Source organism: Adiantum capillus-veneris, chromosome 18 (assembly GCF_014529385.1).
Source record: "Adiantum capillus-veneris isolate H3 chromosome 18, ASM1452938v2, whole genome shotgun sequence".
NCBI classification, from domain to species: Eukaryota; Viridiplantae; Streptophyta; class Polypodiopsida; order Polypodiales; family Pteridaceae; genus Adiantum; species Adiantum capillus-veneris.
The window spans coordinates 6,744,076-6,888,254 of NC_140948.1; the positions used below are offsets into that span (position 1 = coordinate 6,744,076).

Consider the following 144,179-nt stretch of genomic DNA (forward strand, 5'->3'; position numbering starts at 1 on the left):
AGGCACACATGATACCCAACAATCTCAGGCATTCAGTTCTTTGGATCGTATTGTATCCATTGTAACTGGAGTGGCTGGGACATCACAATCGAGCGCTGGACCCAGTCATCTTGTGGAAACAGGTACCGCTATTGAGAATTTCAAAGATGAAGTTTTTGGAAATGTTGTCGACAAACACATTTCTTTGGGTTTGGTGGATTCTCACAGAGTACCATACGATGGGAAACTTCCACGATTGCCTTTTTGTCGACTTCTCTCAAACCCCGCCATTCGCACGCATGATGACCATGTGACCGATTTGCAAACGTCTATTGCAAACAAAAGCTACCAACCAACGATGGCAAGATTTATTGTTAGTGAACGAATTCCTGGGGAGGATCACAAACAATTTACTCGCCGTGGTCACGCTGCGAGGGATCTTGCAATGTCATATGATTTGGACGAAGAGCTTCGCCAAATCCCGGAGCTTAGTCACATGGTCGAGAGGTACTTTGTGGTTTGGGATGGTAATCACCGATTGGAGGCATGGATGCGGTGGATGAACGAGAATGACATTCCAATTGAGAAAGCGCCAAAGGTGGAGTGCGTTCTAGTTGACTTTCAGCCACATGAGGCAACGGAGTTTCTATTGGTTTTGGGTATGATCAATAGGTGAGCCCTTTGTTTTTTTGCTAATTTAAATTCATCTTACTTGTAAACTATATAAATTACAATCTATTGTTAAACACGGCCACGAGGGTTTCAGTGCCTCATACGACTGCTCATGATATTTTCATGATGAGAAAGCTAGGGTTGGCGGACCCTACATCACTTCTGTAAAAATTCCCCGAAAGAGCGCGTTTGGCAGCCAAAAGGGCTTTGAATTTTAGAGGTCCAAATAAGTCTAAGTGGCTAAAATTGCCAATGGTTGTCCTTGCGCAACTACTTTGGAAGGTATACTTCAAACCAATTGTATATGAGAATATCTTTTGATTACGAAATTTTATTAATTGTATTTTGATTGAGTCTTTTGAAAATAATAGGAAGAGTTCGATCATATGTTTAGTAGTAAAACGGAAGGGCTGCCATCAAAAGGGAGTTTTGACTACGAGTTGGCACCTGACGCTTACGAGGAAAGCATCAATCTAGCGCTTTCTCAAACGGAGCAATACTTTACGCGCAAAGGGCTAAAGATAGCCACCATTGCAAATCCAGAAAATGGTGGCGATTTCTTCCAAAAATGTATTTCATTTACTGGTTGGGGCGAGAAGACCACGAAAATGACACTCTCGAGAGTGGCAGAGGTAGCACGCGCATGCATTAGCCCAACAGAGTAAGTAATAGTCATTTAAATCATTGGATATATTTCTTTTTTTATTATGTAACAATAAAAAATAAGTCTCGCGTTTCCTTTGATAGGAAGTGCCGATTGCTTGATTTGCTCCAAGCCGGTGATGCATCCTTGAAGGAGAAGGGCATCGGTTTGACGGAGAAGGCCTGGATCCAGTGGCTTCGATATCACATGTACTAGTGGCAATTGGAAAGGTTAGATTTCTCAAACATTTGCACCAGCTAGCATTTTGTTATGTAACTTGTGACTTATTATTTGCTGATGTAGGAGAGTGCTTGAGATGGCCGAGAAAATGGAGGCCGAGAATCATGATGTTGTTATCCAACATGAGAAGGCTGAAGGTAGGCATGGTTGCACGCTTGCCCACACATTATTGACATACAGACGCAAGCACTTTGAGAAGGCCTTCAAGAAGTGGAGTGCTCGGATCAAATGCACACATGAACCCGAAGAGCAACCCCATTTTGCTTGTACGGCACGACGCTTGTTGTAGAGGTTCGACATCTTTAATTGACAAATTAAGACTATAGAAGGTTACACTAATCTTGTTCTATGCAAATGAAAACTTTGTGGTTTGTCTTGTAGATGGTGGAGAGATGCTCTTGTCTTTCCCATTCCCGAGCACCCCAGTGATGCATGGTGCAAGTCGGACAGAGAGGAGACGGGCTTATATCCTGACGAGTGGATAGATGACTTGCGGTCAAAGGGAGCGTGGCTCAAGTGTCCTTGGTGGCTGGACTACCCGGACAAGGAGTACCTACCCGAAGAGGAAGAGCTATACATAGGTATGCCTCTATGTAGTTTTTACCTTTGCCATGAAGCAATAGAATATGGGCTCAATAACTCTTCTTCTTTTAATTAATGGTGGAGCATAGTGCGTCACGGAAGAAAGCGGTTGTGATAGAGGATGCTCTATCTCCAAACACATCAAAGAAACCAGAGAGGAAGAAACAGACCTCAAGGAAAGACTCGCAAGCACAACAAGCTGACAAGCAACGTGGGAAGAGAAAGAAGAGGGTTGTAGTCTCTAGCGACAGTGAGAGCGAGCATGTGGTTGTGGAGTATTCTGTAGAAGTCAGCGATAGTGCTCATAGCCTTGGTGCTATGAGTCACAGTGTACCGACACTATCCTTCACTCCCAGACCAGTGGGGGGCATCCAGGAGTCCCCTCCATGTTCACCATCACATGGTAGGGCTACAGAGGACTTATCAGACATGGCCAGAGTTGTGGGAGATAACCATCCAGGTACGTGAAAATGCTTAATGTTGTGTTGTTCTCTTTAGCATTGCTTGAAAGATATATTTGATCTTATGTTGCTATATACAGATATGCATGTAGAGCCACGCCACCTTGCAGTGCATGCTAGTGCCAAAGAGTTGGCAAAAGCTATTCCAGATGTGTTGTGCAATGACAGGTAAGCCATGCTTATTTACAATCATAGTTATGTGCACACTTATAGTGCTAACAAAAACTGCATACAGTTCTATGTAGTCACTACATAGATTCTTGGGCTCTCTATCAGGCACAGGGCAGATGAACCCCAGCTTGAGATTGGGTGGCGTACGTTTGGTGTACATGGCCTTTCCCTTACACACTAGGCCACATGCAGCTAGCACGGGTGGGGTTCCTATATGGAACCAATGGGATAGTGACCTTGTGGATGCTGCATTCTTTTGGCATCCGAGTTTCTTTTGGTGGATGGCATGATTGTGGTGACATGTCATGCAGAACATCTTTCCATTGTCACTTTGAAGGCAGAGGGAGCTGGTTTCCAGTTGTTGAGGATATTGTACTTACGGCTACCGGAGGCTAGTTGTACGACTATTCGGGACTATTTAGAGGGGGTATGTTGTTTTTTTGTTTTGATAATTAATAGTAACTTCGATGTTTGTGGGTCAAAAAATAATGTTTTACTTGCTCCCCGCAGGTTAGTACTTTGTTGCTAGCCATTTTTTCACCCCCTAGAACTGGTGGGTGTCGGCTTCCGAGGTACAATCGAGCGGATGGAGAGATTGCAGCAAATGTACGTGGCTTCTCTGCAGATGACGACATGTTGTGGGAGAAGCTACCAGGATCAGATTCCACACAGTGGACGCTTGATCGTATGGGCCAGCCTTTTCGTAGAGGTGTTGAGAGGAGTCCAGCGTTTTCCAGGTGGTAGAACTTTTTTGTTAGCTGTTTTTATTGTTCCTATAAAATTATAGGTATAATAAATCTTAAGGTAACTTTTTTTGTATAGATGGCTACTAGGTACCTTCACAGACATGGGAGATGCTATGTTGGATTGTTTTGCAGGAGTTGGGACATTGGCAGCACAATGTTTACTACTACGTAGACATTGTATCAGTTGTGAGAAGGATTGGGCAGTTTTCAGTGCTTGTTTGGAGCCAGCTCAGCGCCTACCTTCCGATTTAGGCTCGACATTTATGTTTCATAGGAGTGTCAGAGCTCAGGTAACTGAGCAACCGCAGCAGGTGTCCGAGCAGCTTCATCTGCTTGACCCACCGTTCCCGACACCACTCGGCAGTCAGGGCGGGGCAGTAGCAGTACCATATCCCACTTTCACAGGCCCATTTTTGGCATGGCGTGCAACTGGACCGTCTCCCAGTGCATTCATTGCCTCCACATCTGAGGCCCCACCCAGGGTTGATCCATTGCCTCTTCGCTACCTGCAACCCCCTCCACATATAGTTCACACTCTTTGCCATTTGGAGTAGTTCCCCCACCAATTGGTGCACTGCCCCCGTTGGCACGACCTTTGTTTCCTCCTAGAGGATATGGCCCCCCACCGCCCTTCTTTCCTCCACGTCACCCATGATGTATCAACCCCCATATGTATTTACTTTGGATGCAATGGAACTCATAGATTTGGGGTTTGTTATTTGAAATAGACCGTAATTGTGTGTAAGGAACTTTCTCTTATTAATAGTGTATTGAATGATTCCAAGGTGTTTTTTGTTTGAATGTAAGTTGGTCGTGAAATGACAATCAAATTTTAGTTGGAGAGAGAGAGAGAGAGAGAGAGAGAGAGAGAGAGAGAGAGAGAGAGAGATGGGTCAATTGTCCCTTCTTTTAGGAATCCGCTCGTCCGATTCTTAAAAAGCGTTCGCCAAAAATTGCTCCCCCAAAAATCGTGTCCTATAATTTTTCAACAATTTTTTCATGTCCTAAGGGATAGAGGATGTTTGTATTTCCAAGTATGATCTACTATGTTGTGTTGTCTATATTGAATCATTAACAAAACCTAAAAGTTTTTACAAATTAGCATGTTACATAAAAGTAAGATTTAAATTTGGTTGTTCGCATGAATTCTTCAAAACTTTTACTTTGCTACATAAAATGAAATTTGAAATTTTATTGTTCACAAGGATTGTATATCATATGCATTTTCCCTTTTAACTTTATGGAACCTAATACCCCATATATCTAACAATGCAACGTTATGTTCATTTTTCCATTTTTATCAAAATCAGGTGCCTTTAGAGGTTTGGTTCATATCTCTTTAATATAGGTCATTTGAAAAGGGTAGCATTGTAGTAGCTATGAAGCTTATATAGAAATGTCATGATATTTTTACAATTTGGCTTATGGTGATAGTCTTGTACAAGACTGTACAGGTCTAGTATCTCATTGTACTTCTTTGATATTTTTGTATCTAATTATATGTCTAAAATAAAAAATATGGTGTTGCAATAAGATAATTTTTAGCTTTGGGTAAAATGTAACAATCCATCTACTTGCAAAGCCCACCACAACCAGGTAGTGAAGAGTTTTGAACCTTATGTTTACCGCTGTGATTTTTCTTTGAGCTTAAATCTCAAGTAAGGATTCTTATAAATAGCACTTCTATTAAGAATATCCACTGTTTTTCTCAAAAAACATAAAATGACACTTCTATGTCTTTTAAGATTACTAACCTAGTTTTATATACATGGATAGAAAGTTTGATTGTTAGCTTCTTTTGAAATATTTCAAGTAGTCGAAGGTGTCCCCCAGTGCACACACTAAGGAAGTGTATGCCAAACATGCAAAGTAGCTGCTAAAGACTGTGGAAAGACAAAATGGGCTAAAGGGGACATTGAAGGTCCAAGGATGGCCACCAATTTTTCCTTTTTTTTCCTTGCAAGACACTATGTGGTTGTAATTAGTAGAACCCCATTTATTGAATCCCCATGTAATTTTGGATATTCCAAAAAAGTCTTTTATAGTATAGACAGCCTTAGCGGTTGACCGGGAAGCTTGGCAAGGTTTCTCATAATTATGTGACACCCACAAATCTAAAAACAAAGTGTGGAGACTATAATTGCGAACTTTACTTTTTCTAACCCTATTATGTTCAATAGCCACTTTTAGCTCAATTGCAGGGTCCAATTGAGGAGCTAGTCACATCAAGCTTGTGAGCTCCTTGTGAGCTTGTGAGCTTTGAGAACACCAGGGAGCTCCATAGCTTTCATATCCACTACAAAGAGCTACTCTATTGTATTCTATTACTCCCACATGCTCCCTTAGGACATGATGGTTGAACATTTTGAATAGAACCAACGTTAATCTCTCTCTTTGGTTAGTGTACATATACTTGATGTTGCTAATCAAGTTTGCTTATGTATTTGAGTGTTGAATATTTGTAGCAATGGTGTTTAGTTAATCCCGTGTGCTCTAGGTTGTGCATTAAATCAGGGATAGAGAAGATATTACACTTTTTTTATCACACGTGCACATACATTGCCTCGTTGGTGCATTGGCAAGGAATAGGTACATCATTTCTCATCGTATCCAGTGTAAATTTAAGAAACATTTGAGCATTTCACAAGTAGGAAAGGATAAGCATAGGGTTCCATCTGAGTAGGTCTAATGGTAGGAAAGGTAGAGCTTACAATGCATTCACCATGCATCTCTTGAGACTACCAATGTAGTGTTGTGTGTAGATAGTTTACACACTCTAGGTTAGGGTCAACTTTATTTTTTATCAGATTGACATGTTTAGTTGGTTGGTGTGACACTATACTACTATTTCTGCACACCTTTTTTTGGTGGTGTTGCTAGGGAATGAGTGAAGAGCAAAGCTCAAGATATTGTGCATGGTTGTTTGCATTGTGTATTTATTGTGTTTAATCTTTGTTCTTTAGATCAGAGTGAAGGTTTGAAATCAATCTTTTCATTGAGCCATGGGCTCACAAATCCTCACATCATTGCAATTGAGACTTTCTCTCGTTGGTTAGGTTTTGATCAAACTAAGATTAAGAATATCTTGGAAGAATGTAAGGTTAAAATAGGTGGTTAAATGTCTACATCAGCACTATGGCTTGCCCTAGAGATGAAATTTTCATTAGGTGTGCAACACAAAAATAGGACTCTATCTCTTAGATTGTTTCTTAGCCCTCTAAGTGATTTTGGGTTGAAAGTGCTATTTATGGATGTACTATTAATAGGGCACTTAGATTTTGTGAGTGAGTGAGTGTACTAAGGCCTTCAAGATGCCTAAAATTAACCAAAATTTCCTATTGGTACAAAAAGTTTTGAGCTCAGATCATTTTGGTTCTCTTAGAGTTTTCAATGAAATTTTGCACAGGGATCTTTGAGGAAATCACCTCTTGTGACACTATTCCAGTGGAATTTACTTTTTCATGATTATGAACACAATGAAGGATAGACATCTAATGCTCAACAAACCCCAATCCCAAAACCCTAGGGAGAGAAATGATTATTTCAGTTGCGAAGGTAATCACTAGATGAGAGACTACCCCTACAATAAGGTAGATGTCTAACCCATATGCAGGAGGTACCCTTTCTTTGTACGGCCATGGATAAAGGTTAGATACACTTTTTGTTATCAATATTCGTTGCGTGATTGGGCACCCTCTTATTGTATATGGTTAACTACAATTGGAATAGCTGGAACGTAATGGTTAATTTCTATGCTATCTTTCTATTGTTACTAATGGTGAGTTGATCCAGTGTAGATTGGAATTCTGGGAGCTGAGGAGAAGGCATCGGCAATAAATAAATCACTCGGCCATTTTATATTTGCACAATGTTTTAGATCTTTTATCAATAAGACACAATGGCTACTTTGTAAAGAGGAACTCACCCTACAAGGGTTATGCAATAAGTGATATGCTCCACTCATAAACCAAAGTGGAACTAAGTGTAAAACAAGGGGCTCCAATTTTTGGCACCAATAAGCAATATCAAATATTCAATACCAAACTCCACAAGAGGTGCCATGGAGTTTGGGGCTACACTCTTTAGGCCATTGATTTGCAAGATCTCTCTCTCTCTCTCTCTCTCTCTCTCTCTCTCTCTCATATGTTATGTTGTGTACTCTCTAATTTTGTCTACATCATCTTCCCCTTGCAATTTTTCACTATCAAGTCTATACTTGTGCTTGTGTGTGTGTGTGTGTGTGTGAGAGAGATAGTCTAGGTGTATGTACTTGGAATTTGGGAGAGATGGTGGGAGGTTGACAGGTAAGTGTGCGAGCAAATTGGAATTGTGAAGTAACCTTTCTCCCCCTCTACTCTCAACAGTGTTATCAGAGCATTTGGTTCAAGTTAATTGGCAATTGATTTTCAAATTTGAAGAGGAATTCTCAAATAGACAGCATCAAATTTCACATCAAAGCTTAATCAAATAATTAATTGGCAGTTCATTCAACAATTTCCTCTCATTGGCAACCAAAAATGGGTATGTGCCGCACTTGATTCAAAGACAATTGCTAAAAGTTATGGCTTGCAAAGATGGAAGGGTGATAGTTAGATAAACAAGAGATTTCCAAGATTTTAGAGAAGCAATAATTAAGAAATTTGGCATCGGAATGCCTTGAAGGAGATTAGGGCGAGCGAATCCATAATAGATAAGAAGAAGAAAACGAGTTCAAAGAAGCATATTGTCAAGAAGAAGGGCCATTGTAATATTTCTCGTAAAGAATTTTCAAAGGGGAATTCCAACCTCTTGTGCTCAAGAGCTATGTGAGGATGGCCAATTCTATTAATGGTCGACCATGACTTATGGGCAAAATCCATGTGACCGGTACCCTATACACTCAAAAGGGTGGAGGTCCACCTCAGCAGAATGAAGTGATGTTGGCATCCTTATCGGCATCTACCAGGTCACCTCGGGCTTGCCAACCAATTTTTCTTCTTCCTAGCGGGCTGAAAACGGTTGTAGTGGCTACCCTCATCCTCCCTCTACCTCATGATGTCACCTTCTGCACATGCTCACTTCATGCAACTTTTTTTTTCACACATGTTACCAATTAAAAGGTGTCTTATAACTTTTTGTCATCCACCCTGATTATTGAGTGGTCTAAAGAAATCAAGGGTGAATAAGTGGAACCATCCAATTCAACCAAAGAAAACAAGTGTTTAAAGCTAATTTCCTTGCTACAAGGACTCAAGGCACCCCATTGCCCTTTGACCACCCACTCGATTGAACTAAAGGGGTGATTGCAAGAGTCCTTGAGACTTGTTGATCAATCACCAAACGCAAAAAAAAAAATAAGGCCTTGACCGCCCAATTTTGAAAGCCTTGGGTACTACATCTTAACCCCTTTTCCTACTGCCCATCAAGCACATTACCTTGGGCCTTTTTCTTAATTTAAAGGGAGTATTTAACACTACTTCCAAGAAATATCTAGTAGGTAGAAGGCAAAAGATTTCAAATTCCAAAGGCACCATTCACGTCACACCTAAGCTAAAGATATTTAAAACCTCTTCAGCTTGTGGATTCTTTTGTCGATTGATATTCTAATACTGGGACACCTGAGTTCGGACGTCAAAAATTCAATCTACTTGCATACAACTTATTTTAACTAATCGCCGCTTTTGACCTTGTCTTGGTGCTCCACATTTGGACTCGACGATGGACGTCATCATCGACCGTCAAGCTAAGTACAAATTCAATCTACTTGCATACAACTTATTTTAACTAATCGCCGCTTTTGACCTTGTCTTGGTGCTCCACATTTGGACTCGACGATGGACGTCATCATCGACTGTCAAGCTAAGTACAAATTATTTTTTTATTTCCTTCATCTTATCATTATTTTGCATATTAATTGTCTACATCTGCATATATAGCAGTTTAAAAAGTATAGGATAAATATGAATATTTTTTAAAAAATCTTTAAAAAAAGAATATATATATATAAAGAGAGAAAAGTAATTTTATTTTATTTTTAAATTAAAAAAGAGAGAGAAGAAGAGAGAAAAGCATGCCATCATGTCCCATCTTCCATAGCCACCCAATGTTGATAAATAGCTCATAAATTTGTACCAATCACTTGCATATGAACGCATGCAAAGGCAAAATTAGAAGATAATCTATTGCACACTCCCGCACTGAATCTGCACCAATTCCAAAGATAAATAAAATTAGTAGAAAAGCTTTCACATTTAAAGATTTTAATGGCACTAAAGATGCCCGCACAATACTGAAATGGGTTAGTCAATTGGATGACTACTTCCATGATGAAGACTTCCCCAAGCGTGACATGGTTAAGTGTGCATCAAATCACCTTACCGGTAGCGTTGCCCTATGGTGGAACGCCACCAAACAGCATGGTAGAAGACCTCGCACCTGGCATGCATTCAAGAAGTTTCTTTTACCCCATCTTATACCCACACAGTACAAAGCTAAAGCAAGAGGCCAATGGGATTTAATTTGCATGAAGATGTACAGGCTTACACTGACCGTTTTTGGAATTATCTTATTCAGCTTCAAGCTATCGAACATGTTAGCGTAGAAAATGTAACATTAACTTTCTAGTGATTACTAACACTAACCACTAACATACTAACACAAAATAGCATTGACCTAACCATAAAAGACATCTCACCTCAAGACATGTACAAAGTAACTCTCTCTCTCTCTCTCTCTCTCCCCTTCCTTAAAACTTACTTTCACCTTATCTACCATCAATAATGCTCTTTTTTGAGCCCACACCCATGACTCAAGCAGACAAAGAAGGCCCGCAATGTTTTGATATTCAAAAAAATCATAATCCTGATTTGTTAGCTTGTAAATTAGGATTTTCAATAATCTTAATGAGGGGTCTCCAACCTATAAATAGGCCCCTCTCCTTCTTGTAAAACAACCTCCAACATCTCACATAGCACCCCAACACTCTATGCATGAGGAGAGACTTAGGTGTAGCAACCACTTGTGAGCTTCACTCTTGGTGTGAGAGAAGCTTTCAAGCTACACATTGCAAGTGAGAGAGCGTGAGTTCCACAAATCTCAAAACCACTATTGTACATGCTCCTTCATCATCAATAAATTGAGGTTTGGTGCATCAAAGGCGTGATTCGACGTTCAAATCTTCGTCCTTCCATTTGTGCAATACGGTTTGGTGAATTCAAGGTGACTTGTGTATTTTGAGTTTTTATCGGTTGATCTTGATTTTAGAAAGTGTTTTGGTGTGTTTTTCATTGCCAGTTTTGTGTCCATTGTAAGAGGGTATTGTGGTGAGAGGTCTCCCACACCCTAAGACAGTGTGTGTGTGTTTTGGCAATGAGTAGCAATCACTAAGCATTGAGTGAGTTTTGTACAAGTTCTACGATAGCATCATAACGAACCATCTCCATTTGCAAGTCACAAATAAGGTATCACGCAAGATCCTTTCCTCTCTCTCTTCCCTTTGCTCTAGCTCTCTCTGGTACATTTCATGTGTGTCTCGGTGTGAGGTTGCTTGTGTGTGTTGTGTGGTGCATCTTCTTGGTTGTGCCAAAATCTCTCTTGCGTCCTAGTTCGCATACCATAACTAGGTGGTGCCCCTATCTTGTTTGGATTTGGCTGTGGGTTTGTTGTTGTGTTGTGCTTGTGGTTGCCCCAGCCCCAATTGAGCAGCACGGGAGCCTTGAGGGGTGTTTAGAGGTCGCCTCTCTTGTTGCCCGCCCCGGACCGCCTCATTAGCATTCTCATGACCTAGGTGACGACGGTACCACAACATCTCATCCTAATATGAGCCTTCTCTTAGAGCAATATTTGGCTTCGAGTCACTTCTTATTTTTTCTTCATAAGGTTCTTCCTTGTGTTATTTTTATAATTCCATCAAAGGTGGTAACAAAAATTAATAAGGGTACTGCTGCAAATTATTTCTTTGTGCTAAAAGGATTTCTCACAACAAGCACAACATGTCCTCTGTACTTTTTGGGTAGATAAGGTTACTGACGCACAAGGTTTTAGAAATGAGACTACTATTCTAAACCTGAACTAACTTAACTTGAAAAAAAAAGGATAAATAATTGAGCAAATGATTGAGATACCTATGTAGCAATTTTGACAGGATATTATTGATCCATTTACAGTGTCCTTTTTACTTAAGGATTGTGATTTATTACCGCATGATTTTTGCAATCCTTTTCCAAAACGTATGCAACGTGAGATTCCCATTAGGGAAAATTTGGACTCTCAAAGGGGCCCTATAAGGAGGTTTGACTTTGTGCTCTTGTCCAAAGTAGGCAACCTGGTGAAGTACATAAACGCTTTGTCAAAACCCTATCAACTAGCATATCATTGGAAAGATCCTAGAAAGTAGATTCTAAATCCCCAAACTCCGACAAATTTGGAGTTGATTTGTAAAAGTTATGGCCTCCCCACTGAGGTTGAAATGTGGAGAAAGATTCCATTTATAAGACTGAGTTGTCACATCAAAAAAATGGAATCTTCTAGAATATACGAAATCTGGTGGCATGCTATATATCAATGGATAGATCTCGATGAGTACATTCTAAATCCAAAAGGTCCGACAAGTTTTGATTTCATTTGTAAAAATTTTACCGTGCGCCCATTTGGACAAGAGGGAGAAAGTCAAAGTCCTTATAGGGCCCATTTGAGAGTCCAAAATTTCCCCAATGCAAACTCTTCCCTCGATTTATAATTTTGTCAGCATTATATTTGAAGTTGGTTAATGGTTTTTTATTAGGAAATGTGATTGACGTTCATACGTTATTTAATAATATTTAAAAAAAATAGAGGGCTATGTAGAGTGTAATGTGGCCTACCCACCTTTATTTTGGCAAAATGCAGAACAATCACAATTGGAGAGAAGTAGACAGGGAAGTCCTTTCCTCATTTTAATTATTCATAAGATACATCTAGCACGAGCATTTACACTTTCTTTGATGAGTTAGTTTTCTATATGCCCATCTACCATATATAATTACAGGAACAAGCTCATGCCATTTGTGAAAAGAAAGTATTCGTACACTTTTAAAGGGAAGAGCTCTTTTTCTTAGTTGCATTATATTATAAGCTATCAAATTAATCATCTCTAACGTGGTCATTGTACTTGCATTGAATGAAATTGCTTTGAGGTCATTTGACATTAAGCTATGCAGTTACTCACATGAGCTAAGGTGCTTTGGGTTAGTGAAAAACATTAGTACTTTGCTACTTAACTATACACCAATGTGGTGTCACAGAGGTAGTAAATAATTTGTATTTTATGCCTTGTCTAGTCCAATGGTCATATGCACAAGGATTCGCCAATTTAGATAGTGTATATGGTCTCATCCTGGTGTAGATTTACTGATTTAGGCAGCACAAATTAACTATATAGATTCGTCGACATAGGTAGCACGAGCCTAAATGCAAACTCATCAATTTAGGAAAGATTAGTATAGATTTGCCAATTTAGGTAGCAAAAAACTAAACACAGATTATTTGATTTAGGTTGCAATAATGCAGATTCATCGATTTAGACAACACGTCTCAATGATGTAGATTCACTGATTTAGGCAACACCAATCACAAATCATGTTGCAGAGTGGCTGGCCACCATTATCTTGAGTATGATCTTGTTACATCTATATATAATGTAAGTGATTTAGATTTGGAATTGAAGTTAGATTTGGATTTGGTTTAGAATGATTTCATGTCGTGACAGTGTTTATGGAATTGGACCTGAAATGTATGAAAATTGATTATTGAACTATGGGTGTGACCAGTGATATCTTGATACATCAGGATATTGTGGTATGCAACACTAGAATATGTAGTATGTGGATAACAACATGCATGAGAAAATTCATTTGTTTAAATTTAAGAGTTTTATTTTTGACAAATGATTTTAACCATTATTTTGTGACAAGTATGGTTTGCAGGTAACTTAGCAACTAAGAATAGTTGCTTTCCAACGGAGAGGTATGTGATGGAAATTGATTGTTTATTGATTGTTGCAGTTGATAGGTGGCAAAAGCATAAGCGATCAATGGACTATGCAAAAGGATAGAACATTTATGAATATTTTATTGAAGTTGTCTTTATGAGCCTAGGTCATTGTACGTGTGGATGGATAGCCTGTATTCATTTTGAGCATTCAAGAAATCTATAAATAAATACATGAAAGAGGAAAATGCTCACTCTTTCACGGGGGGAGATTACAGCCACTGTCTTTGTTATTCTTCTCTTCTCTCCTCTCTCATGTCTCCTCCTTGACATGTCGGTGTAGCACCGCTGTAGGAGGTGCACTTGCACGTGCCCCTTGCTCTCTGCCTCTCTATGTTTGTGTATAGCTTTGATTATGTGCTTATGCAACTTGCTAGGTATGCAAATCTGTTGATTTATTCGTGGTTGTATGTAGTTTTGCATGTTTTGCAGGCACACCTCGCTCCCTTATGTTACAAGTCTTATATAGATGAGTGGGAAATTTTGTTGGAAAAGGTTGCTATGTTTTGCAAGAGATGTACGAAGAACAAGCAGATGCCTACAATTTCAATCTATCCAATAGGTTACTTGTAGTACACATATTGTCAAACCTTGTATTCTATATTAAAATATGATGGAGCACGTTCCAAAGAGAAGGAAGATGTTCTCAGTCAGCCCTAAAACCTACGAATTGATCTATAATAGTATACCCTTTGATGTTTGACATTCCAACTGAAACTTTTTGCAGTTTGATTTGTAATTAATGGTAGTTTTATGATGCTAGTTAGTGAGTCTCTTTAAGATATGCTAACTAGCCTATGTCCACTACCAGACATCTACATGCATCCAAGTGGACAAGTATTAAAAAACTGGATGTGATAAGAGAGACACTCTTTCTTACTTTAATGCAATGAATCAATGAGTAAGAAAAATGGATGTGACAAAAGGGACACTCACTCCAAAGGTGCATCTATTTTAAGTTTTGAAGTTAGTGATGTGTCACTGTCTACAAAACTTGAAATGAACAAAAGGGGCTCTCACTCTCAAGAGGTACTGTCTTCCAAATGTTCTCCTCCTTCTAATGAACTAGAGACTACTCTCCTATCCTCTATATAAAACACAAAAAGATGAAATAATGTCATAAGATGTCATGGGGAACAGTTGGCTCCTCCTCTTGTTCAAAGCAAAGGAGAAGAAAGGTGACAATAAGAGTCTAGTTTGAGATGAAAGGAAGGAAGGGGAGTTTGAAGGAGAGAAAGGCCTAACCCTTGAGACTTGGGCAACATTTTTCATCTCAACCTACCTTGAAGGCAAGCCTCAAAACATGAAAGATTACTTCCTTGACTACTTCACAAAGACACTTGGTTTTGAAGATGAAATGGACTACTCCCTTGGTTTGGATATCCTAATGGGTGCAATGTTGGATTCAAACAAGAGTGACCATCTAACCCAGACGCCAAGCAAATGAGTGAATTGTGTGAGATAATCCATTGCAGACTTGAAGAGACTTAACAAGGGACTAAATGTCCCTTAGTGTTTTGACTATTGGTCCATCTTGAAGAATCAACAAGATGTATATGACAAGAAGGAAACAACTAGTTTGAGTTGCAAATATTGTGCATTTACTAACATCTCTGTAATTTTATGCTAGCTAGGATACTCCATCTCTATAATTTTATGCTAAATATCCTCGGGGGGTGCACTATGTAATCATGTTAATGCACGTAACGTGAGTTCAAAAGGAGGGGTTTTAAAATGCAAAATTTTTAGGCAATTTAATAGAGATACATTAAAATAAGGGGTTTTTATATTCAATTATGGGAAAAAATTTCTAAATCAAGGAGTCATTTTATTCATTTAGAGATGTTAAAAGAGGGGTTTTTTTAATACCCCACGAATGCACGTTATATAGGGGGGTACTGAATGGTGAACCCCCCGAGTAAATATCATACTCCATCTCTATGATGATATGCTAACTAGCATACTTGAACATACAATTTACATTGGAGCAGACCTTGTAGAGAAATGGTCGGTCAAGTGCCAATAAAATTGCCATAAAATTACATTGAACAGCTCACAAAGCATAAAATTAGTGGTTGCATGTTGTAGAATGAGCTGACACCAAAGAAATTTGCAAAGCATAAGATTCCATAAAATATGATAAAGCATGGAAGTCAATGATATGTTATGGTTGATGCCAAAAATGGTGAGGCAGGTGCTTGTACTCTTTGGCACGCTTAGCTTCCTCCATCAACCATTGAAATTCTTTTTGTTCCCTTGCTTCTTTCTCCATCTGTTCTCTTTCCTCTCATGATTTAGGCATCCATACCAAATCAGTATGCCATTCACCAAATATAGTTAGCCCAGAAGGATGGACTTTGTTTATGTAGGCATCAATTTCCTTTTAGTGATTAGTCGGTCCAGCAACCTCAGGTCATTTCTCTCCACCTCTTCCTTCCTCTTTTGAAGATGTCTAGCCATCTGGATGTGCCACTTCCTAATTTTCAGAAATTGAGACATGTTCCATTTCTCAAACCTCTCGTAGTGCCACATATGAGTAAAGACCAAAAAAAGAGCACCTGCATACCAAAAATATTACATGAGAAGTACTTTGATTCAATACATGTCATAAGATCTTACTAAATAAACACAGTAAGTAGAAAATTGGAAGGGAAATCAAGCATAAGTGTGATAATGTAATCAAAATATCAATGCTTGGTGCTTTGGTCAAATGGAGCATAGATTGATGCGTTTGAAACCTTGTGACGGCTTCTATGCACACACATATGTACCAATAATTATGGAGCATCAAGAATCACTTATCAACCCCATACATACTACATCACATGTAACTTTGGTCCCATAGGTCATATTTGACCTCCGAGGATGATAATAAAATCAATCTCTCTCTCTCTCTCTCTCTCTCTCTCTCTCTCTCTCTCTCTCTCTCTCTCTCTCTCTCCAAGGTCGATGGCGACCACACACTTGCTAACTAACCACTGAGTTGATGGTGGTAAATGTGATGGTGCAGTGTTGTTGTGTTGCAATGTCACTCGCAACCTCCTTTTCGTCTATTGTGTTGCAACGACGACGAGGACGACCTCTTTCTCTCATGTGCTACAACAACAAAACGATGACTTGTGTGGATACCATGGGATGATGAAGGCCATACGCTATTGATGGAGTGTTAATGGTACCACAACACACAACCAGAGAGAGAGAGAGAGAGAGAGAGAGAGAGAGAGAGAGAGAGAGAGAGAGAGAGAGAGACTAGGTTACACACTACATTTTCATCACTTTCAAAAGGAAGAAATTTTAAGAGAGAGAGAGAGAGAGAGAGAGAGACTAGGTTACACACTACATTTTCATCACTTTCAAAAGGAAGAAATTTTAATAGACAGTAGAACACCTTTTTTTGCAAAAATCCACTGAGCCATTTCTATTAATGCTTTGTACAAAAGGAAAATAGAGGGTAGAGGGTGGAGAGGAGCCATATGCATGAGATGTAGACTTTTACTACTTGTTATTGATATCAACCTAATGTAACCTTAAAATTATCCAACCTGGTTTGAAGATTCCATGAGTGTAGGGTGAGTTTGTGGTTGATTCCCTTGGCATCTTATAATGATGTCCTCTTTTTTATCACTATTGGACTACCACCTTTTATAGCATGTGTTTGTGCCTCTTGAGTTCAATCCAAGAAGGACTATGAAGAGTGGGGGAAGTGGTGGGGCCTCAAGGAGGTTATAGTTGGGCTAAAGTAACCACCGACTGGGGGAGGGAGGGGCTTTTCTTGAAAAATGAGAGAGAGAGAGAGAGAGAGAGAGAGAGAGAGAGAGAGAGAGAGAGAGAGAGAGAGAGAGAGAGAGAGAGGAGGGAGAGAGAGAGAGAGAGAGAGAGAGAGAGAGAGAGAGAGAGAGAGAGCGCACAACACGCCCTAAAAAATGGGATGGGTGTATATGAACCAAGGAAAGTTGGAGTGGGCTGATTTGAGAGCTTTTTTGCCTTACCTTTCAATATTATCTATTGGGGCAGCTTGGCAGCCTTTTAGGGCTTTGAATATGTGCATGCTAAATATCTACTAACATAATATGGCGGACGGGGGAGTCCTTTACACGTGTCAACATATCGTAGCTTGAGCTTAGAGAGAGAGAGAGAGAGAGAGAGAGAGAGAGAGAGAGAGGGACACGCTTCTGACATGGGAAGGGGCGGTGTGTGAATTTGAATTTTTGTCTTTGTTCGCATAGGCTTTCCCTCCTAGGCGAACGTGCACAGGGCTCAAACTTGAGGGGCGTGGTGACTGTAATGGAGCAACGGAGCAGACACGTGGGCGTGCAGCAACGATGGAGGCGGAGTCGAAGACTGGGGACAGGGCAATGCCGATGCATGGAAGTGGCAGTGAGCAGTCTCTCTCTCTCTCTCTCTCTCTCTCTCTCTCTCTCTCTCTCTCTCTCTCTCTCTCTCTCTCTCTCTCTCTCTCTCTCCCCCTCCCCCATCGCCGTCTCTCTCCTTCTCTGAAGGACGGGCGTAGAGTCTTTCTATCTGTGGCTTTGAAGGACAACAATGGGGCCGGCGGGTCGGGGTCGAGCAGAGCCATAAGGATTTTGGTGTAGCTGAGTCGTCTGCATATGTTGGAAGAGGGAGGAGAGGGCCTCCTCCATGATAGGAGAAGTATAAGGTGCAGCACCAACAAGAGATTGGGCAAGGCCACCCACGAAGGCCAAAGGTGGAGAGTCTCTACCCTCCATAAAAGTAAAGGGCAACATCAGAGCAGGGAAGGGATTGGGAGCGCTCTCCACCCTCTCTAAAAAACCTTCTTCACATGTAGCTGGGCAAGCAAGCTTGCCACCGCCTATTGTGAGTTTGTGAGTGGCCATGGCTTGGCACATGCTACAAGGAGGTTTGAAGCCACACAGTTCTAATCCCTCATTTGCTTTGTGTTGCAATTGTTCTCACTTAGTTTGAACGGCCATCACAATAGATGCATGACTTCCTTACACACACAAATACAGTACAGCCACACTTGTCGGTTCCATGGTAATTGCTTGCATTCAAATCACAGATCGTAAGCTCATGGGTGAGAAACCAATCCCTAAGCATTGCATGTAAATAAAGTTGTAAAGCACCTTTCATTCTTCATTATGTTCTTAAAATTCAGTTTTCTTGAGACAAGGAGCTAATAATGGTGCAACCAATCGTCCATGTTGTTTGTGCATTTTAGGGCGCAAACAAGTTGGGGACTACTAGCCAAAAGAGGGAGCTTTTGGCATTTTGGTGAGGGGCTGAGCAGTTGCTTATTAGAAAGGTATCGGGTAAATCCATGCAAAGCCATTATTATGGGATCTAGATCATTGCATGTAGCACATGGTGTTGCCTGCACCAGCCCTACCTACTACCTACTATAGAAAATCTCCACTCCTGGAAGTTGGTGCCGTCTGGAAGCCTCTGTCCTCACACACCCACACACCTCTTGGCTCGTGCATTGTAGGCAATCGTATTGTTCCAAGTTTTTGGTATGTAGGCTGTGTAGAGCTTATGTCGCTATTTAGAAGTTACGTTGGTCTTCTATTATTTTGGAGTGAGGATGAGGGTACACTGTATCACAATGTATGCCAAGGTTTTGTGGATGCTTGAGATGTTTTCTAATTTAGTAGCCATAAGCTTTTGTGATAATGTGGATATTTTTAGTAGAGCATTATAGATTGTGTTAGCTAATCAGAGGTATGTTCTCTTTATTTTTGCTTCATTCAAGTTCATTTTCATTTCTTGATTGAATATGGATCTGATTGTATCATATCTGTGGATGACTACCATAATTCCATAACTTACATTTCACATTGGGTGATTTTTGAGCGTATACGAAGTAAGGGTGTCTCCCTAGATACAATCACATGAGCTATAGGCTGTTTTCAGCTAATGTGAAGAGAGGGTGTCTCTCTAGATGCATGTTGTCTCATGGAGTGCACCGATTGCGGGATATACCCAACAGGGTCAAGGCCAAGAAGCTTTGGGTTTTTTTCAATAGATGCGAAGTGAGGGTGTCTCTCCAGATGCAATCACATACACTTGCACCCTGAAGGCATGTAGCATTACAGAAGATGCTTATATGGAAAAAAGAATGCATTGGTTGTAGAATATGCCCAACTTGTTTAGGGCAAAATAGCTCTGGGTGTTTTTGAGCGGATATGAAGCAAGGGTGTCTCTCCAGATGCAATCACATATGCTCTAGGTTGTTTTCAGCTAATGCGAAGGGAGGGTGTTTCTCTAGATGCGTGTCGTCTCATGGAGTGCACCAATTGCAGGATATACCCAACAAGGTCAAGGCCAAGAAGCTCTAGGCTGTTTTTGACGGATGCGAAGCGAGGGTGTCTCTCTAGATCAATCGCATACGCTTGCATCTTAAAGCCTTGGGCTGTTTTTGATGGATGCAAAGCGAGGGTGTCTTACCATACGCTTGGAAAAGAAGCTCTGTGTTGTTTTTGACGGATGCAAAGCGAGGGTGTCCCTCCAAATGAACTAAGTCTGGGCTATGTCGAGACCTCCTTGCTGGTGGCAGATGCGAAGCGAGGGTGTCTCTCCAGATGCAATCACATATGCTTGCATCTTGAAGGCAAGGGTCCGAGTAAGGAAGGTCTCGGTTGTTTTCAGCTGATACAGAGAAAGGGCATCTCTCCAAATGCAATCACGTACACTTGCATCTTAAAGGCATGTGGCATTACACAAGATGCTGATATGGGCAAAAGAATTCATTATGATATTGTTAGGAATTTCGAGGCTGAAAGAAAACCTCGTGCTTTTGGCACTGCCTTGGTCACCATGTATGTCAGATGTGGCGCACTTCATAAATCACAAAAAGTGCTTGAGGAGCTTCCTGTTCGGGATGTTGTTTCTTGGAGTGCACTAATTGCGTAATATGCCCAATAGGGTCAGGTTCTTGAAGCTTCGGGCAGAGTTCAATGAGGGTGTCTCTCTATATGCTTCGCCAAGAAGCTTTGGGCTGTATTCGGCAGATGCAAAGCGAGGATGTCTCTCTACATGCAATGACATATGCTCTGGGTTGTTTTTGGTGGATGAGAAGCGAGTGTGTCTCTCGAGATGCAATGTTGTTTCAAGGAGTGCATTGCTTGCAGGATATGTCTATGGTTGAGGATTCTCATCTATGGTTCTATGTTTGTGTCCTACATTTTGCATATATCAAATATTAGTGTGGCTTCTCAGTGTTTGAAGGGTAACACGTGTGAGGGTCGGTTTCAGGATAGATTGTTTGAGTGTGGGTGGATGGATACCAAAGCGAAGTATCTTGCGAAGCAAGGGTGTCTCTCGAGATGTAATCACATACGCTTGCATCTTGAATCTTTGGGCTGTTTTGGCCGGATGCGAAGCGAGGGTGTCTCTCCAAATGTAATCTTATACGCTTGCATCTTGAATCTCTGGGCTATTTTGGGCGAGTGCAAAGTAAGGGTGTCTCTCCAGATGCAATCGCATATCCTCTTTGCTGTTTTCAGCTGATGCGAAGCGAGTGCATTGATTGCAAGATACGTTCAATAGGGTTAGGTGAGGAACAGAGAGGTATTTTTAGCAGATGCAAAGAGAGGGCATCTCTCCAAATGCAATGATGTACACTTTCACCTTGAAGGCATGTGGCATTACACAAGATGCTGATATGAGCAAAAGATTGCATAAGGCACAAAAAGTACTTGAGGAGCTTCATGTTTGGGATGTAGTCTCTTAAAATGCATTGATTTGAGGATATGCCAACTTGTTTAGGAGCTCTGGGCGTTTTTGAGCGGATGCGAAGCGAGAGTGTCTCTCCAGATGCAAACACATACGCTCTAGGTTGTTTTTAGCTGATGCGAAGGGAGTGTGTCTCTATAGATGCATGTTGTCTCATGGAGTCCACCGATTGCGAAATATGCCCAATATGGTCAGGTTCAAGAAGCTTTGGGCTATTTTCGATGTGTGCAAAGCAAGGGGGTCTCTCTGGATGCAATCACATACGCTTGCATCATGACTCTTTGGGTTGTTTTGGGCGGGTGCAAAGCGAGGGTGTTTCTCCATACGCTTGGCCAAGAAGCTTTGTGCTGTTTTCGACGGATGCAAAGCGACGGTGTCTCTCCAGATGCAATCACATATGCTCTCAGCTATTTTTAGATGATGCCAAGTGAGATTATGTTGTCTCAAGTAGTGCATTGATTGCAGGATATGTTCAATAGAGTCAGGTCAAGAAAAGAGAGGTATTTTCAACAGATGCAAAGAGAAGGCATCTCTCCAAATGCAATGATGTAGACTTGGCTCTTGAAGGCATATGGCAGTACACAAGATGCTGATATGTGCAAAAGAATTCATCAAGCACAAAAAGTGCTTGAGGAGCTTTGTGTCTAGGATGTCGTCTGTGCAACATGGCTCTGGGCGTTTTTCAATGGATGTGAAGCAAGGGTGTCTCTCCAAATGCAATCACATACAATCTGGGCTGTTTTCAGTTGATGCAAAGCAAAGGTGTCTCCTCAAATGCATGTTGTTTCATGGAGTGCACTCATGGCGGGATATGCCCAACAGGGTCAGGGTAAAGAAGGTTTGGGATGTTTTTGGCGGATGCGAAGTGAGGGTGTCTCTCTAGATGCAATCACATACGCTCGCATCTTCAAGCTATGGGCTGTTTTGGGCAGATGCAAAGCGAGGGTGTCTCTCCATATGCAATCACATATGTTTGCATCTTGAAGTTATTGGCTATGTTTGATGAGGGATCAGGGTTTCTTTCCATACGCTTGGCCAAGGATGTTTTGGCAGATGCAAAGCGAGGGTGTCTCTCCAAATGCAATCACATATGCTCTCGGCTATTTCCAGTGAATATGAAGCAAGTGTGTCTCTTGAGATACAATGTTGTCTCAAGGAGTGCATTGGTTGCAGGATATGTCTATGGTTGTGTGTATGTGTCCTATATTTTGCATATATCAAATATCAGCGTGGCTTTTTAGCGTTTGAAGGGTAACATGTGTGAGGGTCGGTTTGAGGATGAATTTTTTGAGTGTGGGTGGATGAATACCAAAGTGAAGTATCTTGCGAAGCGAGGGTGTCTCTTCAGATGTAATGACATACGCGTGCATCTTGAATCTTTTGGTTGTTTTGGGCGGATGCGAAGCGAGGGTGTCTCTCCAGACGTAATTACATACGCTTGCATCTTGAATCTCTACGCTGTTTTGGGTTGATGCAAAGCGAGGGTGTCTCTCCAGATGCAATCGCATATGATTTTTGTTGTTTTTAGCTGATGCGCAAGGAGTGCATTGATTGCAAGATACGTTCAATAGGGTCAGGTCTGGAGTAGAGAGGTATTTTTAGCAGATGCAAAGAGAGGGCATCTCTCCAAATGAAATGATGTCCACTTGCACCTTGAAGGCATGTGGCATTACACAAGATGCTGTTGTGAGCAAAAGATTTCATAAAGCACAAAAAGTGCTTGAGGAGCTTCGTGTTTGGGATGTTGTCTCTTGGAATGCATTGATTGCAGGATATGCCCAACTTGGTTAGGGCCAAGGAGCTCTAGGCGTTTTTGAGCGGATGCGAAGCGAGTATGTCTCTCCAGATGCAAACACATACACGCTAGGTTATTTTTAGCTGATGCAAAGGGAGTGTGTCTCTCCAGATGCATGTTGGTTCATGAAGTGCACCAATTGCGAAATATACCCAGTAGGGTCAGGTTCAAGAAGCTTTGGGTGATTTTCGACGGATGCAAAGCGAGGGTATCTCTCCAGATGCAATCACATACGCTTGCATCATGAATCTTTGGGTTGTTTTGGGCTGGTGCAAAGCGAGGGTGTTTCTCCATACGCTTGGCTGAGAAGCTCTGTGCTGTTTTTGACGAATGCAAAGAGAGCGTGTCTCTCCAGATGCAATCACATATGCTCTCGGATGTTTTCAGCTGATGCGAAGCGAGTTTATGTTGTCTCAAGTAGTGCATTGATTGCAGGATATGTTCAATAGAGTCGGGTCAGGAAGAGAGATGTATTTTCAGCAGATGCAAAGAGAGGGCATCTCTCCAAATGCAATGATGTAGACTTACACCTTGAAGGCATATGGTAGTACACAAGATGCTAATATGGGCAAAAGAATTCATAAAGCACAAAAAGTGCTTGAGGAGCTTTGTGTTTGGGATGTCGTCTCTTGGAATGCACTGATTGCAAGATATGCACAACATGGTTAGGGCCAAGGAGCTCTAGGAGTTTTTCAGTGGATGCGAAGTGAGGGTGTCTCTCCAAATGCAATCACATACAATCTGGGTTGTTTTCAGTTGATGCAAAGCACAGGTGTCTCCTCAAATGCATGTTGTCTCATGGAGTGTACCTATTGCGGGATATGCCCAACAAGGTCAGGGTCAAGAAGGTCTGGGCTGTTTTTGGCGGATACGAAGTGAGGGTGTCTCTCTAGATGCAATCACATACACTTGCATCTTCAAGCTATGGGTTGTTTTGGGCAGATGCAAAGCGAGGGTGTCTCTTCAGATGCAATCACATATGCTTGCATCTTGAAGTTATGGGCTATGTTAGATGAGGGTGTCTCTTCATACGCTTGGCCAAGGATGTCTTTGGCAGATGCAAAGCAAGGGTGTCTCTCCAAATGCAATCACATATGCTCTGGGCTATTTCTGGTGAATTTGAATCAAGTGTGTCTCTTGAGATGCAATGTTGTCACAAGGCGTGCATTGGTTGCAGGATATGTCTATGGTTGTGTGTATGTTTCCTACATTTTGCATATATCAAATATCAGCATGGCTTCTCAGTGTTTGAGTGGTAACATGTGTGAGGGTCAGTTTGTGGATAGATTGATTGAGTGTGGGCAGATGAATACCAAAGCGAAGTAGCTTGCGAAGCGAGGGTGTCTCTCTAGATGTAATCACATACGCTTGCATCTTGAATCTTAGGGCTGTTTTGGGTGGATGCGAAGCGAGGGTGTCTCTCCAGATGTCATCACATACGCTTGCATCTTGAATCTCTGGGTTGTTTTGGGCGGATGCAAAGCGAGGGTGACTCTCCAGATGCAATCGCATATGCTCTTCGTTGTTTTCAGTTGATGCAAAACGAGTGCATTGATGTGTCTCTTCAGATGCAATGTTGTCTCAAGGAGTGCATTGGTTGCAGGATATGTCTATGGTTTGTGTGTATGTTTCCTACATTTTGCATATATCAAATATCACCATGGCTTCTCAGTGTTTGAATGGTAACATGTGTGAGGGTCAATTTGTGGATGGATTGATTGAGTGTGGGTCGATGAATACCAAAGCGAAATAGCTTGCAAAGCGAGGGTGTCTCTCTAGATGTAATCACATACGCTTGCATCTTGAATCTTTGGGCTGTTTTGGGTGGATGCGAAGCGAGGGTGTCTCTCCAGATGTAATCACATACGCTTGCATCTTGAATCTCTAGGCTGTTTTGGGCGGATGCAAAGCGAGGGTGTCTCTTCAAGTGCAATCGCATATGCTCTTCGCTGTTTTCAGTTGATGCGAAACAAGTGCATTGATTGCAGGATATGTTCAGTAGGTTCAGGTCAGGAACAGAGAGGTATTTTTAGCATATGCAAAGAGAGGGCATCTCTCCAAATGCAATGATGTACACTTGCACCTTGAAGGCATGTGGTATTACACAAGATGCTGATATGAGCAAAAGATTGCATAAGGCACAAAAAGTGCTTGCAGAGCTTCATGTTTGGGATGTCGTCTCTTAAAATGCATTGATTGTAGCTCTAGGAGTTTTTGAGCGGATGCGAAGCGAGGATGTCTCTCTAGATGTAAACACATACTCTCTAGGTTTTTTTTAGCTGATGCGAAGGGAGTGTGTCTCTCCAGATGCATGTTGTCTCATGGAGTGCACCGATTGCGAAATATGCCCAATATGGTCATTTTCAAGAAGCTTTGGGCTATTTTCGTTGGGTGCAAAGCGAGAGTGTCTCTCCAGATGCAATCACATATGCTTGCACCATGAATCTTTGGGTTGTTTTGGGTCGGTGCAAAGCGAGGTGTTTCTCCATGGCCAAGAAGCTCTGTGCTGTTTTCGGCGGATGCGAAGTGAGGTTATGTTATCTCAAGTAGTGCATTGATTGCAGGATATGTTGAACATAGTCAGGTCAAAAAGAGAGAGGTATTTTCAGCAGACGCAAAGAGAGGGCATCTCTCCAAATGCAATGATGTTGACTTGCACCTTGAAGGCATATGGCAGTACACAAGATCTTGATATGGGTGAAAGAATTCATAAAGCACAAAAAGTGCTTGAGGATCTTTGTGTCTGGGTCAAAGCATGGTTTGGTGGTACAAAAAGTAGTGTCCTTGACACAACATATGCTTGGTGATTCTTGTGTGTAAAAACCATGGGCATTTTTTTGGAATTGGGGAGGGCAAATAAGCTTCTTTTTTAAGTGGACGTTTTTTTAACTTTAGAAGCATGCAATCCTAAGAAGAGGTGGGGGTGACGGCGGGGCCGGGGGGTGGGGTTACGGTTGGGAGCTTTCACTCCAGCACCTCTCTCTCTCCCTCCCTCCCTCCCTCGCACGTCCCTCTCCCTGTGTGTCTCTCTCAGTTTTGAACCCTCTTGCCTTCCTTGCCGCCTCCATAGCCACCGAGCTGCTGTGCTCTCTCTCTCTCTCTCTCTCTCTCTCTCTCTCTCTCTCTCTCTCTCTCTCTCTCTCTCTCTCTCTCTCTCTCTCTCTCTCTCTCTCTCTCTCTCTCTCTCTCTCTCTGCAAATGGATAGTAGCGCAGGAGATTACTGTCTTGGTGATGCTCAGGACCTTTATTTCGATGACATAGAAGGTGATGCTCAGGACCTCTCTTTCAACGAGGTAGAAGGTGATGCATAGCTCCTCTCTATCGACGAGATGGAAGGTGACGCACAGTTCCTCTCTTTTGACGAGGTACAAGGTGTCCCAAGCAATGTTCAGCAGATGCACATCAATTCCATTAGCATTAGTATTCCAGCCGATAATCAGGCTTTTCTTCGTGATTATTGGGCTGCAAAGAAACACGCACAGAGAAGCAAGGAAAGACATTCTACATCTGCTCTTGGATTACGGGAAGCCAGGTCAAGAAAGAACATTTTTGCAGTGGTGGCTCGATGTTGGCACAAGAAAACAGTATGGATTGCAAAGAATGAGCAGAAGGAAATATTCCGACAACTCCTGGACCACCAAACATTTTCCTTGTTGCAACCATCAAATTTCAGCAAAGTCAAAGACACTGTTGTATCGGGTGTGCGCAACACTTTGACTCAAATCAAGGTCCCTCATTCAGCAAGTGAACTTTTTGTAAAGAGAAGCTCTTTGGCAATGATTCTGAACAATAGTACAAACTCACAATCAATAAACCAATCCAGAATGGCTAGTATGTTGGGGATCCATCGAAGGAATATAGCTGCAGCAAGCTCACGGCTAGAGAATAAAGATGAAGATGAAGTGTTTCCATTGGGTGCTTGTGAGAGACAATTGCCACGAGGAACCGTTATTACCAATGAAACAAGAGATTTGGTATATGCCTTTTGGACATCAGAGAGCAGAGTTTCACCCAACAAGAAAGACATATGCAAGATGAGAATTGGAAGGAAAAGTGTCGTCAAACATCCTATACATCTACTCAACGAATCTCAGGTACCAACAACTCCTAGTAATTGTACATCTTGTTTGGTGCTACTTAAGGCTTATTTGGTCTAGACAGTACCAAATTTGGTAGTCTGCTATATGGCAGAGGGTGTTTACAGTACCAAAGACTATCCAAAAGTGCCAAATCCTAGCTATCGACTGCCAAAGCCTATCCATAGAGTTTAAAACCCTCTCTATAGAGTACCAAAACCTAATTATCTAGTACCAATGCCTATGTATGGAGAACCAAAAGTCTATTTACAGAGTACCAAACTTAACGAATACCACCAAAGCCTCTCTGTAGAGTACCAAATCCTATCACTATAGGACCAGGATCTATTTACAGGGTACCCCACACTTCTGATAGTACGAAAGCCTATATGTAGAGCACCAAATCATGTCTATCGAGTACCAAAGGCTATCTATGGAGTACCAAAGCAGAGTACCAAATCCGGTGTATCTAGTACCAAAGCATATGTATGGAGTACCAAAGCAGATTTGTAGAGTACCAAATCCGGTATATCGAGTACAAAATCCTAGCTATCGAGTGCCAAAGCCTATCCATAGAGTTTCAAACCCTCTCGATAGAGTACCAATACCTATTTATCCAGTACCAATGCCTATGTATAGAGAACCAAAAACTATTTACAGAGTACCAAATTCTATCTGTAGAGTACCAAAGCCTATCACTATAGGACCAAAGTCTATTTACAGGGTACCCCACACTTCTGATAGTACCAAAGCCTATATGTAGAGTACCAAATACTGTCTATCGAGTACCAAAGGCTATCTATAAAGTACCAAAGCACATATGTAGGGTACCAAATCCAGTATATCGAGTAGCAAAGCCTATCTATGGAGTACCAACTTAGATCTGTAGAGTACCAAATCCGGTATATCGAGTACCAAATCCTAGCGATCGAGTGCCAAAGCCTATCCATAGAGTTTCAAATCCTCTCGACAGAGTACCAAAACCTATTTATCCAGTACCAATGCCTATGTATAGAGAACCAAAGTCTATTTACAGAGTACCAAACTCATCGGATACCACCAAAGACTATCTATAGAGTACCAAATCCGCTCTGAAGAGTACCAGATCCGATCTGTAGAGTACCAAAGCCTACCACTTTAGGACCAAAGTCTATTTACAGGGTACCCCACACTTCTGATAGTACCAAAGCCTATATGTAGAGTACCAAACTCATCGGATACCACCAAAGACTATCTGTAGAGTACCAAAGCCTACCACTATAGGACCAAAGTATATTTACAGGGTACCCCACACTTCTGATAGTACCAAAGCCTATATGTAGAGTACCAAATAATATCTATAGAGTACCAAAGCCTACCGACAGTACCAGATCTATGGTACCATATTTGGAACTTTTTGGTACTGTTGAACTTGGGTGCACGTCTGTCCACTATTACAGTACCAAATTTGGTACTTTTGGGTACTGTTGAACTTGGGTGCACGTCTGTCCACTATTATAGTACCATATTTGGAATTGTCGAAAGCCAGTTTTGGCACTACTGCAGTAGTGAAATTTTACCAGTACCATGATGTTGGTTTTTTTCTGAATCGTTTTGTTTTTGTGCCATAGGTTGAGCTGTACCAAAGATTCAAGAAGGCTCACCCAACAGTGGTAGTGTCTCTTAGATGCTTCGAGGAATTGAAGCCATACTTTGTATGGAAGTTGAAGGACAGAAATACTTGCTGCTGTGTGGTTCATGTGCAGTTGCTATATTTCAAAGAGGCCCTTAATCAAATGCGGCAGAACAAATTCGGGCACCACAAGAAAGGTCACCTTTTCACTTGCTCCGTTTGCTGCAGAGGTGATGAGAGAGGAACATGTTTTGCAAACCAAGCAGTGTGTCAGCACATCACCGTTATGTGGGAATCCATCATGTGCCCAAAGCCTCCAAATTGTGAATACCATGCAAAGAAATGCTTGATGGGGGACTGCTCACAATGTGGAGTACGGAGGTTGACATTTTGTCCCGATGGAGTGAGAAGAAGAGAAAGGACTTGATTGTGCAACGGATGAAAAGTGGGACTTTTCTTAGCCTATTTTCAGCCCATCTGATAGGCTTCATCAGGCACAACTTTGTCTTCCGCTAGCAAGCCCAACAATTCAAGGACTGTTTGCAGAATTCTCCTAGCAACGTTGTAGTATCTATTATTGACTTTGCGGAGAATTATTCCTTTAAAGTTCAGAATGAAATTCAGTCAATGCATTGGTGGTCTACCCAAGTCACAATACTTGTATACATCACTTATTTAAGAAATGCAGCAGGTGGTACACAGAAGACGCTACACTTCTACGTATCGGATGACAAGCAGCATGACACATTGTTTGTACAACATTGTTTCTTGCTGCATGACAAGTGGCTGAAAGAACGAGGACATTCTCAACAACAACATTGGGTTTGGTCAGATGGTGCTGCTTCACAATTCAAGGCCCGTAGACCTTACTATTTTGTGGCCAGGTACTATTAAATGACAGGCTTGCACATGATGCATAACTTCTCTGCATCCGGCCATGGAAAATGAACATGATGGGGCAGGGACAGTCATCAAGAGAACTTTGACGCATGAGGAATTGAAACCAGATGGCTGGCGTATGAAGTGTACAGCCGATGTTGTCAACTTTTTGAAAGAAACTCTTCAACCAAGAGAACAGTCTCAGAGGTGTCATACGCAAAGAGTCTTTTGGCTTATTGGAACGAATGAAGTGCATCGCAATCTGCAATGGGACTGTGAGTGCATCGTTGGCTCCCGCTCATTTCATTGTGCTAATGGCTATTCACAGGATAACCGCACCGCCATACGCTTTCGATCACTTTCATGCTTTTGTGATCCGTGTATGCGTGGGTTGTGGAGAAGATGCAGGAACAGAATGCACATTGAAGAATGGAAATATGTTTGCATCAAACCCTTGCCAGAGTCCGGGGATACAATCAGGGATGACGAATCCGATGACGAGGAGGAGGGTGGAGATTCAACATCGATTCCGATGAGCCAAGTGTCCAACCTGCCACTATATGAAGGATGCCCTGAAATGTTAAGTGGCATGCTGTCCATAGGGGATAATTTTGCAGTAAAAGCAGCTAAGGCAAATGAAGACTTCTACATTATCAAATGCACAGAAGTATTGTACCAAACGGTGAAAGCACAAAAGGATAAGTGGCATAACAAAATTGTTAGAGGAGGGAAGGTTGTTGAAGGCTTTTTTTATGGCCAAGTTGAAGGAAAAGCTGATACATACCAGCTATTGGATCACACATCTCCGGTAATGATCTACTCACATCTTGTTAGGGCCATACGTTTCCCGATGGAGCCTATTGCAGGATCCCTAGGTCAAATTTTACAATACAAGTTTGTCTACTGAAGTATATGAGAGGATATACAATAGCATGCCATATCATGATGATGAGAGTGACGAAGGTGCATCCATGTTACTTGAGGGCAATGAGAAGCCTTGATTGAACAACTGAATCCGGTAGTCAATAGTGCCAAATCTGGTAGTCAACAGTACCAAGTGTATTCCGCACTATGTGCTTTTTAGTGACTGAGTCAACTTGATTTTTTGGCCCTGAGCTTTATCTGTTCTCTCTATCTAGTTCTGTGTTGGTATGTTACCTTTCATTACATTACTATTTTAGTTGTCCTCACTATATGTGCATTTGGTACATTTTGGTATTGTTGAACTTGGGTGCTTCTCTGTCCACTATTACAGTACCAAATTTGGTACTCTTTGGTACTGTTGAACTTGGGTGCACGTCTGTCCACTATTACAGTACCAAATTGGAACTGCTTGAACTTGCTGTATCACTTATGGTTTACTTTATTGCTCTATCTGGTTTTGTGTTGGTATGTTACCTTTCATTACATTACTGTTTCAGTTGTCCTCACTATATCTCTACTTTTTGGTACTGTTGAACTTGGGTGCACGTCGGTCCACTATTACAGTACCAAATTTGGTACTTTTTGGTACTGTGTTGAACTTGGGTTTACTCCTGTCCACTATTATAGTACCAAATTTGGAACAATTTGGTACTCCCGTGAACTTGCTGTATCACTTATGGTTTACTTTATTTCTTGGTATTTTTCAGTTTGTCTATTCGTATTTGATACGACCACCTTAAGCAATGTCTAGAACTACGTTGATAACATGAAAGGTATGCCAAACATAGATGCTATCTGCCTCAAAAATTAAAATGTTGGGCAACCTGGTTAGCTCCAAGAGGTTTCAACAGAATTAGTCAGAGGTTTCAACAGTAGAGATCAAGATACCAAGACAGTCTGAACAAGAGAAGTGGTTTTCCATTATGTATAGTATTGGGTTACAAAATTCCACTTTTTACATGATTATGGAAATTTGCTACCTCGGGGGATCAAATTTATAGGAGTACCCCTCCATCTGTATGATGTAATCAGTAATGTACCCAAAAATATCGTCTTCAGTGTCAAAGACTCGGTTTTTGCGAGTGTACGCTGTTGGGTACCGATCCCTTATCCACCCTAGCAACCAAGGCAAAACAAAATCCAGCAAGTAAAACGGGTAATCGGTTCCTACTACCATGGGATCGTATGATCGGATTGCCATACAGTTTTCATAGTCATTTTTAAGAGACTTGTATCTACAATCATCTACAAGAATAGTGTTGCTGGCATCGTACTTCGGGTGCCTTGCCCACAACGTCCGTAGCTTCTTCAGGAAAACGGGCTTATCGCCCATGTGTTTGGGCACAACCGGCACCTCCGACATACAGGCCCGCCATATTTCACAATCCTCTTGGGAGAGAATATCTGCTAATGCCAAATAACGAGGTTAGAGGTATGCGTAACATATGTCCTGCAACATTCAAAGCGGGCATGCTTTACCTGCAAAATATTTTTGCCTTCTATGGTTGGGGAAGCACACGTTCACCATGTGTAACAGTTTTTCCCTTCTACAGCAGGACCACAACACTAGGCTGGCTTTCTGTTTAAGCCGTAGGATGAACTGCTCTGCATCCGGCCTTACAAGACAAATTAAATTCCCTCCAAGATGGACTACCCGTGGCGTGTGCTCCTTTGGCAGGCACTCAAGTTCCTCGGGGATTTCGCTGCAGCTAGTTAGTAGCATGCCATTAAGATCCCGGGGGATTCACCATGGAAAACTTACCACACCACGTAAGTGCAAGGGAGGGGGTTTTTTCTACAAGTTGCATAAGCGTATAAGTTAGGGGTAGGCCCCCAGTAATTTATCTCCCAAGCTAAAAATTAAGGGAGGGGTATCATATTTAGGGGGGAGAGTGAGAAAAGGAAACATGAGAGGAAGTTTTTGTGTTTCAAAATCATGGCTTCCCAAAACATTCTGCCCTCAAACTTGTGAGTCAATAGCTACAAAGATACATGCAAGAACTAACACTGCTTTGCATATAGTTCATTCATTGAGGGATGAAAGCTATAAAGAGTTTGTATAGATGCAAATTTACATGGAGAACCTAACAAAACTTCGTGACCATGTTTTTGGAGTAACAATTGGACGAATATCTAGAGTGCAGACTGAACGGGCACATAGTTTGAACGTCAAACTAAGACACATTGAGGGTACATCTAGTTATCAATAGAAGGGGTTACTTAGTACGTTGCCAATCACTATGCTACACGCTCTTTGACTATTTTTACTCAGTTGGATCATGTAAGACGTAATTTTATATGTAAGATAGGGGTATGATAGTTTTTTGCATGGATTGTCGTATAAGCGTAGAAAGGGGGGTCATATTCCCTAATATGAGTCGTATATAGGGGTTTTATCAAAGTTGTCCGCTCGCATGTGGCGTCCCGTTTTGTATATAGAGTGAATCCCCTGGGATTAAGATTAAGCACAATCATCCGCCCGCGTCTAGCAGCCACATCAGGCTGCAACAATGTGCTTGCCGGTGTCTCGTCTAGCCACCAACTTACTACAGCACCAACAAACATAATGAGTGGGGATAAATACACAGTGCAAACATCATATCTAGAACAGAAAACTGGTCCAAAAACTACCAAATTTGGTACTGTATTGCACAAGTGATAAGGACTATCCGAAATCGCAAGTTCAAGAAGTACCAAACAATTGGTACTGTAATAGTGGACAGACGTGCACCCAAGTTCAACAGTACCAAAAAGTACCAAATTTGGTACTGTAATGCACATATAGTGAGGACAACTGAAACAGTAATGTAACGAAAGGTAACATACCAACACAGAAACTAGACAGAGAGAACAGATAAAGCTCAGGGCCAAAAAATCAAGTTGACTCAATCACTAAAACGCACAAAGTGCGGAATACAATAGATTCTCACTGGCTACAGTTTGCATGCACGGGATAATTGATCACGGGCGCGATTGCGCTTCTTTCTCTGCAAACAGAAAAGTTCCTGCAGGGTCACGGAATCAGGGGAATCACCTCTCCGCTTCGAAACAGAATCGACAGTACTAGAGTCAACGCCCCCATCGGTGCTGTCCACAACAGTATCGTTCGCAAGTACTTCTTCCTGCTCATCCTCGGCCTCCCTCCGATCTTTGTTGCCTTCTGACCCCTCTTTGACCTCCCCTTCACTCCCCTTTGTGGTTTCCACCCCCTCCCCAACACCCCCCTTTGTGGGTTCTTCCTCTCCCTTCTTGGCCGTTGCTTCATCGAGCTTTGTGTTGGCAGCATCCTGGCTTTCCTCCGCATCCAGCTCCACAACAACAGGGACTTTACCTTCCTCCTTGTCCTTGGTCTTTTTACCATCTCTGGCCTCCTCCTCAATTTTACTTTCGCTGTCACCTGTCTTTTTATCATCTCTGGCCTCCTCCTCACTTTTACTTTCGCTGTCACCTATTGCCTCACATCTTTGTACTGTCACATTGTCTTTCCCTACAGAATTACCTTGCTTCAGATCGTGGAGAACATCTGATATCTCCCTGTCACCTCATCCATGTCCCATATTCGACTTGCAGCCGACTTTGTGGCGTGCTGGTCAGCAACTGCAGCATCCTGCTCCTCTGCAAACACAAAGAAAGATAGCACATACTTACTTGTATGAAAACCTCACTGAGTTGCAAGTGCGCATATGTATTCAAAAATGTACACATACTTACTCTTGACAACTTGAAGCCCACTGGCCCAGGACTTTGCCAAATCAGAGATTACCATATTACAACCCGGCTTGACACACTGATCCTTGCTTTGTAATAGAGCATTGAAGCACAAGGGATGATACTGGTGTCGGCACTCTAGCATGAAGGTTCCGACTACATGTGCGCGCTCCAAGGGCTCACCGCATGCAACACACATACCAAACACCGGGATCACATTTACCGAATCATTAACATGGGGCCTAGGATATAGTAGGAACCTCTTCCCAAGCTTGATATCAGAAAACATCTCCTTCACAAATAGGGTATGCTCTTGACCTTCCTTCCATTTTTTCTCCAGAGTGTCATACTCAGCCTGTTGACAACCAGCGGTCCCAATTAGTTTCAAAAACTACCAAGAAGTCATACCGAGACTGGTACATCTAAGTACTTGTACTATGAAACACAGAACCCGAACTACCAAAACCACCAAAACTACCAAACTCGGGAATCATATAGTACCAAAAACATATAAATACCCTCAATGCAGAACTAAACTACCCAAACCTTATCAAAACTACCAAAACCCACTTTTTGCAGCACTTTCAAATAGTACCTAAAAGTACCAAAACTACCGAAATCAAACTACCAAAAGCCACTTTTTGAAGCACTTTCAAATAGTACCTAAAAGTACCAAAACTACCAAAATCAAACTATTAAACAAGCTTTTTGCATCACTCTCAAATAGTACCTAAAAGTACCCAAAACTATCAAAATTAAACTACTAAACAAGCTTTTTGCAGCACTTTCAAATAGTACTTAAAAGTACCCAAAACTACCAAAATCAAACTACCAAACAAGCTTTTTGCAACACTTTCAAATAGTACCTAAAAGTACCAAAACTACCAAAATTGAACTACCAAACCCACTTTTTGCAGCACTTTCAAATAGTACCTAAAAGTACCAAAACTACCAAATCAAACTACAGAAGCCACTTTTTGCAGCACTTTCAAATAGTACCTAAAAGTACCAAAACTTCCAAAATCAAACTTTCAAATAGTACCAAAACTACCAACACTACCAAAGAAACACTTTTTGCAGCACTTTCAAAAACTACCAAAACTACCAAAACTACCAAAATTACCAAAATCAAACTACCAATTACACTTTTGCAGCACTTTCAAATAATACCTAAAAGTACCAAAGCTATCATAATAAAACTACCATAACACCTTTTGCAGCACTTTCAGAAAGTACCTTAAAGTACCAAAACTTCTTCATAGTACCAAAAATACCAAACCATAAGACAGAAGGAAACCATAAACTAGCTAGAATAAAAACAGTTCTACCATGAGTACCTAATACTACCAATCCCACCAAACCAAGCATAAACAGTTCTATCAAAGGTACCTAACACTACCAATCCCACCAAACCAAGCATTAACAGTTCTACCAAAGGTACCTAATACTACCAATCGAACCAAACCAAGCATAAACAGTTCTACCAAAAACTCCCAAAACTACCACCACCTGTTGCTCTAGAATCTCCTTGTCGAGCAATGACGTATCTTCACTGATTCCGTATCGACGTAGCATCCTTCGATTGGCAGCCAAATCAGCTTCTATCAAATTGATCTTTGCGTCATCGCCAGTGTTGGCCTCTCTCAGTGTTTCCAGTTGGGTCTCATATTCCTTGATGTCGTCCATAATATGCTTGACAAGTTTATTGAAACCCTCTGCCCTCAAGAGTGTTTCCTTCTTCGGCTTCAGAGACATTGTCAGCTCTTTCAGCCTATCGGCTACCCCGACACATGTCCGAGAGACTCTCCCAACCATAGCTTCAAGGTCCTCAATATAATCAGGTGTCTTCTCCTCATGAAGCTGTGGGGGGACTTTCTGTGTAGGGGGCATACTATCGACTGGCGTAAGTCGAGGCTTCTTGGTATTTGACGGGTGGCCTCCTTGGGACACATCGTTTGCCTTTCACCAATTCTCAACCTTCTTTTCCAAGCCTCCTGGTCGGGAGGAACACATGTTGAGTACACTCTCACCAAACCTGGCCCATGCAACCCTATGGCCCGCAGGGTCCTTTGTGGCTGCATGACACTTCTCATATGCAAAATAGCGGGCAAATTTTGTAGTGATCTCCCCACATGATGGTGGGGCTTGGTACACCTTATGAAACAGGAACGTGCATTCATCTTGAAGCCGTGGCTGCACGTGATTTAAGTAAATCTTTGTCTTCTTCTGGCTGGAATGCCTGAATACAGTGAGCCACTGGTTATCGGGGATGTCATCTTCTGTAAGATCCTTTGGCAGCACCCCCTCCATGCTCAAACCATACTCATCATGAAGCTCTTGTGCTGTATAGCAGAACTTTGTCAAGATAGGGTACTCCTCCATCTTGTTTTTTCCTGCGATGTGGAAACAACACGCAAGTAAAGACATGCCCTCATTATATGTCTCATTTCAGTTGTGCAAAACAAAACACATGGAATGAAATGAATGTATGTCATTCAGGTGACAATTGCAAAATTCAGTTGTGTACAAAGCCAATTTTGGTTGTGGTTAGTATCAAATTTGGTACTGGTTAGTACCAAATTTGGTACTAACCAAATTTGGTTATGCTGACATCCCTGCTGAGCTTCAACTTTGTGCTATGCTCATGCACAACATATACTGATTTTTGCACTTGCATGCATGCAAGTTAGCAATCTAAAGAGCAGCTTATACATGTAACTTTCCTAAACCCTAAATTCCTAAGAAGATCCCAAACATGCACATGTACTTGCTGCATGCAAAAAAAGCAAATACAGACCTCATCAGATAAAAGACATGCAGAAGCTTGCATGCATGGAAAAGAAAATGGTAAATCACCAGAAAACGCACAGCTCTCATAGCACCTACCTTTAGATGTTGTAGATGACCGTGGAGTCTCATCATCGGCAAAAAGAGGCCCAAGCTTAAATGAAGTCTCCATGGACACAGCAGGTTTCTCCCTCTCCACAAAGGAGGCCCCCTTGCTAGCCCTCGTATTTGGGGTGTCGATGTTCCGAGGGGATTTTGCATCCATTGTCCTCTTCTTCTTTTTCCCATTGTTTGGTGACGCTTTGGCTGCTGATTTCCTCGCTGGCGTCCTCATCTTCCTGATTGTGAGTAGCCGGGGAGCTTGTTACCTGCAACTGTAGTGGTTTGCAGAAGGCGATGTAGTAAGAGAGCAAGGCAGAAGCTGGAAAATGTGTTGAGAAACTGTGCCACTCACAAACGCAGTCTGTGATGGGACTTTTGGCACGGCTTCAAAACATCACTCCCATTACTTATTGCCCCACCCACGTTTTCTTTCACGAAAAGTTTAAATCATACAAATTTCCCTCCTACCATTCTTTAACATAGATGAAAAAAAAGGTTCCCTCCAAAGTGTGGACATATGTAGAAGTACCAACCAGGTAGAAGCAAAATAGGTCCTTTTTTTGTACCACCAAACCATGCTTTCACCCGTCTAGGATGTCGTCTCTTGGAATGCAGTGATTGCAAGCTATGTGCAACATGGTTAGGGCCAAGGAGCTTTGGTCGTTTTTCAGCGGATGCGAATCAAGGGTGTCTCTCCACCAAATGCAATCACATAAAATCTGGGCTGTTTTCACTTGATGCAAAGCAAAGGTGTCTCCTCAAATGCATGGTGTCTCATGGAGTGCACTCATTGCGGGATATGCCCAACAGGTCAGGGTCAAGAAGGTCTGGGCTGTTTTTGGCGGATGCGAAGTGAGGGTGTCTCTCTAGATGCAATCATATACGCTTGCATCTTCAAGCTATGGGCTATTTTGGGCAGATGAAAAGCGAGGGTGTCTCTCCAGATGCAATCACATATGCTTTCATCTTGAAGTTATGGGTTATGTTCGATGAGGGTGTCTCTCCATACGCTTGGCCAAGGATGTTTTTGGTAGATGCAAAGGGAGGGTGCCTCTCCAAATGCAATCACATATGCTTTGGGCTGTTTCCGGTGAATTTGAAGCAAGTGTGTCTCTTAAGATGCAATGTTGTCTCAAGGAGTGCATTGGTTGCAAGATATGTCTATGGTTGTGTATGTCCTAAATTTTGCATATATCAAATATTAGCGTGGCTGTCAAGTTTTTGAAGGGTAATGGCATGTGTGAGGGTCGCTTTGAGTGTGGGTGGATGAATGCCAGAGCGAAGAAGCAACTTGCAATGTGTGTGTGTGTGTGTGTGTGTGTGTGTGTGTGTGTGTGTGTGTGTGTGTGTGTGTGTGTGTGTGTGTGTGTGTGTGTGTGTGTGTGTGTGTGAGAGAGAGAGAGAGAGAGAGATACATAGAGACATTTGAAAGCAATAATAGAGAAATGAGAGAGATATATGTACTCATGAGTGAGCTTGCAAAATCGTATAAGATTGCCATTTGAGAGAGAGAGAGAGAGCAATGTGGGGGGTGGCTATTGTCAAACATCGTCAGCTTTAATTTGAAAGCGCAACATCTTCAACTCAACTCTCTCTATTTTATGTCAAACTACGTTAAAATGGCATGTTGGTTTTGCGAGGCTGGAGCCAGTGTCATGTCTTGCTCCATGTTTGGAGTTTGAACTTTGAAGCTAGGTCCCCCCCCATCGCCCCCCCCCCCCGTCACGTGACACATCCAACCCTATGTGTCCGTGGACAAGCTACAGCATGATTAGGGTTCAGTCAGTCCAGTCAGTCTAGATTTAGAAGTGATGTGGCACTTTTGTGAGTCTATTCGTAGACCGTGCATGCCCAGTCACTTAGTGTAGATGCATATCCTCTGGTTGCACACAACATGATCATCAGTATTCCCGTCAGAATCCATTACAATCAGGGGATTTTCCCAATGATTTTAGCCTATTTTCCCTATTTTTGACATTTTTCACTTATAATTTTTAAGTGACTTCCCAACAAAAGTAGGTAGGGCAATTTTGCTAAGTTAATATATAAGAGAACCCGAGTTAGCACTAAATGGCAAAAGAGGCAACAGGAGCTCCCGCTCAACAGGCACCTTCTCAGCAAGAACCCTGACGTTTTGGTTTTCCCTCATCGCCCACACCCTCATTTGCCTAGCATTTTCTGTCCCTAGCAGATCTCCACCGCAAGCCGACATCAAGCCTAGCGTTTTGATTCATTGGCATCACCCCTAGCCCCGGCATGTCAGTCCCTTCATCGCCAGCACCCCCAGGAAGGCCAACGTTTACTAATGCTACAACAGCCCTCAGCGTTTTTGGTTTTCAGCCCTTGTTGCAACAAATGCAACAGCGTTTTCAGCTTTGAAGACGATAGCAGATTCAGCCCTAGCCACATGCAGAAGACCCCCATTTTCAGCCCTCAAAAAGGCAGCCAAAACAGTTATTTTCAACCACCCAAATAGCCCAAAGATTAGCAGATTTTCAGCAGTTAGAAGACCACAGATTTCAGCCCTAAAGTCGTCGTCGTCGTCATCCCCGTCGTCGTCATCGGCATAGTCCCAAGTTGCATCATTCCATTGCATCCGTATTGTACCACTTTGTGCAATCAATAAGTAGACCACTCTCGCCGACGAGAGTGGGGACTTCGGAGGAGGGTTTTACAACGTCTCTGGTGTCATATCTCTCTTCTCTCTATCTCTCAGTCTCATACACTTGCATGCATAGTGTCCATTCACTTTGTTTGTGATCATAGCATTCTCTCATTAAGAACAGAAGGCTCTACCTTCCATAAGAACAAAAGGAACCTTGAGCACAGTTCGGCAGCAATCTATCTTGATCAAGCGCAAATAGTCATTCCGCTGACACCAACACCCCCCCCCCCCCCCCCAGCCCACCCCAAAAAAACTCTCTCTCTCTCTCTCTTCTCTCTCTCTCTCTCTCTCTCTCTCTCTCTCTCTCTCTCTCTCTCACACACACACACACACACACACACACACACACACACACATAGCGTGCTGAAGGAGTGGGTCACCGGCATTTGAGCATGCGTAAACAAGCGTCCATTGAGTGTGTGTGTGTGTGTGTGTGTGTGTGTGTGTGTGTGTGTTGTGTGTGTGTGTGTGTGATGGGGAGATGTACGTACACACACACACATACCAATGGTAAGAGCGATCGAGGCCCGCCGATAGGTGGGTCGCACGGCTAGTTATAAGGTGGGGTAGCTTGGCAGCCTTTCCTATCCCTTTTTGTGGGTATTTTAGGGCCTTGAATATGTGCATGTTAAATATTATACGGTGGGGTAGCTTGGAATCCTTTGGCTTTTCCTTTTTCTTGGTGTTTTAGGACCTTGAATATGTGCATGCATACATTTCTTCAAGAAGTCTTTGAGTTGCACCTCAATATATGCGGTTTCTCTCATGTCTCTGGAAAAGGTTGAGTGGAGGTTCCATGCATAGTTGATTATTTCAAAAGGTTTTTTGAACCTTTTAACTATACCTTGTGGAGCCTTGACCTTGGTACCACTTATAAAGTAATTATTGGAAATGCCCATTTTTTAGGGAGGCATAACTTCAAGGGGTAAAATGTGGTTGTGTGTTTGTGTGTGATAGAGAGAGGGCCTCCTCCACCCACACTAGGATAGTAATCCGTTCGTTTTGGGGGCCTAGTGCCCTCCAAGTTTTAGACAGTCCAAGATCATGAGGTGATGCCAAGTATGTGAGGATGTTGCACATTCTTTCAGAAATCTCCTAACAAGTCTCCATAGCTTGGCTCTCTCAAAACCATTTTGACAAAAGGCATTAACAAGTGCTTTAATGTCTTGTGTGGCTTCAAATGGATGTGAGTTGCAAAAACGTATGGGCTTGCGCTGGGAGATAATGACTTTGTGGGTCCAATTCGATGGTCTATTGCTTGACCTCTTTTCTTTATGTACTTGATGGGAGTGCATGGTAGAAAATCTTTCTTCTTTGCTAGGTGTCTAATGTATTGCCCCTTTATGATGGATAGTTGTAGGTTCAAAAAATTTGTACTATCTATCTCCTTTTTCTACCTCAATAGTGAGGCAACTAGGGTAGATCCTTTGGTGTTCCATAAAGTAAGATGTATCTTCAGAATTGATGAGTAGGATGTCATCAAAGTATCTAAAGGGTATCCCTAGCTTAGATAGGATGGGGAGTGGGCTAGGGGAGGTAAGAGTTCTGGCTAGTAATTCAAATTCAAGAGAACGCAAGTAGAGGCTACACCATAAAGGTGAGCAAGCCAAGCCCATAGGGATCCCATTGACTTGTCTATAAACATTTCCTTGGCATTGTATGTACATGTTATTGTCAACCACGTGTATAGTGTAATGACCTCTAGAAGATTGAAAGATAATCCATTCTTGTAGGGTTGTGAAGACCAAGTCCCCTCAATGCATTGAGATTAAAATTTTCTAAAAGATACTAAATCTCCATGAGTGGATGGGAAGGCATGTTTGATTATCTTGTCTAGATGATGTATTAGGCCATGTTCTTCTAAATGAGGGATGTTTTCATAACACCTCTTTATGTCATCTGAGAAGAGGGAGTGAGCATGTATTGGTAGATTGAGTATGCAATCATAGATGGAGTCCACTATCCACCAAGATTTGAGGTGTATGTTATGGCAAAGTAGAGCCTTTTGGTTTAGGCTTCTAGATCTCTCCTTAAGTGTGGGAATGCAAGTTTTTAGGATGTAGCTCATGAGTAGAGAGATTTCCAAATAGCAACAAAAGGAGCCACAAGTACATCAGTCTAAATGTAGACTGATGTATCTTATAGATGGTTGTGATATATGGGAGAGAAGGGTGAAGAGGGGTCAAAAGTGGAGATAGGAAAGGGTGGATTAAATTCATTGTGCTTTTCACATCTCCTTCTCAATAAATTGAAATCAGACCCTTGAAGTCTCTTCTTTGCCTCATTTGTAATATATTTTTTTGCATATAAGTATCCGATTGTTGGAAGCCTTGTCCAAGCAAGTTATGACGTACGTCTTCTTGACAATTTCAATCTCATTTGTGATGTTAGGATGAGGTTGATGTTGCCTTTTCATGGGTAAGTGTTTGAGGCAATATTCATAGAGTAGTTGAGAAACTTCATGAGATGAGAGATGGGGGGGAGGATTATGCATCCCACATCAATAAGAGAAGTTAAGACATGATCCAATTGATAAAATGCTTGGACTACATGGGGGGGTTTGGAGGGTATGTGCCACAAGCCTTGCTTGCAAATTTTGGCAAGTGATGGACTCAAAAAAGCATTAAAATCAGTAGTAAGTAAGTGACCTTTATCAAAGTCAATCCCACTAGCATCAAATGGGCAAAAGCACTCATGTTCCTTATGAGAGGTGAAAACCTCTTTTGCATTACATAAGGTGACTTTTAGAGGAGGGTCAAAAGACCAACTAAACATGCATTCATCCCAAAGGGTTGTGGTGATGATGCAAAGACCAAAAAAGAACAAGCTAAAAATCTTCTAAGATTTTCAAGATACATTAAGGGGTTAACAAGGTGGATAGGTATGAAGACCCCTCTTGTATTTCCTCTTGGAGTTAAGGGAAGTCTCCCATGAAGATCTCTTTTCACCTATGTCTGTTGGAATTAGGGTTGCAGAGAAACACACACACAGCTTGGAGAAGACAAAGGAAGCTCAAGGCACACAATAGAGAGTGTGTTACTTAGTGTGCAATGGAAAGATAGATAGCCCTAGAGTGATGGGTGTATATATAATGCACGGGGGAAAAAACCTCCTAAAGAGGGAAAAAATGCCCCGGCGGTCCTAGTGTGTCCACACACATCACTACCACATGTATATGGTAACAAATCCCCCCTGGAGTGATGCGGTGAACAGAGCTGGCACATGAGTAAAGTGAAGTGCCATGCCCTGAGGACAGGATCATTCCACAAAGGGGAGTAAGCCAAAGCTTCAAGCTTCTCACGAGACAATGCCTTTGTGAAAAGATCTGCAAGGTTGTCCTGTGTTGGCACATAAGCCAAGCTGATCTCTCCTACTGAGAGAGCCTCTCCCTGAGATAGTGGTAATGCACCTCAATGTGCTTTGTGCGAGCATGAAAACTGGGTTCCTCGCAACTGCCAATGCGCTCTGACTGTCAGTGTAGATAGTGTTGGCAGTGTCCTGTCCAACACCCAAATCAGCCATAAGGCGTCTGAGCCATACACACTCAACCGTAGCTATGAAGACTGCCCTGTACTCAGCCTCACAACTCGAAGTGGCCACAGTAGTTTGCTTCTTGCTCAACCATGATATACATGAACTGCCAAGCATGAAACAAAAACCACTTCTGGAAACTCGCGTGTCAAAACAACCAGACCAATCTGAGTCCGAAAAAGCATGTAAGTCTGGCGGCAATGATCCCCCCTTGGGATAAAACAAGCCAAGATGTAAAGTGCCACTAAGGTAGCGGAAAATCCTCTTGACAGCCTGCCAATGCTTAGACCCTTGGCTATGCATAAATCTGCTGACCTGTGAGACTGCAAACTGAATATCCGGCCTCGTGTTGCATACATAAATGAGGCAACCAACAGCAGTTTGGTAAAGAGTGACATCAGCAGGATCACCAGCATCATGTAGACTTAACTTCAAACATGTTTCCATGGGAGTGGCAATAGGTTTGCAATCCTGAAGTCCAAACTCACATAGCAATGTCTCTATGTAACTTTTGTGACACAAGGCAATACCACCAACACACTGGTGAAACTGTATACCCAAGTAATGATGCAACAGCCCCAAATATTTCATCTTGAAAGTAGCATTCAAATCAGCCTTAAATTCAGCAATATGTCTCTCATTTGGTCCAGTGATCAGCAAATCATCAACATAAAGAACCACAATGAGAAGTACATCACCCTCACGCTTTACATACAATGTGCTTTCTGTTGGACTGTTACAAAAGGCTTGTTTGACCAAATGAGTGTCAGCTTTCTCATACCAAGCACGAGGAGATTGCTTCAACCCATAAAAATCCTTCTTACATCTGCACACTTTGTCCTCTTGTCCTTTTATGACAAAACCGTGAGGCTGCATTACATAAACTTCCTCAAATATGTCACCATTCAAGAAAGCAGTAACAATGTCTGATTGATGTACATCCCAACCAAAATGAGCTGCCAATGCACATAGGAAACGTACAGTAGTCATACGACAAGTGGGAGCAAAAGTCTCTTCATAATCTATGCCTTTTTGCTATGCATAACCCTTTGCAACAAGTCGAGCCTTATGGCGATCGATCTCACCATCCGGCTTGCGTTTCAACTTGTAAACCCACTTCACATAAAGTCCATGTGTCATTCTCTATAAGTGCATCATATTCTGATTGCATGGCAGCCATCCATTTTTCTGAATTATGTGCTTCATCAAGAGACAGAGGCTCCTCAACATCATGTAAGCTAGACACATCCAAAGCATAACAATCTGATGCATAAGATGCATGGCGAGAGCCTGAACGTGTACGACTAGACAAAGGTGCATCCAATTTACTATCACGCAAATTGTGCACCAGCCATTTTGGCATACCTCTAGCCTGCTCATTTTCAGCCCTTTCCTCATCAAGTACATCATGTACATCTGCATCAGTAATAGGCTGATCTGTAACATTTTCAGAAACCCCCATAGGCTATACATTTGCCTCATTGGAACTTACATTCGTATTTCCACCACTGAAAAGAGGCAACAAAGTGTCATAAATGTCCTGTGAGCTTACACTACTGTCTCTAGTACATGACAGCAAGGGCTGAACAGAATCTTCCAGAAACACTACATCCCGTGAAACCAGAATACATTTTGTTTGCGGATGATACAACCTGTAACCTTTGCTTTCAGCAATATAACCAACAAAAATACATTTGACAGCCTTATCATCCAATTTTCTGCGCTGCACTTGTGGCACCAAAGCATATGCCAAACAGCCAAAAACACGCATGTGCTCAATAGAAGGCTTTCTATCATGCCATGCTTCATATGGAGTAATAAACTGCAAAGCTTTCGTAGGACACCTGTTAAGTACATAAGTGGCACACATGATGGCCTCAGGCCAAAAAGAATGCGGTAAAGCTTGACTTTTGACCATACATCGTGCCATTTCCGTCAGTGACCTGTTTTTCCTCTCAGCAACACCATTTTGTTGAGGTGTATAAGGCATTGTACATTGGTGTTTTATCCCATGACTAGCCAGAAATGCATTAAATTCATGAGACATATACTCACCCCCTCGATCGGAACGGAGGGTGCCCATAGTACATTCGAGACATTTTCAGCCATAGCCAGAAATTGTTTGAAGCACATAAAAACTTTGGACTTCGCTTTAAGCGGAAATACCCATGCATGCCTGGAGTAATCATCAATGAAAGTCACGAAGTACAGGTAATTGCCCAAGGATGGAGTTTGCATAGGCCCACAAACATCACTATGCACAAGCTGCAACCTGCATGTGGCCCGAACTAAACCATCCTTTGGAAATTTAGAATGCTGCATCTTACTCAAAATACAGCCTTCACAAACATGTTTGACAGGTGCTTCAAGAGGTGGCAAAGAAGCAACCATATCAGATTTTTGCAAACACAGCAAACTGGAAAAATTCAGATGACCAAAACGTGCATGCCAAAGTTTTGCATCTGAAATAGCCCTTGAATCTGCAACAGCATTTGCAAAATTTTGTCCACACTTGTCATACAAAGTGAGCTTATACAGCCCACGGCACAAAAGCCCAGATGTAACAATTTCATCACCAAAACTGAGATCATGAAGTGTACATCTGTCATCCACAAATTTGACTACAAGTCCAAGTCTAGCAAGTGTAGATACAGACAAGAGATTCTTCTTGATCCCAGGTACATAAAGTGCATCAACAAGTGTGAAGGAATTTCCATTAGCAGCAGTGAGCACAATCTTTCCAACTCCCTAAACTGGATAAGAGGCGTTGTTGGCATAAGTGACTAAATTCCCATGAGGGACAGACTCAAGGGAGGTAAACAATTCACGATGTGAGGTAATGTGCTTTGTAGCACCACTGCCGAAATACCACACATGTGAATCTACAGCAACTGACAAGCATGCATCATGGACAGCAGGATTGTAAGTACACTATGCGCTAAAAGCCCATTCTGCATCAACATCAGCAACACAGTCTCCTTTCACAGAAGACTCAACAATGGTTGCATTTGTAGTGGAACCAGCATTTGCAGTGGAACCACCCTCTTTCTTCTTAGCCTCTTTGGCCTTCAAATTAGGACACGACTTGATCAAGTGATCATTGGCTTTACAATAATGGAAACGCATCTTCTTTTTGCCCTTATCACCAGAATTGCCAGACGAAGTATTGCCAGTAGAAGCATTAGGAACAGAATTTTTGCCACTCGCAGCAGAACCATAAGAAGTGGCTGCATTACTGTTACCACCCTTTCTTTGAGAAGTAATAAAAGCCTGTTCAATTGCACGCTGCCTAGTCCTGTTTTTTCTAGAAAGTGACTCTTGCAACAGCAACGTGCATAATGCATCAAACTTGACAACTTCAGGATTTCCTTGGGTCATAAGTCTCCAAGTACTAGCAAATGTCTGGTAGGAATCTGGTAAGGCATCAAGAACCGTCTGCACAAGGGAACTGTCTGAAATGACTTCACCTGCAGAAATAAGCTGCTCATTGATATCCTTGACACTAGCAAGGAAAGTGTCCATATCATCTTCCTCATGCATAATCTTCGACTCCAGCTCTTTACGCAGCAAAGCAATTTTAGCCTCATTGCGGCTTGCATAAAGACCTGCTAAAATATCCCAAGCCTATTTTGCAGATTTTGCTGAATTGATGTGAGGAACAATGGTGCGCTTCACAGACAATGCAATCAATGCATGAGCCTGCGCATCCTTAACATCCCAACGAGCTTGTTCTATCGTAGGCAAAACAACTCTAACAGTTGCAATCCTTGCAACAAGACCTGCAACATCCTCAACATCGCCTACATCCTAAGAACCAGGACGTACATCAATGCCCTGCACAATGTTCGAGACACCCTTTGACACAAGAACATGTTGCATCATATAAGCCCACATAGGGTAGTTGTCCCCATCCAACCTGTCCTCAACAGCAAACATCTTGAACACATCTGTGTTGTTGTTGTCAGCCATGGTAAATGTTGCACCTGATGTGAAAACTGCCCGAAAATAGGAGAAACGGAGCGGGAACAGCCTGTGCTATATAGCACAAACCGTAGAAGACTCTAAGGCACCTGTTAAGCAGAAAACGGCACTGACAGAAATTCTGCACAAAATGACAAAATTGCCTGTGCAGTACTGCCTGTAGTGGAAACGGAGGCCGAAATGAGCCCAAATAAAAATTCTGAGCAGACCAAGCTCTTCGAGCTTGCCAAAGTATTTGTCAACCTGCGAACGCTAGCCAAAGCTCACTGAAATCGGAGAAAGTGAGTAGGCGTGTGCTGGAGCAGCTGGCGACTAAGCCCGGGAGGACGTGACCTACTCTGATACCAATTGTTGGAATTAGGGTTGCAGAGAAACACACACACAGCTTGGAGAAGACGAAGGAAGCTCAAGGCACACAATAGAGAGTGCGTTACTTAGTGTGCAATGGAAAGATAGATAGCCCTAGAGTGATGGGCGTATATATAATGCACGGGGGAAAAAACCTCCTAAAGAGGGAAAAAATGCCCCGGCGGTCCTAGTGTGTTCACACACATCACTACCACATGTATATGGTAACAATGTCAATCATACAACAAAAACTTAGCACTTGCTAGACATTGAAGATTAAACATAGTTCTAGCCCTAGATGGTGGGGCTGAGAGTTGGGCAAGGTAAGAAGGGTATGTAGGATTAGCAGTAGCTTGAAGGGAATGGCAACTATTAGATGAATCAGTGGGTGATGCTTGATTCCATCTAAGAAGAGAGACCAAGGATCTTTGAGGTTTGACGTGCCTTCCTCTTCCTCGAGAGTGCCTACCATTATCTCCTCTTGCTTTTTTTTTGCATACCTCCCTTCTTGATGCTCCTTGGTGGGTGCTATGGCTTGCTTGATGAACATGTCCATCTCTGAATTTTGACTTGATGATGGATGGGGCTGATTGAAGAGGATAGAATATTTGATAGCCTCCTTGAGTTTTTCTCTATAGAAGAGGTGAACCAACATTGCTTTGATGGCCTCTTGTGCCCTTCAAGAAGAGTGAGTAGCAAACCTTCGGTAATAGTAGCAAAGAGAGTAAAGTTATCGAGAGTCCAAGGTTTTTGATGAGCTTCTCCCAAGTAGACCTCCAAGAGCCTACAAGGAATGAAGGGGTCGGTGTATGTTTCAAATGGCTTCTTGAAGAGGCTAAGGCATGGGTAGCTACGGAGAAACTTTGACTTGCAATCAACTTCTCTTCTTCATCAAGGTCCTCGGGCAGCAAGGAGCTACTTGCGCAAGAGGGGGGGACATGGAGACCTTCGAGTAGCCATTGAGAAGGTGCTTCTTTCTTTGTTTTATCATAGGATCATTCGAAGCTTCTTGCCATGGTTGTCCATGAATCTCCTGATGAGGCTAGGGGAATTTCCTATGGTCCTCCTCAATGATAGTCTTGAGATTGGAGGAGAGCTCCTTTAATCTATTGATGGCTTCCATGAGAGAGAGAGAGAGAGAGAGAGAGAGAGAGAGAGAGAGGCGGTCTCATCTAGAATTTTGTCCATTGCGTTAGAGTGCATGACGAGTTGGGCAAAAGAGATTCACAAAACCTGTGTATGTGTGTGTGTGTGTGTGTGTGTGTGTGTGTGTGTGTGTGTGTGTGTGTGTGAGAGAGAGAGAGAGAGAGAGAGAGAGAGAGAGAGAGAGAGAGAGAGAGAGAGAGAGAGAGAGAGAGAGAGAGAGAGAGACGCCTCAACAAAGACGTTAGTCCGTACAATGGCAGGAGGTGTGAGATGCGGAGCCAGTGTAGAGGTCCTTGAGTAGCAAAAGGTGAGCCGATACGGTTTAGCAGGAGCGAGAGGAGCTGAAGATATGGCTTAGCAGGAGCGAGAGGAGATAAAGATATGGTTGAGAAGGAGTGTTGCAGACACCAGGAGAGAGAAAGGGAAGAGCTCGCTTTGCGGCCACATTTAATAAAGAGTAAAAATATCGGTTTAGCAAGAGCAAGAGGAGATGAAGATATGGTTTAGCAGGAGCGAGAGGAGATAAAGATATGGTTGAGAAGGAGTGTTGCAGACACCAGGAGAGAGAAAGGGAAGAGCTCGCTTTGTAGCACATCTAATATAGAGTAAAAATATATATATATATCTCTCTCTCTCTCTCTCTCGCTCTCAAGTCCAGCTATGCTTACACATGGCTGAAGCTTCACTTTGTCATTATACTAAAGTATAGATAAGATCTTGCACGCCGATTATAGAGCTAATGAAGAAGTGAGGAAATTGCTAATGAAGAAGTGAGGAAACGAAGAAGTGAGAGAAGGGAGGTGGTGGGGAATGAAGTTTTGTGATGGGAGACAAAGGGATGAAGGAGAGTTCGCAATGGGTAGGGCCATAGGCTGTGTTCTTGCATTCCATGACAGGGTCTTCATAATGTCCTCTGAGATACACTTGTTGGCGTTGACTCGCCTACATAGATGATAGTGAAGACCAGTGTTAGGATTTGACAGGCAACTCAAAATGTCAAAAGACAGGTATGTAAGAAGTATGCCCTTCTGGATAGAAGGGAAAATTTTAACATTGCCCTTTCAATGACAGAAGAGTAAAAAATGTCCCCTTACACAGCACAAAAAACTAAGAACAAGCATTTTTCAGCACTACCAAATACTTGTTCATGACAAAGGACAGCAAAGAGTCATAGCAACATTCATTTGTACAAATGCAAATTGAATGTCAAGGCATTCATTTTCCATACAAGAAACAAGTAGACTCTATTGGAGAAACTAATCAATTCTTACATTGTCCGAGGCTGAAGCTTAATAGAGGGCAGACTGAGAGCCTGAGAAGAGTCCGAAGGTTGCTCGCAAGTCTCTGATCACGAGTCTTTGTGTAACAGACTTGGACACTCCAAGTCGAGAATCTACCGCGACAACACAAATAAACACTTTAGAACAATTCACAGTTCACAATTGATTCGACACTGGCCCGACGGAGTTCCGTGCGTAGAGATATTGGCCCCAAAGACTGGCGCCCCTTTCGATATGTCTTTATGTATTAATATGTGTTCAAAGTACAAGAGTGTGGGCAGGCGTTCACACTCAGACTCTGTCTAGATGCTCTGAGTTATGAGGCCCTGCCTGCTTTTTTAAAGAATACAAAGGGATGCTAAAAGTAGAGCCCCCAAAAACTGAAAATCAAAAACCCCCAAAAGCTTCAAGTTAAAAGCTCCTCGAAAAATAAAGCAAGAGACTCTTTCTCTCTCATTCTTGCTTAATGTAAAATAAAGCATCTTTTAAAGATTGCATGAGATTTCCAAAAAGCATGCCCAAAAAGCAAATCTGTTGCAATTCAGTCTTCACGATTTTCACTGGCGTCCGTATAACCTGCCACGTGGCAGCTCCGCAATCTTCGCCGAAATTTGCGGGACCCTGTCCGTACAGCAGTGCCACGTTAGCAATCAACCGGATTTCGGGTGTAGGCAGCAGAGAGTGTGTATGTGTGTTGTGGGCATGCCACGTCATAGTTTGTGACACTTCGTGTTGTCACAAGACCTTCCAACTCTCTCATGCGTTGATGTAGCAAATCCCACATTTCTTTCTCCTCTTTTGCTGCAGTTCCTTTGTTGTGTGTGGGGATGATGTTAACCGCCCTTGTGACCATCAACACCCGATATCTTTCCAAATCCCTACAGACACCTACAGAGAGAGGTTGAGAGCAAGAGTTACACTCGCGATGCTCGTGCCACGGTCTGGAGTCTGGCTCGTTTCAAATTTTGGGTGAGCACTGAGTCGCCCATTTCTCATTAGGTTAAGTTAGAACTTAGCAATGGCCACTGGCCCATTTCCCATTAGAATTTAGAAAAATACCAAATTATGAATGGCTTAACCACAAACCCGATCCCCCTCATCTACTTTTAATTCTTGTTAATATGTAAAATGTGGATGTGAATGCAAATGTCTCCACTCCTATCGTTGGTGGGCATTGTAAACTCCACGAAGGGCTTTCCTAAGGGTTGCCCTTCTAATGACAGGAGAGTGGGATTATCATCCTTCCATGAGGATGGGCAGATTTTTCCTTCTCCCTTCAAAACACCGGCGTTGCCTCAAAGTGGCCTTCATACGAAGGGCTCGAGAGTCAAAGAAGGGAAGAAGGGCGTCGAATCCTAACACAGAAGGCACTTTGGGGATGGTTTGTTGCGTGAATTTTTGTTCATGGATTAATGAGAGGTTTCTAGAGAAACTTGGAATCTTCCAGAGCCTTCTGCGTGCTCTGGAAGAGCGTCCGTTGCTTATGTATATGTAGTTCCCGCCGGAGACATGGCAGGTTCCGAGACACCATTTCGACCCACTGCCTACTCTACAAGACATTTCTGCAACAGAAGAGCCAGCAATGAGACGATCCCCCTTCTACGCCTACCCTGCCTATCCCTTCTCTACCCCGTTTTCCAATTTCTACGCTCGCGATCCATATCGCCCTCAACAGCAGGCTCATGGACCATCGCCCCCATCCTCTGCCCCCTCTCCTATCCCCCGCTCTGTCATCAGCATTCCCGTGTTTGATTCCTCGTCTCCTGCCCCTCCTCCATCGCCTCCCCAGAGGAAGGCTTCTGTAGTGCCCCTCCTCGACCCCAGTGCTGCTGCTACTCGCATCCAATCTTGCTTCCGTGGTTATGCCATCCGTCAGCGCCGCCCCCTCATTCACCTCCGAACGATTTCTACGCTGAAAAAGCGTCTTGAAGACCTCAAGGCCGAGATTGAAAGCCCTGGATTCTCGAACAAGGTGAAGTCAGAAGAGAAAGAGCGCCTTAGATTCAGTGAGAGTGTCATGGCCATCATTCTTCAATTGGACGCCATTGAGGTATGCAGTCGACCTTGATTCTCTTAAATGTGGAGGTTTCTTTGTTGGCCACTGAGCTTATGTATGTTGTTTTTTTTTTGTCTGTCTGTGTAGGGCTCCATCCCTGATGTCCGGAACCAGAGGAAAGAAGCAACAAAGATGGCCATCAAACTGCAGGATGCCATGGATGCCATTATGTCTTCACAGGAAGATGATACTGACTGCAATAGTTTGCTTGCTGTAAATTCGGAAAGCATTGTCTGCTCGAATGCTACCGATGCCCTGCAGGAAACAACTCCCTCTCTACATGGGGAGGACCATGATGCGCGAACCCTCATTAGCACGATGCAAAATGGCACAGATTCTATTCAAGAAGAAATTCTTGATGAGGCAGAGGTAGTTAATCAAGACTTACAAGGAGTCGTGATGCAAGATGGGCCTGCAGAGATGATGACCAATGATTTGCAAGAAGAGCCCGTGAAAGCCATGACCAATCTAGACATTCATGTGTCTAGAAATGAAGAAGTGTGTGCAGCGCAAGATGATTCCGGGGATTTGGTAGATTGTGTAAAATACGATCCGTCGAGCAGGGAAGCTATAACCCTCTACGATAGTAGTGAGGTTATTGGTGTGCCAGCTGTGGGTATTGATGGGGCCTATCCTGCCATGGTGGGCAGAGCTATTGCTCCATGTAAACAAGAAGCAGATGAGGTTATGCAGGAGGAGATGAGGGCTGTGACGGTAGGGGATGATGATGGAGAGATGGCTGTAGATGGCCTTGCTGCGCACGAGGCACTTAAAGCTATTGATGCCTATGAAGAAGACATCCTGGGGTTGCGGGATTGTGTGTCAGTTTCAAGCCCTGGTACTCCATGTGCGAAAGAGGGGTCTGATGCAGTTGATTCGAATGAAGATCGATCTTCTGTAGTAGAGGAGCTATTGAACACTCAGGAGCAGAGCTTAACTGACCAAAGGCAAGATAAAACTCCAGGTGCGCCGCAAGGAGGTCTTCAGGACCTTGATGTTTCTGATAGTGTACTCCTAAAGAAGCTTTCTGAGGAATGTGGACAGCTGAAATATTTACTGGGAAAGTTGCTTGCCCAAAGCAAGGCGCAAAGTAAGGTAATTAGCGTACTTGGTGATAGGCTTGAGATGCTTGAACAGCAAAAACAGCGAGGTTGTCAGAACAAGGCACAGAGGGAGAAAAGGAAGCTGAAGAAGGGATCTAAACAGCGTGAAAAGTGTTGCAAGTATCAATGACATTGTCAAAACGGTCTGAATCTTTTCTACTAAATGTATATTGGAGAGGCAGAATTTGCAAATTTGGTGGAATTTACTCAAACTTTCTGTTGGCTAATGTTTTGTTGTGGCTCTTGGTGCTATGGGCTCTCTCTCTCTCTCTCTCACACACACACACACACACCGTAGGCCTCGAGTTAAAGATCATTTAATCAAAAAATGTCGTTGCATATAGACCTAAGGTTAAACTTTACCCCTTTTCATTTAATCCTTCCTTTGGCTAGCTGCAACAAATGGGCATTTTGATTTTAACCCATAAAAACATCTTAGTGCTTCATCCTCAAGCTTCATCCTTTTGCCTTTGTGGACTTGTATCTCAAAATCTCTCTCTCTCTCTCTCTCTCTCTCTCATAACAGGTCTTTGAGTTCAACTCCTCGTCAATTAGATCTTTAAGGTCTCTTGGGATAGTTTCCTACGAAGTTAAAACTCTCTTCTTCTTCTCTTTCTCTCTCTCTCTCTCTCTCTCTCTCTCTCTCTCTCTCTAGAATAATTGTTATGTAAGTTCCCTCTTTAGTGTATTTGTCTTGAGTTGAAGAGTGTATCACGTGTCCTGGGATTCTTCGTACAACACTTAAATTCCTCATCTCGTGGGTGAATTCCTCATCTCATGTGAGTGAAAAAAATAACAAGAGGAAATTGGAATAACCTTCAATCATTAAAACTAGGTAGATTTGCTATTGCTCTTGAGTAGTAAGTCTCGAGTTCAACACTCGTCACATTAATGTTTGTGCACATCATAAATAATGAGGTCTTTTTTTCACGTGGTTTTTCCCTCTATTGTACATATAAATGCATTGTGCAAGGATAACGACAATAAAGTACAATAAGTTTTGTAAATTTTTTCAGGAGGAAATCCTCCAACAAACAACTAAAAACATGTGTTGAGCAATGTCTCAAATTGTACTTTATCCTCTTTGTGTCGGGGGAGGCTTGTGTGTGCCTACACGCTAATGTTTTGTATGCCTACATCCTTTGTGTGTATGAGAGGCAACTTTCTGTTCAAGGGGAGGTTTGTGAATTGTGTATCTCATCCTAGTGTGTTTTGAGGGGAGGATTGTGTGAGTGATATGCAACCAAAACCTACATAGGGGAGGATTGTTGGGATGCAAGGTTTTGTTGCATCTTTTGTGTGAACAACCCCTTCCACCCCATGTGTCAATCCATGTGAAAAATCTGTTACAACCTTTGTGTAAAGAACAACCACTTGTATTTGTGTATAGGCAACCACATCTTGTGCTCATGTGTCAAAAGGCTCATCTTGTGCTCATGTGTCAAAAGATTGTCTATTTGTATAAGCCTATATAGACATATTTTTATGAATGATATCAAGCTTTATCATTTGCAAGTATACACTATATATTGTATTGTGTAATAGTTGCTCTTTCAAACTCTACACTAACCTCTCCAAGCATGTTATTAGCATGAATGGCACACTAGCCTATCCACCTTAACCTAACAAGTGTTAGTTCATTTGAAGTGTTGTAGCTATCCCAAATTATACTGTTTATTTGTATAAGCCTATATAGAGGCACATTTTTATGAATGATATTAAGCTTTATCATTTGCAAGTATACACTATATTGTATTGTGCAATAGTTTCTCTCTCAAGCTTTACAGTAACCTCTCCAAACATGCTATTAGCATGAATGACACATTAAACTATCCACCTTAACCTAACAAGTTTCAGTTCATTTGAAGTGTTGTAGCTATCCCAAATTATCACTTGGCTTATTGGAAAGTAATACTAGATTTTGGTATTTGATGCAAACTTGAGCTTGACACCACAGTTTAGCAAAATAGACTTGGTTTTTTGAAAGGTAAGATACACTTGTAGCATCCATGCACGAAGGTCGAGTCAGCTACACCCTCGGATTGAAATATTTGTGTTTGTAATTCTCTCTTTGCTACTATTGATAGACTGGGTTTTTTGAGAGATTAGGTACCTCTTGTAGCATCCATGCACTAGCATCGGGTCAACTACATTCCATGTATTGAAATATTTGTGTCTTATGGTTCTTTCTTTGCTACTATTGATATGGTGATGGTAGCCCACCCACGGTTTAGCACCGTTGTCGGTGAGACAACTGTTGTGGGTTAGGTCAACACATGAACATCATACACAGCAAAAATAACCATCTACTCCACCATACTTCATTAACAACAATTCAGACACAGTAAACATGACTACTCCAAAAATATCAGAGTAAGCAGAGACAATACACTGAATAGTTGCTGCACTGCACAATCATCATCACATTCATATCAGAGAACAGATACCTCGTGCGCAGATACATTCCCCACTTATATAGATAAATCCGACTTAACTACCCAGTCACAAGACATTCAACAGACTGCAACTGAAAGACAGTTACATCCGACTTAGCAAAATACGGCTTAGTAAATATCCGATAAGTCAAAATCCGACTTAGCTATTCAGAGTCAGTTTCTAACATGTGCCTCTCAACACATGGCACGCCCCGGTGGTAGATTTCGCAGAAATCTGACCCGGATCCACATATCCCTTGATCAGGAATCCACCCTATGCTGCACAGTTTCTTCCTTACTCTGGTCCTCAGCATTCACTTTATGATCCACCAGCTCTGCTTCCTTTACTGCATCTGACTCTGCTGCATCATCTTTTCCCATTTCCACCTCTTGTGCTCTATCTGCAATCACAGTATCAATCTGCTCTTCTGCCACTTTCTCCTCAGCTACATCCTGCATCAAAAAACTATTAGTAAAATTCTCCTCTTTCTTTTCTGCCTTTGCAAGCTGCTGTCTCTTATTCTCTTCCATCTGCTGAACCTGCTGCTTCAAACAGTCTCTCTCCTTTTGCAATTCCTCCACTTCCTTCAACACTTGTGCTTCTACCTCATGCACTAACCCTGCCTTTAGCACCTCATATGGATACTTAATGACAAATCTCATTCTTTCCTTGGTCTTTTGCCACATCTCCTGTGCCACCAAAGCTAACTGCTGCTTGAGAATAGACACTTCTCCTTCTTTCATTAATACTGCACTCAAGCTAATTTCCTCTTGTGCCAACATCTGTTGCTCTAATATCTGCAAAGGTTCCAATCTCAACCTCTGCATCTCCACAGTGACCTGTAACTCTGCATTCCTCTTTGCCATGTCTTCCAATTCCAAAGCAACCGCTGCCTCCACTTTCTCAGTCCATTGCTTAAACTCCCCCAATGATCTCTTCACTTTTGCTAACTCCATCTTCTGTTTCCCCACTGTTTCCTCCATATCCTGCTCATACTTTACTTTCATCGTAGCTATCTGCTCTTCAAACTCTTTCACCTGTGACACCTGTCCTTTAAACTCCATCAATTTTTCTGCATTCCTTTCAGCTTGCATACTCTGAACCTTCAGCATATTATTCTGCTGCCTCACAAATTCTTGCACCTGCTGCAGCATCTGAACTACTTTATCACTGTCCAATTTCCCAGTATCTACTGATACTCCAGAGACTTCCTCAGCACTAAAGTCTAATCTGGAAAACACTCTACTGACTGGTTCAGACTTCTTCCTCTTGTTGGATAATGTGAAAGCCTTACCAAGCTTTATTGGTGTTTCCTCTGCTTTTACCTGCATTGGTGAATCAACATCCATGGTACCAAATTCTGCAAACTGCATTTTTGCTGTGATTTCTTCAAAGGCCTCTCCTGGAGTATATTTGGCTTTCACCAAATCCTCATAAGCCTCCATATGCTTAGCATTAAACTTCACAAATCCTGTCTTTTCAGAATGCACCATGATGGGATGCTCAATCTGTACTGGCTGCTGCTTCTCCTGCACCAGTTTTTCTGCTTTCACAGGCCACCTTGCTTCACCATTCTGTACTCTCTGTGCAAAAAAAAACAATGCTGACAAGTAACCACATAACCTACTATTTGCCTGTGTCTTCCTCTTGTCTGAAGAATGAATCTCTGCTGCCAACTTTTCATACACCCAGTGAGCCCAGCTCACTTCTCCTCCCTGCTCTGCATAGCTTAATGGTGCAAAGTTTTCTTTTGACATATAATCAAACTTCACAATAAAACATAGCCTCTCCAAGTACCACTTAAGCTGCTCTCTCCTAGCATATGCCACATTCTTTAACATGTAATACTGCCTGCCTCCTTCTCTTGGACCAAACTCCTTTTTCAGTGCTTCCTCTGAACACTTTGGAATAGGTGTATTAGGATGCAAAGGCAGCTTGAACACCTCAGACACCAACTCCACATTGAGTACCACATGCGGTGACACTCTCCCCTTAGTCTTCCTAAGTATTTCCAACTGAGACTTTGCATATACATTGTTTCTACATTCTTCCCAAGGCAGAATCGCAAACTCATACAATCCTACTTGCTGCAACCATATGGCGTTGCGCTCTGCCTGACAATCTATGTCAACTTTGAAGTCCATAAAAGGGTCCATTAATGCTTGCATCACCTTACCTTCTGACACAGGAGTCGGCATTGGCGTTTCCTCTTCTGCAGAGTCACTGTTTTCGTCTGCACTGCTAATGTCAAGCCGCATAGGCAAAGCTTTGCTTCTCAAACGTCGCCCCGAACCTTCGGTCTGCTCCTCATCAGGCTGTGGTTGCATGGCCATCAATTGATTTGCTTTCGGCATGGCAGGACTGAATAAAGCTTCTTCAAGCGAAAACCCGAATGCTCCGCGCTGCTGCATGTGTACTGAACTTTTGTTGCATGTATGATTATACTCGCTGCACCATGCACACATATCTCCACCCAGTATCCTTGAAGTGCTACGAAACTTCTTTTCAGCACACTCCCCGAAGTTATTAATCCGGCCTAATAATTTCTTATTAAAAATTCCGACTTGGTCAGTTCCGACACAGGTACTCTTCCAACATTTGCAATGCTGAATCGGATGTGCACTTTGGAACTGCCTACTTCCTCCAACCTGTGAATTATATGGGATACTATGAAAAGACCTCCTCAAATCCATGCAAACCAGCATTTTTCCTTTTCCTTTTGCTGATTCTGAATCTCCTGGCTGTAGGGATATTACAGTCATACAGGCTACACTTGGCCAGTCCAAATGAGGTGGCTTTCCCTGAAATTTCTTCAACCTGAAACCATTAACTGCCTTTTCCACTCTTGTACCAAACACATCAGCTATAATGAATGTCCCTTGTCCTTTATCTTGCACAATCTGATATGGTCCCTGATATCTCAATGACAATTTACCAGGATGTGGTCCCAGCTTAGAGTTGTACAACATTACCCAATCTCCAATCTGAAAGATCTTGAACTTCACATTCTTGGTCACCCATGCTTGTCTTCTTCTTTGTATGACTTCAGTAATGTAAGAGCTTACCAACCTATCCTCCTCCAGCTGCATCAGATATTTGTTCCTGTGTAGTACTGACAACTTTGGAGACTGCTTCTCTGCTGAGACTCTTAAACTTGGTACCACAAACTCCATAGGCACCACAGCTTCCAGCCCATACACCAGCTTGAATGGTGTCATACCAGTAGTGACTTTGAAAGCTGTTCTAAAGGACCATAAGGCAGAATCCAACTTATCATCCCAATCCTTCTGATTCTCTGTCACAATCTTTTTCAAAATCCTTACCAGTGTTTTGTTGGAGCTCTCAGCCTGACCATTAGCCTGTGGATGATATGCTGTAGACTTCTTGTACATAATCATATGTGTCCTTGTTAGCTCTGAAATTACTTCATTCAGAAAATGAGTTCCTCTGTCACTTACCAGCTCCACTGGACACCCAAACCTGGTCATAATGTTATGATAAAGAAATCTGGCCACACTTGAAGCTTTATTATCCTTCAATGCTACTGCTTCTACCCACTTAGTGCAATAATCTGTAGCCACTAAAATGTATCTGCATCCCCTCTTGGAAGTTGGTTTGACAGGTCCTACAAAGTCCAAACCCCACTTTTGAAAAGGTTCCAAAGGCAAAATAGGATGATCCCCCATCCTATCCCTGTTTGAATCAGGTTGACCTGTTTTCTGACAAATTACACATCTTTTGGCATAATCATGTGCATCCTTTAAAACTGTAGGCCACCATAATCCAGCCTGCAAAATCTTCTTCCCTGTAGTATCTCCAGAGAAATGCCCTCCTGCTGTGCCTGAATGTGCTTCCTGCAAGACTGCACTTTGCTCAAATTCTGGTACACATCTTCTTATCACTTGATCAATGCCTTTCTTATATAGTGTCCCTGCAATAACTAAATAGGGTCTGGTTTTCAGTGCAAATTTTCTTCTCTGATCAGCATTGAACTCCCTTGGTATAGTTCCATCAGTCAAAAACATCAGCAATTGATCATACCAAGACTCAGTCACAGCAGTCTGCACATCAAACAGCTGAGCATCAGGAAGTGCATCATCTACCCCAGTAGGTGCTTCACCTGTTTCAATCCTGCTTAGATAATCTGCAATTACATGCTCCTTCCCAGGAGTATGCTCAATCTGAAAGTCAAACTCCTGCAACAACAACATCCATCTTGCAAGCCTTCCAGTAAGAAGTGGCTTCTTGATCAAATACAACAAGGCCTGATGATCAACATGAAAAACTATCTTGTTCCCCAACAAGTAATGCCTAAACTTATTCAATGCATATACCATCCCTAAAGCTTCTCTTTCTGTCACAGGATAGTTTCTTTCTGCACCTGTGAGAACCCTACTTGCATAATACACAGGTCTGAACCATCCCTTCTCCTTCTCCTGCATCAGTACAGCTCCTATTGCTATATCCGAGGCATCAACAAACACATGAAAAGGCAATGACCAATCAGGTGGCTGCAAAATTGGTGCTACTGATATCATTTTCTTCAACATCTGAAATGATTTCTGCTGAGGTTCATCCCATACAAATGCCACATCCTTCTTTGTTAATTGAGTTAATGGCAAGCATACATTAGACAAATACCTCAAATATCTGGAGTGCCACTTTGTCTGTCCAACAAACCTCATTAACTCTTTAACATTGGTAGGAACTGGTGCTGCTTGAATAGCTTCTATTTTCTTGACATCTATAGCCATTCCTGCTTCTGACACAACATGTCCCAAAAGTATTCCACTCCTCACAACAATTACACTTTTATAAGGATTCAGAGCCATCCTGAATTGTCTGCATCTTTCAAAACAGAGCTTCAGATGTAGCAGATGTTTATCCTTCTTTCCAAACACTGAGAAATCATCCACAAAGACTCTCATAAAGTCCTGTAAGTAAGGTTCAAACACCTTATGAGCAACAAAATTAAATGAAGGTGGTCCATTGGTTAACCCAAAACTCATCACTGTGTATGCAAAGGCTCCCCATTCAGTTATAAAAGCTGTTTTATGCTGATCCGACTCAGCAACACTAATCTGATTATAACCAGAAAAACCATCCAAAAAGCTGTACATTTCATGACCAGCTACTGCATCCAACACAGCATCACAAAATGGAATAGGAAAGGGATCAGTAATGGTTGCTGCATTCAATTTTCTATAATCCACACATACTCTTAAAGCTCCATTTTTCTTTGGCACAACCAGTATAGGAGACAACCATGATACTTCATGTACAGGTTTAATGAACCCTACTTCCAGGAGCTTATCAAGCTCCTCCTTCACCTGTTTGGCAAAGTTAGGATTCATTCTATATCTCTGCTGCACAATTGGTTTTGCACCCTCTTTCAAATTAATCCTATGCTGATGTAGTGCTGGGTCAATGCCTCTCACCTGAGAATAATCCCAAGCAAACACATCCTTATAATCAACCAATAATTGCAACAGCTGTGCCAGAAATTCCCCTTGAATGTGTGCACTCACTCTGACCATTCTTGGTTCTGCCTCTGTTCCGAAATTCAGCTCCTGAAGCTCCTCCTTTTCTACCCTGCTAGATGCCCCAAACTTCTTTTCATAAATTTTCTCAGCCATATCCCTGGCCTCCTTTTCTTCCTGCTGAATCTGTTCCTTATCAGACATAGCATATTTCTGGTCCACCAACTGTAACAGTTCCTTACCCTGCGCTGTCTGTCCTGGTGCTAAACCTGTATCTGGCTCACCCTGTTCCTTACCTTGCTGTAACATGCTTTCCACATCTACTTCAAACACAGGTACAACAGTTGGATTGGCCTTCAAGAACTCTTCCTCTTGGTCATCTGTGACCTCATCAGCAAAATTAATAGTCTGAGCAAACAGTGGTTTCTCACTTAATGGAACCATCTTCCTTCCCCTCATAGGTATGGTTACTTTCTTTTTCCCTTTTTTCAATATGACAACATTTTCTCCCCAGTCCTGTCTTACTTTAGCCAATCTGAACCAAGGCCTTCCTAATAGCATTTCATATGCAGCTGCTGAGTCTGACATTCTGAGTACCACAAAATTAACAAAAAAGGATAATCCTGACACCTGAATTTCCTGTGCTTTGAGAATTCCCAAAGGTTGTACCCTAGATTGGTCTGCCATTTTCACCTGAAAAGGTGCTGGAGCCATAGCTCCCAACTCCATTCTTTTGTACACTGCCTCTGGTAAAATATTCACCCCAGAGCCTCCATCCAATAACACATCATCAAAATTTTCTCCAAGAAAGTGTACTTTAATAACTGGTACCACAAAGTCCACATCTGCTGGATCAATTCTATTTGCTGCTGCTGGAGAAAACTGCCTGTCCATTGTGCCAAGTCCATTCAGGTTCTGCAGCTTTCTGAACAATCTGTCTTTGAAAGCTGGAACCAATTGCAACAACTGATCCAAAGATAATTGAAGAGGTGAGCTAATAAGTATTTCAAACCAATCCTTATCCTGTTTATTTTCCACCTCCTTGCTCCCATTATTCTGATCTTCCTTTTCTTTTGGGTCATCCTCAATATCCACCTGCTTTGCCTGGTGTTTGGCAATCCTTTTTGTAACCTCGTCTCTTACCCCTTTTTGCTCCTTCCAATCCAAAGGTGCTTTATCCTTAGACCTAGTCACTGCTAGAACTTCAACATGATCCTCCTGCACACATTGGTTACAGTCACAAGCCCATTGATGTTCCTCTTCATTCCCTTGCTGCTCCTGTTCTTGGTCAGTATCTTGAATCTGCTTATCCTGAGAAAACACATCAAACAAGATTACATTTGCCTGAGCTGCTGGCTGATTTTGCTGCTGCTGCTGTTGCTGCTGTTGCTGATTTTCAGGTTGATTGGGCTGATTATATCTCACAATGGGCATTCCCCTTTCTTCCCTATGCTTCACCCATAAAGCACAATTGGGACCTACCCAGTGATCTGGTGCACCACAGTACACACAGGGTCTCCTATTATTATTATTCTCCTGCTCTCTCCAAGGAGGTCTAGGAGGTCTTGTCCTCTGAAATGGTGGTCTTTCCCTAAATGGTACTGCTTGATTTGCTCCAATTTTTGGTCTTCCTCTTCCTATGTTAGGTGCTGTCTGCCCTCTATTCTTTGGATTATACCAACAGCTAGCAGTACTATGTCCATCCCTTTCACAAATGTGACAATACAATTTTTCTTTAGGTGCTACAACAGAATAACCAAACTTTTTAAGTTTGCCTACCAAATCTTGCTCAATACTCTGCTTTTGCTTGACTTTCTTCTTCTTTCTGCTCTGTTTCTTCTTTCTTTTTTCTGTTTCCTCATCACTGTCTGATGGTGAGTCTGAATCTGAGTTCCCACTGGAATCTGTGTCTTCCGATGCTTCTTCTGAATCTGAATCACTGTCTTCTTTTCCTTTTGCTTTGGTCATGCCAAGCCTCTTCTCCACCCTTGCAGCAGCAGTAACAAGGTCATCCAGACCTCCAGCAATATCAATGCTAGCTACTGCTCCCTTTAAGCTGCTTCTCAATCCTTTCAAAAAATAACCTGCTAACATTTCATTAGTGGGTCTTTCATTCCCCTACAATCTTTCTACTAAAATTCTGAACTTCTGTGCATAGTCTTCAACCAGCATCTTATTTTGCTTAATGTCTCTGAGTTTTCTCAGGACATCAGTCGGAGTCTTCTCCTTTCTAAATCTCTGCAGAAATGCCTGCTTCAAAGCATTATAAGTAGCAAAATGTGCAATGCCATATTGGCTGAACCAACTCATGGCCTTTCCTTCCAATGTGGCAGCAAACTGTTCCATCTTTACTCCATCAGCATACATCACCTGATAGCCACTTGCCTGCCACTTAGTTTCAAACTGTGCCACATGACAGTCAGCATCTTCCTTACTCCCTGCTCTAAACTTGGCTGCCTTGACCTTTGGGTTGGGTGGTGGTTGAGCCATTGGAATGGGTTGTGGTGGTCTCCTAGGTCTTTGCCTGGTAGCCCCCTGAAGTGGGTCAAACTGGATCCTTCTCCTGGTGGTTCTTCTTGCCAGGAATAAAGCTCCAATAAATTGCCTCACTCTCTCTTCTCCTGCTGCTCCTGATCCTACCCCTCCTTGGTCTACAGGTTGCTGCCCCTGAGCATCGGGTGATTGCTGATTGTCATGATCATAGTTAAATGGATCAATGTTTCCAGCCTGTGCTTGAGCCCTTGTGTAGTACACTCTTCCTACTCTCCTGTCTCCCTCTGACATGCATCATTACTTGAAAATAAACGTTAACCCAGCGGGGTCGCCAAATGTGTTGTGGGTTAGGTCAACACATGAACATCATACGCAGCAAAAATAACCATCTACTCCACCATACTTCATTAACAACAATTCAGACACAGTAAACATGACTACTCCAAAAATATCAGAGTAAGCAGAGACAATACACTGAATAGTTGCTGCACTGCACAATCATCATCACATTCATATCAGAGAACAGATACCTCGTGCGCAGATACATTCCCCACTTATATAGATAAATCCGACTTAACTACCCAGTCACAAGACATTCAACAAACTGCAACTGAAAGACAGTTACATCCGACTTAGCAAAATACGGCTTAGTAAATATCCGATAAGTCAAAATCCGACTTAGCTATTCAGAGTCAGTTTCTAACATGTGCCTCTCAACAGTAGCTCATTTTGTTTGCGATGTACATCTGTCAAACATTGTTACTGCTTTCTTGAACAGTGACATAGTTCAGGAAGTCATAGTTGAGGAAGTTTATGTAACGCAGCCTCACGGTTTTGTCAAGAAAGGACAAGAGGATAAGGTGTGCAAATGTAACAAAGCTTTGTATGGGTTGCAATCTCCTCGTGCTTGGTATGAGAAGGCTGACACTCATTTAGTCAAACGAGGCTTTCATAATAGTCCAACAGAAAGCACATTGTATGTAAAGCGTGAGGGTGGTGTACTTCTCATTGTGGTTCTTTATGTAGAGGATTTGCTGATCACTGGACCAAATGAGAGACATATTGCTGAATTTAAGGGTGATTTGAATGCTACTTTCAAGATGAAAAATTTGGGACTCTTGCATCATTACTTGGGTATACAATTTAAGCAGTGTGATGGTGGTATTGCCTTGTGTCAGAAAAGTTACATAGAAACATTTGCTATGTAAGTTTGGACTTGAGGATTGCAAACCTATTGCCACTCCCATGGAAACAAGCTTGAAATTGAGTCTTCATGATGATGGTGATCCTGCAGATGTCACTCTTTACAAAATTGCTGTTGGATGCCTCATTTATGTATGCAACACGAGGTCGGATATTCATTTTGCAGTCTCACAGGTCAGCAGATTTATGCATAGCCCAGGGTCTAAGCATTGGCAGGCTTTCAAGAGGATTTTCCGCTACTTGAGTGACACTTACATCTTGACTTGTTTTATCCCAAGGGGGGATCATTGCTGCCAGACTTACATGCTTTTTTGGACTCAGATTGGGCTGGTTGTTTTGACACACGAGTGTCCAGAAGTGGTTTTTGTTTCATGCTTGGTAGTTCATGTATATCATGGTTGAGCAAGAAGCAACCTACTGTGGCCACTTCTAGCTGTGAGCTAAATACATGACAGTCTTCATAGCTACGGTTGAGTGTGTATGGCTCAGACGCCTTATGGCTGATTTGGGTGTTGGACAAGACAGTGCAAACACTATCTACATTGACAATTAGAGCGCATTGGAAGTTGCAAGGAACACAATTTTTCATGCTCGCACTAGCACATTGAGGTGCATTACCACTATGTCAAGGAGAGGCTCTAAGCAGGAGAGATTAGCTTGGCTTATGTGCCAACATAGGACAACCTTGTAGATCTTTCACAAAGGCACTGTCTCGTGAGAAGTTTGAAGATTTCCACAAAGCTTTGGGCTTATTCCCCTTTGCGGAATGATCATGTCCTTAGGGCATGACACTTCCCTTTACTCATGTGACAACTCTCGTTCACCGCATCACTCCAGGGGGGATTTGTTACCATATACATGTGGTAGTGATGTGGGTGAACACACTTAGGACCATCAGGCCATTTTTTCCCTCTTTAGGAGGTTTTCCCTCCCCGTGCATTGTATATACGCCCATTCATTCTAGGGCTATCTATCTTTTCTATTGCACACTAAGTAAAAAACTCTCCTTTGTGTGCCTTGAGCTTCCTTTGTCTTCTCCAAGCTATATGTGTTTTTCTGCAACCCTAACTCCAACACCATGTGTCAAGCCATGTGAAGAACCTCTTACAACCTTTGTGTAAAGAACAACCACTTGTCTTTGTGTATAGGCAGCCACATCTTGTGCTCATGTGTCAAAAGGCTGTCTATTTGTATAAGCCTATATAGAGGCACATTTTGCTGAATAAATGTAAGATTTATCATTTGCAATTATACTCTATTGTATTGTGCAATAGTCTCTCTCTCAAGCTCTACACTAACCTCTCCAAAGCATGCCATTAACATGAATGGCACACTAACCTATCCTCTTTAACCCTACACAGGTCAAGTACAAATGCCAACAAGTTATGCAGAGCATGGGGTAAATTCAGAGATCTCAAGACTGTCATCTTCTTTGATACAGGTGCCAAAGAAAACTTTATCTCACCAGAGTTAGCTATGAAGCTTGGCATCAGAGCTGAAGAGATGGTGTACACGACAGAGGCAGGGTTGCCATGTCCTGGCCACTCAGAGTGTGTTACTCCCATCATTGGAAACTTTCATCTGTATATTCAGTCGTATGTGGACACTCAAGAGTTCTATATCATGCCATTGGAAGGGTGTGATGCACTACTTGGAATCCCGTGGATGTTCAGAGTACATGGTGTCTTCGGCAAAACAATCACCCTTCAGCATAGGGATAAAACTCATGTTTTGGATGTAAAGCTCAGGGGAGTCTGTCCCTATTCTATCTGCTTCATCTATCACTTCTGTAATTAAAAATCATCTTTCTGTGTACTTGATCTTTGCACGTGATGTTTCAGATAATTGTCAGTCAAATTAATATATATTAGATAAAGAAAGGTCAACATTTTTGCGAGAGTTTAATGACTATTTTTCTGATATATTCATTAGGAAGAGGATGGGGTGTAGGAGGGCCTCTTTATTTGCCATGAGCTTATGGAGGTGATTAACATATTGACAAATAGGTGTATGCCATGTGTGCAACAATGGTGGGTGTGTAAGAGATGTGTAAGAGTGGTCAAATGATGCTCTTTTCCCCCCAAAAAGGAGGTGGAAAGTTTTATGATTATCGGCCTTCCATAACTCCCACATATGATCTCCGATTTGAGCGGAGATCATAGATCTACAATCTACATGTCGAGCTCTTTCCATAGATATGCTACATGGTATGGTTTTACCCACTAGATTTTAAATTCCATTTTGGGGGGAAACTTTGAATTCAAATAAACTAGCCGTTTTGCCTGTTTGAATTCAAAAACTGTCCTTTGATTACTTTCTTAATACTGATAGCCGTTTTTCGGCTCTCTGTAATTGCCATAGTGAGTTATCTCACCCTATCAAATCACTCAAACACTCTGGTTACCCTCACCCTTTTACTCTATATAGGTGCGTGTGAGTTAGGGGACTTTTCCCATATCTCCTTACTGAAATAAAAAACCCTCAATTAGCTAGTCATTGGGTTAGTTGAGCCAAAAAAATAAAAAATATAAAAATATAAGTATATTATGGCCCATGCATATGTAAATATTTCTTTGTATATAGGGCCTAAATAAAAGATTTTTTCATAATTATTTTGGTATTTATTTAAATATTTCTACCTAGGTGTGTGTTATTTATGCTCTGTACATTGCCTCACCATTACCACAATTTTTCTTACCATTTTTCATACTCTTTATTCCATATAGAAATATTTTCATGTAAGCTTCTTTTATATTTGGTGTAAATCCACCCCAACAAAAATCCAAAAAAACTAGTTTTATTTATGTGTATATTTTTTCACTATTGTGATTTTTCCCTTCCTACATCTATTTTGTTTTTTTTCTAAAAAATTAGAACACCAAAAATATTTATCTTTTTATGATAGCCTCATAATGAGAGAGATTTCTTTTGACCCCTTTATATTTTTTCCACTTATATTATTTATATTTGACATGTACATATTTTTTAGACCCCTCAATATTTGATTTTCTTAGTTGTACTATTCACTTATATCATGATCTCAACAATATCTTCAATTATAGACCTACCAAATAAGGTCAAGGGTAGGTGGCATGCATACATGCACTATGGAGGGCTCACTCTTGGAGGTATTCAAAAGAATCATCCAAAGAAGGACCCCACAAGGACCTTGTGCAGTGGAAAAAAACGGTCGGTTTTGCTGAATTTTTAAAGTTCACTTGCTCTCCGAATTTGAAAAGGTAATACAAACAAAAGTTGTAGCTCGTGGGCTGAGCTTTTGCCTCAAATTTTTTCATATTTTTTTGAGCTACGAGCTGTGAGCTATGATTTTATTAGTGGACCCCAGTTTTCCCATGCTATGTAGCCACACTCTCTCTTCCACTTTATCATTTTCCTCTTTCACACACACTTCTCCACTCATCATCCCTACCTCTCTCACCACTCCTCTCTGCACCCTACTCACCTTCTCCTCAACCTTGAAGAATAAGAGAAACCATGGTGAACTCATACCTCCCACACACAATTCCATTCCAAAATTGACCACCTAGTCTCATTTTTCCTCCTCCAAATTACCCATATCTATCAAAAAAACCACAAAATTCAGTCTCTTCTCTTAAAAGACAGCATCATGGTGGTTGATTACTCAGCTTCAATTACCTTGTCTCTCAAGGAAGGTCAAGAGTGGAGAAAAAATGTACCGTCAAAGCTAGTGGACCGTCAACAAGCGTCAAAATTGGCCCTACTCAAGACACTTGGAGCATCAACCTTGTAAGAAATCCACCTTTTTTTTACCTCTTAAGAGTTTTTCTTCCTTATTTGTATCCTACATGGATACTCCCATTATAAATATCCAATTCCATTTGTAAATTAATACTAACTCTACTAACACTAACCCACTATGAAAAGTCCTATCACCTCCATTTCTCTCCTCTCTCTTTCCCCACCAACTTCTTGATAATTCCAAGCAAAAGAAATTAGATAAATTGCTGAAAATCTAACCCAACCATGGTTAGAGGAGTAACCCTAGCCTTCAAAATTGCTATAAAAGGAGGGTGTAGCTAGCACAAAAAAGGGGGAGAAGAAAGAGCACTATGCTATAGCTTGAGAAGCCAAGCTCAGCCTCTTGAGAAGGAGCTCTTGAGTGGAATCTCATTGGCATTAGGCATATGTATGTGTCGTATTAGGGGTGATTAGCAAGGGAACTCTATGCCATTTGTAAGAGAGAGTGATCATTAAATTGAGAGTAGGAAATCTATCATTTCTCCTACTAGAGTAAGCCCAACATTTACTGAATCAAGGAGGGTGAATTTGGACTAAGCATGGATACCTTGTCTCCCTTCCAACGTGAAGTCATGGACAATAATGACGTGTAAGTGTCTTGGTGTTTTATTTAAGTTCTTGATAGCTTGTCTCCGGGTATTGTTATCAATTTAGCCATAAATCCCACATGCTGTAAGAGGGCGACAGGGTGGAGAGGACTCCCCTGGCCTTAAGACAGTGATTGGGGTGGCTTTTTTCTTGTGATGTGTTGTGGTGTAATTTACTCAGGCTATGTTGAACAAATACTAATCTCACTTTGATTGGTCATGACAGATTTGTAAGAAGGCATTAGTGCAATAAGCACCCCCTTCCCCCTTCTCTCTCTTTCTTACATATATATATTTATGTTTGCTTGATCATTAACGATACACTTCAAAGCAGCCCGAGCACCATCTCTCTCTCTCTCTCTCTCTCTCTCTCTCGTGTTTTAGTGTGTGAGAGTGTTCCATTGGTGTTAGGGTTAGTGTAAATTCCTTGCTTGTTTGTGGGTTACTCTAATGATTCTCCTCTTTTGTGTCCTAGTTCGCTCTTAAACTAGGTGGTGCCCCTTGTGTAGTTGGGATTTGGCTGGGGGTTTGTTGTTTTGGTTTGTGTTGTGTTGTGCCCCAGCCCCATTGAGCAGCACGGGAGCCTTGAAGGGTGTCTAGAGGTTGCTCTTCTTGTTGCCCGCCCCGGACCGCTTCAAATTGGTGCCCCCACTAAGGACAGGCTTGTGTATGTTTTGTGAAGGCTCAACCTTTAGCATAATCAAGTAGCTTGCATGAGTCATGAGAATTTGTATGATCCCTTCATTCCCATTGCAAGGCAAAAGGTACACATAATTGTTAGTACTAAGTTGCAATTTCAGCGAGTAATTCGTAGAATTTTAGTTCCTCTTAGGTTGGTAGAGATAAACGCATCAGTAAATCCTTTTATTTTGCCTCTCATTAGGTACGACCTTAGTTTGGATGTCTATATTTTTGTTTTGCTTTAAGAATTAGGTCATGCATAGACCATGGATAATGGCCCAAGAATACAGGTTTTTCCCTTTCATTTCACTCCACACATTAGAGTAAACATTGCAATTAGTAGAAAAATCCATTTTCAACAACGTATGGTATTCATGTTTGGTGCCTAAAGAGTAGGAGAAATTCTCGCATCACCAAACCCTATCATTCTACCTCTTATTGATTATCATAGGTCATTTGATGTGAATATTTTTATTTTGTTGTAGAATAGATTGCAATTTAGAAAATATTATTGTGTAAATTTTTTAAAGAAAGAAAAAACAAAAACGCGTCACTTTGAAATCAATTCAATGGAGAACCAACGCCAAATGTCTGGATATCCTCTTTTCTTTGGAGAGCCTGGAGAGGATGTACAATTATTTTTAGCAAATTTCAAGATGTCTTGCCGTATCAAGAGGATAGTAACCGATCAAGAACGTGTAGAAATGTTTGAGGTGGTCCTTAGGAAAGATGCTAGTACTTGGTTTGACTCTTTGCCTGAGGAAGTTAAGGGGAATTACACAGAAGTTTTGAATCGTTTTAAGAGATACTTCTTTGATCCCCAAAACACTCAAAAACTATGGCAAGACATTGTTTCTCATAAGCAAAAAGACTTAGATGACTACTACTTGTACAAGCAAGAGTTTCTACGTCTTTGGGCTCTATGGATACGAAATGTTGCTAACCATGGTGATGGTGCAGAATTTTTAAAGAAGGAGAGGTTCATAGCCGGACTCTTTCCTGACCTTAAGGTAAAAGTTGAGGCGGGTGCACCTGCTACTTTTGATGCAGCGGAAACTAGGGCTGCTGAGAAGTATAGGAAACTCAAGTGCTTAAGGGGAGAGGTTCCAATAGAAGGTCTTAGACCCAAAGGTAAGTCAGAAGCATCAACATCTAGGGAGCTTCCTGAGGTAACGGCTGAAGTGATTGAGAAGTTAAATGAATCTTTAAGCAGCCTGTCAATTCACCTTGCACAAGCTGTAGGTCCAAAGGGACAAGCAAAGAAGTCAGAAGAGAGAGAGCCACGAACTAGGAGAGTCTTGCAATGTTGGAATTGCGGAGAGTTTGGACATGGGATGTATAATTGTCCTTGGCCCCGTGGAGAGCCAGGGAGACCTAACTTGAATTACCCAGTGATGAATGCAGGAGAAGGAGCTGGTCAACAACCAAGGCTTCTACAAAGGCCAAATGGACCAAGACCACCTCCACAAGGGGTAGAAGGAGTTCCACCTTTGCCAGATCCAAATGTGCATGTGGTAGAGGTGACAAATTCAAATGAGGTTGACATGGAAGCCAATGGCATTAAGCGTGGCCGAGGGAAAGGTAAAGAGAAAGGAGTCACATCACAGAGTGACCATGGACAAGGCAAAAAGGCAAAGGAGACCAAGGAAACCAAGAGGACTCGACGTCGTATCAACCTCCAAGACTTCCCTCTTGGACATGGTATGACTCCGTACAACTTGTTGGAAGACATGAGAGGTAAGGATCCTGATATTTCATGGCCTCAATTTCTTGCCTTATGTCCACAAGTTAGGAGGGATTTAACAAGGGCAGTTAGCACTAGGAGAAAGGTAAAAGAGAGTGTGCCTGTTGTAAAAATTGCACAAGCTGAAATAAATGAGGACAATACACTGGTGCTAGATTGTTACATCAAAGGAAGATTGGTTAGGAAAGGTCTAGTGGATGGGGGTGCACAAATTTGCATCATGACAGAGGGACTCATGCAAAGACTAGGCATGCACATCCATGAGACACCTGAAATCAAAGTCAAGATGGCAAACAATAGCAAGGCTAGGTGTGTAGGCATTTGTAAAAATGTCTTTGTAGAGGCCTTTGGCATTAAGAAAGCGGTGGATTTTTATGTTATGTCGACCAAGGGAAGTGGTTATCCATTTATCCTAGGAAGACCATGGCTAATGAAAATGCGAGCTTTGCAGGATTGGGAGAGTGGGAAATTAATTTGCAGGAATGACAATCATAAGAAGGTTGTCTTTGACATGAAGGAGCAACGCCAAGAGGAGCTCCATGAAGAATCATCTCAAAGTGAGACAGAAGAAGGTTGGACCGATAGCACTTCAGAAGAAGAAAGTAGCGGCAGCATTACTGAAGAGGAGTCTTCCATCGAAATCATGGGGGTAAGGTTTAAGCAAAGCAACCAAGAGACCTCTTGTCAAGGCTTGGAGGAGATAGGTCCTCAAGAGAACGAAGGTGTTCAAGATGAAGGGATGCTGGAAGGTATGCTATCAACAACACTTACAAAGGATGAAAGAGAGGAGTTCAAATGTGTGCTAAGGAAGTTTCCTAGGCTTTTTGCTAAAGACTACACCGACGTGCGTGGGGTAGATGTTGTTCAACACAAGATTGAGTTAAAGCCTGAGGCCACACCTAAATCTCAGAAGCTACGAAGGCTAGGAGTTATAAAGGAACAGGCTCTACTTAAGGAGGTAAGAAAGCTTCTAGCAGTAGGTTTCATTTATCCAGTGGAGAATTTAGAGTGGGTCTCTCCTGTTGTTGTCACTCCTAAGAAAAATGGCAAGTGGAGGGTGTGTGTGGATTACCCTCCCCTCAATGAGGCAACAAAGAGAGATCACTTTCCCCTCCCATTCCAAGATGAGATACTAAATGAGGTAGCTGGTCATGAGAAGTACACTGTGTGCGATGGTTACTCAGGTTACTTTCAAATAGGGATTGCATTGGAGGATTAATTGAAAACAACCTTTATCACTCCTTGGGGTTGTTATGCTTTTAGAGTCATGCCATTTGGTCTGACAAATGCTCCTGCAACATTCCAACGTTTCATGAATATGGTGTTTCAAGCATTCTTTGGAAAGTCAATTAGGGTGTTCATTGATGATTTCTGTATTTATAGCTCAAAATCATTGCATCTACAAAGGGTAGAAGAAGGTTTAAAGAAGTTCTACGACATGGAAGGTCAACTCAACCCCGACAAGTGCCATATAGGTGAGGATGAAGTAATCTTGCTTGGTCATAAAGTTTCTTACAAAGGCATTGAAGTGGATCCTTCAAAGGCAAAGGCTCTTATTGAGCTACCATCACCCAAGAGTCTTAAGGAGGTCATCTCATTCATTCAAAAGGTGAAGTATATGTCACGCTTCATTCACTTAGCCTCGGAGTTACTTCACCCTTTGCAAAAGTTGACACAACAAGTAGAATTTGCATGGTCTGATGAGCTTGAAGAGTACTTTTGTAACATTAAAGCCATTTTGTCAGAGCTACCAACACTCATGCCTCCTTGTTGGGAGTGCACATTCTTTGTTAGCTCTAGTGCTGGGAAAGAAACAATTGGTGCAGTTTTATTACAACAAGATCCCTATAGTACCAGGATGCGGCCCATCTACTTTGCTAGTAGGGTCAGGAATGCTTTAGAGAGAGGCTACACGGAGGCAGAACTCATGATGCTTTCTCTCATGTTTGCGATAAGGAAGTTTAGATCCTACTTGCTCCCAAAACCTTTTGTAATCCTCACCGCAGAGAATTTGTTCCCTTGGGTGTCATCTCAAATGAATCTTAGTACTAGGATCTCAAAGTGGATTATGGAGTTGCAAGAGTTTCAATACTCTTTCAAGGTAGAAGATAGTGTGCGTGCACAATTGGCAGGGATTCTCACTTATAGGGTGCATGAAAAGGAGATTAAGGTGCCTGAAGTAAAGACCCTACCATTGCCACCACCAAAAAGTATTCCTAATGCTTTTACCTTGTTCTTTGATGGAGCGTTTCGTCGAGCCACAGGAAAAGCAGGGGGAGGGCTAGTGTTGCTCAACCCAAGTGGAGAGGTGGTCATGAAAGAGAAGTTCAATCTACCAAGTTCAGCTAGCAACAATGAAGCAGAATATGACACACTACTTCATGGTTTAAAAATATGCATTGGCCATGGTATACAACGTCTCATGGTAAAAGGGGATGCACTTCTCATTGTGAAGCAGATTTTAGGCATTTGGGCATGCAAAAATGAAAGACTAAGGGCCAAAGTTCATACCATCCGTAGGCTATTTAATCAATTTGAGGAGGTGCAATTATATCATATTCCTAGGAAACAAAATGAAGATGCTGATTTACTTGCACAACAAGCCGTTGCATGTGTAAAGAAAGAAGTGCAGGTCATCATGGTGGCAGCAGCTGTCAAGCAACCGAGATACCAGGGATTGGAGTCATTGGCTCCCATCATTGGCTACATTTTGGAGGGTGAGTTTCCACCAGACTTCACAAAAGCTCAGAAGAGGAGACTCATGAAGAAGGAAAGCATGTATCTCTTCCTAGAAGGCTCCCTCTATCAAAGAGGGAAGGATAAAGTGTGCAGAAGAGTACCAACTATCGCGGAAATTCCAGCCATTCTAAAAGGTTTGCATGAAGAGGCATGTGGTGGTCATTTTTCCCAAGAATTAACTGTGAAGAAGATTTTGCTTGCGGGGTATGTTTGGCCAAGTCTACATGTGGATGTCCAACATTGGTGTAAAAGTTGTCACAATTGTCACGTAAATGGGAATAGAAGATTGATTTATGGTCCACGGTAAATTGTGCTTGCAAATGGACCCTTTGAAAAGTGGGGCATTGATGCTATGGGTCTTCTGCCTAGGACAAAAAATGGTAAACTCTACATTCTAGTGGCTGTAGACTATATGACTAGGTGGATGGAAGCACAAAGTGTGGCAAAGGTAAATGAGAGGACAGTGAGCAAATTTGTCTACACTCACATTTGTTGTAGATTTGGCACACCTTTGGAGATTGTTTCTGATAATGGTCCAGGGTTTAGAAAGGGATTGCTCACAGAAGTCTGTGAAGAACTTCGCATTCTACATCGTCACAGTACACCCTACTATCCCCAATCAAATGGTTCGGTAGAAAAAGCTAATGGTGTCATTGCAGGCATCATTAGAAAGATGGTGAAAAACAAGACAAAGTTGTGGGATGAATTCTTGGATGGTGCCTTGTGGGCGTATCGAACCACATATAGGGAAGCCACGGAGTTCACACCATTTCACTTGGTCTATGGTCAAGAGGCTTTACAGCCAATTGAACTAAACATTCCAACAATGCGACTTCATGGCAAATCAGCACAAGATGATCAAGAAGCATGGATGGATCGACTTCTTACCTTAGCTGAGCTTGAGTGGAAAAGAGAAGCAGCATACGAGTGCTATAAGAGGAAAGCCACACAGACAAAGGAGAAGCTTGACAAGAAACTGAAGGACAAAGGCATCAATGAAGGAGATCTTGTGCTAAGGTATGACAATCGACTCGATAATCGTTTTGATGCCAAATTTGAAACAAGATGGCAGGGGCCATACATAGTCAAGAAGGCTTTCAATTCAAGTTACTATCAACTTATGGACTTGAATGGGAAAGAGCACTCCAGGAAGGTAAACGGCTATCGCTTGAAGCCTTACTTGAGTCGCCTTCTACCAAAGGATCTACCAGAGCAAAAGACAACTATCTCATGTAAGTATTGTTCCATGAAGCATGAGTGTAACACAAATGAAATTCCAAGGGGCCAAACAATGAAGATCTTGTCAAGGACTCTGAAGCACTCTCTTTGGAAAAGATTCTTTATGATGGTACATGAATATACCATCATCCTGGGGGAGGGCTAATGATAGCCGTTTTTCGGCTCTCTGTAATTTCCATAGTGAGTTATCTCACCCTATCAAATCACTCAAACACTGTGGTTACCCTCACCCTTTCACTGTATATAGGTGCGTGTGAGTTAGGGAACTTTTCCCATATCTCCTTACTGAAATAAAAAACCCTCAATTAGCTAGTCATTGGGCTAGTTGAGCCAAAAAAATAAAAAATACAAAAAATATAAGTATATTATGGCCCATGCATATGTAAATATTTCTTTGTATATAGGGCCTAAATAAAAAAAAATTTCATAATTATTTTGGTATTTATTTAAATATTTCTACCTAGGTGTGTGTTATTTATGCTCTGTACATTGCCTCACCATTACCACAATTTTTCTTACCATTTTTCATACTCTTTATTCCATATAGAAATATTTTCATGTAAGCTTCTCTTATATTTGGTGTAACTCCACCCCAACAAAAATCCAAAAAAACTAGTTTTATTTATGTGTATATTTTTTCACTATTGTGATTTTTCCCTTCCTACATCTATTTTGTTTTTTTTCTAAAAAATTAGAACACCAAAAATATTTATCTTTTTATGATAGCCTCATAATGAGAGAGATTTCTTTTGACCCCTTTATATTTTTTCCACTTATATTATTTATATTTGACATGTACATATTTTTTAGACCCCTCAATATTTGATTTTCTTAGTTGTACTATTCACTTATATCATGATCTCAACAATATCTTCAATTATAGACCTACCAAATAAGGTCAAGGGTAGGTGGCATGCATACATGCACTATGGAGGGCTCACTCTTGGAGGTATTCAAAAGAATCATCCAAAGAAGGACCCCACAAGGACCTTGTGCAGTGGAAAAAAACGGTCAGTTTTGCTGAATTTTTAAAGTTCACTTGCTCTCCGAATTTGAAAAGGTAATACAAACAAAAGTTGTAGCTCGTGGGCTGAGCTTTTGCCTCAAATTTTTTCATATTTTTTTGAGCTACGAGCTGTGAGCTATGATTTTATTAGTGGACCCCAGTTTTCCCATGCTATGCAGACACACTCTCTCTTCCACTTTATCATTTTCCTCTTTCACACACACTTCTCCACTCATCATCCCCACCTCTCTCACCACTCCTCTCTGCACCCTACTCACCTTCTCCTCAACCTTGAAGAATAAGAGAAACCATGGTGAACTCATACCTCCCACACACAATTCCATTCCAAAATTGACCACCTAGTCTCATTTTTCCTCCTCCAAATTACCCATATCTATAAAAAAAACCACAAAATTCAGCTTCTTCTCTTAAAAGACAGCATCATGGTGGTTGATTACTCAGCTTCAATTACCTTGTCTCTCAAGGAAGGTCAAGAGTGGAGAAAAAATGTACCGTCAAAGCTAGTGGACCGTCAACAAGCATCAAAATTGGCCCTACTCAAGACACTTGGAGCATCAACCTTGTAAGAAATCCACCTTTTCTTACCTCTTAAGAGTTTTTCTTCCTTATTTGTATCCTACATGGATACTCCCATTGTAAATATCCAATTCCATTTGTAAATTAATACTAACTCTACTAACACTAACCCACTATGAAAAGTCCTATCACCTCCATTTCTCTCCTCTCTCTTTCCCCACCAACTTCTTGATAATTCCAAGCAAAAGAAATTAGATAAATTGCTGAAAATCTAACCCAACCATGGTTAGAGGAGTAACCCTAGCCTTCAAAATTGCTATAAAAGGAGGGTGTAGCTAGCACAAAAAAGGGGGAGAAGAAAGAGCACTATGCTATAGCTTGAGAAGCCAAGCTCAACCTCTTGAGAAGGAGCTCTTGAGTGGAATCTCATTGGCATTAGGCATATGTATGTGTTGTATTAGGGGTGATTAGCAAGGGAACTCTATGCCATTTGTAAGAGAGAGTGATCATTAAATTGAGAGTAGGAAATCTATCATTTCTCCTACTAGAGTAAGCCCAACATTTGCTGAATCAAGGAGGGTGAATTTGGACTAAGCATGGATACCTTGTCTCCCTTCCAACGTGATGTCATGGACAATAATGATGTGTAAGTGTCTTGGTGTTTTATTTAAGTTCTTGATAGCTTGTCTCCGGGTATTGTTATCAATTTAGCCATAAATCCCACATTCTGTAAGAGGGCGACAGGGTGGAGAGGACTCCCCTGGCCTTAAGACAGTGATTGGGGTGGCTTTTTTCTTGTGATGTGTTGTGGTGTAATTTACTCAGGCTATGTTGAACAAATACTAATCTCACTTTGATTGGTCATGACAGATTTGTAAGAAGGTATTAGTGCAATAAGCACCCCCTTCCCCCTTCTCTCTCTTTCTTACATATATATATTTATGTTTGCTTGATCATTAACGATACACTTCAAAGCAGCCCGAGCACCATCTCTCTCTCTCTCTCTCTCTCTCTCTCTCTCTCTCTCGTGTTTTAGTGTGTGAGAGTGTTCCATTGGTGTTAGGGTTAGTGTAAATTCCTTGCTTGTTTGTGGGTTGCTCTAACGATTCTCCTCTTTTGCGTCCTAGTTTGCTCTTAAACTAGGTGGTGCCCCTTGTGTAGTTGAGATTTGGCTGGGGGTTTGTTGTTTTGGTTTGTGTTGTGTTGTGCCCCAGCCCCATTGAGCAGCACGGGAGCCTTGAAGGGTGTCTAGAGGTTGCTCTTCTTGTTGCCCGCCCCGGACCTCTTCAATACTAAAGGTTTGACTTCCTTAAACTGCCAAATAAAGAGGCCCTCCTAGACCCCATTCTCTTCCTAATGTATCGTCGCAATTGCCACTGTAGAGGCTTGAGGATGATGCGATAAATTTTGTGCCAGGGTGTCATGCCCATTGAACAGACCTCTCTACAAGGTTAGTGTGGTGCAACAGAAAGAGATTATGGGCCAGGTAGGGGAGCTTTTAGAGAAGGGAATGATTCAGCCTAGTTCTTCACCTTTCTGCTCCCCACTGCTTTTAGTGCAAAAGAAGGATGGCTCTTGGTGCATGTGTATTGATTACCATGCGTTGAACGAGAATACCATCAAGAACAAGTTTCCAATCCCAAGGATTGATGTTATTCTTGACTGTTTAGAGGGTGCTGCAATTTTCAAGTAGATAGACCTTAAGAGTGGGTACCATCAGATTTGTATAGGGCCAGAGAATGTGCACAAGACTACGTTTAGAATGACATTTGGTCTTTTTGAGTTCTTAGTGACTCCATTTGGTCTTACAAATGCTCCTGCCAAGTTCAATAGAATGATGGGCCGGATTTTCTGCTCACATCAGAAGTTTGTTGGCACATTCTTTGTTGACATGATAGTCTACTCAAAGAATGAAGAGGAGCATAGGTGTCACTTCACCATTGTGTTGGAAGAGCTATGTAGTCATATGTTACTTGTCAATCCTAAGAAAAGTGAATTGTTCTTGGAAGAGATCCACTTTCTTGGCCACATACTATCAAAGGATGGTATTTGAATGGATCCGGCAAAGGTTGAAGCTATTAATACATGGCCAAACTTAAAGAGTGTGCATGATGTTTGAAGCTTCTTGGGATTGTGTTCATACTATAGAAAGTATATCAGGAATTTTGCAGAGATAGCTTCACCTCTTCACGCTTTACAAAATAAAGAGACCACTTTCAGATGAACCCAAAGAGAGATTTCAGCTTTCAGTCTCTTAAAGGAAAAGTTGACTTCAGATCCCGTGATTTTTTTACCAGACCTCAGAATATCATTGTGGTCTAGTGTGACACGTATGGCAATAGCATTGGAGCAGTGCTAATGCAATATGGTCGGGTAGTAGCTTATGAGAACAGAATCCTGCAAGGGCCGAAAAAGACTATGCAAACCTATGAGAGATTTTTTGGCCGTCATTTATGCACTCTCTAGCTAGAAGCACTATCTGTTAGGTGCTAATTTGGCTGTCCAAACAGATCATCAAACCTTGCAATACTTCTTGACACAGTCAAAACTATCTGAAAAACATATGAATGGGCAAAAACTCTTTCTATGTTCTACTTCCAGATTATGCATGTGGAAGAAAAGAAGAATGTTGTGGCTGATGCGTTATCAAGGAAGCCACAAATTTCAGCTGTGTCAGTTCCCTATCATCATGAACTTGATGACATGAAGGAACGATATGCTACAGATGAAAACTTTGCAAGGATTTTTGAACACTTGCAAGAGGGGCAACATCATGAGCACTACCTCCTCAAAGACAGTTTTATGATGATGCGTATGTAAAAAATCGTGGTATTGATGGAGTATAGTTAAAGTGGTAGAGACATTCTTTTACAAGCCTACCTTGAGGACATATGTAGATGCCTTTGTGCAAGCATGAGTGATTTGCCAAAAGGTCAAGTTTGACAGGCAAATGGCACTAGGGTTGTTATAGCCACTGCCAATTCTAGATAAGCCATAGGAAAGTATTGCTATGGATTTTATCTTTGATCTTCCAAGAACGCCAATAGGAAAATGATGGTATATGGACCATTATTTGCAGGTTCAATAAGCATGCCCATTTTATCCCTGTCAGGAAGAATATAAAATCTGATCAGATGGCACAATTATTCATGTACAATGTGTTCAAGTACCATGGTATGCCTCAATCAATTGTCAGTGATCGTGATCCTCGCATAACAAGTTTATTTTGGAGAGGATTGTTTGAGAACATGGGCACTACGCTCAAATTATTTTCTTTGTTTCATCCAAACTGATGGACATAAGAAGAGGCTAGTTCTACTGTCTTGGATCTAGTGAAATGTTATGTGTCAAATAATAAGGGCAAGTGGGAACAATATTTGCCTATGCTTGAGTATGCGTACAACAATATGATGCATTCGTCCATAGGCAAGGAAGCTTTTGAGATTGTTGAAGGTAACAAAGAGGTTCCTCCCATTTTGAATACAAAGGACAAGATCTTTGAGGCAGATTGATATGTTTAGAACATGGATGAAACGTATAAGAAAATCAAAGTTGCCTTGGAGAAGATTCAGGCAAAGCAGAAAAGGGCTGCTGATCGTCCCCGTCGTGAATTACTATTCTCACTTGGTGATTGGATACTTTTACAGCTTGAAAAGGCAAGGTTAAAGAAGATGAATGGCAAGGAAAGGTTATTTCCAAGGCTCAGCATGCGTTACTATGGGCCTTTTCAAGTGCTTGATAAGATCAACGATGTTGCTTATAGGCTGAAATTAGAAGATTCATAATGCGTTTCATGTGAGTCTTCTAAGACCCTTTGTGGGTGATGTGCCAAAAGATATGCTAGATGAGGACCAACTAGAAGTTGAGGAACTTGATGAAATTTTGGTTCCTGAGCAGATTTTGGCACATAAGGAAAGGAAAGTTCGAACAGGTTGCAAGACGCTATATGGTGAGGTTCAAGAGCTATCCACCTATGGATTCAAAGTGGATGGAAGAGCATGAGCTATCAGAGTCACCAAATGTATTGCAGTTTTACCTTGAGGCCTTTGGGTTACAGCCTACGTATGCCCCAGCACAACGTGTGCAAAGGAGGGGTAATGATAGAGCTAGTACATCAAATATACATATGGATTCAATGTAATAGAAGTGTGAATTTATCTTCAAGTGTTAAACATATAACGTTCACTTCTATCATAGATGGAAATGAAAAAAGTATGAAGGTCTCATTAGGTCACTTGTATCTATGCATTATTATCTTCCTTGTGGATACATGAGATGCTAAAAGAGTGCTAACAACACAAGATCATCAATGGCATGTATTTATGGTATGCAATCTAGGACGTTTGCAATTTCAAGAGGGGGTATGTCACGAGGACATGGAAACTGCTAATCTTAGTTGTTGGTTTCTTTTTGATGATTTTCGTTTAATCCTTGAGACCCTCTTTTTGAAGTTGCAAATGGTTGAACATTGTATGACCAGTGTGAAACAGGAGTTTCACATGCAGACGGGAAGTTGGTTGGCACTGGAATTCTAGTAGTAAAAGGGTGTCTAGGCTCAGTTTAAAGTCATCTAGGTCCCCTTGGCGCACTTAAGAAGTTGGTGGATATTAGGAAACTAACTCAAATGAGGCACAATGCCAAGGTGGGGTCACCAAGAGAAAATCACCAGAGAATTGGGCTACATTGCATTTTTGAACATGATCCCAGTGGTGAAAGATGGCTAGATGACCAATGAGAGTACAATGGAAGCATCTCCTAGAATTTAAGAAACTGCTATTTTGGGCCATGAAATCTGTTAGCATCATTAGCTCCGGAATGACAAGAGGAACAGTTCATTACTGTGACGCTAAGTCAACCGAGCAACCGATTGAGATATTTTTAGACTAGAAGGTCCAAAGCGGAAAATTAATGCATGAGTGCCACTTGGCACATTTTTGGGCATTTTCCAACTTAAGAGAGAGAGAAGCATTAAAATAAAACGTGGGCTACATTTTCCAGCCATATGGTGGATTGTTGCAGGTACCAAAGCTGCAGTGTGCTTGCCTAGCCTCTATGTACACTGGAGTGCAAGAACTGAAGCCTTGCACAACATTCATTGCTATCTCTCTCTCCCCTCAGTGCAGTTATGATGCCCCACAAGAGGTCTCTTCATTTGACCTATGTACAATTGTGTGGATTCATGCGTGATTGCCGAGGTAAGATCCTCTTGCACAGGTACTGGATTAGCTAGTTGCTAATCCCCTGCAGGTACCTGTGAATTCAAGGAGATTTCATGCAAGAAATCTCGTCCGATTCAAAAGGCAAGTATCCCTAGAAGCGCGGGAGCTTGAGGACTTGCTACAGATGCCACCGGCTCGCGAAACAAAGCCGAAGACAGGGAAATAGAGCCTGTTGTGTATTTTTGCAGGTTTAGGGTTTCGGCCCTAAACGGTTCCTAATACCCCTGGAGGTCCGGGGATGTGAGGGGAATGATGTGCGGTGATTTGCTGCATTTTTAGGGCAAAAAACAGAGAATTCAGCGTACTGCAAATTCTTGCCAGGTTTTGTAAAGTGTCCGTATGCATCGGAAAGTCACCTTTTGCATGGGGATATTGTCTGTAAAGCATCCTAGTATAGTTATGCTGCCAAAATTGGGCCATAACAGGTCATTTTCATCCCGGATTATGTAAGTCATCTCGTAAGAAATCACAAGTTTTATTCCCTCTTTGAATACAATAAAGAAATACCAAAAGGGGCGCCAGTCTTTGGGGCCAACAATGTTGTTGTGTGCTTGGTAGCACTCTAGCTTCCAAGCCGTGTATGAAGTGTTAATTCCCATCAGAGGTTTTATTTGCAAGTTTCTCTATGTCCTAAAGTCTAGAGTAAAGTTTTGGGTAAAATCCAAAGTCTACTGCCCTACGGGCCGGTTTCATGGGGCCATCCAACCGAAACATCTATCTCTCAATAAGGACCCTATGTCCTTGGAATCAATACAAACATGCTCTGAAATGGAAAAGACACGTTTCTTTACAACACGTTTGCAAATTTGGCGAGTTTGACCCATCTATTATAGATTGAGTGGTTGCCAACTATAACTCGTCAAGCTTTGACGCTGACCAACATGCAGCAATCTTGCAACCCAATAGACGTGTTTGTTGCAAGAGCTTTACTAAAGCAGCATATGTGAGACCACAAGATAAAGCCTCTGACAGCTCGGAGGGTGATCATGCAGAGCACATTCCCAACGAGGCTATGTTTGAGCCCGGGATCGAGACAAAATGATCGAGACAAGCAGATACAGAGCATGCGTCACATGTGCGTGGAAGGGATCGACAAAAAGTGTTTTACACAAGATTGTGGAATCATGGCAAAATTCAAACAATCTAGTCGACAATGGTCCTTTGATGTAGATTTTATGGTGGCAAAACTCACTTACTTTGGCACGCTACAAGATTTTTTGTGGACTTGTTTGATGTGCAATGCTTCAAGATAAACATGGAGGGTCGCAACGCTAATGTGCACAGAGGAGAGTCAGGTTTCATTGAGGTGGACTTAACCAAAAAGTGGAACGACCTTCAAGACACTTTCATACTACCCGAGCATTGTGAACAAGTAAGTCTATAAATATTTAACATCTTACTTTAGAGATCTGGTGGTATGGAAGCACTCATGTAATTAAGTTATGTGGATTTTGTAGGTGGTATTTCATCCTACAAAATCGGCACCAAACTGGTGGTATGTCATAGAAGTAGCCCCTCGAAGTGCACGAATGTATGAGGGCTACAATCTGCCAATCATCTTGGCATGTGTGGAGGAGATCGGAGAGGATTTTGATTCGACAGCCACTGATGTGGTGCCAGACGAGCCTCACGCTTCTACTCTCCATGGGATGCATACGGAGGACCTAGACGGAGAGCTCTATATAGACACCGGGAGTTATGCTGAGTTATGCAAGGATGAGAGAGAGACCTCTTAAAGCCATAGACATTGTATTTGAGAAATTTTTCTCCCTTTTGTCATATATATTGTATTCACCTGCAATTTTTCCCATTCTTGTCTCTACGCTAAACTTGTGAAAGTTAAAGTTGTGAATCAAATTATAACTTATTTGGATTTTCTTCTTGTTAGCAGCAAGCTAACACGGACACCATTTTTTGGAGTTCTCCTTGTAAAACAATTATTATTTTGATAAATCGAGAATATTGTAACTCCTAATTTCTTGATAAATTTTGTAATTAATGAGCCGGGGCTACAAGCTTCCAGATTGTATCAGCCATTCAATTCCCAACTTTGGTAGAACTCCAGATTATTACTTTTGAGACCACCCAAAAACCTTGGCTAAGGTATAAAAGCCAATTTTTGTAAGTTTTTTACAAGTTTTGGATAAGAAATAGCGTGAGCTAACGGCGCTCACTTCTCTCTTTCTCGCGCTTCCTACTTCCTCTCCGGTTGTCACATTGCGAATGCGTTTGTTGCATTGCAACCGTAGGTAAGAGCTCTACGCATTGACGTAAGAAGTTCACAGTATTTTGTAGCTTTTGGCGTCGCCAACCTGCAGCCTAATTTCACCATAACTAGGAATTTACACTTTTAAAACGAAAACTAAGCATAGGCGGGGTATTGGGGCATCATTGCTAAGCATTTAGATGCATTCTGGGTCGAAAACGAATAGGTGAAAAATCCACTGCTGTTAATAATCGCGATTTTGGAACTTAACCTAAAGTGGGATTTGAGGCCATAGACATGTGTGCTTAGGTCTTATAAACTTGTCCTAAAAGTTTCGTTACGTTTGGATGTCATTTGATGCTGTAACGGATGTGATTTTCTTGCCGATGAGCGATTGGCTTTTGGTGATTTCAATCACTTGAGTGTAGCTTGAGTTAGATGCGAGTTGTTAGTTGTTTTCCAAGAGATTGACAACCTCTTGTAGCCTCTATGCACTAGTCGAGTTAGCTTTGTCCCATGGTTTGACAAATTAATCGTGGTTCTCGCTATACTGCAATAAGATAGGATAGTGAAGTTAGATATGCGTCCCACATTTGGCGCCGCTGCCGGGGATCGAAGAGACCTAAACTAGAAAAACACGAGCATCTTGTGTAATTGTCCTTTAACTTCCTCTAGGTTCGCCTAGAGTTCAAAACTCTCTTTTAGAAACCGCATAGCTAAGATTGTCGTCTTTTGCTGTGTAGAGGTAGCTTGGAAGTAATCGTACTTGTTGCTGAGTACCTTTAGGATTGTAGGATTGTAGATTTAGATTAGGATTTGGAGAATGATTGGTAGACGAAACAAGTCTTAAGATCAAGACTCTGAAAAACATAAAAAACACAAGAAAATGAGTGTTTGTGGACACTTTTCACAACCCCATTGCATGAGAAACTAGGAGTAGGTAAGTAGGATCCGAGGTGGATTTCATAGCATTGCTCTCTCTGAAAGAATCAAGTGTGAGTTGTTATGTAAAGTTATAGAATTTTAGGTCTACGGCTAGAAATAGCACGAAAAGACTCGAATTCACTCAATCCAACTGGGGAGTAAGCCTAAGAGTTGTTTGAACCAGTGGGTAAGCTCAAGGACACTTTGAGGTAAAAATTTCAAGAAGTTGACCAAAACTCAGATTTTTACTTTTTCTTGACATTTTAGGCCAAATTAAGTTTTGACTTGATTTATAGGCTTAAAAAACATCATAAAAGGACCGTCTTTGAGAAAATTGCAAAAAAGTGCTCATTTCAAGCCTCGAGTTAATAATCACGATTATTAAATTTTTACTCTAAATTAGCCAAGGCTCATACCATTGATTCATTGCATGTGTACAAACAACTTTTGTAAAGGCCCAAAAGATTTGGATCACTAAACTGGCAAAAAACTGGGTGAAAACTAACGTTTGTACTGACTTTTTGAATCTTAAGTGTGAATTGAGGAAAAATTTATCCAAACTTGTTGAAAATTGATTCGTAGGCTTATATTGATGTGATAATCATGTGTATATGCTCAGTTGACCAAAAACTTGCAAAAATTTGGCAAATGTAAATAATCGCGATTATTTACTTCTGCCCTGTTTTTGAATTTTTTTGACGAAGTTGGCATACCACTAGCTTTACCAGGTTGTAATAAGCCCACAAACCAAATTTGGTAAGATTTGGATCACTGGAGTGAAAACTGTGGCAAAAATTGCAAAGTTAGTATGCGGACAGATAGTTGATGACCGTTTGACCAAAAATTGTCCAAACTTGATGAAAATTGGCTAGTGACCTTAACATAAGGTGCTTAATAGATCTGTGTCAAAGTTGGGACAAAAATTTATAAAAAATTATCAAAAGTAAATAATTATGATTATTTACATTTGCTTCAAAACTTGGTGATTTTGCAAATTTGAGTATACACAAGGTCAAGCACATCAATTAGACCCCACAAATCAATTTTGGTGAAATTTGGACCACAAAAGTGAGACTTAAGCCAGATTCTCAAAATTAGAGTCTGCAGACACGGAACAGTGGATAAACTTGATCAAAATTTATCCAAACTTGTTGAAACTTGCCCAAGGGCTTTAACAAGTTGTATACTTGCGATTATTTACTTCTGCTATCCAAAGACTTCAAATTTGACTTTTGGGCTTATACAGTGTTAGACCAGCATAATATAAGGCCACAGGGAAATTTTGGGTTCAATCGGGTCAAAATTGGTACAGATACACTCAATTTACAGATTGCAGATTAAACCTTTGATTTTGCTAAGTTGAATCTGAAAGTCAAAATTTTGACTTCCATAGCACGAACTGAAGTGAAATACAGAGACCAATCATTGAAGTTCTCAAGAGCTCTACTGTCCTTATAAAAAAATAGCTAATTTGACAAATTTTGTACAGGAATCAGGTTGCAGACGAGGAATCAGTGGCTTGATAGAAAGTTGCAATTGAATCAAGTGGAAATTGACTACAAGTCAATCTAAGGTGAGTACTCTATCCAGGGCTTCATAAGTCTATATGAACCTTAGATCCGGCCATGTAATAGGAAATCAAGGCCTATTTGGAGAAAACACCAATAGAGTATCCACTGAAGAAAGCGTAAATCAAGGCAATTCCTTGCACACAATTCATGAAGAAGTCTCGGACACTTTTTCATATTCAACATCCAAAATGTCTTCTTACTTGACTCACTCGGAAACCAGAATGACAATGCGCTACAAGCATATCCTCTCTTTTTACAAGACTAATCATCATGGAGCCCAAGTTTACTTGGATCCTAACGAAGAGTATGCTATTTGCATTGATGATCATGGTATTGAGTTCGAAGAAGAAGTTAGGGCCAACAAACAAGGAAAATTGTACATGGATCGAAACGGAACTCAATATGTACAGGTTGAAAATCCTAATGTGATAGACAAATGGGGATTAGAAGTAAACACTATAATCCCAGATATGTCAGCAAGAGAAGGACCACCAACTTTGGAATTCGAGGGATACGATCAAGTAGACTTGAAGCCTTTGAAACGGCTTAGTACGGATAATGCTAGGATCGGAGTCTATTGTTGGAAAGATAGAAACATAAAGGATCTTTTGTGGACTTCTCATGCTAGACCAGGACAATTAAACAACCATGAAGATAATCTATATCTTCAAAATCAAAGATAAGGGATCTACGGATCTACCAACTTACTTGTTTAGGGATTGTTATAATAACAACTTTGTTATGATGACTCCTGAGGAGGTAGAACAAACCAAATACCAGGGGTATTCCATACGAGAGTGGATATTGGGTCAAGGACCAGAAACCACTCCAAGAGATGAACATCGTGGGAGATCATCTGAGAGTAATGTGAAGAAACCAGAAACCACCTCATCACGTAGAAAAATGGGTGACACTAAGGCTAGCCAAGGGCTACATGAGTCACTATTTCCAACAGACTGGTTTGAAGAACTAGGAACATGACCAACTCCCAGAAGACTTGGGGTTGAACCGAATAGACGTGTCAGACCAGTTGATTTTCAAAAATGGGTCAGGAAATACAGTGGATCAGGGGATCCATATGACCACTTAGCAAGCTTCAAGAAAGTGCTAAGAGAAGAGCGTATATTCAATTTCCATACTCAATTAGAAGGGTTTCGAATGACATTAGAAGGAAAATCTTTGACATGGTTCCAAAACATTCAACCAAGGTCAATCATGGATTTGAATACATTAGCTCAAGGATTTGTAGCTGCTTGTTCTAAAATCGGGATTAAACATAATACGGTAGCTCAAATCTACAGCTTTAAACAAAAACATGGTGATTATGTTAAGGATTGTGTAACTCGAATGAAACAATACATTGCCAGATGCCCAGAGATGGAGATACCTGCAGAGGAGCGACTTGTTTCATTGTTTCTGGAGGGACCGCTAAACAAAGAACTTCATGCTATACTCTATAGTAAAAAGCATACAACCCTAGAGGCGTGTGTGTCTGATGATATCGACCTAGGAGGCAATTGTGAGATCTTTAATGAAGATTATGTCCCTAAGGATAATCAAAACAAGAAGACTGCATCCACAAAACCAGCATAAGTAGGAACGGCTGCTGCGGCACCACTCTCAGCCATAAAAGATATGCTAAAAAGGATGAATGACATGATGAATAATATGAAAAAAGCACCTATGAGAGGACCAGGACAGGGGATATCCCCACAAGGACAACCAATTAGGCCACAAAAATGGTGTGCAATCGAGGGTAAATGGATCAACCACGAGACTCAAGAGTGCTACTTCAGACCAAAGTATGATGGGAATGTTCAGTACGTGCCCATGAGGCCACAAGGACAACCCATGTACAGATATCAGCCTAATATGGCTCAAGTTCAAAGACCACCAATGGGTATGGAGAGACCTCAAACTGTGTTGGGACAACAAACTCCTTATCCAGGACATAATGCGGTACCTGCAAAGTACATGCACTCAGAAGCAGTCATAGATGAACAAGCATTAGTGCCTGTTACACCCTATGCAAAGTCTAGTCCATCTACAGTAATGGTACAGGGAGATTGGTATAATACACACCCACCACCAATGGAGAAAACCATGACTTATGCTCCACCAGAGCTCGCACCTATGTATTATGTTGCTAATCAAGGTGTCAGACCTCCCATGGGAAGACCCATGATGAAGCCCAGAACAAGAAACTATCATAACTGGGGTGCCGATGACCATTGGAAAAACGAATGTCCAGAGCCTGACAAAAACCTCAAACCGATTGAAGCCTATTGCATACAATGTTGCAAAAAGGGAGGACACTTTCCGGAAGATTGTCTTAAGAATCCTTTGAACAAGGGAAAAACTATAGTCAACGTAGTCCAAGTGATGCCTAGTAGCTCATTAGAGAGCGAACCAATTGTTCCAATCAAGGTAATCACTAGAGCCCAGGCAAAGAAAAAGAAACACGATTCCTCTGATGATTCAGAGAACACAAAAGTTTCTTCTCAAAGAATCAAAAGGAGCAGAAGCAAAAGATATGAGATGAGAAAACAAAAACAACGGGTTGAAAACAAAGAGAAAGCAAAAATTCCAGCCGAGGACAAGTCGAAAGAAATTGGTAGTGAATTCAAGGAAACAACCGTGAAATTGGGAGGATCCATTCTGGTTGATAAAATTTTTGAGCCTATTAACGCCGCCTTGGAAGCCTACCAAGCAGGACTTAAAGCGGGCCAAAACATGGAAAACAAAATGGAAAAACTATCCATCTCTAGACATGGAAGCAGCAAAGCTCGAAGCTTATCAAAATTTGGTAAGAATCACGCAAGAAATGCTGGATAAACAGAAACCCAAGCTTGAAAGTATTGCAAAACCGGAAGAGCTTGCGGTAGAAGAAACGAAAGCAAAATCCGATGTGGTGGCTGAACCCCACCTTGAAACAAATGAACCAGAGCTCATAGTGCCGGATAGTGAAGATGCCTTAGACGGAATTCCATTTGTGTCCAGGAAGACTGGCCATGACACTTATGGGAAAAGGTAAGGGAGATCAATGATGGGAGCCTAACCTTCAATTCGGCTCTTATAGAGGAAGTCTCGTTGGATAACCTACCATCTGATATAAACATTGATATACAATCCTTATATGGGGATTTCGGATCAGAGGCTTCATGGATATCTAAACCAATGACATTAAAAACATTACCTTCTTACTTGGGAGATAACGAAGATGAGTCTATCATTTGCAAAACCACTCAAGTCAAAAGAGCCAAACAGACCCTAGAAGTAGATAACATTCATTCAATCATGTCTACATCTATCCAATGCACTCTTACTTTGGGGGAACTGTTGAAACTCAGGCCATACTTATGGAATGATCTACAGAAAATCCTAGAAAAGGTGGGGATAACGGGGTTAATCTCTAAGAATCTGGGAAACTGAAAAAAAAGAAACGGAATACAAAGAGATACGATCAGTTCCTATGAGCAAGGTCAGAGAATATTATGAAGGGGAAGAAGGAAACACTACCCTCCCAATGAAATATAATGACATTGAAACCATGGCAATACTGGATAGTGGAGCTGGCATAGACATAGCCACTAAAGCAGTATGGGAATCTTGGGGACAGCCAGCCATTAGACAAACGTGAATGAAATTGCAGTTGGCTGACGGACACATTGAAATACCACTAGGGCTACTAGAAAAAGTGATAGTCAACTCCTGTGGAATTGAATATCATCACACTTTTTCCATAGTAGACGTTGGAAAAATACTCAACTATGAAATCATATTGGGAAGACCTTTCATGCGACAGGTACAACTTATACAAGATTGAGAAAACGACTATCTATACTTGAAGCAAGTGGGATCTATAACAAGAGTCAATCTAAAAGACCACACCTATAGAGATGTCTTTAAGACACCCATCCAAGAGTTTGATTCAGTCTCTTCGGCTGAAACTAAACTTCCATCTTGGCTAAACAAAGACACTCCTATTTGGATGTGCGGAGCTTCAAAAAACGGAAGCTTAAGACGAGAGGAATGTATCCTAGAAAGGGACTGTACAGACGAAGCCTACATACCTGAACCCTTTCTAGAGCATTTATTCAAACCATTCGAGTGGACTCAAATTTTAGCGACAATGGATGTATGTGTGAATACGTCTATGCCTACTCAATTTTGCAATGAGGATGGCTACGACATAATTCCCATCCAAATGATGTCAGTCCTTAACATTGAAAATAAGGATGAGGAAACAAAGGACTTGATGAAAGCTCAACAAGTCTTTTCTGATCTCTATTACGATGCAACTGATGAGTTGGATGAACACTCAACTACCTCCGAAGAGTCGGGATTCGAAAAAGAACATATGAGAGCTCAACTACTCTTAAGGGGAAGGGAGGAAAAGTTTTTTTGACTTTCCAAACCAGAAATCAAGAAGACAAAAATGGTATAGAAGAAAGAGGGACACTAAAATTGTGAAAGCACAACCTATGCCATCAGTCTAGAGTAAAACAAAATTCCTGATGCAGATAGATGTCAATGATTGTGTCAAGGACAAAATAACTGGGAGATATCCTTCGAACGGAAACTCAAAAATGTCTCAGACATTGAGAAAAACAAAGAAGGATACTCAGGCGGAACATCAGGATAAAAAGACACTCATGACCAGAATCGAGCGGAAAAAGAAATATCAAGAGTTGAAAAAAGCTCTAAAAGAGATATACACCACCGAAATGGAAACCACGGAAGAGGATGGGAAGGATGTAATGCATGTTCCATCCCATTACAAAAAGTATACTCTCTGTTTGGAGGTGATAACAACATACAAGTGCCCACCTAGCCAAGGCGCCCGTTGGGTCAGCTGGCCAAAGTTTTGATGTGGTCACATTATTTTTCCGATGTTTAAGATACCAAACCCTGTAAAAGCCTAATGTCAATCGTCTATGTCAAGTCTGAGTCAAAGATGTAATTTTTCCAGTGATGTATGTAAAGGTCCATGAGAAGTTGGCCGCCGGCCACTTTAGAAAGACCTAGGTATATAATACACTAAGGTTAGTGTGAAGAGGAGATTATTTTTTGAAGATAAGTGACTATTGCGTTACGCACAGAGAGCTACCTCTTTGCTCCAACTTGTAATCATCGCTTCTGTGGCTACGATAATCCAAATTCAGTTTTATTTCTTTCATTGTGTTCCTCTTACTCTGCTCTTTCATTCAAGTGTAAGCATTCAAGATTCGGTGAAGGTTTCAAACGCATTCATTTAGGCCTTAAATTGCTGTTTTGAGTGTTTATATGTGTATTTTATGTTGTTTTGACCCTAGGAGAGGCTTTAGGGACCCAAAAACAAATCTTTATGATCATCCGTTTACTGTTTTTGCGTACTATGGGATGAACGATCGCGATCTTTGTACCTCTTCAGAATGCTGTGACAGTGATAGGATATGTTCCTGATAGTCCCCTGTAGCTTCCCGTCAAGTTTCGTGCGATTTCGATATGATTTGCATGGTGAACGGGCGTGATGACTGTAGAGCTGTGTAGAAGGACATAGGCAGATTACTTGGCTTTAGTGCGTTTGATTTGCTTGTAGAGTTAGTAGTTGCATCTCTTCGAGTTCACTTCATTAGGATTGACACCCTAGTGAGTTTCCATGCCTCATCCGAGTCGCTTCCCCTGTATCGATAATTTTATGTTGATGCTTGAGAGCTATGTTATGGATGTCCGTTGCGGCGACCCGCAAACACTCTCCAAGATCGGAAAATCATAATCGAACAACCTGTTAGGGAACTACAGAAACAAGGCGAGTCTTATGAAGGACCTAAAAACGCTAAAAGGGTAGACTTGGCTGAACCAGGAGAAGAACCTAGACCGGCTTACATTGCAAATGACCTAACAGAAGAAGAAGAAAAGATTTTGTTAAGCTTGTTAAAGGAATACCGGGATATCTTTACTTGGTCTTACAAGGATCTCAAGGGTGTTCATCCAGAAATCTGTCAACATACTATACCCATGAGAGATGATGCGAAACCAAGTAGACAGAGACTACTTATAACGAAACATTTGCTAGGAAGATCAAAGAAGAGATTGAAAAACTAAAGGAAGCTGAATTCATTTACGAAATTGTTGGGTGTCCCCAATTGTGGTAGTACCTAAGAAGAATGGGAAATTACGAGTGTGCGTTAATCTCAAAAAAGTGAATGCAGCTACCATTAGAGACAACTTTCCTCTTCCGATAACGGAGCATGTTTTAGAACGAGTGGCAAGAAAAGAAGCTTACAGCTTCCTAGATGGCTTTTCGGGATACAATCAACTTTTGGTTGACCCAAAAGATCAGCATAAAACTGCTTTTGCAACAGAATGGGGTATATTTGCCTATCGGGTAATGCCATTTGGGTTAATTAATGCTCCAGCCACATTTTAGAGATTGATGAGCCATGATTTCAAAGAGTATCTTCGGAAATTCTTGGAAGTATACATGGATGATTTATGTGTATATTCGTCAATCCGAGCTGATCATTTTGAACACCTCAAAAAGGTATTCGAGAAATGTAGACTTTACAGGATTTGCTTAAACCCGAAAAAGTGCACATTCATGGGAAGACAAGGGAAAATCCTTGGACACATAGTGTCTAAAAATGACATAGCTACCGATATTGAAAAGATTCATGTCATTGCTGATTTTCCTAGACCAACAACAGTCAAAGGGGTACAAGCCTTCATGGGACATTGTGGATATTACTGACGGTTCATCTACATGTATGCTATAATTGCAAAATCCATGTATAGCTTGATTACGCACTTTGAATGGACCGAGGCATGTCAAGAATCCTTCATGAAGCTTAAGCAAGCTCTCACCTCAGCTCCAATATTGAGAGCACCCGATTGGGATAAGGTATTCCACGTACATGTAGATGCTTCAAACTTTGCTATTGGTTGTATACTAGCCCAACCAAGAGATGGGAAAATTGACTTTCCTATTTCTTATGCAAGCCGACAACTGAATATGGCAGAAAAGAATTACACCACCACTGAAAGAGAAGGACTAGGAATGATCTATGCCATTAAAAAGTATAGACATTACCTATTGGCCAACAAGTTTGTGTTCTTTGTGGACCGCCAAGTTTTGTTATATTTGGTCAACAAGCCATGCAACACAGGAAGAATAGTGAGATGGTTCCTCATTCTTCTCGAATTTGATTTCACTATGGTTGTAAAAAAAGGCACTACACATCAAAGAGCAGATCATTTGTCCAGGATTGTTTCAGGGGAATCACCTAAAGGGGTAGATGATGATCTACCAGATGCCTATTTGTTCTTTGTGGAAATGATACCTAGATGGTCTGAAAAATTTGTGTCATTGATGACAATAGCTCAAGTGGATTCACCACTTCCTATCATGGTTGATTTAATTGAGTAATCGGCTATGTATCAATTACTACCTGGGAGGCTATATAAAAGAAATTGAGACGGGATATTTCTTTTATGCATTAACCCTGAAGAAAGGTATCGGTACCTAAGTCAAGCACATGTTACCATAGTAGGACTTCACGTTGCGGAAGACCAAACTATGCAACGAATCTTAAGACTTGGAGTATTCTGGCCGACTATGAGAAGAGATGTTCGATCTTTTGTAAAAGATTGCCCTCAATGTCAAAAACAACCACCCATTCGTCATGTGACATTGTTTCAAATGTCACCTATTCCTACGTGGAGTAACTATTTGGTTACTTACTTATCGAATTGAACATTTCCTGAGGATATGAGTAAACACCGTCAAAGAGCAATTGAAACGGAAGCAAGAGACTATGCTCTCATTGGAAACCAATTGTATCGGAGAGGTAAGGATCAACATTTGCGTCTTTGTGCAAATGAAAATGAGTATATTCTGATTATAGAACAAGCACATGCTGGATTAGCTGGAGGTCACTTTTCTAGTGAGACCACCGCAAAAGCAATCTTGATGGCAGGCATATGGTGGCCAACACTTTTTGCCGTTGCCAAAGAATATGTTCGAAGGTGTGATGCTTGTCAATGAGCAAAAATGCCAACACGGATGGACAGCATGCCCTTAAAACCAATGATGGGGGCTAGAGCCTTCACAAAATGGGGTATAGATTTTGTTGGACTGATACAGCCACCTGCTTATAGAACCCAAGCTCAATATATTATTGTAGCTACGGACTATTTGACCAAGTGGACCGAGGCTAAAGCAACCCAAAAGAATGATGCCAGAATCACTGCTGCATTCTTATATGAGTATGTATTCACAAGGTATGGATTGCCAATAGAGATTTTCAGTGATCGGGGAACTCATTTCCTCAACGAGGTAATAGAGTATTTGCTTAGTGAGTTTATGGTTATCCATAACAAATCCACTCCCTATCACCCACAAGCAAACAGACGAGCTAAGCATACGAATAAAATTCTTAGCTCGGTACTGACCAAAGTGGTTAGTTTAGGAAGGACAGACTGGGAAATGAATCTCCATGCTGCTCTATGGACTTATTGAGTTTCATTCAAAATGGCTTTAAATGCTACACCCTTTAAATTTGTTTACGGTCTTGATGCCATACTGCCAATATAATTTATATTGCCGACCTTAAGGGTAGCACAAACTCTTGAGTGGACTGGACATGAATTGTCAGAAAGACTTGAAGATTTGGAAAAGCTAGACGAGCAAAGGCTAACTGCTGTAGCTCATATCTATGCACAAAAGAGGAAACAAAAATAGTTTTTTGATTCCCGCTTAATCACCAAAATTTTCAAGAAAGGGAGCTTAGTTCTAGTCTATTCCTTTAAGCAACACATTCCCAAGTTTAAGAAAAAGGGAAATGGACCATTTATCATTGAATATGTATCTCCAAGTGGAGCAGTAAATTGTCAACCATAGATGGTGAACCAATGGTTAATTGGATTAGTGGATGTCGTTTAAAGAAATACAATTGCCACTAACCAATGAATTGCTAGAGAGAATGCATGCAGCCAAACAAAGGAAGATCAAGCGACAACAGGTTATTGATGAAGCCCAAGAGAAAGCTAGACTTCGGGTACTCAAGCGTAAAGCTGCTCTCAAGAATCAACAGATACCGATTCCCACCAACACTTTGGAACTAGATGATCGACAATGGGAATTACCTAAAGACGCAGTTTCAACAGATGACGACTAGTTAGATGGAATGGATCTCCGCATCAAATTACAGCTCAACAATCATAGCACCAATGCTTTGGTAGACACATGAGCTAGAGTGAATGCAGTCAGTTATTCCACATACAAGAAGGTAACAAGTCAAGCATTGACCGCAGGAATAACGACAATCAAAAGATGCAACAAGAATCCGACTCCAGCATTGAGAGTAGTCAACTTGAACGTGGTAGTACATGGATGCTCATGTCCGCATTAGTTTGTATGCTTGCCAGATGAACACATGAATGAGACGATGATTCTTGGCATTCCTTGGATGCGTACATACAAAGCAGTACCAGATTGGGATAGAAATCAGCTAAAGCTATCACTTAAAGGAGGGAAACTCATTGTTCCTATTGCACCAAGCAAAGAGGAATGGAAAAGATGCAATCAGAGGACCAATCCAAGACGCAAATCTTCTCCATCCCCTCAACAAACAAAGGCTACAAGTAGCATGCAAGGAGTCATGCAAATTTGGGTACCAAAAGCACAACTTGTGGATAAATCAAATCAGATCTGGGTGCCTAAAATTTCACCAAAGAAACAGAAGACGGTTCCAAGGATTCGAGCACAGAATCGAGCATCTATGATCAAGGAACCTAACATGAAAAAATTTTGGAAGAAAAAGGAGCACTTATCTTCTCCACACAACGCAAAACCAATCAAAAAGTGGCGAGTTAAGTCTCAACAGACTCTCAAGAACCATGCACCAAGCAGACCGAGCTACCAATGGCGAGAAAAAGCTCGACAACCGTCTAAAGTGCTCCCCATAGCTCAAGAAATCAGCGTGCTTAAACACCCTGATGGTACTATCAAACAGAGAGCACAAAGGTTACAAGATTTTCTCTTTGGAAGACATCAACAAAAAACCTCGACATCGGAAACCCTTGAGTTAGTTACTCAAGACCCAGCTCTTGCACAACATATTGAGTTGAATTGTATTGATCTTCATATCATGGTAGAGCCAATCACGGCTATGCATAGACACAATTGTTCAACCCATGCACGCAGTCGTCCCGGAGAACGCCATCCAGGAGGGGTGGAAGGGTACTACTAAATACTAAGTAATTAAGGGCAATGTTTGAAGAGGGAGGAAAAAGTTTCATGTTAACGTGTGTTGTTTTGCAAAACTACCTAATAATGCCCTTATAATTCATCAAAAAGGAAAAATTCACTGATAATATCTTCCCGATGAGTGTAAATAGTGTATATACTATCAGAAAATCATAAAAAATAGTCCTTTTTGGGTATTTTTCATCATTTTTGTTGAAAAGGAGGCTTAAAACTGGAGAAATCCAACAAAAAAATAATAAAGCTGTGTTTTTCAAGGGATTTTCTTAATTACTGGATTTTCACTTTCTTTTTTAGAGCATTTTTCTATTTTCTTTGATTTTTTTAAATAAAAAGGTCAAAAATCAATAATAAATAGCCGGGAAGCTCAGATGGAAAAATGGAAGACATAATGGTGATAAGAAAGACAAGGCGGACAAGAAAAATTTTTCAACGAAATCAGAAGATGGAAGCGGGGAGGCTAAATTAGGAGACCAAGCCTACTTTTGCAAAATTCTTGCAGAATGAGCAACAGGAATCCGATTTTGGAAATTTTTGAGCCTAACATAGATTTCACGGCCTAATAGGACTAACGGGGGAATTTGGGGAATATTGATTTGGGAAGTCCAGATATAGATAGCCAGGGTAGGCTAAAACCACTTCATTTCCACTTGGAGCTTTGTAGAGAGAGCATTTCGGCTTCTTTCGCGCGTCATTCCGGAGCCCACAATTGAACTTTTTCAACGCCGTCTTACACGAGACATGAGGGGTAAGTTCCTTACTAATCAATAATCCATTTTGTACGGCTAAGTAGATATAAAGGAAATTTGAGATTTTGAAATTTAAATAGACTCAAAATTGGCTAGTGGGCTTATCACATCATGTACTTTGGATGCATGATGACAAATTTTCAAAATTGCCCCATTTTGCCCAAAAGTTAAATAATCACGATTATTAACTTTTCTTTCAAAATTGACATTTTTTGGCCTAGACTGGTTATAGGTATGGTATAGACCTTGGGTATGAATTATGAGGTGATTTGGATCAAGAAAAGTTGTTCATAACCCAAATTTTGGGCTTTCACAGACTTCTTTGCGTTTTTTTGGCAATTTTGCAAGTAAAGGGTGGTTATCTTAGCTCATACTTGATTTTTGGCATGTAATAGGTGTGTACACATGATAGGTGAGGTGAATTGACAATTTCCATGCAAAAATGTTGCAAAAGTAAATAATCGTGATTATTTACTACAGTGACAAAAACTTTGCATTTCACATAAATTTTGACCTAAACATGTTTCATACACCTAATACAAGTCCTACATTGAATTTGGTCAAGTTTGGTCATGCCGGCATTACTTTGTGCTCTGTCGACTCTGAATTCATCATTTTTTTTGTGATTACTCTGTCTGTTAGGTTGGTCGGTCAACTTTGAGGCTTTGGACTTTTCTGTAACCTCGTCGTGAAGCTACCTGTCCAATTTTGGCTCATTTGGAGTCAGATTGGCCTCGTATGTCGAATTTGACACTTTGTAACCTTCGTGCAGTTTTCCGCTTTTCGAGGGTTTTACTTGATTGATTTATCCAGACCAATCATATACATTGTATATGAGCCTCATTAGCAAGCCATCTGTGGGGTCAGGTCGGAATTCTGGCCTTTCCCAAAAAACCCTACTTCCCTACTGAGGACCCCCTTGACCCCCTCTGAATGATCATCTAATGGTATGGAATGGTTCTATTATGTTAGGGCATGCTATGGTTCAAATCCCATCTGATTTGGTCAAGCTGGCAGGCTGCTATGGTCACTTTTAGGTCGTAGGTCTTCGTGCACTGGTCGGCTTCTAGGGTTTTTTCTAGGGCTTTACACTAGCCAATTTGAACGCGTTCGGCGTATTCTTGCCATTCTGAGCAATTTGCACTCGGCACAAGCTTCCACCATTGCACCAGAGGTACACCCTTTGTGCTCTAACCTGGTTGACCAATAATATGTAAATGGTTTTAAGAGGTATCATACCAAAAGTTCTTTTAGTCTCTAGGTCATTTTTCAAGGAAGGCTATCTTGTGCACAAGGAATGTGAGTTGGTTTCTTGATAACTATCTCATTCTTAAGATTCAAATTCTTGTCTTACTATCGAGAATCTCTTTCTCATTTGTTAGATCAACCCTTAATTTCTTGATTGAATGCTAACTTAACTTTAGATTCTTTAAATAATGTGAAAAAAATATATACCATTAAAATATATAAATAACTCAAAGTTTTTTATTATCGATTTATAGTGGTTTATAAAATTCCCTATTGTTGCTGAGCTCTAAGATTGCTAAATGTGGCCAAGCGAGTGGCTCTTTTATCTTCCTTGTTCATTAAGGTTGGTTCTCCCATGATTGCATAAGCTCTGGCTCCTCTTGCTCTTCCTCTACCTTGTCCTCCATTTCTACCTCCTCTTAGATTTTCTCCTTGATTTTGAGGAATGGCTCTAGCAGTAGTTCGAGGGTTTTACTCTTCAGGACAGTTATTTCTATAGTGCCCCATTTGATTGCATCCATAGCACCTAACGTTTGGGAAGGTCTGTTCCAAGTTCGCTGCTGCAGCTACTCCACGTTGTTGATATCCTTGGTTGAAAGTTCCCCTGGCTCTTTCTCTAAAGTTATTAAATCCATTATAGTTCCTTGTAAAGTTGGTTCCTTCAGTTGCAAGAGGTTTGGCCCTGGAAGGGCATCCTGAATTGATGTAGGCCTCATGCTTCGAGATGTGTACTCAAGGGTTTATTGAGGCCTTGACAGAAACGAGCAATCTGTTGCTCCATTGTGATCTGGGGAGCATAGCATCGTAAGGACACAAATTTTGAGTAGTAATCTTCCAAAGAGAGTCCTAGCTAGCGTAGACCAAATGATTCATTCATCTTGATAGCCTGATGTGCAGGAGGGAGATAGTGTTCTTTGATTGCCTGCTTCAGTTTCTCCCAAGATGGACTACTCGTTGGATTATCTTTGCAGTGTTGCTTCCACCAGAGTCTGGCATCTCCACTAAGACGGAATATACCCAACATTGCTTGGTTTTCCTGAGCAGTTCTTGCAGCTTTAAAATAGTCGTCCATAGCATCTAACCATGCTTCAGCATCTCGCTCTTGAAGGTAGGGAGTTGGACTTGCTTTAGTAGTAGTTTTTTCACTTGAGTAACAATGTAAAGGCTATTTACGTGAGTATTATCCTGAGATTGAATTAGTAGAATTTAGTACCAGATGAAATCTTTCTTACTTTTGCTCTTAACTTATCTTATACTCAGAACTTTTGCACGCGGGATCAAGACAATTGCCAAACCATAAACAAACTGCTTATTGGCATACCCATCAAAACCATAGTATGTACAAGAGTTAATATAATCCATGAAGATCCTACTATGTACAAGGGTGACGACAATCCTATACTAGAATCTTGTGGACTTTGGGTGGCAGATATAGGATCAAAATATACAACATCTTTTGGTCCACTAAAACTAGGGCTTACACCTATGGGCCTAATTGTACTTGGGTAGATTACTTTAGACACCTAAGCAAACAACCACTGATTTTGTGATACTTGGACATCATCTTTTACAAGGGTTTCCTCTGGATTCTCCATCCCAATGAAAAAGTATACTTCAATCACTTGAAGATCTTTGGCCCATTTGAATCTCTTCATATTTAGTTATAAACCTTCTAACTCTCCCGCATCAATGAAGAAAATTCCACCAGATCCTGATCACTTGATCCTCCAAGTGGGAGGAGAAAATCTCTTATCTATCCATTTTATCACGCTTTTTCTCATTGAATAGTGTCGGGATAGGCAAGCCCTCATAAACGTAATGTTGAAATCCATGAATTTGTGGTAAGCCTGATGGAAATCTTCTTGCAAAGATGGGGATAATTCTCTCTTTTTTTCTCTCCCTCTTTTTGGTTGAATACCTCTTTAATTGAATTTGTCAAAGATCACTTATTTCAACCTAGCACCTTAAACTTTTTCCTAAGTCCAAGACTTAATTAACAGATGCTCTGATACCACTTGTGAGGTCCCCAACCCGCCCACACCAAAGGGAGATGGGGTCCTTGACAGGTCTCTAGGCCTAATAAAACTATGAGTCTCTAAACTTTTGGAAAATCTAAGAAATAGACCTTTACCATTAACAATGGCTTGGGTCTATAGCCCTAGAAGAAGGCCTAGTTTTGTCTCACAGCGAAAACGGGACAATAATTGAAAATTCTAAAACTATTTCAACCCTATAACTTCAACAATTTGGCCAAGGTAATTTCAACCATAACAGATATGAGGGCACAGCCGCCGCTAGTGAGCTTCTCTTCCGATTAGAGAAGTTTACTAAATGCTTTTAGTGCGCGGAAATGGATAGTTACCTGACTAATCAAGTCTATCCGTCCATGATTGACAACCTTAGTCAATCCCCACTTACCATCCCACACTCACACATGATTTCTTTGTTTTCTAATTACTATCACATTTTTTTTACATTTAAAATAATGGATTCATTTTCAAACTTTCCATCACAGTGATTCCTTTTATCAAGTATTAAAGACAACATTGAAAAACATTCTTTTAGCAAACAGACAGCTTTAAACTTAAAACAGGTTACTGTCAATCAAAACATTGTCCATAATAACCCTGACAAGTAGTCTTCTTGTCTCAAGACCACCTAAGGGTGAAAAAGGGCACCCATTCCTTGTTCACTATCCGGGGTGGATAAACTCCCACTCAAAGTTCGGGGTGCCCATACACCAAACCAGTTGCCCAGACAACCGGGTGGCTCCCGTAGGATTAAAAAACGGTATCCTAACTTATGTAGAAACATCAAGACATGACACGGAGTAAAAACTCATCGTTCATGGGGGTAACCGTCTTATCCTGGCTGGAAAGCCATCATTATTCATCAAAATATACCAAGGAGTCGGAGGTGTCTTGAGACAAACTCTCTTAAGGATGATCAATCATTTTTTTCTAATTCAACCAATTTTAATCCCAACAATTCATTCCTAATTTTACAAACAAATGCACGTTAGTTTCTTGGAAGACGTCTTCCGTTTTCAGCTAGTTTTTACATTTCCTTATTCCTTATGCAATGTTAATATTTAAACAAAAACTTGAATTATCTAATCTTAATTATAACAAAAACCCACCTGGGAATGATCTGACATCTATTGCAGCATCGAGGCCTGTACACTCTCATCAGTAGGCCTAAAACTAGGTCCGACTTCGTCGTCGTGCGACGTTCTAGTTCTTTTTGGAGCTCCGTCCTCATCATCAGAAGTAAGATTTGCTCGAGTCTTTTTAGGTACCATAACTTCTTATCCTTTTAAAAAAGGATGTTTAATCATTAGGTAAATTATCCAAAAGCTAGACTTATTTTCTGTATTCAATCCTAACTAATCAAGGTTAAATTTGTAGTCTTCTTGGTAAATTCTTGACCTAGTAATTTTTTATTTGCCTATATAAGAACAATGACTTTTCCAAAGCTTCCCTAAGGGTTTTCTAAGTTCTCCTAATTTTCTTATAATTTTTAATATTTTTTTTCTAATTTTCTCATCGAATTTTAAGCTTGAAATTTGCTTATTTTGAGCTTAATATTTATTTTATTTGTTTTCTTTTAATGATTTCATTTTCTCAACTTTATATCATTGGTTTACACTTACTGTAATTATTTTAGAAACTTTTGACTGCAACGTCTATTTAGTTTAATTAATCTTTAGCTAAAAATAGAGTTTTTGATCAATTATAATTTTCTAACTGTCTAATTACCTATGGTATAATTATCACAAGTAGATAATGATAGTTATGACCTCTGATAATTATCTTTTATTTTTTCAAGTTAATTAACTAATTTCCTCCTATTTTTTAAAACCAAAATTGGTATAATTTGACGTAGATAAATAGATATATTAATTTTCTAATTTAAAATAGTTATCACGTCTTTCTTATCATGTAAACTAACTTTCATAAATAGCATCTAAATTATCTAACATGATTTACTAATTTTTTTCTTAAATTTTTATTAGTATAGTTTGTCTTCGATAAATATTTATATTAATTTTTTAACCTTAAGATAATTATCACGATTTTTCTATCATCTAATAAATAGCACCTAACTATCTAACATGATTTACTAGTTTTTTCCTTTAATCTTCAGCTAGAATATATATAATTTGACTTAGATAAATATCTATATTAATTTTTCAACCTTAAGATAATTATCATGGTTTCTTTATCATGTAATCTAACTCTAATAAATAGCATTTAGTTATCTAACATGATTTACTAATTTTTTTTCTCAATTTATAATAAAAATCAGACAATATTAACTAGATAATTAGCTAAATTGATTATCTGTGCTTAAGATAATTATCCCGACTTTCTAATGTTGTTTTTCATCTATGATATTTATTATATAATTATATAAATAAATTTGCTATAATAATTAGCTAAAGTGAATATTTGTGCTTAAGATAATTATCTCGACTTCTTAATGTTGTTTACCATCTCTGATAATGTTCTTTTCAATTTACAATAAAAATCAGACAATATTGGCTAAGATAATTAGCTAAGTGATTATCTGTGCTCAAGATAATTATCCCAATTTTCTAATGTTGTTTCTCTGATAATTACTATGTAATGATATAAATAAAATTGCTAAGTTTTTTTTCCAATTTATGGTCAAAATCACACAATATTAGCTTAGGTAATTAGCTAAACTGATTATCTTTGCTTAAGATATTATCCCAACTTTTTATTGCTGTTTTTTATCTTTGATAATTATTATGTAATTATATAAATTAATTTATTAATTTCTCTTTCTAACCTATAATCAAAATAAGATAATATTAGCTAAGATAATTAGCTGAATTGATTTTTTGTGCATGGCCTAATTATCTTGACTTTCTTACAGTGATTTTTAACTGTGATATTTATTGTATAATTATTTAAGTATTTAGCTAATTTTTTTTTCAATTTATACTTAAAAATAATTTATTTTGGTCTAATTTATTAGATAAAATAATTTTCTGTGCATGACCTAATTATCTCGGCTTCTTAACATTGATTTTTATCTTTGATAATTACTGTATAATTATCTATGTGATTTAGTTTTTTTTTTCTTTAATTTATGCTCAAAAACAGATAATTTTAACATAATTAATTAGATAAATTAATTTTTTTGTGCATGGTGTAATTATCTCGACTTTCTAACAGTGTTTTCTAGCTCTGATAAATATTGTATAATTATCTAAATGATTTAGCTAATTTCTCTCTTTAATTTATACTAAAAAGAGATAATTTTGACGTAATTAATTAGATAAACTAATTTTCTATGCATGACCTAATTATCTTAGCTTCCTAACATTGATTTTTTTTTGTGTGATAATTATTGTATGATTATCTAAGTGATTTAGCTAATTTTTTTCTTTAATTTATGCTAAAAAAGAGACAATTTTGATTGAATTAATTATGTAAATTAATTTTATGTGCATGGCTTAATTATTCCAACTTTCTAACATTGATTTTTAGCTCTGATAATTATTGTATAATCATTTAAGTGATTTAGCTTTTTTTTCCCTTTAATTTATGTTAGAAAACAGACAATTTTGACCTAATTAATTAGCTATACTAATTTTTTGTGCATGGCCTAATTATCTTGGCTTCCTAACAAGGTTTCTTAGCTCTGATAATTATGGTATAATTATCTAAGCGTGTTCATTAATTTGTCTTTTATTTTATGATTAAAAATAGTTAATTTTTGTCTAATTAATTAGGTAGATCACTCAAAAAATTAAGATTTAATTTCTCTGGCTTTTGCACAGTATAACCAAGCTTTGAAAATTATACTATAACTATGTAAGTTTAAATACTATTTTTCTTCATAAATCAATCTAAAATTAACCATTTTTAGCTTAATATACAACAATTAATTAATTAGATTACTGATCAAACTTAAAAAAGTTTGATCACTACTTAAAAAAGTAGTGATCAAAATTCTAATGATAATTTAGAAAGTAATTAATAATAGAGAAAGCTTAATCTCTTTAATTGATAGTTTAATTAAGAGAAATTAATCAAAACTTAAGCTATTTTTTAATTAACCAAAATTAGATTAATTACCTCGATTAATTACAAAAAGGTTTTACTCTCTAAGTAATTTTTGAGAGGTGTTCTCTTATACGCAAGAGAAATCTATCAGAACTCTGAGTTTGTGTTCAATTGTGAAGAGGGGGACCCTTTTATAGCCTTTTAGGGCTCATAAGCTATTTCTTACAATTCATTGCACTTCAAGGCAGCCCCCAACTTCCCCCTAGTGCCACCTATTGCTAAATCAAGCTTAGGCAAGTTCATTATTGCTCCACACAACCCTCAAATGCACTAAATCGACCCTGCTATTTTTCTGACCCTTTTCATGATTAATTTTGAAAATGTATATAAATATCTAAGAATTTTATGATAAAAATCTTTTACAGCAATGATTACCAAAACCTTACAATTTATTCAATTAATTCAATCAACAATGTAAACTTCCAGTGGTCAAAACTGTGTAACTTCTATCGGAATTCAGTTTTGAAAATTTCTAGCCATAATAAAGACATAATTACGAGTCCAAAAATACCAATATTTGCGACGGTCGAATAATTCTACGTTGCTTTTTCAATAATCATGTCAATTTAATTAAGTTTTATATAATCTTTAAGATTTCAAAAACTGGAAACCTTACAAGAAGCATCTAGCAACAAACGATGCATCTGTTGTCTGGGAGGGGGGAGGGAACGTGCCCTTCAATAAGGCAATCCCAATTGCACCCATCACATGGAGCCCCACTATTCAATAATCACCCGAATTCTCTATGTTTACAATGTGAAGGGAAGCTAGGATAGGATGATTTGAGAATATCACAGCATCATTTCATTACTTGAACCCAGTAAATACCAGTGGGCCCTTTCCAAGTGGTGCAGAAATCAGCTTCTGGAAATTTGCAATTGTGGCTCCTCAAGCATGGCCCACAATGTCCCTTGCAAATTGATACACTTCTCTATCAATTTTTTTTTGAGGTAACTAGGAAAACTGATATGATTGTGTACTGAAAATCAGCCAAAGGCATAAACTAAATTCATGAAGTACAGATCTCATGACAATTGCACACTTCTTAATCCATGACCGGAACCATGTCCGGACTCTTGAGGTGCATTTATTAGAACCGAATTTGATTGTTTGAGAATGTAAGCTGCAGTGTGAAGGTCATCTGCAATCGATGTGCCAAACTCTTTGGACTTACCGGAGTCCGGATGTGAGCTTGATTCTTCAGGCACAACAAGAGCTGACCAGCCACCCATACAGCAGAGTGTCACTTCCTGGCTGTTTTCATGGCTAAAATGAGAGGCCCGGCGTGGATAAATGAGGCTTGAAAATCCAGCAAGTGGTGATATTTCAAAAAATTCCATCTTCACGTTGGGGTGGCACAACTTGGTCTACACCCCAGCGTATAACACCCATTAAGGAGTACATGAGTCTTACATTGCGTACAAAAGGAGGAATAACTGCTGTCAGATTAAACAGTGCTAGTGAATTGAAACCCAAGCATGTGATGAGAAATGACACAACCATACGTAACAATGTTCAGTGCAAATGACAAGTCATACTTGATCCTATCAAGCGCCTCAACTGCCATTAATAAAGTGACTGCATCCTTTCCACCAGAGTATGCTGTTATCCAACAGATTTGATCATTCCAAGCTCGACACCAGAAATGTAAAGCATTACACGCTGATGTCCCTTTCCCGATTCCAGTTACTGGGATACTCTAGTCCCAGTCATTCAGTAAAAACCTACGAGCCAGCCTTGTTTGACTAGCATGGCTTCAGAGCCTAATTATGCATATACAACAATAGTCCAACTCAAGGTTTCACACGTGAATCATATCATACATTTGCATGTGTCACATTATTGCAGCAAATGTAAAGAACAGGAAAACAACATCCATCACAGTTTAAATTTTGCATTCCTGATAGCATTCTTCATCATGGCCCGTAGCCGAGGCCCATTGTGTACCATCTTAGCAAATCTTTTTTTCAAAATCAGCAGTGGATGTGCAGCTCCAATAAGCTGTTTACTGTCATACGCCTCCCGCAGGTATAAAGTGTGGACAGCACCCTTGACACTGATGTAGAATATACCAGGATACCGATTTACTGCCTTGTAGATGTTTCCTGGAAGCTTGAACTCGGAATGGAAGTGATTGAGGACTTCAATCGTTATTTTCTTCTGAATGGTCAGACTAAGGAGTTCATGCAAAAACGCAACCATTCTTCTATCGCCAAGGGGTGTCCCAATCTCTATGTTATCTGCATTCTCGTAAGGGCTAACAAAAGGGAGCTTTTGCCATTCTTGAAGATAAGCAATTGCCTTCCTCCTGGGCACAACACCGGCAGTATACTTAAGATGATAAGAAGGGGGGTATCCTAGTGACTCTACATTCCCCATGCCTGACTTTTGGGCACTAAGCTTTGCCCTTTTCTCAAACTCTGTCATGGCCAGCCCCTCATCCCAAACCATGAGCTCGAGAATCTGGTAAGGTTTTCCATTCTGTGCAAGGTTGAAATACTCAGGGTATTTGGGGACAACTCTGGTGAGAAGGTCATCTGGAAAACCGAGGAAAGGGGCCAACATGAGAACACGGTTAGCACGCATCGATTGACCATGAGTTAACATCAGCAATCGTCGGAGCTTTCCCACTATCAAGGGCTCCTGCCTCTCATGAATCAGCCTCTCCTGCTCTACAAGCTCCTTTGCCTCAGGCGTGAGCTTCAGCCATAGGCGATGCTCATCAGGATGCATGTATATCTGGAAAATAGTGGGGTAGTCCTTCATAAGTTCTTCAAACTTCTCTTCAGTGGTGCGCACACCCAGAAATCTGCGTCTGAGTGTGAGGTACTGAAGAGGTATAGTCTCCTTCTTGAACTGCAAGAAGGTATCTTTGATCCTGAGCAGAGGAGCTATATCCTTCTCCAGCTCTGCGACATGTTCGAAAGAACGATCTTTCTTCACTCTGATCTTAGGGATCGGCGCATTCAGCAGCTTGGAGCTCGAAGCAAAGAAACGCGCCTTGCTGAAGCTACAGAAGAGCTTTAGTGAAAAGCTCGGCGCAGTGTTTCCATACCCTTCTGCGTTCAAGATCGAACGCCTCAACACTCGCGCCGCCATTTTCTCTTTGCCATTCAACGAGGAGCTCCAAACGGTGCAGGGTCTATGGCCATAATTTTAGGGGAAACTATCAAAATGCTCCTTTTTGCCATTCAACGAGGGGTTTCTTTTGTCAAAGTTGACGATGTGAGACCAAGGAGAGTATGAGAGAGAGAGAGTCTCGTGAACCAACCAGCAATGAATAACTCATACACTATACAATGGCCCTACCTAGACTTTGACAGATAAGTAAACTAAAAACCTAAAAGCCTAAATAAATAATGGGATCACATTGGCAGTTCACTTGAGATGCCATAACTTTAACACCCTCTTTGCAACTCATAGTGGACATAAATGATGAGACCAAGTCGATGAAGAAGCTACCATGACACCCCAGCAACTGCAGACTACTAGATACACCTCTGATTTGCTACCTCAACTTTGAACCTTAGAAAAATGACATCTTGAGCATCGGTTGCCTTTTAGAAAGTTGAACCGTAAACCACACTACGTCCAAGAATCCCCATTCGTGAACTGTGAACACATCACGTCCAAATACTCCGAGACAATGAACTTTGAAACACATCCTCTCCATAGTCCGACCACCAACAATGGATTGACACGTACATCTATACTGTTTTAGATACATATGATTGGTTCCCTGCTGCCAGATGCATGTGCCTTGAACTTCGACCCCCGGATTCAAACATCGATAACTTGAACTCCAACAACACAAGGGTCCAAATTATTTACAGGAGCAATGGTTGCCCCTCTCAGCCATTGGCAAGCCCCTCTCTAGTTGAAGCTAGTGGCAGAAAATACCTCTTGACTAGAAATTTGGTGTCCTGGCCAATGTGGTTGCCACCATGTGTGCCATGCTGATCTTCTTTGTCAAATGTTTATCACTGTTATCTCTGTCCAGCTTGCCTTTGCCTTTGTCCTTTTGTGAGTTCCTACTTTTGTCTTTGGCTTCAAACTCCCAAGCCAAACAAAGCGTTGTGTCATATTTATAACAGCATTTGTCCGACCTCGTGGGTACCAAGGTGTAATGGAAATGGCCCATGAACTTTGAGAATAGTGGAATTAGGAGAATTAAAGAGAGATTACTTTGAGAACATAGAGGGTGAACTTAATTAGCGGTAGCAACATAACCATTATACTTAATTAACTTGGCATGAACAATACTTTTGCAAGGGGGAGAGAGAATTAGAGAACTTGACAACATTTGAGGACCGGATTTATGTGGAGCCGGTCCCCCCTCCAATAGGCTTTTGTATTGTAGATTCTCCCATAAAGAGAGACTTGGTATATTACAATCTTTGTGTTCCTTGTGACCTTGATGATGCTATGAAGATGGAAAGCTTCATGCATCACGAGCATAACATAAACTTTGTAAAAGCATTAACCATCCCCGGCCTCAGTCCCAAGGACTCAAACACCTTCAAAGGTGGAGAGAGCTAGCAGGGAATGAGGGTAGGGAAGAGGAAGAAGAAAAATTCATAGGAGAAAGAAATAGTTTCTCACTTATCATCACTTTTCTTGCTAGCATACATAATAGAATAGTAGTGAAGATGGAGAAGATGGAAAGCTTAAGCATTGAAGCGTGGCTCTTGGTTGGATTTGCATTCCATAGCCAAGAGTGTTGGTGTAGGCTGTCAACTTCTCAATAAGCTTGGAGAAGGGGCCGGAGTTCTTCTACTTTCACCAGATGAGAATGTGTGAAAAATGAGTGTGTGAGAGGGTGTATACCCCCAAGCACACCCCCTTGCTTGCCTTGGTCGACCCCTCATTTTTGCTCAAGCTTGAAGCTCATTGGACCCCTTTGAGCCTAGCCAATCATATGCACAATGCATTTCAAACAAAATGGGTAGCCTTTGGACAAGTGTCCTCCTTACCCCTTTGAGAGGAAGAGCTTGAAAATATATAGATATTTGTTGAATTGAACTAGAAGCTCATTGGACCCCTCTTTAGCCCAACCAATAGGATTCAAGCACACCATGTGGCTAAGCATAGGGAGAGCCTTACATGTGTCCATGTGCCCCTTGAGAAAAGGGACGCCTTTGGGTGAGTGGGAGGTTAAGTCAAAGATTCCCCTACTTTGGGGATTTCCCCCTCCATTGTAGGGTCTCTTTTTGACACCTTACTCATCAAGAATGACAAGCACCTCAAGCACCTTAGTCAGCAACCATGACAAGCACCTCAAGCACCTTAGTCAGCAAGCACAACAAGCACCTCAAGCACCTTACTCATCAATCATGACAAGCACCTCAAACTTGGGTCGGGTTCCCACCTCAAGCACAACCCTAGCTTGCCTAAGGTCTAAGGAATTTTAACACTAACCTTTGGAGGTCAGCTAACCCTAAGGTATTTAAAACTCCATTAGATGCACATTGCTCTTTGATAGACTATCTCCTTTTGGACCCCTATTGAAATGTAACGGGGTTGGAGATTCTTTGAGGTTATAAATCTCAAGAAGTGAACCTTAACAAGCAAACACAACAACTCAACAAGCAAACCAACACTCAATGATCAGGGAAATTTGCTTATGTCCTTTCTCACTGCTCTAAGTCATCACGCCATTTCGACACTCGAACAAACTTGAAATGCAACAAGATTTTAGGAGGAGGTCTAGGACACCTAGGGGCACTATCCTACCAAGCCTGGTCGCAATCCAACAAGGTACCAAAATCACAATCCATAATGAAAAAGGTATTAAAAATTGCAATAGATCAGTCTAGAAAGGTCGCCTTATGGTTTAGGAACACTCTCCTATGGTCAAAATGACTAAAAACAATGATTTAAGCACTCAACTCTACAATTAAGACTCACAAACGTGTAGTCACAAACCTCAACAAAACTGACAATGCCTTACACTTAATTGAAAGAGCAAGGAAAGAGGAACACAATGCAAGTTTCAAAATAAAAAACGGATTACCAAATCATTAGAAAAGTTGATTACAAGTTGGAGCAGCTTCGTAGTTTGAGCGTACGTTTTCAAAGCTCCTTTCTTCTCTAAAGATAAGCCTCTCTTTCACATCAAAGTTATTGACCTTTATACCCAGGGAATTCTAAATGGCCAATGTCCGGATCACACGGACCTTTACAATTATCATGAAATCATTACAACGTAGGGAATCGACTGCTACTCTGGAATGAGGATTTACATAGAGTATCACTACACTAGCTTGGAAAATTAAAAGAGTACAAATGTGGTGTTTGGCTATGTGTCTGGCTAGGTGGGCGCTCTTTTGATCAGACCTCTAACATTCCCACCTTCCTAGCTTATGTCGTCCCTTGATACGACCATGTGTAGTCTTATCATAGGGTTGTCTTCAGGGTTGGTCTTTTGTTTGGGAAGTGCTTTGTCGTTGATGACGCCCCCCCCTTCCTTGAGTTCTTCATATTTGCTGTGTTTTTTTTTATGCGTGTGTTGGACTTCAATTGTCCAAGAAATTTTGCATCTGTTGCTCATTCTTCTTGTTGGTGCCACGTTTGGCCGTGAAGATTCTCTTGATGTGTCTGCCTTTGTTGTTGACTTGAAATACTTCACTAGCTTCAACACTGTTGATCTCCTTATGTTTGGTTGTTGAGAGATCTCTTGCTGATGTTGTCATTTCTTGTCATTATAGTCCATTCGTTAACTTGCCATCTTTAAAGGAGCTTTGTTGTCGCCCTTGAAGATAAAAGATGCTCTTGATAAGCATATGGAGACCTGTAGCTGTTTCTCTATTTTCCAAATGACTTGGGTAGCCATTTCCTTATTGCTTATGTAGAAGGAATATATACAAGAGTGTGGTGATGGGTGTCTCTAGATTAGGGTTTGAAAACCTGGATGACTAAAGGGAAAAAACCCGGTGGGAAAAAGTGCCTTTGGTATACACTCTTATCGGAGTTGAGCATTTGGACTTGAAGTACCTGTCATGCAAGGTGAGTGCTTGGGAGAAACCAAGGAAGAGTGCCTAATGTAAGTCCCAATTATGGGACACTCTATATGCTTATGAGAAATTTTCAAACAAAAGAATGCAGTGCAAAAGAGGGATTTGATGGGTGCTTCAAGGAACAAATGTAGCATATATGACATCAAAGGATGTCGCAATAGCTTCCATGTTTCCAAGAAGGAATTTCTATGTAGAAGCTTCTCCACTCATACCTCATTGTGTTGAGTACGTGAGTGTCTGTAATGGAGATGGCCTATGAACTTTGAGAATAGCGGAATAAGAGAATTAGAGTGAGCATTTTTGTGAGACTACTTTGAGAACATAGAGGGTGAACTTAATTAGCGGTAGCAACATAACCATAATACTTAATTAACTTGGCATGAACAATACTTTTGCAAGAGAGAGAGAGAATTAGAGAACTTGACAACGGTTGAGGACCGGATTTACATGGAGCCGGTCCCCCCTCCAATAGGCTTCTGTATTGTAGATTCTCCCATCTTTGTGTTCCTTGTGACCTAGGTGATGCAATGAAGATGGAAAGCTTCATGCATCACAAGCATAACATAGAATTTGTAAAAAGAATTAACCATCCCTGGCCTCAGTCCCAAGGCCTCAAACACCTTCAAAGGTGGAGAGAGCTAGCAGGGAATGAGGATAGGGAAGAGGAAGAAGAAACATTCATAGGATAATGAAATATTTCCTCTCTTATCATCACTCTTCTTGATTAGCATACATAATAGCATAGTAATGAAGATAGAGAAGATGACAATCTTAAGCATTGGAGCATGGCTCTTGGTTGGATTTGCATTCCATAGCCAAGAGTGTTGGTGTAGGCTCTCAACTTCTCTACAAGCTTGGAGAAGGAGATGGAGCTCTTGCACTTTGCACTTCACACAATGACTGTGTGTGTGTGTGTGTGTGTGTGTGTGTGTGTGTGTATAGAGTGTATATCAAGCAAGCATGCTAGCATTTAGACAAGTGTCCCCCTTTTCCCTTTGAGAGAGAGGACTTGATAAATGCAAACACAATTAATTGAATTAGCTAAATTATCATTGGACCCCTTGGGAGGCCAACCAATAGGCTTTAGACACACTATGAGGGCAACATGAAAAGGAGCTTGGCAATTTTCCTAGTTGCTTTCTTTATATCAATCTTGACTTGAGTGAGGGTGTGTGTGTTCTCTCTCTAGCTCCTACAAAGAAGGCTCGCCCCCTCATGACTAGGGATGTGCTTTGAATTTTTGAACATCTTAACCCCTCAAGAAACTTAGTCATGGAGAACCTTAGAAACTTAGTCATTAAGCACCTCAAGCACCTTAGTCAGCAAGCACGACAAGCACCTCAAGCTTGGACCAGGTTCCCACTTCAAGCACATCCCTAGCTTGCCTAAGAAAGGACTTTCAACACTAGCCATTGGAGGTCTTTAATGAAGCTAACCCTAAGGTCTTTAAGCTCCATTAGCTAGCCTTGCTCTTTGACATATCATCTCTCATTTGGACCCCTGTAACCTTGGCCTCGTGTTGAGATAGATCCATAAGAACATGTCTATATTCTAACCCTTGTTCCCATTTATTCTCCCACATTAAATGATCATTTTAATATGAGAAAATCATTTGGGTTGGTTAGATATTATATTTTATGACTTTAACTCTCTCTTGAAATCATAGTGGTCCTCGATATGAGGTAGAATAGATAAAGACTTAGTCATTAGTCAATGTTTCTTAGCGGGTAGAGGACCCCTTTTTACCCTACGACATCATTCCAAGATGGATGAATAATCCATTTGGTGCTTGGAAGACGTAGCTACCGCAAGCATGTCTGCTCTTTATTCCATTTCATTCTCCCAAAGTAGAGTGATAATTTCTACTTGGTGTTTAAGAGACATCGACATCACAAACATGATTGAAATCATGCATACTATTTAAATTTGTGCACAATAAAAAGAGAATTAGTCTTATAAGACAAAAACATTGATCATTAAAAAGAAACATGTACATTGGCTTACGCTAATGTAGCATTGTAAGCATTGACAAGAAGGTTCATACTATCCTTAAGCTGTATTCCTTGCATCCATCTAGCATCTTCAAAAGGATAATTTTTGAACTTAATAAGATATCGTTGGATAATATTACCATGTCGTAGTACCTTGTCTTCATGCCGAAGGATAGCTTCGAGTTGTAGCACTCCTTCTTGGTCTTTGATTTCTGGAGGGTCTTCAATAATTGGTTCACTTGGGGGCTAGCCTATGTAGGGCTTAAGTAGGCTCACATGAAAAGCATTGTGTATGAGCCAATGGTTGGGCATCTTTAGTTGATAAGCCATCTCATTGATTGGCTTCAAGATTTGAAAAGGACCATAGTATCTTTTTGCTAGTTTAGCATAATACTTTTGATGGACTGTAGGATTTTTACCCGTCGTTTGCCTCAATCGAGCCTTGGGAAACTTAAGTAAGACCCAATCATTTTCTTTAAACATTAAGGACCTTCCGTGCTTGTTAGCAACACTTTTTTCCTTTGTTGAGAGATGGACATAGCCTCCTTAATCTTTTGGAGAGATTCTTGTCGGTCACGGCTATACTCATCAGCAATGAAGATCTTCCCATGTACTTTAAGTAGCAAGGGACTTTTAGGTCTTTCCTCTATGATTTCAAAAGGTGCTTTTCTCGTAGAAGAATGGACAGTATTATTGTACGCATACTCTACAAGGGGTAAGTAATTTTCCCATTGTGAGCGTTGATCTACTTCTGTAACATAAGTCTTTAGTAGACCAAGTATCGTAAGTTTGGCTATCTCACTTTGGCCATCTGTTTGTGGGTGATAGGCCGAAGAGAAATTCAATCTTGTACCTAGATTTTCAAAGAGATCACTAGTCATTCTAGGATCTCTATATGACACGATGGATGTCGGCAATCCATGGTGTTTGAAAATCTCAGATATGAAGAGAGTTTCCAATTGGTGTGCCTTAATAGTCTTTTTGATAGAAATAAAGTGTGCTTGCTTGCTAAACCTGTCAACTATTGTCCATATTACTGTATTTCCATGGATAGACTTGGGTAATCCAAAGATTAAATCCATGGATATACTCTCCCATGGTGAATTAGGGATTGGCAATGGCTGGAGTAATACAGGTTGCTTCCCTCTATCATGTTGGAGCTCTAGCTAGGAAGCCATGGTGGTGCAGAGCAAGAAGAGGGACGAGAGAGAGAGAGAGAGAGAGAGAGAGAGAGAGAGAGAGAGAGAGAGAGAGAGGAAGTCGACACTGTTTTGGAAGTAAAAAGAACACGCTACTCCTTTCAATTCTATTAAAAAGAGGTCCTTACATAGTTTTTGAAAGGTGATATCAACCACACCTTTTGCTCATGCAAACCCCACTAATTGATGGTCTATAGCAGCATGCCTTGAGACCGACAAGGGCTTGAACACAGCAATCCCCTCCTCAAGCCCAAACTGGGCAAGCAACTCATGATACCTAGAGTTTTTGGTGTACTCGTCAACCGTGAGTTTTAGGTTTTCTCACAACCAAGGAATTCTGGTGTATCCATAACCTGGTGCTAGATTAATAACGCCCCCTTGAACAAATAGGGTGTAGGTCAAAAAAGTTAGCTACCAAAAATGGAGTTTTTGGTTCACTGCCAGACCTTGGGTTTATGGTGTACCCAGTAACTTCATGAGAAGTAGGACAAAAAAAGACTTGAGAACAAAATGATAAATTGGGAGGTCTTACCACTCATGGGTGGCAGTGTCTATAGCCCGTACAATTTATTTTGACTAAGCAACATGAAAAGAGTTGATCTAATAAATTTCCTCGTCAAAAGAATATATTGGAGATTCAGTGTCTCCCTCAACCACATGAATTTGAGTTTTACCCTTTTGAAAGCACTTATTTGACGGATGATTTGTTTTACCACAGTGAACACAAGGATTCTTCTTGAAACAGTCTTTTGTCTGATGATTGTTGCGCCCACAAATGGCACAAGATCTGGCTCCATTGAATGGTCGAGATGAAGCTGCTCTAGCAGCACATTTAGTGACTGCATATGCACTGGATGTATCAGAAGAACTGGTGGGGGATATGGCATTCGAGACTGTATATGCACTGGGAATAATAGTAGAATTGGTACTAGGTACCCTGCGTTCTTCTTCTTGCAATGAATTGATGATACCATCCAAGGAGGGCAGCGGATCTTTCTCTTTTAAAACAGTAACAATTTGATGAAATTGTCACTCAAACTTTTTAACAAAATGGTTATGAGATCTTCTTTTGGTACTGAAGCTTCGACATAAACAAGTTGAGTTTTAATACTCTTCAGTCTATTGGCTAAAGCTGCAATGTTTTCATCTTCACGCATGCGGATGGAATATAATTCCATTTTTAAACTCATTTTGAATACTTAGCTTTGGCACCGAAAAGCTTCTCTAACTCTATCCAGGCAGCACTTGAGGAATCAACATCATCCAAATAATGAATAAAATCATCTTCTAAGGAGGTTAGGATGATACCAAAAGCTTGTTCGTCTTTCCTTTGTAGCTCAACAGATAATGCCCTTGTAACTGCAGCGGATGTTCCAGATTCGTCGGCTGCGAGAGGCTTGACCATGTTCCATAAGTTTTTGCGCATCAAATAGCCTTTAACTTTGATCTGCCAAGTATGAAAGCCGGATCCATTGAACTTGTCGACTTTTGATGCCATATTCGATATGCAAAGGATAGCTTTATGCTGGCAAAAATGTCCATCAAAGAGTCGGAAACAATTGATTTTAATTCAAGAGTCAATTTGCAGCAATTGAATTTCCGGGAAGCAACTTTGATAACAATTGATTTTCTAGAAATTCTGCACACTAGTAAAATGCTGTAGTCCTAGCACACCGAAACACGAGCAAATATTGCAAGAATTGTAGCACGAAAGAATATGCGAGGATTTTGCAAGGGTGGGAAACACTGCTTAAATACATAATCCCAATGACCATGTGTAAAATTAGAAAACTTGTGTGTGAAACCAAAGGTAAATTTTGGCTTTTCAATTCTCTGTGTAGCACAAATAGATGGCGGGCATGGCGATTATGCTTCAAGCGGGCTGTAGAAGGCCGAATTGGCATGAGCGCAAGAGACAAATAAGCGCCAGCATGCCAGGGCGACCTCGTTGATGCCGAGCTTGTCCAGTTTTTTGCAAGTCGACTGCACCTCTCTGTCCTCTGCTAGTGGCCGATCCCGCATTGCTTGTGTCGAGCGCCGAGGTTGAGCCAAAGAACGAGTACATGCTCTGATATCAGTTGTTGGAGCTCTAGCTAGGAAGCCATGGTGGTGCAGAGCAAGAAGAGGGACGAGAGAGAGAGAGAGAGAGAGAGAGAGAGAGAGAGAGAGAGAGAGAGAGAGAGAGAGAGAGAGAGAGAGAGGAAGTCGACACAATTTTGGAAGTAAAAAGAACACGCTACTCCTTTCAATTCTATTAAAAAGAGGCCCTTACATAGTTTGTGAAAAGTGATATCAACCACACCTTTTGCTCATGCAAACTCCACTAATTGATGGTCTATAGCTGCATGCCTTGACACTTGTTCTCACGGTGTCGAGAAATTTGCGGTCTTGCCAGGAAAGCACCGGGCTTATGGATGTGAGAGTTTATGAGAGAACTCAGCAAAAACTATATGAAGGAGTTAAACCATAGATGCCATGAAGACTAGGGTTTGGAAAGAAGTGCAATCAAAGAAGACTCACTCTTTCTCTCTTGCACTCACACACACACAAAGAAAGAACGCAAAAGAGAATGCCAAAACAATACGAAGATGAAAACAACAAGGCTATGGTCATATCGTATCATGGGTAATATGAAAGGGTTAATGGATGAGTTAATGGCATTTAATCTTGGCTGACCAAATAGGCTACGAATTGTTCTTTGGAATTGTAGTTTTGTGCTTACCATAATATATATATTTTGTCTAGTGATTGGGATTAATTGTGTGTACAAATCCTCTTGGTTCATAGCAAGATAACTACGCTTACATCAAAAGAAAAATTATAGTCTATGAGAGGTAGTATGATGGGATCCGGTGATAGAAGTATTTCATTGAGCCTTTCTGGGCCAAAGAGAAACACTATACGTTGTTGAAAGTGTATTTTACGGCTAATCCATACGTTAATTCTAATAGATCGTACATAGTGAAAGTGATAGAAATTATCATCATGTGGGTTATTCATCTAGGATAGTATGTGAGAAATGTAGATATGAGAGAAGAGAAGAGATGAGAAGTTTCCCTCCCAAGCCCTATTCTTGCCCGTAGGCAATAAGGATATTGCGGGGAGAGATGTACCTGTAGCAAGGAGAACCTAAAATTTGTAGAGAGGATGAATTACTAACAGTGAAAGAGATAGATTTGGTTAAAGAGATGAGATTAGATATATATATATATATATATGTTGGATTAGAGATGAAAAAGAAAACAACAAGAAATCAAGAAAATATCAATGTAGAACACATCTTACTTGACAAACCCTTCGACACCATTATTGATGGAGAGAGAAGAAGAGTGGAGAATTCCACTTTGATTGATACACCAAGTGTAAAAACTTCTTTGATTAGAGTTGATCTTCCAATGTTAGCTTGTTGCAAGAATGGCTAGTCTTCTTCTAGGAAAAAGTGTAGGCTTGGGCTTATGTTAATGGCTAAGTACAATTAGGCATTACTACTCACTCCCTCAAGAATTCCTCTCATCAATGGTTTGAATGCTTGAGTTCCTTCCAAGGAAGAAGAGGTCCCCTTTTATAGGTGAAGGGAACCCCCAAGGGTTTACACAAGAAGAGAGGAGCCAGTGTGAACAGGAATTGGAAAAGTTGGAAATGAGCTGCCCCTGCATGATGTGGGCAGACTGGGGTCCAGTATTTTGATCATATCTCCTCAACCGTGGCTCCAAATAAAAAAGTAAAACTATGGGCAAAAACTTCAGCTCATTAGCTACGATTTTCATTTTAAAATCGTTTTCCAATTCGGATTGGAACCTTGTGTAAAAAATTCATCAAAATAGGGTCCATTTATGGCAGCAAAAGTCTTCATGTGGTCTCCTTAGCCTAGACTTTCATTTAATTCCAAAGGACACCTCATGCCATATGAAAGCATGACATTGCTCCTTGACAAAGTTTTGTAATCATGCTTGCAATAATGCATTAAAATAAGTGTATCTTTGAAATCATGCCACCTAGTGTCCCACTAGGATTTGATTCTCTCCTAGTAGCTATTTAAAAAGAAATATAAGAAAAGTATAAAAAATACATAGAATATATATATATTGGAGTTTACCTTAGATATAGGATCTAGCTAGGGTGTGAGATGATAATGAAATAGTAGAAATAAAGAATCAATGCTTTTTGCCCCAAGTTAAAGAGGCGGAGCTATTGATGCTTTTCCCATAGTATTTTCTGATGGTAAAGTAAGGATATGTTACCCTTGAGAAAAATAATAGGATGAGATAGAAGGATTATTATTATACTTAAATATGCATATGTACACTATAGGAAATATAATTATGTATCTAAAAAAATACAAGATAGATCTTGTAGCATGCGTTCCCACTATGTACGTGTCACAGCACGACATCCACCCCCTCTAAACCTGCACATCCTCCGGTATGTGCCACATTGTCTCTTTGTAAGATTAGACCTCTTGTACATCTTCCTTGTCTTCTTCTTCACTGGATGATTCCAGAGCTTCATGTTCACTTTGATCTTCACCTGTGTTTTTCTCTTCTTCCTCATCCATATCTTCTAGATCATTGTCTCCTCTTCTCTTAAACATTTTAATCCTTTTTCCTGCAATGGGAATCTTTACTTCTGTACCATCTAGTTCAGACAAGCTGTAAGTAGCATTTTCATGCACATGCTTTACAACATACGGTCCAAACCATCTTTTTGAGAACTTACGCATGACTGTGTGCTGGTTATCAAGGCTACTATCATACACTAAAACCCAGTCACCTTTGTCAATTGCTTTGCTCCTGAGTCGATGTCGCTTATCAAAATAGTCCTTGTTTTTCAACCTTGCATTTTTGAGTCGTTCGTTTGCAGCTTCAATGTCTCCAGGTCTTCTCTCTAGCTGCCTTATACGCAGTGCAAGGAGATCTTCCCTACTAAGCCCCTCTTGCCAAGGTAGTACATTCCATGTGGGAATTGTATCCTCAATCGGCATCACTGGCTTTTGACCATGCATTAGCTCCGCAGGCATGTAGCCAGTTACTGAGCTATGTGTTGTACGATCAGCCCATAAAGCATATGGTAACAATTTAGGCCACTCACCAACTCTTCCTTCGCAAGCCTTGGCCAAAGCTTTGATGATAGGAGGATGCCCTCTTTCACTCTTTCCATTGCCTTCAGGGTTGTAAGCTGTAGTAAGAGAAAGCTTGATCCCTAATCTAGAAAAGAACTCCCTTGCTTCTTCGGCATCCAGTTCACCTCGATCTGCAGTGATTTTTCCCACACAACCATAACGGCAAATCACCTCATCAAGAAGGAATTTGCACACAGCTTCTGTGGTCTTAGCTCTTAATGCTCTTCCTTCAACCTGGTTAGTTAGGTCCTCTCGTGCAAGAACCAAGTATCTCATCTGCCAGAGTCTTAAAGGCATCGTGACTAGATCCACAACCCATTTATAGTGCATGGCTAGTGGATATGTAGGGTGCAATCCATCACGACGTCGAACATTTGAATACATTTGACAAGTTACACATGACTCTACAAACTGAGATACATCTTTATACATACCCTTCCACCAGTATTTTTCTTTCAACTTGGAGAAGGTTGCCCACATACCCCTGTGTCCAGCCCATAGACTCTCATGAAACTCTTGCATGAGCTTTACTTGAGTCTCTTTTTTACATATAACCCGCTGTGGTGTAGCACCCTTTTGTTTAGGATGCTTCCACAAGTAACCATCCCTTAAAAAGTACCCATATGCTTTCCTGCGTATCCTCTTGAATTCTTGTTCAGACCAATCATCCTGTTTTGTTAGAGTACTTAAGTACCTTCCAATAGAAAGCCAATCACCTTCATAAAGATCTTTCAAGAACAATTCAAGTGAATTAGTCATGCAGACATTGTTACCTTTGACATGAGAGATAGAATAGAATTTTGTGCCTACATCATCTCCCTCATCAATCATTTGTGACTCATCTTCATACCTTGCCCTTGATAGCATATCTGCCACTGTATTGTCTTTACCTGCAATGTGCTTAAACTTGGGATTTAAGGACTTAATGTAGGCAATCCACCGCAACATAGCAATGTCTGGTGTTGAGCAGCTTGTAATCATCCCAAGAAGTGGTAGACAATCTGTTTCTACAACCACACATGCACCAATTAGGTACTCTTTCCCACTTTTCAAGGCTGTAACCATACCCCGTAACTCTCTCTTTATCTGTGGATAGTTTCTTTGGCGAGCACTTAGTACCTTTGCTCCAAATCTTACCACATACCTGTGTCCTTCTTTGTCATCTTGCCCTATTGCCCATCCAATCCCTGTAGGACTGGTATCTACTGTCACAATCACTGGCCTTTGACACTCATAGTCTACCTTTCTCAAAGTCGTTGCTGACTGGAGTAACTCCTTTAGCTTTTTCATGGATTTTACATGTGCTTCTGTCCATTTAAACTTTTGATTCTTTCTAAGCAGCTGATAAAGAGGATCAGCTACATGTGCATAATGTGGAATCCAAATAACATAGAAGACACATGCTCCCAGAAACCTTCTAACCTCAGTGATGCTAGTGCATGTTTCTTTCATTCTTTGGATGGCATCTACCTTTGATGAACAAGGTTTCCTACCATATGGCCCGCACATGTGCCCCACAATGAGCACTTCTTTGACACCAAACATAGACTTTTTCCCTGACAATGTAAGATTCACTTCTTCCAACCTAAACAAAATTTTATCACAATCATTTATGTGATTTACCACAAACCTGCGATATCCCTTGAGATCCAAAGCTTCATCTTTGTCACTTTCTTCACATCCTTTGATAGGCAAATCATCAATGAAAGGCATTGTGATTTGAGGAATAAAGTCACGTAAGACCTTATTCATCCCATTCATCATATGTGCAACCGAGTTGGTTGCTCCCTGTGGCAAGGTACACATCCTTACCAAACCCAAAGGTGTCCTCATGGTTGTCAAGTCTCTGCTTTCGATTGCAAGCTGAAATTGATCATACCCTGAGTAGAGATCCCCCATTGAGTAGATTGCCCTCCCTGCAAACGCCTCTGCAAATTCATCCACAATTGGACCTGTACCTACATTTCTAATTGTCACCTTGTTCACTGGTTTCATATCTTGGATGAAGCGTAGAGAAACATTCTTCTTTGGAACTGTGAACCACCTGTTTAAGTATGGAGCACAAGAAGGCTCCAAGATTCCCATTTTGATTTTCTCATTCAGTAGCTCTACTAACTTTGGCAAATAAGCCTTTGGAACCGGAATAGGCCGCAGATTCTAAGGCACATGAGGTATTGTGAAAATTACCATAGGAGCTACAATATAAGGATCAACACATCCTATCTCATGTGGCTCAAATGAAAAAGCCTTACCATGCTTTGAAAGCATTTCTTTGAAGCACTTTGTCTTCTCTTGTGTTAGAAACTCCTCGCAACCAATCTGCAACTCTTGAAAGGACTCCTTTGTGAAGGTATGCCCGATCTTTTTAGGATTCCGCAAACTTGGTTGTAAAGAAGCCCGTTCAATCTTTTCCATGTTGTTGGGTGGTAAGGGTGAAGCTACTGGTTTCACCTTCTTTGCTACACTCTTGTATTTAGTTTCAACATGGACTTCTGGGCCAACTGTTTGGCTTTCTTTAAAGGCTTCTATTACTTGATACATTTCCATAGAGCAAAATTCCACAACTTCATTTTCAAGATGCAAACTAGACCTCATTATAGCATCAAGCTCACCCATAGTATCTACAAAAGAAACTTGTTCACACAAACCCAAAACATTTTCAGTAGGCTTTAGCAACCCACTCTTTTTCATGCCTATTTGTACATTATGCACATATTGCCTCTCATATCTCTTCAAATCTTCAAGTTTTGTAAAACATACTGATCCATTCCTTGTTACCAAGGAGCTCATCGAGAAAGTTTCACCTATTTTTGGATCAAACGAGACCCTTTTTCTTTCTATACCACTGCAATCCCGCTTTACAATGGTACTTGGCCAAAACCCATCATTTCTCTATGTTCATGAAACTCTTTGCTTACCTTTGGTAGAGGATGTTCTCTGAGGTTGTCACGATTTCTTTTATGGTTTACACAAACTGTGAGAAATTGGACAGCACGTTTACCATCTTTGCTACGTATCCTAGCATATGCTGAACCATCGTCCATTACCTTTGTTTCCATTTGAACTCCCACAATGTAGGGTTGTCCAAGGATGAGATGATATGAAGATGTATCCTGTACAAAGAAGTTTTGGTCAATCTTTACATCACCTATTGTTACCTTCACACCTGGACATGCTGCATACAATTCACCGGATGAATTGTTTGCCACTTTTACCATCCAGCCATGATCTGTGTCCATCGGCCATTTGCACTTGTTGTAGAGACTCTTTGACATTATGTTTATTTCTGAACCATGGTCAATCAAGGCAACAAATGGCTCTTCAAGATCACCTACCTTGACCAAAGTTTCTGTAGTAGCCCTTGCCCAATGACTTCGTGAATAGTAACTCCTAGGAATATCTTCAACTTCTTCATCATCATTAGAGAAATACACTTGCTTCACTCTCCCACTAGATTGGTAGCATCCTACCACAGCTCCATCATTCTCCTTATTTTGCAGTTGCATCCCTTGTGTCTTTGAGGTTTCCCCTTCAACCTGTGGACGAGAAACTTCAGCAAGGGTTTGCCTCTTTCTCTTGATGATGTCAATGATCTCCTCATGGAATTCACGCTTTGCAATGCCAAGAACTTCTTCCAGAGTAAACTCAATCTTGCTATTCAAGATCCTTTCCTCCAAGACTTTCTTTAAATCTGTAGAAACCTCAATATCAGATTGTAGTTTATAAGTTGGGCCTTTTGTCTTACCTTTCGTTGGCTCTTTCTTCTTTCCTGTTGTAGACTCCTCCATGAGTACTTCAGGTGGAGATGCTCCTTGTGTTGAGGGTGTTTGAGAAGGCATTGAGTCGCTTCTTCCCCCACTTCTAGAAGCTCTTTTTGATGGTCCTTCATCAGCATTCTCACGTCTGCGCTTCTCTTCTACAATTGCCTCATTTTGTTGGCATTTTGTAATGTAGGCATGCACTGACAATGAGTCCACTGGATCATCCCATCCTGTTTCTAGACGTATGCAATCACCTGCTTCATGTAGAATCTCTTTTATAAGCTTTCCCTTTTTAGCTAATTGCATGACATTTGGCCAAATTTGACCATGATGGTCACTCACCTCTTCATCACAAAAATGTTCAATTTTTACTCCATAAGTAGCTGCCTCAACTGAAGAGGTGGCATACTTGGTTGCCATATCTTCAACTAAGGTTTGCATTCCCCCCTTCCCAAAGTTAGTTCTCAAGGGTAGACCTGTCTCTCTTAAGTGGATTTTACCATCCTTAAAAAAGACAACATCTTTTGACAAAGCATCACTAAAATCATCACAATCCCTTCTTACATGGTCTGTACTATCACACCAAATACATCTATTAACAAACCCTTCTTTGGGCTGTTGTCTTTGCCTAGGAAGTGGCCCTAATGGTTGGCCTTTTTCTTCAAGCTTTGCAAACTTCACCTTCAAGTCACGCATTCCCTTCACAAGCTCATCTAGCATGGACTCATCAAACTTAGGAGCGATAAAAGTAGGCTTTACCATTTTGTCAGAAGTTGAGATGGAAGGACTTGTAGTGTTTACTACCATCTTGTCCCTTCTTCTTTGTCGTTTGGCAAGCAGTGAGACAGCACCTTCAACCTCATTCCAGTCGGTCTTTAGTCCTTGCTCAGCATCATTATCTTCAAGAAGAAGCTCCAAATTTTCTTGAAACTCTTTATCTGCAGCTTGTAAGAAAAGATATGTCTTCTCTGCATCTAGTGTGGCCCTTTTTGTCCTTGTGAGTTGTGCATAGCGCCGCTCAAATTCCCTAAGTAGTTCTGTTATTGATAGTCCTTGCTTTGGCTTGACTACCCATTCTAAGAATGTCCTTTTGGTCACTCTCTCAGAGTCCTCCATGAAATATTCTTCCTTTAAAGCTACTTTGAGTTCTTCCCAATTTCTCCCATGCCCATCTTTAATTGCCCTAACATGCTCCCTAATTTCTGGAGCAACAACTAGCTCAAAGCTTTGAATCATCTCACCTTCTGACACGCAATGCAGCTCCATCTTCTTCACATACTCGCGTAAGTACTTGGTTACATATTTTCCATTGAACTGATCCATTCTGTTGACGACCGCTTGTATGGCCTTCGTTGCTGAAATCTCCCTTCTTTCAGTAGCATGTTGTTGTTGCATGAACATTGCAAATGCTTGAAACATTTGCATTGTTGCTGGGTCAAAATGCATACCCTGTTGCTCAACATGATCACCCATGGTTACCCACAAACTCTCACCCTAGCAGATTCGCGTCGGGTTCACCAAAAATATGCGAGAAATTTGCGGTCTTGCCAGGAAAGCACCGAGCTTATGGCTATGAGAGTTTGTGAGAGAACTCAACAAAAACTATATGAAGGAGTTAAACCATAGATGCCATGAAGACTAGGGTTTGGAAAGAAGTGCAATCAAAGAAGACTCACTCTTTCTCTCTTGCACTCACACACACACAAAGAAAGAACGCAAAAGAGAATGTCAAAACAATACGAAGATGAAAACATCAAGGCTATGGTCATATCGTATCATGGGTAATATGAAAGGGTTAATGGATGAGTTAATGGCATTCAATCTTGGCTGACCAAATAGGCTACGAATTGTTCTTTGGAATTGTAGTTTTGTGCTTACCATAATATATATATTTTGTCTAGTGATTGGGATTAATTGTGTGTACAAATCCTCTTGGTTCATAGCAAGATAACTACGCTTACATCAAAAGAAAAATTATAGTCTATGAGAGGTAGTATGATGGGATCCGGTGATAGAAGTATTTCATTGAGCCTTTCTGGGCCAAAGAGAAACACTATACGTTGTTGAAAGTGTATTTTACGGCTAATCCATACGTTAATTCTAATAGATCGTACAAAGTGAAAGCGATAGAAATTATCATCATGTGGGTTATTCATATAGGATAGTATGTGAGAAATGTAGATATGAGAGAAGAGAAGAGATGAGAAGTTTCCCTCCCAAGCCCTATTCTTGCCCGTAGGCAATAAGGATACTGCGGGGAGAGATGTACCTGTAGCAAGGAGAACCTAAAATTTGTAGAGAGGATGAATTACTAACAGTGAAAGAGATAGATTTGGTTAAAGAGATGAGATTAGATATATATATATATATATATATATATATATATGTTGGATTAGAGATGAAAAAGAAAACAACAAGAAATCAATAAAACATCAATGTAGAACACATCTTACTTGACAAACCCTTCGACACCATTATTGATGGAGAGAGAAGAAGAGTGGAGAATTCCACTTTGATTGATACACCAAGTGTAAAAACTTCTTTGATTAGAGTTGATCTTCCAAAGTTAGCTTGTTGCAAGAATGGCTAGTCTTCTTCTAGGAAAAAGTGTAGGCTTGGGCTTATGTTAATGGCTAAGTACAATTAGGCATTACTACTCACTCCCTCAAGAATTCCTCTCATCAATGGTTTGAATGCTTGAGTTCCTTCCAAGGAAGAAGAGGTCCCCTTTTATAGGTGAAGGGAACCCCCAAGGGTTTACACAAGAAGAGAGGAGCCAGTGTGAACAGGAATTGGAAAAGTTGGAAATGAGCTGCCCCTGCATGATGTGGGCAGACTGGGGTCCAGTATTTTGATCATATCTCCTCAACCGTGGCTCCAAATAAAAAAGTAAAACTATGGGCAAAAACTTCAGCTCATTAGCTACGATTTTCATTTTAAAATCGTTTTCCAATTCGGATTGGAACCTTGTGTAAACAATTCATCAAAATAGGGTCCATTTATGGCAGCAAAAGTCTTCATGTGGTCTCCTTAGCCTAGACTTTCATTTAATTCCAAAGGACACCTCATGCCATATGAAAGCATGAAATTGCTCCTTGACAAAGTTTTGTAATCATGTTTGCAATAATGCATTAAAATAAGTGTATCTTTGAAATCATGCCACCTAGTGTCCCACTAGGATTTGATTCTCTCCTAGTAGCTATTTAAAAAGAAATATAAGAAAAGTATAAAAAATACATAGAATATATATATATTGGAGTTTACCTTAGATATAGGATCTAGCGAGGGTGTGAGATGATAATGAAATAGTAGAAATAAAGAATCAATGCTTTTTGCCCCAAGTTAAAGAGGCGGAGTTATTGATGCTTTTCCCATAGTATTTTCTGATGGTAAAGTAAGGATATGTTACCCTTGAGAAAAATAATAGGATGAGATAGAAGGCTTATTATTATACTTAAATATGCATATGTACACTATAGGAAATGTAATTATGTATCTAAAAAAATACAAGATAGATCTTATAGCATGCGTTCCCACTATGTACGTGTCACAGCACGACAACGGGTTGACCGACAAGGGCTTGAACCCAACATATCATACTTAGTCTTTTGGCATACCACACATTTGAAACATATTCTTGTATGTCTACTTTCATGGTGGGCCAATAGAGGTACGTATCTACTCCTTGAAGAGTAGATTGAATGCCTCTATGCCCCACATAGGGAGGAGCATGGGATTCATACATTAACTTCTCACGAAGGAAGTGGGTAACATAGCCTATTGCCATGGAGAAGATAACCATCCTGCAAGGTGAATGGTTCCTCTTTCTTCCCCAAAGCAAGGGCTGACATTATGTCTTTAAAGTCAGGGTCAGTAGCATACTCATCTATCATAGAAGATAGATCATTGTGAGTTGCTATAGACACTCCATTAACTTTTGGTTGCTATGAAAGTGCATCGGCCACATGATTGTGCTTACCAGCAATGTGAGAAATATGAAAATAAAATTGCGAAAGAGAATTTACCCACCTCATTTGTTTGTCGGAAAGCTTGTCATGAAGTACTTGAGCCTTTGGTGGTCTGTTCGTAAAATAAATGGAGTCCTCAATAGATAGTGCTTCCATGTGTCTAGGGCATGTAGAACAGCTACAAGCTCTTTTTCATATATGCTCAAGATTCATTCATTGGATTGAGCCTTCGGCTCTCATATGATATGGCATGCCCTTCTTGAAGCAAGACTGCTCCAAGGCAATCACCACAAGCATCACATTGGACCTCAAATGGCTTTGAGAGACCCGGTAGCATAAGGACTAGTTGGGAAGTAAGCTTCCCTTTGAGCTTGTCAAAAGAATTTTTCTCCTTAGCAGTCCATGAGTACTTAACGTTCTTCTTTGTTAAGTCATGTATTGGCCCTGCTATTTGAGAGAATTTTGCTATGAAGCATCTATGGTATGCACACATACCAATAAAGCTTCTTAGCTCATGTAGATTCCTTGGATTAGGCCATGCTTTTATTACCTCTAACTTTGATGGATCCATACGGATACCATCTTGAGAGATAATATGACCTAAGTATTGAATCTCTTGAAGGAAAAATTCACTCTTCTTTTCATTGATAAAAAGCTTGTTCTCCCTCAATGCTTGAAAAATCACATGGAGATGTTCTTGTGCTTCTCCAAGGACTTGGAGTTGATGATGATATCATCAAAGAACACTCCAAATAATTTGAAGGAGGGTCTAAAGATTTTCTCCATTTAACAATTGAACGTGGCCGGTGCATTAGTCAAGCCAAAAGGCAATGACTAGATATTTATAAAGACCAAACGTTGTACGAAACGTGGTCTTTAGGATATCTTCATTCACTATCCTTATTTGATGATAGCCACTTTTAAGGTCAATCCTACTGAAGTAGGTAGAGCCTTGTAGCTTATCAAATAGATCTTCTACCCGAGGTACGGGAAATTTGTTTTTGAGAGTGATATGGTTTAGTGCTTGATAGTCCACACACATGCGGTATGTAACATCTTTCTTTTGCACTAAACGGACTGGAGAACAAAAGGGAGAGGAGCTAGGCGTCACCATCCCGTATCTACCAATTCTTGTAGTTGCCTCATGATCTCCTCTTATTGAGCTTGGAAAACTCAATAAGGAGGCTTGTTAGGCGGCGAGCTTCCTGGTAGGAGCTCAATTCGATGGTCATCATCTCCTCATTTTGGAGGTAAGTCCATAGGGATATCATCGATGAAAACATATTGGAATCCATTTAGAAAATTAGACAAGTCTAACTCTTCTTGATTCCTACCATTTACATTTGATGAAACATTAGGACCTTTTAGGGACTCTTTGACAAAAATCATGTACACAAAAACTGAGCTTTTCATTGATTTATCAAAAGAAGGAGGATTTATAAGTGGTATAGTACGACCAGACACACTAGCATCTATATACATGCTCTTTTCCCTATAGGTGAAGTAGATTCTCCTTTCAGGAAACTTCAGGTTGGCAACCATGCGGTTGAACCATGGTGCCCCTAGGATAACATCCTCATGTTGGAGAAGAGAGATGAAAAAGTCTTCTTTGTCGACGTAGCTTTGGACATGAAGCCTCAACTTCCCAACCAAGGGAGTAATGGAGGCTTGCTGTCCCTTGAAAGCTGTATCGGTAGTTATGGTATCTCCCATCTCGAAAGCTTGAATGCCCAACTTGGTGGCCAACTCCATTGATATGAAGTTGTGAGTAGAGCGAGGGTCAAACAAGATGAAAGCATCATGCTCCCTTACCTTTCCCCAAGCATAGGAGAGAGGTGATCCTTTGCAATGAGCATCCTCTTTTGGAGCTTTGATAGGGGAAGCTCTAGGAGTCTCATTGCGGGCATTTCTCTTGGGGCAAGAACGATAGCCATGTCCTTGCTCCCCACACTTAAAACATTTGTGGTCCTTGAAAAAAGCTTCAAGATCTTAAGGAGAGAGTTTATTTTTACCTTTGTGAAATCCCTTCTCCTTGGACCGATTGTTGTCATTGTTGTTGTTGGAATTGCCTTGGGAAGAATTTTGGGCATTAGTTTTTTCCTTTGCATCACTTTTTTCTTTGCTTTCCATGGGCTTGACATTCCTTCTAGCCCCTTGCTGGAAATTGATGCGCAAAGCAACCATAGTGTGGTGGATTACTTTGGTGATAGAACCAGGTTATTGGGAGTTGACATACTTGGCCATCTCTTCAAGTAATTCCGCATAGAATTATTGCTTTTGCTCGAAAAAGTCTATCTTTTGAAAGACAGTAGTCTGAAGATGTAAATCCCAAAACTTATTCACATATTTGTGGATAGACTCATGGGAGAGAAGCTTCAAACTATGCCATTCGGTAAGCACTTTGTCCTTTGCATTGCTTGCAAGGGATTGCTTAATGATGGAAACTCATAGAGTGTTCCATGTCTTTGGGACTTTGCTGTTGCCATGAAGGCTAGCCCACCATTGATGAGTATATTTCTAGAAGTGCATAGCTACATGGCGTATCTTGGAGGACTCCGTGAAGCCCTCGTCTCCAAAGGCCGTATCAAATTGTTGGATAAAGGCCAATACTTTGTCTGTAGCACCAAAGGTGCCATCATAGGTGAGAAAAGAGATACTCTTCCCTCCCTCTTTGAAATTCTGAAGCTTTTGGGACCTTCACCATGCAGGGTAAGATTTGGGATGTCCTTCCCTCTTGTATTCTCTAGGAGAATAGCTATTGCTTTCGTCAAAAGAGGAGGAATGTGGAGAAGAATGAGAAGAGAATGACCTTTTTCTTACCCTTTTCTTCCTTTGTTTCCTCTCTTCCCTTTCGGAGTGATGAGAGAAGGATTGTGGGTTGACTATTTCCTCTTGGGAGGAGTTGGCGATCGTCTAGTCCGCCATCTTCATGGAGCCACATCTTTAGAGAACCTTAGGGATTTGATCCTTTATCATTCTTTGGATTCCTTGTCTCTTATGGGAGAGAGTCTTCTTTTGGGGGTCTCATCAAGAGGCCTCCTAAGCTCTCTCTCCTCTTGGAGAGCAAGGGAAATCCCATAAACACGAAGTTGTTGAGTAACTTTGGCTTGCAAAGCAAGGTTGCCCATAGCTTGCTGCAGCCTAGTAACAAGATAAATGACAAACATGGGGGAATCATCATTAACACCTTCATGTGCAAAGTCAAAGTTATCAATGTTCATTTTACTCTCTTGGTTATTGTCATCCATGCTAATTAAACTTACATACAGATTACTTTGTGCTTTGGTACCCTCAAAAACCTTAGTCGCTACTCTTCTTTACCTTTGAAAATTAGTTCTTTAGCAGCTACATCCCTGGTTTAGACACTGTTGATTACAAAGACTAGTGGAGAGGGTCTAACATTGCTCAGTTGATTATGGTTCCTGTTGAGCTTGCTCTTAGCTTAATAATGGTTAAGCCAAAGGCAAGCCCTGAGAGGCTCCATTATTAAGACTATAGTTCCCAACGGTGTACCTCAAACTAAGTCCTTCTCAACCAACATAATATAAGCCTGTCCACTTACCCTACTGCAATGAACATGCCCAAGATTTCATGGAAAACTTAAGGACCTCTCTTCATAAGCAAGAAAAGAGAAACCAATAGCTCTGATACCAATGTAATGGAAATGGCTTATGAACTTTGAGAATATCGGAATTAAGAGAATTAGAGTGAGCATTTTTGTGAGACTACTTTGAGAACATAGAGGGTGAACTTAATTAGTAGTAGAAACATAACCATAGTACTTAATTAACTTGGCATGAACAATACTTTTGCAAGAGAGAGAGTTTAGAGAACTTGACAATAGTTGAGGGCCGGATTTATGTGGAGCCGGTCTCCCCTCCAATAGGCTTTTGTATTATAGATTCTTCCATCAAGAGAGACTTGGTACAATACAATCTTTGTGTTCCTTGTGACCTAGGTGATAAAATGAAGCTTCATGCATCACGAGCATAACACAGAATTTGTAAAAAGCATTAACCATCCCCGGCCTCAAACACCTTCAAAGGTGGAGAGAGATAGTAGGGAATGAGGATAGGGAAGAGGAAGAAGAAACATTCATAGAAGAATAAAATATTTCCTCACTTATCATCACTCTTCTTGCTTAGCATACATAATAGCATAGTAATGAAGATGGAGAAGATGACAAGCTTAAGCATTGGATCATGGCTCTTGGTTGGATTTGCATTCCATAGCCAAGAGTGTTGGTGTAGGCTCTCAACTTCTCTACAAGCTTGGAGAAGGAGATGGAGCTCTTGCACTTTGCACTTCAGACAATGTGTGTGTGTGTGTGTGTATGTGGGAGATTATACCCCCCAAGCTAACCCCCTCCTTGCTTTGGTCAAACCCCTCTTCTAGCTCATGACGGAAACTCATTGGACCCCTTCAAGCCTACTGGACAATCACATACAAAGTGTATATCAAGCAACATGCTAGCCTTGGGACAAGTGTCCCCCTTTCCCCCTTGAGAGAGAGGACTTGATAAATGCAAACACAATTAATTAAATTAGCTAAATTATCATTGGACCCCTTGGGAGGCCAACCAATAGGCTTGAGGAACACTATGAGGGCAACATGAAGAGGAGCTTGACAAGTGTCCTAGTTGCTTTCTTTATACCAAGCTTAGCTTGAGTGAGCGTGTGTGTGTTCTCTCTCTAGCACCTACAAAGTGGGATCGCCCCTGATGAGTAGGAATGTGCTTGGACTTTTTGAACACCTTAACCCCTCAAGCACCTTAGTCATGGAGAACCTTAGAAACTTAGTCATTAAGCACCTCAAGCACCTTCGTCAACAAGCACGACAAGAACCTCAAGCACCTTAGTCAGCAAGCATGATAAGCACCTCAAGCTTGGGCCAGGTTCCCACTTCAAGCACATCCCTAGCTTGCTAAAGTCAAAGGAATTTTAACACTAACCATTGGAGGTATTTAATGAAGCTAAACCTAAGGTCTTTAAGCTCCATTAGCTAGCCTGGCTCTTTGACAAATCATCTCTCATTTGGACCCCTGTAACCTTGGCCCCTTATTGAGATAGATCCATAAGCACATGTCTATATTTTAACCCTTGTTCCTGTTTATTTTCTGACATTAAATGATCGGTTTAATTAATCATTTGGGTTGGTTAGATATTAGATTTTATGACAATTTCTTCTGGACTTCCTCCTTCACTTCACCACTATACTACAATGACTTCAACTCTTATGCTCACCTGTACCAGCATGAGTGACACAACATAATTATGATCAACTCTTTGAGCTTGAGCACTACGTAGGAAAGCTAAGACGCTTAGACCACATAGAATATTACATGAAGCTTTGGGAAGAGCACCTCACTCATTTAGTGGCTTAGCTTCTAAACTCTAACTTTTATGCCATGTATTTTTAATGGCGACTTGGACTTACCGTTTCAAGGCTAGAAACCCAATTCCATAAGTTTTGAAAATTTAGGCCTCTTCCATTGTGTTGGTCTTTGGATGCGGCCATTTTGTCGAGTAGGTTGGAAAATTTTGGCTCCTCTTGACTTGCTTGTCGCATGTTATCACTACTTTGTGAAACAAGTTCTTCAGTTGCTGTAGATATTGATGTAGCCTTTGTGTTAATTTCCATGAGAAGCGATTGCCAAGATGTGTGGGTTTTTTTGTGATTGAGTTCCCACTAGTGATTTTGAAACCCACCTTGTCTTTGGTCTGTGTGTGATTGTCTTTTGCAGTTGCTTCTTCTACTCGATGACTTAATGGACACTAGGCTTTGGTAGCTAGATCTGATGATTTTCTTTGTAGAAGCCTTGATTTTGAAGTAGATGACAAGGTATCCATCTAGAGATTGTAGTAGCTTTGGTTGCAACTGGATTTTGTTGGATGTTGGTTTACTTTGCTTGATTTTGGATGGAAGCTTGTGCTGCCTCATTTTCCTTGGTTGTTCCAGATTGAGCTACAAATTTTGGTAACCAGATTTGAGTGTTATCTTTGTAAAGTCCTCGTGATTCGAGTAGCTTGACTGGAATTATCCATTGCTACGTCTATTTATATTGCGTAGCTTCGTTGGAGTCTTACTTTGGCATCCATACTTGTCACATTTCTTGTTTCTTTGATCTTGTCTTTTTCCTATTGTGTTTGTTCTTTCTCCTGCTAGAGTTGTTTCTATTATGTTTATAGCACATCTTGTTCTTTGTAGAACTCGTTGGTTGAGGTGGGTAGGTCCAAGCTATTACTTTAGGCTTTTTGACCCAAACACTGGTATTTGATCTCTATAGGACAATTGAACGATGAAGGTCACAACATTGCATTCGAAAACAAACAGTGGAAGATCTCAAAGGGATCTTTGGTGCTTGTTGCCAAGGAAGAAAAGGTCGATACACTTTACTTATGTACTATTAACACACAACCTTCAGCTTGTGCAACAACTATAGAAGTTGACAGTGCGGTGTGGCACTACCGACTGGGGCATATGAGTGCCAAAGGAATGCAAATCCTTCAAACAAAGAAGCTTCTAATAGGTTTGAAAGAAGTGGACTTATAGTTCTGTGAAGATTGTGTTTATGGTAAAAAAAAAGAGGGTAAAATTTCAAAAATCAGGAAATGAAAGAAATAATGAAAAACTTGAGTTGGTTCATTCTGATGTTTTTGGTCCTGCAAGTACACCATCACTTGGTGGCTCATTGTACTATGTAACATTCATAGAAGATGCAACTAGAAAAACATGGGTTTATGTCATGAAGAATAAGTCCGATGTATTTTTCATATTTCAAAGGTGGAAAGCCTTTGTGGAGAATGAAACAGGTACCAAAGTTAAATGCCTCAGATCTGACAATGGAGATGAATATTGCAGCCAAGCTTTTGAAAGATTTTGTGCTAGCAATGGCATTCGGAGGCAAAGAACAAACCCAAGGACACCTCAACAAAATGGGATTTCGGAAAGGATGAACAGGACAATCATGGAGCGAGCACGAAGCATGCGGCTACATGCAGGCCTACCGCTTGAGCTTTGGGCGGAAGCTATAAGTACGTCTGTGTACTTAATCAACCGGTCACCCTCAACGACATTGGATGGGGGAGTTCCAAAAGAGGCATGGACATGTAAACCGGTGAATTATGCATTCCTCAAAGTGTTTGGGTGTGAGGCTTTCATGCACATAGATAGAAGCCTAAGATCAAAGCTAGATGCAAAGTCCAAAAAGTGTTTCTTCATTGGATATGGAGAAGGTGACTTTGGGTATCACCTATGGAATCCTGAAGATGGTAAAATCTTGAGTAGGGATGTAATTTTTAATGAACAAAATATGTACTACTTGGAAAGAAAAAAAACAAAAGAAATAGGTGATGAGTACATGGAGCTTGAGGATGGTGAAGACTCAAGGACTGCAAACAGTGACAATGTGCAACAACGTCAACCAACTGAGAAGTCTCAACCTATTACCTGAAGATCTATAAGAGCAAGTAAACCTCTAGAAAGGTTTGTTCCTTCCTTCAACCATCTCTTGATCTCAGATTCTGGAGAGTTGGAATCAAGCAAAAGGCTATGCAACATGAATCCAAAGAAGAATGGATGAAGAGCATGCAAGTGGAGATGGACTCACTACATCGCAACCAAACATGGGAGTTGGTTGAGTTGCCTAAAGGTAAGTGGACACTTCAAAACAAATGGGTGTACAAGCTGAAAAAAGAAGAAGGTGGGAAGAAAAGGTACAAGTCTAGGCTTGTGGTAAAAGGGTTTTCTCAAAAGAAAGGTATTGACTTCAATGAGATATTTTCTCCTGTTGTAAAAATAAACTCAAGTAGGCTTGCCTTAAGCCTTGTGGCTACTCATGATCTAAATCTGGAGCAAATGGATGTAAATACGGCATTCCCTCACGGTGACTTAGAGGAGGAAATCTACATGCTTCAACCAAAGGGGTATGAAGTAAAAGGTAGGGAGAAAATGGTTTGAAGATTAAAGAAGATCTTGTATGGTTTAAAGCAAGCATCAAGACAATGGTACTTGAAGTTTGATCGATGGATGTTGGATCATGGATTCACAAGATGCAACTCGGATCACTGCGTCTACATGAAGAATTTGGGAGATGGGAAGTTCATCATCCTTATGTTGTATGTTGATGACATGTTGATTGCAAGTGCTAACATGCAGGATGTCAAAGACCTAAAAGAGGAGCTGTCTAAATCTCTTTCAATGAAAGATTTAGGTGCTGCAAAGAGGATACTTGGTATGAAAATATCAAGGGATAGGATGAAGAAGACAATAAAGCTATCTCAAGAGGATTACATCAAGAAGGTACTAGAAAGGTTTGCAATGCAAAATGCAAAACCAGTTTCTACACCTTTGGTTGGTCACTTTAAACTAACGAAGGATATCTGTCCAAAGACACAAGAGGAGATAGCCTTATATGTCTAAAGTTCCATATGCTGCAGCGGTAGGTTCTCTAATGTATGCTATGGTCTGGACAAGGCCAGACATTGCACATGCAGTGGGAGTTGTGAGTAGGTTCATGGACAACCCAGGTAAAGAGCATTGGCAAGCTGTGAAGTGGATACTTAGATATCTAAAAGGGACAACAACAAATGCTTTGTATTGTGGAGTTCTTCAAAGGTATGCTGATGCAGATATGGTAGGTGACAAAGATACTCGAAGGAGCACTACGGGCTATGTCTTCATGGTTGGAGGCACAACAATAAGCTGGGCTTCAAAGCTGCAGAAAGCGGTCTCACTTTCTAGCACGGAAGCAGATTATGTAGCAATGACGGAGGCAACCAAAGAAATTCTGTGGCTTCACAGATTCTTAGAAGAGCTTGGATTCAAACAAGACAATTGTGTCTTGTACACTGATAGCCAAAGCGCTATCCATCTTATTGCGAAGAACTCAGCCTTTCATTCAATGAGAAAGCACATTGAGGTGAGATATCCCTTCATACGACTCTTTTGGAAGAAGAAAGGTGCATACAAGTGAAAATCCTGCAGACATGTTTACAAAGGTGGTCAACAAGGAGAAGTTGAGCTTTTGATCATCTTCAATCGGCATTCAAGGATAAGAAGCCAGGATGGAAATTAGTCACAGGTTTGGTTTGGAGATCGGTTTCCAAGTGGGAGATTGTTAACACTAGAATGGTAACCTAATAGGACATAAAAGTGTCCTTTCAGTGTTTTAGGAAAAAATTCCAAAACCATAGTAGATCCACTCATTTTGAAAAATCCTTTCATGAGCTTATAGTTCAATAACTACTACATATGGAAAAAATGAGAAACTTGTAATTTTTCTCATCCCTTGGTCACTACAAGCCTCCAAAGTTGATGGACCAATGCAGTTTGCCCAAAACAACAATTTCTTACGGTTGATTGCATATAAATAAGACTGGGGATTTTTGTAGGACATGAGATAAAATGCCCCGTTAACTTCAATGGGTTGGTGACCAAAACATAAGGTTGCTTTTACCTCACTAATGTTTTTTTGGTTTAAAAAAAAGGTACAAAAAAGTTGCATTTTTGCCATTCTACGGACCTATCATCAAAGTTTCTATAGTCACGCTCAATACATATACTATATACATGTTTTCTTAGTTTCCTTTGGGCCTGTGGATTCAAAAGGAGCCATAGAGCATGTCAAAAGGATAATGGATCGCTTACAATTGGAACCTTGGGGGCAATGATAAAGTGCTAAATACAGCAAACATGAAAAAACTGGGTTTAGCATTATGAACTCTAGGAACCCATAAAAACTACTCAATATCTAGCCAAGTTTGTAGTCTATGATTAGATATGGTTACTACCTACAAAATAAAAACAATTGGCCTAAGAAACTAGCAATATTGAGAAAGTTATACTTGCTACTCTGAAATGTATCGTATTCTTCAGCAATCAAAAAACTCAACCATCATCATATACTATGCTATATAGCATATTAGGTCCCCCAAAACTCAAGGAAGATTAGCTTTATGTTATACATTACACTTACACAATCAAAATTGAATTTGGATATGAAGAAAGCCACCAAAAAAATCATAAAAGTGCTAATTTTGGCCAAAAAACAGGATTATGCAATTCTTATAAATTGGTCATAACTTTCAATTTTAACACTTAGCTCTCCCTACAAGCATCAAAACATGTTGAGAACTATGAAGGCCTAACCTCTAGCCATCTAAACCTCACAAACATGAAGTTTAGAGTGGTATAGTTGCCAAAAATTGAAAAAAGATCAAAAACAGGACCCGTTTTTTCACACAGTTTAGGTTCAAAAATGTTATGCAAGAGTAAGGTTAATGGTGAGATCGATACCAAAAAAAAAATGCTAAGTTTTTTTCAGCTCATAAGGAAACTTTGTGGATATATAGTACCTAGAAATTCATTTTCATACTCTTCAAGCAAAATGGTCACTTAACAGGACACAAAAGTGTCCAAGGACATAAAAGTGTCCTGTTACCATTCTAGTGTTAAGTATGGAGCTTGATTTACCCCTTGTAATTTTTTGTGGTAAAAATGTACATTTGTAAGGCCCCCATTATGAGGAGAAGCCATCGTGCATGAAGAAAAATATTTCGCCAAAAAATAAAATCACTCGTCGGAAACCAAAATTTTCACGGCCAATCTGATCGAACGGTGACCGGAAAGTGGTCGGAAAATGACTGGTCGGTTGGCCGGTAGTCGGTAGTCACTGACCGGTGGCCGGTGGCCAAATTCAAAAGCGGACTTGTCTTCTCAAGGGCGGCCACACATGGGCGGATTGGAGCGTCCGATTTGGACTTATCTACACAAGGGTAGCCCTACATGGTTACCTCTCATGAGAGAGGGCAACCCTTTTAGCCTATAAAAGGAGGCCATTTCTACACACATTTCATAGTGTGAAGTTGATGCAACAAGGTGAGTGTGAGGTGGTGAGAGTGAAGCAAGGCCGGAGCTCTATTAAGGGTATAATCCCTTTGTAAACTACTTCTTGTTTTGAAGTACTAAAGCCATTGAGTGGCTGCTTTCCTGTGGACGTAGCCCACATTGGGTGAACCACGTATATCGTGTGTACTCTCTCTCTCTCTCTCTCTCTCTCTCTCTCTTTACTCTATAATCTCTTGTGTGTGAAATCTATCTCTCTCCATTAAGTAATCTTCTCAAATATCTATTTAGCTACGTCTTATTTCCTAACACTAGGAAACCTACATATGCATGCCAAGTGTTCTCCATGGTCCGATGCTATTGATGACATGATAGCTAAGCAGCACCAACAACGTTTTATTGTGGCTCCCCAATAGGCCAGCTTCGGTGATTTTTGCATCCTTTTCATTGGACATATCCAAGGCCCCATATTACCACATTATCCTTGGTAGTCACTTAGAGTAGTTGGTGAGAAGGGGAAGCGACATTGTGTAGATCCTTATTTTTTTTCTCAGAAGGCTTCATCATGGTGGTTATGGATATGGGAGGGGAGACCAATCTCTTAGGTTTATTAAGACCAAAGAGAGTGCCATTGGCCTTCAATGGAGCATCAATTTTCCTTTTTTGACATACAGTCTAGATTGGAAGCATTTCTCTAGTTAGGTAGCACAGAGAGTGGCCTACTTGATTGAAAATCTAGTTGCAAGAGGGTCTTTCACATGCATATTTGAGAGAGTACTAGTCAAAAATCTAAGACCTTAGCTAGACCGATCCCTTATTTCCTATGGTTTCTAGTTCATTGTGGATTACAAGTTGAGATGCAAATTGACATGATTCCACATACATAGATGTATACTTCATACTATTGAGTCTCCTAATCATTGCTTATGGATCTGCCTTGCCTCTTGCTTATGGATTCCACATACATTAGAGGTATAACTCAAATGGTTGAGTCTCCCAATCACTACTTATGGATTTGTCTTGCCTCCTTCACCATTTATGTTTGTTGAGCAGATTTAGTGTACGGTTTGGCTATCACTTGAGGTGCAATATCTTGGCTTGTTCACCTTTTTGGAGAGAATTTATTTTATGAGGGTTGATGTTATAGTTTTAGGCCAGTCGTAATATCAAAAGATTCCAAATACTGACATTATTGCTAGATAATTTTAGGACTCTTGTATCCTGATTGAATGGTTTTGTTAACATGTAACATTGAAAGTTTCATATAATTTAATATTATTTTGTTTAAGTCGTTTTTACCCATAAATGAAACTCTTCCTTATATTCATCACATAACAACACTCTGAGGTTGGTATAAGGTAGCATGCATTTGAGTACGTGAAGCATTATCTTGTCACAAAATAAGAGATTGATTATTCCTATATGCATTATTGCCTTTCACATGTGCAATCCAAAGCAGAGAAATACAAAGAGTGTATGCAAAGGTTTTCAGATGGTGATGTTGTCTCAATCGTTGACTTTGCAGATAGCTATAGTTATAGGAAGCATAATGAGATTTAATCCATGCATTGTTATTCTAATGAAATAACCATTTTTGTGCCAATAATATACTTCAAAATTGTAGGTGACCTCATTCAATGCAATCCTTTAATTTTGACGGTTCTCTTATTGGTAGGTTACCATGTCCCCTACAGTTTTGTGTGATGAATTCTTCTTTATTTCTTCCTTTTTGATACTAAGAAAGTGATATCTAGAACACACTACATTTTTTCATATTAGATGACAAGCCACATGATAGATTATTTGTTCAACAATGTTTCCTTATGCATGTTGAATGACTTAAAAATTAGGTCTTAACATAAGGACGGATTGCAAATGGCCAAATGGAGAAACCTCTCAATTCAAAACAAGGCATCCATTCTATTTTCGTCCAAGGTACAATATTTTTTTTCCTCATCATTTTCTTTCTCTTTCACTCTCTCTCTCTCTCTCTCTCTCTCTCTCTCTCTCTCTCTCTCTCTCTCTCTTCTTACCTTTATCTTTCTCTTTGTTTTTTTCATATACACAATTGAAAGGGATGAAAAGTGTCTTGAAATTCTTTTAACTCTAGTCATGGGAAGGGAGAGCATGACAGTCTAAGAGCAACATTAAAGCAAGATTTGATTCAATATTGATTGCATCTTGATTTCCCAAAGTTACAATGTATGGCATTATTGTAAAAAACCCTCACAGAGGGTGCTCCAGTCACCTATGCATCATATGCTCGACATGTAAGTCACATACCACTGTAATACCAATATGATACTTGTATAATTTTGCAATAATCTTTCCATGTAACCAATCTGAAACAAGTGTGGTACCTAAATGATATATAGTGCTGATATGGTACCACCATAGTGCCAATATGATCCTAGTGGGATTCTAGTATGATACCAAGATGATGCAAAGATTTTAGTTGGATAACAAAGGGATGCTAATATTGGCTCATCATCACTCACTTATTCAAAAGAAAGGCTTTCATAGGTATGTGGTGGGTGGAATGGTCATGCACTACCTTCATTGCAAGTGATGATGGGGCATAAATTAAATGCATGTTGCAAAATACATACACAAGGTCTTTGGTGTGCTCAAGATTAATGTGATTCCTATGCTTGGAGTGACTAAAATCATAGGCATACCAATCACATTCGCAACTGCCACTAGAGGTTGCAACATATAACACTCGAGTGACCACATGCTAGAGTTTCACTTTGTCTCTCCCATATTCTTTCCACCACAATAGAGATGAGTGCTTCTTGATTTCTTCAATGTGCCATGTATCTCCAAATGCACCTTCTCTATTAGCGTAATCAACGTGTTGTCACGGATGCGATCTCGTAAAGGGTTCTAGAACGTCTAGAAACATGAAGAAGAATCTAGAAGGTTCTGGAAACATCTATAATAATCTAGAAGGTTTTGAAGCATTCTAAGAAACATCTAGAATCTAAAATGTTCTTTTAGAAACATTTAGAAGAATCTAGAAGGATTGAAAAGGTTTTAGAAGTATCTAGAAGGATTTGGTTCTAAAAAGTTCCAAAAGTGTGAAGAAGAATCTAGAAGGTCCAAGAAGCATCTTGAAGTGTTCTGGAAGGTTCTAGTTTCTAGAAGAATGAACCTAGAGAGTTATTAACCACCCTAGACTCTAGTATAAATAGAGGTCTTGGGCTACATGCCCCCTAGTCTTACCAACACTGGTTTGTGAGGCTCTTGTGACGTAAGTTCTCTTCTAGTTCATGTCTTGTTATCTAGCCATGTTCTTGTAATGAAGCCTTGTCTTGTAAGTCAAGCCTTGTAATCCATGTTTTTTAAGCAAGCTTGTTAATCAAGCATCAATTCTTCAAATCAAGATTACGTTTATAATCAAGTCTCAAGTTCTTGTTAATTGTGAGCACCTCCTCTCACTCTCTTCTAGCTTGAGATGCCCTCGTAACAGTTTGGCAAGACTACACTTCTTAATCTTGCCAAGAAATGGAGTTTTCATTGGAAGGTGTAGTTTCCACCTTGCAAATAGAGCTCTACCTTGATGGTGCTTTTCAAGTCGGTCTCATCGACTCAGGTCCTCTCAGGTACGATCCTCTCTTGGTTTGCATCCCTACTATTTGAAAGCGACTCTCCTCTACTTTATGACTTTGAGGACTTTGTAAGAGCTTTTCCAACAACCTTTGAGAAAGTAGATAGGGCAAGAGTTGTTGAAACCAAAAAGATTCACAAGTTATGGCAAGGCCCTCGCCTTGCATTGGCCTATGCATTTGAATTTTGGCATTTCACTTGTGATTTAACATGGCATGAGGATTATTACATCAACGAATTTTGTTGGGGTATAAGGAAAAATGTTAACTGAGTGAACAACAGAAGCTGATAAAGGCCAAGCCTTACAGATGCACATCAAAGATCAACATGAAGAAGCAGTAAAGATTGAAGTTACACATTTTCCACGTTTTCCCAAAATGGTCACGTATTGTAAATTCCCGATTTATTTCAAGCCATTGTAATATTTTAATGTGTTACGGGCTCAATGGGAGTTCCAATCTATAAAGAACAGGTCAGTTAGTGTGACTAGATAGAAGATTCAGTATGTGGTGGAGCCCTAAAGGCCTTGGGTGCTGGGACATTGCATATTTTTACCCTAGGTATATAATGCAGTGTGTAGAAGAAATTAGAGTTCTCAAGCTCATTTGTTGAGAGCACTCTTTGGTGAGAGCTCGTGTGTGGCATCCTTTAGCTTCTCCTCACTCATGTGACTTGATTAACACAAATCAATGCTTAATTCTCTTTCATTATGCCTCTCTCATGCTTCTTATGATTGCCTATGATGCTTTGAGTTAGCTAGATCTTAACTAATTAGTGATTAATCCCTCTCTAATCTTGTATGATTGCCCTCCCTTGCTTGTGTGTGCACGTAGGTTTGATTGAGTGTGGTGCTTGATAGATCTATGTGTGTGTGTGCTTGCGATTAGTGTGTTGCATGATAGGATTACTGTTGTGTGCGTCTTACAATCGTTGGTGTGTGTGATTGGGTTGATTGGAGGTGAAGGGAAGTGGATGTGGAGATTGCCCATCATTTTGGATTAGCTTCTCCATAGGCCGAGAAGCTCACCTCGTAGAGCCAACCATTTGTGCTGCCATGATTAGCTCACTAATCATGTGTGTTTCCATGCCCTAGCTGGGTAGCTAATCCCTTCGGATTGATAATTTTGTTGGTCATTGGAGCTATGAAACGATGGAAACCCCCAACGTTTGGCACCGTTGCCGGGGACGATGGCCTATGCTATTGTAATGGTGGCATAATCGGATGTGTTTCCTCACTAATTTCACTTGTGTGTTTATGTTTTTGTGGATTTTGGATGTG

At 40.7% G+C, this 144,179-nt stretch overlaps 4 protein-coding genes and 1 pseudogene across 4 annotated transcripts; 1 reads left to right on the forward strand and 4 right to left on the reverse strand.

The window, feature by feature from the left end:
• Window positions 1-33,374: 33,374 nt before the first annotated feature.
• On the reverse strand, window positions 33,375-34,556 carry LOC147435188 (uncharacterized; annotated as a pseudogene).
• A 16,692-nt stretch (window positions 34,557-51,248) lies between these two features.
• On the forward strand, window positions 51,249-53,433 carry LOC147435189 (uncharacterized). Its single transcript, XM_086488298.1, has 3 exons — window positions 51,249-51,428; window positions 51,543-52,097; window positions 52,191-53,433. The coding sequence occupies exons 1-3, from the start codon at window positions 51,264-51,266 to the stop codon at window positions 53,334-53,336; spliced, it is 1,866 nt and encodes a 621-aa protein (XP_086344424.1). The 5' UTR covers window positions 51,249-51,263; the 3' UTR covers window positions 53,337-53,433.
• Window positions 53,434-55,902: 2,469 nt separating this feature from the next.
• On the reverse strand, window positions 55,903-58,053 carry LOC147435190 (uncharacterized). Its single transcript, XM_086487937.1, has 3 exons — window positions 57,829-58,053; window positions 57,067-57,225; window positions 55,903-56,967 (listed from the first exon to the last, which is right to left on the reverse strand). The coding sequence occupies exons 1-3, from the start codon at window positions 58,051-58,053 to the stop codon at window positions 55,903-55,905; spliced, it is 1,449 nt and encodes a 482-aa protein (XP_086344063.1).
• Window positions 58,054-58,178: 125 nt separating this feature from the next.
• Window positions 58,179-106,732, reverse strand: LOC147435191 (uncharacterized). The gene is made up of 6 exons (XM_086489188.1): window positions 106,490-106,732; window positions 60,973-62,433; window positions 59,977-60,078; window positions 59,545-59,703; window positions 58,460-58,554; window positions 58,179-58,290 (listed from the first exon to the last, which is right to left on the reverse strand). Exons 1-6 carry the CDS (start codon window positions 106,730-106,732, stop codon window positions 58,179-58,181), a joined length of 2,172 nt encoding a protein of 723 aa, XP_086345314.1.
• LOC147435192 (protein ROOT PRIMORDIUM DEFECTIVE 1-like) lies at window positions 106,689-108,562 on the reverse strand. The gene has a single exon (XM_086488299.1). It carries the CDS (start codon window positions 108,489-108,491, stop codon window positions 107,271-107,273), a length of 1,221 nt encoding a protein of 406 aa, XP_086344425.1. The 5' UTR covers window positions 108,492-108,562; the 3' UTR covers window positions 106,689-107,270.
• Window positions 108,563-144,179: the final 35,617 nt, after the last annotated feature.

What these genes read in the sequence shown, in the direction of transcription:
- LOC147435190 (XM_086487937.1), bottom strand. Translation starts at nt 58,053, where the DNA reads ATGCAGCAGCGCGGAGCATTCGGGTTTTCGCTTGAAGAAGCTTTATTC. An exon ending in AAACGCCAATGCCGACTCCT is followed by an intron (nt 57,226 to 57,828) that starts GTGTCAGAAGGT and finishes TTTTTTGCACAG; the next exon opens with AGAGTACAGAATGGTGAAGC. An exon ending in TGGAGGCTTATGAGGATTTG is followed by an intron (nt 56,968 to 57,066) that starts GTGAAAGCCAAA and finishes TCACCAATGCAG; the next exon opens with GTAAAAGCAGAGGAAACACC.
- LOC147435191 (XM_086489188.1), bottom strand. Translation starts at nt 106,732, where the DNA reads ATGGAATTTTTTGAAATATCACCACTTGCTGGATTTTCAAGCCTCATT. An exon ending in TTCTCAAACAATCAAATTCG is followed by an intron (nt 62,434 to 106,489) that starts GTTCTAATAAAT and finishes GTGTTTTCTCAG; the next exon opens with GATAAGCAGATTCAAGATAC. An exon ending in ATCCTAACTTTGCCAAACAG is followed by an intron (nt 60,079 to 60,972) that starts GTGAAGGAGGAG and finishes GTACTGATGCAG; the next exon opens with GAGAAGGAGAAGGGATGGTT.
- LOC147435192 (XM_086488299.1), bottom strand. Translation starts at nt 108,491, where the DNA reads ATGGCGGCGCGAGTGTTGAGGCGTTCGATCTTGAACGCAGAAGGGTAT.
- LOC147435189 (XM_086488298.1), top strand. Translation starts at nt 51,264, where the DNA reads ATGACAGGAGAGTGGGATTATCATCCTTCCATGAGGATGGGCAGATTT. An exon ending in CAGAAGGCACTTTGGGGATG is followed by an intron (nt 51,429 to 51,542) that starts GTTTGTTGCGTG and finishes ATGTATATGTAG; the next exon opens with TTCCCGCCGGAGACATGGCA. An exon ending in TTCAATTGGACGCCATTGAG is followed by an intron (nt 52,098 to 52,190) that starts GTATGCAGTCGA and finishes CTGTCTGTGTAG; the next exon opens with GGCTCCATCCCTGATGTCCG.